General features: G+C 43.2%; 4 protein-coding genes and 1 long non-coding RNA gene across 11 annotated transcripts in view; 2 read left to right on the forward strand and 3 right to left on the reverse strand.

The window, feature by feature from the left end:
- Positions 1-5,494: 5,494 nt before the first annotated feature.
- LOC306940165 lies at positions 5,495-13,989 on the reverse strand. Its single transcript, XR_013791985.1, has 4 exons — positions 13,939-13,989; positions 13,001-13,136; positions 8,846-9,871; positions 5,495-7,869 (listed from the first exon to the last, which is right to left on the reverse strand). It is a non-coding gene; the product is annotated as an uncharacterized lncRNA (long non-coding RNA).
- Positions 13,990-31,799: 17,810 nt separating this feature from the next.
- On the reverse strand, positions 31,800-119,574 carry kdrl (kinase insert domain receptor like). Of its 3 annotated transcripts, none has more exons than XM_079504844.1 (30): positions 119,411-119,574; positions 109,816-109,912; positions 107,615-107,820; positions 104,770-104,897; positions 102,215-102,374; positions 101,988-102,124; positions 99,797-99,965; positions 98,047-98,173; positions 97,730-97,899; positions 95,103-95,259; positions 91,982-92,096; positions 88,891-88,999; positions 86,435-86,719; positions 86,040-86,186; positions 85,247-85,375; positions 83,371-83,477; positions 80,936-81,065; positions 78,711-78,815; positions 75,462-75,575; positions 70,913-71,001; positions 70,109-70,262; positions 68,126-68,223; positions 55,965-56,087; positions 54,510-54,621; positions 52,175-52,274; positions 45,848-45,953; positions 42,583-42,710; positions 41,748-41,826; positions 41,142-41,236; positions 31,800-35,073 (listed from the first exon to the last, which is right to left on the reverse strand). In XM_079504844.1, the coding sequence occupies exons 1-30, from the start codon at positions 119,490-119,492 to the stop codon at positions 34,887-34,889; spliced, it is 3,945 nt and encodes a 1,314-aa protein (XP_079360970.1). In that variant the 5' UTR covers positions 119,493-119,574; the 3' UTR covers positions 31,800-34,886. The 3 variants fall into 3 exon arrangements, with proteins under 3 accessions (XP_079360970.1, XP_079360969.1, XP_079360971.1); XM_079504843.1 differs by having other exon boundaries at positions 109,816-109,915; XM_079504845.1 differs by lacking the exon at positions 119,411-119,574 and adding an exon at positions 110,558-110,665.
- On the forward strand, positions 58,821-67,232 carry LOC306925769 (uncharacterized protein). Its single transcript, XM_079504830.1, has 16 exons — positions 58,821-58,870; positions 58,963-59,082; positions 59,260-59,328; positions 59,480-59,527; positions 59,718-59,837; positions 60,015-60,083; positions 60,235-60,282; positions 60,395-60,466; positions 60,686-65,088; positions 65,266-65,426; positions 65,585-65,745; positions 65,913-65,981; positions 66,133-66,180; positions 66,293-66,364; positions 66,523-66,945; positions 67,104-67,232. Exons 2-10 carry the CDS (start codon positions 58,977-58,979, stop codon positions 65,275-65,277), a joined length of 4,947 nt encoding a protein of 1,648 aa, XP_079360956.1. The 5' UTR covers positions 58,821-58,870; positions 58,963-58,976; the 3' UTR covers positions 65,278-65,426; positions 65,585-65,745; positions 65,913-65,981; positions 66,133-66,180; positions 66,293-66,364; positions 66,523-66,945; positions 67,104-67,232.
- Positions 119,575-125,235: 5,661 nt separating the features above from the next.
- On the forward strand, positions 125,236-141,892 carry tex11 (testis expressed 11). The gene is made up of 29 exons (XM_079498039.1): positions 125,236-125,311; positions 127,164-127,276; positions 127,936-128,020; positions 128,212-128,291; positions 128,790-128,870; positions 129,351-129,464; positions 129,714-129,794; positions 129,900-129,985; positions 130,083-130,140; positions 130,250-130,345; positions 130,453-130,534; positions 130,682-130,760; positions 130,945-131,096; positions 131,569-131,654; positions 131,949-132,086; positions 133,006-133,108; positions 133,239-133,363; positions 134,147-134,232; positions 135,348-135,401; positions 136,073-136,113; positions 136,345-136,431; positions 136,597-136,667; positions 136,969-137,082; positions 137,524-137,599; positions 137,917-138,066; positions 138,405-138,513; positions 138,662-138,782; positions 140,405-140,572; positions 141,592-141,892. Exons 1-29 carry the CDS (start codon positions 125,284-125,286, stop codon positions 141,661-141,663), a joined length of 2,736 nt encoding a protein of 911 aa, XP_079354165.1. The 5' UTR covers positions 125,236-125,283; the 3' UTR covers positions 141,664-141,892.
- Positions 141,893-142,037: 145 nt separating this feature from the next.
- Positions 142,038-144,179, reverse strand: part of dlg3 (discs, large homolog 3) — a 172,751-nt gene continuing 170,609 nt past the window's right edge. For all 5 annotated transcript variants that reach the window (XM_079524357.1, XM_079524361.1, XM_079524358.1 and 2 more), the window contains one exon: positions 142,038-144,179. This exon is cut by the window's right edge and continues 1,341 nt beyond it. The gene's annotated coding sequence lies outside the window, so the exon portion shown is untranslated.

The following is a 144,179-nucleotide window of genomic DNA, read 5'->3' on the forward strand; positions in this document are numbered from 1 at the left end:
TTGAGACCCTGTCTGTCCCACATTGTGACCGACAGGCATCAGTGTTCACATTGAGACCCTGTCTGTCCCACATTGTGACCGACAGGCATCAGGGTTCAAATTGAGACCCTGTCTGTCCCACATTGTGACTGACAGGCATCAGGGTTCAAATTGAGACCCTGTCTGTCCCACATTGTGACTGACAGGCATCAGGGTTCAAATTGAGACCCTGTCTGTCCCACATTGTGACTGACAGGCATCAGGGTTCAAATTGAGACCCTGTCTGTCCCACATTGTGACTGACAGGCATCAGTGTTCATTGAGACCCTGTCTGTCCCACATTGTGACTGACAGGCATCAGGGTTCAAATGTCCTTATAGTTTAGTCCCCTAATAGTTGGCCTTCTGTTGTAAAGCTCTCTCATTGTCACTTTTTCTGAAAGATGTGTTTTTAAGCCTGTTAAAATAACATGAAAATGAGACACCAGAGGAGTTTATAGTACCACAGACGAAAAACAGTCTAAGTCCAAATTTCAGACTGACCCCTCCACGAAAAGGCCTCGTTGTCCTGAACCCTTATCTATCATTTATATATTATGGATCAATAGTGTGGACTTAGACTGTTATTCGTCTGTGGTAGATAGCCAATAGGCCTATATGGTCAAATATGACATCAAGGCATTTGACTCATTCAGGGCGGGAACCCTGTTTGGTGTTTTAAGCATCATGTTATACTTTAGCTATTGAGAAATAGCAGATCTACAAGCTCATAGCGCGGCACCGAGAGCTTGTACATCTGCTTTTTTTTTTAAGTCGTGAAAATGTGTCACAAATCTTTGAATATATATTCTTTCAGAGTGAACGTTTTTAACTCAAATATTTGCTTCTGGAACAACATTTTCAGATGGGGGTCGGCGGCCAATTACATATATTTCTGGGGGTCCTTGACATGAACATGTTTGAGAAAGACTGACATAAACATGAGGTTTTTCAGAAAACGGTCAGGATTTTAGAAGGCATTTGTAGAATCGACCTCAGGTCTAATAAATGGGTTAATAGCAACTCAAGAAGTAAATTGCTAACCCCGTACTTCAGTGTCGCTTGTGTGGGACAAGTGGAAAGGGGGGGGGGGGGGGAAACTGTGGAATGCACAAGCGATACTTCTGTTCCTCAAATGAACAGTGTGGATCTGGTCACCCTAAAACACTTAAACCAAGAACAAATATTATTCTCAAATCTTCTATTATCTGTAGAGCTGTAATTGACCATTTGCAGACCGCGGCCATGTTTCCATCAGAGTTTGGTGAAAATCACGGATAAGCGACAGGCTATAGTCCATGGTCTTGGACCGCATGCTATAGGGTGCCATTTTTCACGATTTCGGAGGATTTGAAAAAAAGGTGAAAATCACAGAAAAACGAAAGGCTATAGTCCATGGTCTCGGAACACATGCTATAGGGTGCCAATTTTTCACGATTTCAGAGGATTTAAAAAAAAAAGGTGAAAATCAAGGAAAAGCGACAGGCTATATATAGTCCATGGTCTTGGACCGCATGCTATAGTGTGCCTTTTTTTCACAATTTCGGAGGATTTGAAAAAAGGTGAAAATCACGGAAAAGCGACAGGCTATAGTCCATGGTCTCGGACCGCATGCTATAGGGTGCCATTTTTCACGATTTCGGAGGATTTGAAAAAAAGGTGAAAATCACGGAAAAACGAAAGGCTATAGTCCATGGTCTTGGACCGCATGCTATAGGGTGACAATTGTTCACGATTTCAGAGGATTTAAAAAAAAAGGTGAAAATCACGGAAAAGCGACAGGCTATAGTCCATGGTCTCGGACCGCATGCTATAGGGTGCCATTTTTTCACGATTTCGGAGGATTTGAAAAAAAGGTGAAAATCACAGAAAAGCGACAGACTATATATAGTCCATGGTCTCGGACCACATGCTATAGTGTGCCTTTTTTCACGATTTCGGAGGTTTGAAAAAAGGTGAAAATCAAGGAAAAGCAACAGGCTATAGTCCATGGTCTCGGACTGCATGCTATAGAGCGTCGCAGTCCCACCCCCTTTCATGACGACGCCAGGCCCAGGAAATGATTCCCAATGTATTTTTCCCATAGACATTTCAAAAGGTATTTATTTAAAGACGGTTACGCCGCGGACAAAGCCAACTCGAGTCGTGACAACTCATGACAACAAACACAATATTTTCTTTCTAATTATTTGTTCGGCCCAAAAAATTGTGTTTGTTGTCATGATTTGTCACGACAAGAGTTGGCTTTGTCCGCGGCGTAAACATCTTTATATAAATACTTTCTGAAATGTCCATGAGGAAAATGAACGGAGAATCATTTCCTGGGCCCTGGTAGGGGGCGGGACTGCAACGCTCTATAGGGTGCAATTTTTCATGATTCTGGAGGATTTGAATAAAAGGTGAAAATCACGGAAAAGCGACAGGCTATAGTCCATGGTCTCGGACCACATGCTATAGCGTGCCAATTTTTTACCATTTCGGAGGATTTGAAAAAAAGGTGAAAATCACGGAAAAGCGACAGGCTATAGTCCATGGTCTCGGACCGTATTACGGACCACTCTTGGTCTAGGGGCAAACTTGGCCCATAATAGTTGGAAGGACGAAACTGATGTCACTTAAGTAAAATTATTTAATAAATAGCTATTTACAGACTTGCTCATGACAGAATAAATAGATATATATGTAATGGCTCAGAATGAATGAAATATATATCTACAAAGGCTCAGAATATTGGGTATCAGAATATTTACAAAGGCTTTGCATATGTAAATATAGTTACTTACAAAAGACCAGAGTTCGGACATCTGACCCTAACAAGCATACAGGGACAAACAACTTACACCTACCAAACAGACGTCCTCTCTCACAGGCACAAACAAAGCAGAACAGAAACACAAACTAATGACAAGTGGCTTAACAGAGCATGGCATCGGCTGCAGGGAGAGCTGCGTTGCTACTCGAAGAGCTGTTGCCACAGACTGTGGTTATAAAGCCCACACTCCAGGAAGACAGCAAAGTCACGTGACCGCCTGGCCAATGGGGAGAGTCGGATGATCAGGCCTACGTCACACCCACAGGACAGTGGCCCACGACGGACATCTTCTGTGGAGGACAATTGCCAAAGAGTAACATGTCCAAGGAAACATAATAATAATAATAAAAAGCAGCCCATACTGATAAATATATATGGATACACTAGCATTAGCTCCATACATATTTATCACTACTAATCAAACATAATACCAAAAACAGCCAACGGCTGTTACAGACCGCATGCTATAGGATGCCATTTTTCACGATTACGGAGGATTTGAAAAAAAGGTGAAAATCACGGAAAAGTGACAGGCTATAGTCCATGGTCTCGGACCACATGCTTATAGAGCGTCGCAGTCCCGCCTCCTACCCGGGACCAGGAAATGAAATCCAATGCATTATTCTCATAGACATTTCGTAAAGTATTTATTTAAAGACGGTTACGCCGCGGACAAAGCCAACTCGAGTCGTGACAACTCATGACAACACAAACAATATTTTGGACCAAACAAATAATTAGAAAGAAGAAAAACAACAAAAAAAGTGTTGTAACCTGCCGTTTTTTTCTTCTTTCTAATTATTTGTTTGGTCCAAAATATTGTTTGTGTTGTCATGAGTTGTGAGGGTGCAGTAGAGGTATGTGTTTGGCCTCTGTCGGTAATTTAACTCGGAGTGTGCAAATGGAACCAAATGGACCCGTTGGTTCTATTTGTACACTCTCAGAGTTACATACCCATAAGGGTCCATTTGGTTCCTAACTATAATTTAGCTGGGGACCCCCTGGAACTCCCTCAAGGACCGCTGGGGGTCCCCGGACCCCACTTTGGGAACCCATGTGCTAGAGCACCCCTGTGGATGGTAGCGCCTGAGGGTGGGGTGTATTAAAGGCCGATATGCATGCAGGTTTTATTGTTACCATGTATGTTATGGACACTGACATTTACGGGCCCACCTTTGGGGTTTGATGTATCTTCTGCCTCTGCCTCCTCACTTCTGGTCGTGACCGCTCAAAGTATATATAGGGCTTAAGTGTTTAACACAATCAGCTCCGGGATTTCTTTCAAAACAGCTGCTTGGTAAGCACACTTTTGTATAACTAAAATGAGAGTAAATTAAATTAGTAAAGTGTGCTTACCAAGCAGCTAACAGAATGCATAAGAATCAATTATCACTCATGTTTGTACGTTAATATTACTTTAACCTCAAAAGGTAGAAAAGTGCTTATCAAGAAAGAAAATGCATAAAGAACGTATTATAGTGGTGCCTATTATCCTGTAGCGTCATTCAAAGTCAATCAAGTTATCTAAGAACAAAGACAATGAATATAAAGCTAAATAGGGCGATTGGTAAGGCAAAGGGCCTTGTTCAAATTTAACTAATGCACAAAGATTTATAGATTGGTCGGGGTGTGAAGAAGCTCCCGCCAGCGTGCTGGTGAGGGAGGACTAGCGATGGAGCTCGTTATTTTTTATTCATAACTAGCACCTTATCGAACTGTCTTATCGAGCCCCTTTTGAGCTTTTTCTATTATTTTGTGGAAAGACATGACGCGACAAATTCTGAACAGAACCAATATCTTTACTGTAATAATTACGATAAACATATTTAACCAAAAACTATCACTTGCACTACTATTTACTACTAGGGGCTTCAAATACAGTACTTTTATTTAAATGTTTAGAATATACACACTTTGTAGTGTCCCTTTGCTGTTTAAGACAGCCTGTTTCGTATTGGCTTTGTTGTTGATGTATTGAATGTGGGTGATATATATTGATGATGTATTGAATGTGGGTTATAATATGTGTAACAAAAACAGACAATAGACACAGGAGTTAAAAGAAAAAGAAAGAAACAAAAAAGATCATTTGTTATTTTTGCATTAGTTCATCAGAACAATTAATCCGCTATACCGAGACACATCCAACATTCCCTTGCATTGGTTCAAAACAATTAAACATCTTTACAGAGAGACACATCCAACATTCCCTTGCATTGGTTCAAAACAATTAAACATCTTTACAGAGACACGTCAAGCATTCCCTTGCATTGGTTTAAAACACAATTAAACAGCTTTATACGTACAAATACTTTAAGTACAAATATAGTTTTATAGTACAATTTTACTGCACAATTATATTCACCCACCTGTCAGAACACATGCATATATGCCTGATACACAATTCAATTCCATTTTATTAAACTGTCAAATCACAAGTTGTCTCAAGACACTTTACATGTAGAGCAAAGGACAGCCGCCCAGAGCAAGCAATATTGCGACAGTGGTAACTGGAAAAAACGTCAAGCAGAACCCGACTCTAGGGTAATAGTTATAGAATTTGATTGAAATATTGATTGAAATATTTATTAAGTTTGCAGAATTACATTACACTTCAAGCACAAACTCAATACGACTGTAGAACAAAGAGGAGATCCGGGCACACTTAATGTTAAAAGGAGGAAACTTTATTGAACCGACATGTTTCAACCTATACGGTCTTCATCAGGGTCCTGAATTTCAATACAAAGACTGAGTGGACGACCCAATTAAGCATTACACTCGTTTACAAGAGGGTCCACCTTGTTCAATTCATGGATTCATTGTTAAAATATAGGACTGTCAGTTTAAGGCAGTAATTAAAGAACCATTTTAGAAAACCTTAGTAGTTGTCAAATATAGTGCGCTGTCAGTTTAAGATAGCACAATGGATAAACCTTTCAGAGAACTTTGAATGGAACCAAATGAATCTGAATCTGCTATTTTTCAATAGCTAAAGTATAACATCATGCTTTAAAACACCAAAAGGGGTTCCCACCCAAAATGGGTTAAAATCCTTTAGTAACCTTTGCCAATCCTAGAAAAACCCTTGAAGCCTGAACACAATCCAGGCAATGGATAAAACACCTTGGTAAAAGACCCTTAAAAACTAATTAGGAAGATGCAGGAATTCAGACCATGCCGAATTATAAAGTTTAGTGGAATTTATACAAATTGATTCTCAGTGAAAAGATGTTACATATTCCAGGCTTGACATAGCGTTATTCCATAGTTACAAAGTCCGTTCCCGAGTCCTGGATAAAGTTTCTATTCCGTGAATAACACAATTATAGCAAACATGGCGGAATGTTGTTGTTCTATCGTGATTGGCTGAGATGAATCCATGTTGCTGTCAGCTGACGATGACCCACGTGGAGGAGATCGTTGGCATCCCCTCGTTGGTTCAGCACAGTGATGGTGGTGGTGGTGGCAGCGTAGTGACGTCGTAGTCACAAGATGGGAAGTCTGATGTCTCATGCATGGAGACGCTGTGGTCATGGTGACCTGTAGATATGAACCCTGACTTCACCTACACTGACTGTGCTGCTTAGCTGGGTGATATGCACATACATACATCTGCACGTACATCTGACAAGCCCCTTTCATTAGGTATCATATGTGACTCTTCACTTTGCATCAGGTGTCATCTACTTGACTCGTCCCGACACCCACAAGCTCTGTGGCACTGAATCGTCCATAATCATAAGGTCTCCTATTGCCAGGTTCATCTTAATCTGAGTCCAATGTTGTGGCACTTGAAGCAGAGATCTCTTCCAAAACAGTCAACAAGATACTGCACTATTTCACCCTTCAGTCTGTATACAAGTCTTTTGTGAACAGTTCAAGTGGCATGACAGGTACCGATGCATTTCCATTGCTGACACATGGCAAAGGCGAGTGCATGTGTTTGGTCCGACTAGTCATTGGTCCGAAACACGACAACCCACCTCAAATCCTAACCTAACCATAACCGCAAGCACGGGAACAGGCGCTAGTCCGAGGTGCGGACGCATGTCGAACCAATGCTCCGTCGGACCATAGTATGCCTCCCGGCAAAGGCCAGGTCTGGGTTGGTACCAGTGGGAGCGAGTGAATTCACATCATATATCTTCTGGAGATCAGCTTCCACCAACATGGAAGGAGGTGGTGTTAGGACGTGTTAGAAGGAGGTGGTGTTAGAAGAAGGTGGTATTAGAAGTTGGTGGAAGCTGATCTGCTGATCTACTTGCACCTGCCATATATACAGGGTACTTCAATTCCCAACACAAGGTTTGGGGTTACAGCCAAACATCATCAAATGAAGAGAGACAGAGCCAATGGGCCTCTAGCACCAACACACTACTGTTTGGCCCAAAAGAGCCCCCAAGCTTCTTTCTCGTGGGTCAGCAATGGAAATATATCAGCACCTCAGTCATGCCACTTGAGCTGTTCACAAAAGAAGTCTCATACATGCTGAAGGGTAAAAAAGTGCAGTATCTTGTTGACTTGTTTTGGAAGAGATGGGCGAGTACCTGTCTCTGCTTCAACAGCCACAAAAATGCACTCAGATTAATAAGAACCTGGCAACGGCAGACGTTATGATTATGGACGATTCAGTGCCAGAGAGCTTGTGGGTGTCGGGAAGAGTCAAGCAGATGGTACTTGATGCAAAGGGAAGAGTCGTATACCTAAGCCGTTACGAGCAATGACATTCACCCACTTACATAATGCCTGCTACAAGCGAGGACAGTCATCAACTTGTTGCCACAATGATGTCAGATCATATGCAGTGGTATAATAATGTTAAGATAAAATGCAGTGTTGTGGTGTACTATGATATGGTAGCAGTCCATTGTCATGCTCTGTGAGGAGGCCGGGTCCGCAGTCACACTCTTCATAGGCCGAGTGAAGGCTCTGTGAAGAAGCCTGGTCCACAGTCACTCTTGATAGGCTCCGTGAAGAAGCCTGGTCCACAGTCACTCTTGATAGGCAGCTGGGGGTCCATAATACAAGTCCATGGAACTGCAGAGTGAGACAAAAATAAACACCGGGGAGTGGCTCCCCGGATGATGAGTTAGTGGCAGGCCTTACTGGACAGTGAGTCTGTACAATCCATCCATGTAAATGGGCCAGAGTTAGCCAAAAGCTAGTTTACATCTGTAGTCCCAGAGCAGGCTCTTAAAAATTATGATAAAACTATCCATACAAAAACACATACAATAAGTGTTAAACAACCAAGTGTTAATAACAATCGCACTGATTGGAAATGAACACACAACCAAGGGGGGAAAATAAAAAAAATACATGTATATAGAGCAAAGGTCCAACAGAAATACTACCCAGAGCAAGCAATTTTACAGGCAAATACATTACAATATAATGATATAATTGTGAATACAATTATATGACCTCATTGATATACCATAACAAAAGGTTGTCATGGTAAAGTTTATTTGACACTTATGTAGTAAAGCAGACACGCTCATTGTTAACCATGTCTTTCTTTTCATTTTTGTATATATTTTCTAAATTTCACGTCTTCTGCAGATCAGCTTCCACCACATGGTGTTAGGAGGTGGTGTTAGAAAGAGGTGGTGTTAGGAGGTGGTGTTAGAAGGAAATGATAGGTGGTGGAAGCTGATCTGCAGAAGACACGAGAAAATGTGAATTCACTCACTACCGCTTTTACCTGCATGTGCTATCTATACAAGGGACTATCATTCCCAACACATGGATAAGGGTTACAGCTAATCAAATGGAGAGACACTGATCCAATAAATAAACTTTTTCATGAAAACATTAAACGTTAGTTTCCGTCTCACAGATGAGGCATAACTTGTCCACAGGTCTTTCCAGTGTGCTTGTCTTGGCCTGCACACTAATGACCAGCCACTTTCCTCAGGTACTGTGTCATCTGTGTGACTAGACATACAGTAGCACTATAGTATCGATGCATAGTTTCATTATAGAAATTTTAACGGTTAGGTTCTTAGCTTACATAATACTTGATGACTATTTCCAGGCAGGCAGGCAGGCACTCTGTTGCTGGCTCCATGAAGAGGCCTGGTCCACGGTCACACTCTTGAGGCAGCTGGGGGTCCATAATAGAAGTCCATGGATCTGCAGAGTGGGAGACATAAAAAACTCCGGGGAGCAGCTCCCCGGACGATGAGTTAGTGGCAGGCCATACTGGACGGTGAGTCTGTACAGTGTTAATAACAACCGCACTGATGGGAAACACAACCAGGAAGGGGGGGGGGGGGGGGGGGGGGGGAAGGGAGGAGGGGCGGGGAATATAAAATGCCCCGCACCCCCAGGCAAAAAAAAACAAACATTAATAACCTCCCTATTCTGCATCATAAAGTTTATTTGACACATATGTATGGTTAACATTGAACGTGTCTGTTTTACTACATGTCTTTCTTTTCATTCTTTTTACATATATTTTCTAAATGTCACATCTTCTGCAGATCAGCTTCCACCACATCATGGAAGGAGGTGGTGTTAGGATGTGGTGTTAGGAGGTGGTGTTAAAAGGAGGTGGTGTTAGAAGGAAATGGTAGAGGTGGTGGTGGAAGCTGATCTGCAGAAGACACACGAAAATGTGAATTCACTCACTACCGTTTTTACCTGCACGTGCTATCTATACAAGGGACTATCATTCCCAACACAAGGATTAGGGTTACAGCTAACATCATCAAATTGAGAGATAAATAAACGTAAGTGTCCGTTTCAAAGATGAGGCATAACTTGTCCACAGGTATTTCCAGTGTGCTTGTCTTGGCCTGCACACAAATGATCAGCCCCTTTCCTCAGGTATCATCTGTGTGACTCTAGACATACAGTAGCCCTATAGTATATATGCATAGTTTCATTACATAGACATTTTAACGGTTAGGTTCTTAGCTTACATATACTTGATGACTATTTCCAGGCAGGCAGTTAGGCACTCTGTTTGCTGGCTCCATTAAGAGGCCTGGTCCACGGTCACACTCTTGAGGCACCTCCATAGAAGTCCATGGAACTGCAGAGTGGGGGACAAAAAGAAACTCCGGGGAGTCGCTCCCCGGATTATGAGTTAGTCATCATCCAGCCTTACTGGACTGTGAATCTGTACAGTGTTAACAACCGCACTGATGGAAAACAAATCTACAAAACCAAGGGGGGTGGAGAAGAAAAGAGAAAAGGGAGGAGGGGATGGGGAAATTAAAAAAAAATGTATCCTTCCAACACGTCCTTCTAACACCACCTCCTTCCATGTTGGTGGAAGCTGATTATAATTATAATAATATCCTACATTTTTAACCCCAAAAACTATTGGAATGTTTGATTATTATGACAAAACAAAATAAAAAATGTGCTTGATAACTGGTTATTTTAGGTTAAATAAATGAATCTCTGCGGAATATTAACTAAGCCGCGGAATCAAGGATTGTTCTCTGCGGAAATAGGAATGTTCTCCGCGGAATAAAGACGTTTTCTCCGCGGATTCCTGTGGGGACTAATAAGGGCCTGTCTCGGCCCCACCCCTCTCCAATTGTTTATATTGTGTTTAGTTTCCAAGATGGCCACAGCACCAGGAGGGGGTGGGGTGAAGGTGATCGGGTGGGGTTGACATATGTCCTTTGTTATGGTAAAGTTTATTTGACACTTATGTAGTAAAGCAGACACGTTCATTGTTAACCATACATGTCTTTCTTTTCATTTTTTACATATATTTTCAAAATTTCATATGACTTCTGCAGATCAGCTTCCACCACATCATGGAAGGAGGTGGTGTTAGCAGGTGGTCAGGTGTTAGGAGGTGGTGTTAGGAGGTGTTAGAAGGAAATGGTAGAGGAGGTGGTGGAAGCTGATCTGCAGAAGACGGAAATGTGATTTCACTCACTACCGCTTTTACCTGCACATGCCATTTATACAAGTCCCACATACCCCCCGGAGCCAATCCACAAGGCAGCAGTATTGTAACCCTGATGGGGGAGGCATATGGTTGCCACACCTTGAGCTACTTTCTGTCAAGAAATTCTGTGCAGGTGATTCTTTTTTTAAGTGTTAGAGTTTGGAAGCACTCGTCGAAGTCACTGAACGGCCCTGCGTACCACCGGTTTCGAATTTGCCCATAATGCAGGAGGCAGCAGCGCGACCCGTTAATAAAAAACGAGTGCTTCCAAACTCCAACAAGAATCACCTACACAGAATTTCGTTTAATACAAACAGATCGCAAACGCAAATTGGATGAATGGGGAGTCAATGGAGGGTATTGAAACTCTAGATTTATGAAAAAAATCTAGAGTTGCAAATTGCAGCTAGCTAAACATGAGGCCTCAAACCTGGTCACCCCTTTTATGCACTACCCTTAAAGAGACAGTGCTACAGAAACAAGCCCAAATAAACGTCCGTCCGTCCGTCCGTCCGTCCGTCCCTCCCTACTGCGGCCTCTAAACCAACCGTACACAGCAAATTAAACAAATCAAAATAAAATACACCAAACCAACTGCAACTACTACACTATAGAAACTAGTCAAAATAATCAACTACACTTTAAAAACAAGTCAAAATAATCAACTACAAACAAGTCCAAATAATCAACTACACTTTAGAAGCCCAAAAAAAAGAACTACACTTACTTAAGTACTAGGCTGTACACCTCATGTCTCCATGGTCCCCAACAAACACTCAAATCAGGCTTCTGGCTAAACATGAGGCCTCAAACCTGGTCACCCCTTTTATGCACTACCCTTAAAGAGACAGTTACCAGCTCAGTGGCCTTGTGGTTAGAGTGTCCGCCCTGAGACTGGGAGGTCGGGGTTCAATCCCTGGCTGTGTCATACCAAAGACTAATAATGGGACCCAGTGCCTCCCTGCTTGACACTCAGCATCAAGGGTTGGATTGGGGGTAAGTCCCTGCGACATACTAGCGTCATGTCCAGGGGGTGTACTTGTACATCAAGCTGCCTCACGCTACAGCCCATAGGCTCCTGCCCTATGGGCCTCGGCAAGGCTACTTACTACTACTTAAAGAGACAGTGCTACAGAACCAAGCCCAAATAATCAACTACACTTCGGAAACAAGTCCAAATAAACAACTACACTTTAGAAGTGCGCAAGTGTACGCGCCCCTACTGTGGCCTCTAAACTAACTGTACACAGCAGATTAATCAAAATAAGATAAATACACCAAACCAAAAATAAAGTACATAGCAGCAAAATCTTAGCCCGTCTCCGGACCCCCCGGGTTGAGCTCCTTTGGACCTACCACGTAGGGTCCGGTCTCACCGGCGTCACGCGACATGGGACGCAATCTGACTTACCCTGACTTAGCCCTGTGCTGCGGTGTGGGTGTCACGCTGACATATTCCAAACGAAGCATATGGACGCTATAGGATACAACGAACCCTCTCACCCCCCCCCGAACGCCACAGAAGCCGTTAAGTATTTTTAATGTTTGTACGACCGTTTTGGCAGCTCTGAAATTCTCTCTTGTTGACATCCCATTGTACCGCCTCTCGGCATCTCGGTTGGCTAGCAGCGCCTCCCTACGCGCCTCGTAGGCGCAGCTAGCCAACCGAGATGTCAACAAGGAGGGACCGAAGAGAGAATTTCAGAGCTGGCAAAACGGTCGTACAAACATTAAAAATACTTAACGGCTTCTGTGCCGTTCGGGGGGGGGTGAGAGGGTTCGTTGTATCCTATAGCGTCCATATGCTTCGTTTGGAATATGTCAGCGTGACACCCACACCGCAGCACAGGGCTAAGTCAGGGTAAGTCAGATTGCGTCCCACGTCGCTTGAATCCGGTGAGAAGGAACCCTACATAAAGTCATCACAATGTCAGAAACTTTAACGTAGGGTTCCGAAAGGAGCTAGCAAAATCTAAACCACATCAATCAATATTAATTAATGGCCCCGTATACACCCATGTCCTCAGCCCAATCATTGCACATTAGGCTTGGCTTTAGATTTTTGTCCCCATCAAGGAAGTAAGGAACTGCACATTTTCTTTTTGTATTTTATAGATTCATTGTTTATAAACACGTCATCTAATGTTTCCAGCCGCACTAGTTGCACAATGCACATGAACTGAATATAAAATATGATGCTAGGGTGTTTGTGCATGGCTAGAGAGAGAGCAGGGGGTGCCGAGTTGTACTCACTGTGATGTTTCTACATCCATCCTGGCCCTGGGTCTTCCATCCTGTCTGCGCAGTGGGTCCTTGGTGTTCTGTTCGAGCAGTGGGTCGTTTCTCTCTGTCCGTTTGTGCAGGAGTAGCAAAGACCATAAACTGTTCCCTACACGTAAAACAAAAAAAAAACTTTGAACTCTTCTGTTGAATAATGCAGACCTTTTTGATTGGCAAGTTAGAATTGATTAGGTAAACGCTGGCAAAGCCTGCCATGTACATGTGTTCTAAAATAAATGATACATGGAAGAGTTCCTTTCGATGAGGGCTAGGTGTACTAGAATAGACAAACTAAACTAAAGGATTGCAATTATGCAGGAGTATTCATCTTCTTGCAAGGAATTTCAATGTTCAAAACATGTTTTTGTAGCAGGGGCAGGGCTAATATATTATACCTACGATTTAATGACTACGCCACCGTCACAGATAGGAGTGAGGGATCCTACAAACACATATATTGTATTTATATTAGACAAACTTAACAAAGGTAAGGTACCCCAAATAGGTTAAGTGCTCAGAATGAACAGAGCCAGAGGCCCACAAGGGGCACATGGGTGATAAGGAGTGAAGGCTTCAGTTCAGGGCCTACTGGGGCCTCTAAACTAATCGCACACAGAAAATAAACAAATCAAAACAAGATAAATATGCCAAACCAAATTCACATAAGTAAATATATTGTAAATATATGTTGTGTATATATAAATAAAACATTAGGGCAATATATCAGTGAGGCAAGATACTAAGATAATAAAGTGTATAATTCGCTCTCCTAGGGAACATTTGATTATTAAGGTCAAATAAGACAACATGGAAACGGACTAAAGTGCAAAAATGAACAATATGGCCAACAGTGGCATGTGCTCAACCAAACAAAAGCCATTAGCAGCATTAGCGCAACAAACAAGGCCTACCATGTGCTTTCTCCTTCACCCTGCATGAGAGGGAAACACCATTTCCTGCAGCAGAGTCAAAATGGCTCTCAACTAGGAGGAACAAGACTTTTGTGCTTCCTGCTGGTCATGTGACTAGGTCAGGTGCAGTAGGTGCACCATTCACCTGGATTCCCACATACATTGACCATATTTGAAAATAGCCGATCTACAAGCTTGCAATGCGACGCATTGTTTGAGCTTGTACAGCTGCTATATTCAAAAAGGTTTTTATGCATTTGAAAACCTGAAATGGGACATTCTGCACAATGAGCATAGGCGGATCTAGAGATAAAGGGCCCCTGGGCCACCGACATACACCCCCCCCCCCCCCCCCCCCCCTGAACCCCCAAATGTTTTTTACACCGAGCACACGCTATTATGACATAGAAGTAGGCTATACAGCAAGCAATTGCAAAAACATTAAAATAAAATAAAATAAACAGCCAAATAAATTTGAAAATTAAGAAGATATTCAGTCTAACACTCCCCCAACTGAGCTATTTCGCCTGGCAAGTGTCAAATCCAGAATGTATTTTTCAATTTATTTTTACTTGTTAGTTATTAAACAAATAATCTCGTACAGTTTTTCCCCCAGTGAGATCAGCATGAGAGTCATACGGTTTTCTGTACCTCATTTCAACTGCCGAAACCCGGGATTGAACCAGGCATGGGACCTTTAGATATTCAGTGGAACAACAGACTGTAAGAGAGGGGGAAGAAGACAAATGGAGGGGGAAGAAGAAAAAGAGAAGAAAGAAGAGAAATCTTGAGAAAAATCAAGGGAATGGATGCAATTCTAATTCAGCTTCATGTAAAATCCTGCTGGAAGCAATCATTTATCCAAATAGTTTAAAGAAGTACTGAAATGTCGTTTCTGAGAAGGGGAAGTATGGACCACAAGGTCGCCAGTTCAAGCCCTGCTTTGACCAAGGCCGCCAGTTCGAGCCCCGCTTCATCAAAAGTAACCTGACCATAAGAGGTGCTCATGCTGTGTTTTAGATCATTTTACACAATGACAAGTTTGATGTAAAGTGTAGAGGCCTGTCCCTCCACACCAAGAACGATAACTGTATGTTTTTCTATGGCAGAGATATACCACAACTAATGGTAATGACAGTAGACATGACAGTGGTGAACGGCAGTCGCTGGCATCTGTTTCAGAGTAATTAGATGAATGCAACCTCAATGCAATCAAATTCTGTATTGTGTAGGGCCTACAATACAGAATTTGATTGCCTTTAATAATGAGCTACAGAATGGCCTACAGTGTAGGCCATTCTGTAGCTCATTATTAAATGTGCCAATTGTTATTGAGTCATAACAAATCATTCAAATATTACTTAATCAAATTAAAGTAGCCTACCACCATTATGATTTACACTACAATACAGTAGCATACACATACCCTATCCCATCCTATTCACACAAGAGGCAAATCAATTCTAATTACTATATAAAATATATGAACCACGGTGGCACAGTTGGTAGTGCTGTCGCCTCAAAGCTAGAAGGTCCTGGGTTCGATTCCCGCTCGGCGCGCTGTGGGTGCTGGAGGCGTGTTTCCTCCTCCGCGTCATCAGTGCCCATACCCGAGGCGGGGTTGGCGAAAGGGCCCTTCTGTGTGGAGTTTGCATGTTCTCCCCGTGTCCTCTAGGGTAGGTACCCTCACAAAAAACATGCAGTAATCCTGGTCTCTAAACTGCCTCCCCCTGGCCAGCTAACTAACTAACTGGATGGAGGGGAAAGAAACTGGATGGAGGGGAAAGGAACTGGTTGGAATAACGTGTTCCTTCCACGCGCTACGTCCAACCAGGGAAACCCCTGTCAGGTGCAAAGGAGCAACTTGGACACTCAGGCATGAAGCATGAGTTCAAGTCTGTTGCTCTCCCCATGTCCCCCATATATGGGGACTATAGGTTGGCGGAGGGTGTGTAGAGCCCAGGATCAGATTAGATAATTGACACAGGGGTGAAAAATGGGTTTGTGGGATAAAAAATGTATTAAACGAAAACATATGAACCATGTTAGGTTATTATTAATACAAGTAAACATTATATGGACAGGGTTTGAGCCATTGCAATTTCCTGACATTTAAACATCCTAGAGTGTCCTAGGAGGAGGTGAAGACATTGTGGAAGTCCATCTATAGAGGTCCTTTGTTGTCTATTCTGACACCTGTTTGGACACAGTCAACAGCTTCAGTGAAATTGTTAATTTATTTACTGGACAGTGTGACAATGACTTGAGTGATAACATTTCCTGACAGCAGCGCAGGGATTTGAACCCTGATTCTAGTAATGTAGAATGTACCAACTACCACTGCTTGTTTTCTGACATCACCATCCGTACTTCATGTCCATACAGAAAATATTAAAATAGGGAGGAGTAACCTGTGTTGCAATTAAATAAAGAACCGTCCAAAGCATCAACTCTAACTGCTTAATTATGTTAATTTAGGACCTTCTAGCAGTTCATTTCGTTTTATTAAACACATTTCTTCCATATGTAGCCCATGTTTTGTAAATTATAAATTAATATCATACCTTTTATATAATCACCAACATTGTTATTTACAGCTAAAATGATGAGTGGAATAGCTGCCGGATAGGCTTCCTTCTGCTGCTTCTGCATGGTAACATTACCAGAAATTATAGGCTACATTAACCTACATGCGATCAGTTATGGTGAGTTTCAAATAAGATCCTCTAGATGGCAGTGTCGAGTCATTTATAGTCCCTTCTCAGCCATCTCACATACATGGGAATATACCATTATTTAAGTTGTACCTGCCGTCTACGGTTGGAAAAAGAAAAGAGAAAAAAAAGAATATCTCGGCCCATGTCTAAATGTGTCATTGAGGATGAGTTTCTTGTATTGTGGTGGAACAGAGAACATTAATATTAAGGCCTGCTGTAGGCCAAGAGAGACAAGAGAGAAGTTTGTCCGGTTTCATAAATTCTGATGGTAGGCAGATGTGCAGCTCAGAAGAGCATACATTATGTCATCTCTGACAAGGTGATGGTGATTGTATCCAGAATGTTTAGGGGGGGTAATCATGGTAGGTCTTCTGGTTCAGAACTGAGAGAGTGTAATCTAAAGCCTCTGGATGTTCAGACAAGTATATTGCATAAGCTCATATTAAGTCTCCTTTCAATTATTATTCATTGTTGCATATGGAGCTGCTTGTGATCAGAATATACATCAGTACGTTATCACAAACTGGAATTTTGGCTCTCTGGTTTTGCAAGAATTCAGCCAGGCCCTAGAGAATCACTGTAATGTCGACCTGGCACCTACCTTTTCAATATCTTGGACAATTCGGGGGTCTGGTTTTGATCCACAAAAGCAATGGAATGAACACACTGTGGCAGAAAGGATCCATTGTCCAAGTAAGATAATCTGACAGCTTTCAAAGATAGTCTCTATTAGGCTATTAAATTCAATCAGTGTTATGTGGCTTATATTAACATAATTTTAAATGACTCCCATGGTAGCAATCCCACTGAATGGACTCCGTGGACATGATAATATTCCTGCCTTACTCTGAATTCTACCTATATGGTGTTAGCGTTGTGACAGTTCACAGGATAATTGGATTAAGACAGTCAAAGGAGTCGGTTCATTGCATAACTCACATGTTGTTGAAGTGCACGTAGTGTTTCACAGCATGAGTGGAGGTAAAACATGACCTTCTTACTATTTTTAGTAAGTGTAACCGACATGGCCAAGAAAGATATGCTGATCCACTGTTTGTTATCCTTTATATAAACCATATGTATCCTGAAGTCTCAGTGGGATGCTGTAAACACACAAGTCAAGCAAGTATTTTGATTATTTTATCCAGGAGATAACAGGAAGAGATGTGTGTAAGATCATAAAGCCATTGTTTCTTTTGAGCGCTATTATTCTAATGACACTTTAGAAGTATTTATTGTTTTAACTGGGAGTCATGATATCATGGCCAGTATCATGGCGGTATCATCATGTCAGTATCATGTCAGTATCATGGATAGTTATGGTCAGTATCATATCAGTATCATGGCCAATATCATGGCGGTATCATCATGTCAGTATCATGTCAGTATCATGGATAGTTATGGTCAGTATCATATCAGTATCATGGCCAGTATCATGGCGGTATCATCATGTCAGTATCATGTCAGTATCATGGATAGTTATGGTCAGTATCATATCAGTATCATGGCCAGTATCATGGCGGTATCATCATGTCAGTATCATGGATAGTTATGGTCAGTATCATATCAGTTTCATGGTCAGTATCATGAATAGTTGTTCTGTATTATGGTCAGTATCATGTGAGTATCATGGATAGTTATGGTCAGTATCATAGTCATGGTCAGAAATCAGAATCATGCCAGTATCATGGTCAGTATCATGTCAGTATCATGTCAGTATCATGGCTATTGGCTAGTCATGGTTAGAATCATGCCAGTATAATTGTCAGTATCATGGTTAGTCATGGTCAGAATCATGTAAGTATAATGGTCAGCATCATGGCTAGTCATGGTTAGAATCATGTCAGTATAATGGTCAGCATCATGGCTAGTCATGGTTAGAATCATGTCAGTATAATTGTCAGTATCATGGTTAGAATCATGTCAGTATAATGGTCAGTATCATGGTCAGTATCATGTCAGTATCATGGCTGTCATGGTTAGAATCATGTCAGTATAATGGTCAGTATCTGTTCAGTATCATGGTCAGTATCATGGTCAGTATCATGGTCAGTATCATGTCAGTATAATGGCTGTCATGGTTAGAATCATGTCAGTATAATGGTCAGTGTCATGGTTAGAATCATGTCAGTATAATGGTCAGTATCATGGTTAGTCATGGTTAGAATCATGTCAGTATAATGGTCAGTGTCATGGTTAGAATCATGTCAGTATAATGGTCAGTATCATGGTTAGTCATGGTTAGAATGATGTCAGTATAATGGTCAGTATCATGGTTAGTCATGGTTAGAATCATGTCAGTATAATGGTCAGTATCATGGTTAGAATCATGTCAGTATAATGGTCAGTTTCATGGTTAGAATCATGTCAGTATAATGGTCAGTATCATGGTTAGAATCATGTCAGTATAATGGTCAGTATCATGGTTAGAATCATGTCAGTATAATGGTCAGTATCAATGTTAGAATCATGTCAGTATAATGGTCAGTATCATGGTTAGAATCATGTCAGTATAATGGTCAGTATCATGGTTAGAATCATGTCAGTATAATGGTCAGTTTCATGGTTAGAATCATGTCAGTATAATGGTCAGTATCATGGTTAGAATCATGTCAGTATAATGGTCAGTTTCATGGTTAGAATCATTTCAGTATAATGGTCAGTTTCATGGTTAGAATCATGTCAGTATAATGGTCAGTTTCATGGTTAGAATCATGTCAGTATAATGGTCAGTATAATGGTCAGTATCATGGTTAGAATCATGTCAGTATAATGGTCAGTATCATGGTTAGAATCATGTCAGTATAATGGTCAGTATCATGGTTAGAATCATGTCAGTATAATGGTCAGTTTCATGGTTAGAATCATGTCAGTATAATGGTCAGTATCATGGTTAGAATCATGTCAGTATAATGGTCAGTTTCATGGTTAGAATCATGTCAGTATAAGGGTCAGTATCATGGTTAGAATCATGTCAGTATAATGGTCAGTTTCATGGTTAGAATCATGTCAGTATAATGGTCAGTTTCATGGTTAGAATCATGTCAGTATAATGGTCAGTTTCATGGTTAGAATCATGTCAGTATAATGGTCAGTTTCATGGTTAGAATCATGTCAGTATAATGGTCAGTTTCATGGTTAGAATCATGTCAGTATAATGGTCAGTTTCATGGTTAGAATCATGTCAGTATACTGGTCAGTTTCATGGTTAGAATCATGTCAGTATAATGGTCAGTTTCATGGTTAGAATCATGTCAGTATAATGGTCAGTTTCATGGTTAGAATCATGTCAGTATAATGGTCAGTTTCATGGTTAGAATCATGTCAGTATAATGGTCAGTTTCATGGTTAGAATCATGTCAGTATAATGGTCAGTTTCATGGTTAGAATCATGGTAATGAAGAAACACGCCCAGCACTGGGGGAAAAAACCCATTCAGACGTAGTAATCCAGACGATAGTTACAATAAGATGGAGCCATTTTTTTTTCTCTCTTTTCTTTTTTTTCAGTTTAGGGAAACCACAACCTTTGGCACAGAGCCTCTGAGCTTGTTGAATCACACTGGTTGAACCTCACTATAAAATGAAAGTACAGAAATATGTCAATAAATACATATCAATACACATGCATTCTGAATGGGAGTATAAATGGGCCATTAAGACAGGCAATCTATATGACAAAAATAGCTGATTTGCGATGAACCCAATTACACCAAGGAAAGCTAACCCCAAGATTGATTTTATAACGGAATAAGACAAATTCAGTCAAGGATGCTGGAGTCTGGTAGAAATCATAGAATGCAGCATGGTGCACAAAATGAGATGTTGAAGAATATCCAGACTATTCTTGAAAAAAATAATAATAATAATAATAAAAAACAAACGTCACATTTATTTTGGTCGAGCACTTCATGCGTTTTGTATTAGGGAACAAAGTTCAGATATAAATGTTAGAGTCTCAGTGGAAACCACAGCAAATTGAAACAATAGCAAGCCTGTATCAGTCATTATTTTGCATTTGACAAGCTGGCATTCCATCAGGGAAAACACTAGTACTAAAAATATATTTCACATTACGAATATTTACTTTATTAATGTGTTTGTCCCATTTGCTTGCTAATGGGCAAAGCAAAGACAAACTTAATTGTTCTGATGGCCACGTAATGGATGCACGTTCATTTTCAATGAACATGCATCTGTTCAGGCGTTTTTGACTGTATATGGAAGACCCTATCTCTGCTGTCGGGCAGAAACCAAAATATTAACTTTTCAGGAAATGAAGACAAACAAACAAACAAACCAGTGGTGGAAAGTAACAAAGTACTTTTACTTACGAAGTACTGTACTTAAGTACAATTTTGAGGTATTTGTACTTTGAGTATTTCCAATTTCCAGTACTTTTACTTCTACTGTTACTAGTTACTTTGGCGTTTTAAATTTTGATTAGAAAACATACATTAACCACTTCAACCCTACACATTTTGGCCATTTGAAAATAGCAGATCTACAAGCTCACAACGCGTTGATGCATTGTGAGCTTGTAGATCTGCTATTTTCAAAAGATTTTGTACAGTTTGAACTTGTGACAACTTCTGCAACATGAGTTGCACTTTTTTGTTGCACTTGCAAAGTACAATTGAGTACTTTTTCCACCGCTGCACAATACTGCCTACGTTGGTATATAATTAACTTCATACATTAAGTTGGTATGGTAATTAACTTCATACATTGTCAGATACTTGAATGTGTCCTTATATTATCACCACTTTACCCAAATACAGCTCAAGTGGAGTTATAGGAGTTTTCAGACCATTAATGTCACCTTGTTAACAAGATGTCTGGGGATTTCCTTGAGTTAAATGATTATGAAAAAAAGGAGCTTTTGTTGTGGCAGATTTAATTTGTCAAGCTTGGGAGAGAAGACAGAATACTCTGGGCTGTAAAGCAATGTATTATGAATATAATGTAAACATGCTGAAAAATGCAAATGTAAAATGGTGTCTTATAAACCCTCATGAGGGTTGGGCACTTTGTGTGCAGGACACAATCAATTAATCAATCAATCTGTCAATCAATCAATGTGGTGATAGTTATTTTTCCCCGTCTAAACTTTGTCATTCTAAATCAATGGTGGACAAACCACATAACTCCACAAGTTGTAGTACGGGTGGGTCTTAACCTGCCACGTATGTGTCTTAACCGGCAACGCATGTCGGAGCCACGGGTGAGTCTTAACCGGCCAAGTACAGTATGTCTGACTATTGGTACTGTATCGGACTAACGGATGCCCCGCGGTCCGGAGTTGGGTGGTTTTTAGACACAGGATCCAATGAAGTTAGGCGGTTTAGTCAGAAAACAAAAAGTTGAAAAATGTAGAAAGCATGGCTTCTGCCCGACAGCGACGATATGAATCCAGCTATTATTTTTGTCCAGCTATATACAGCCCAGAGGGGTGGCTTATTCAAGGCCATTCAAAAGTAGAACAACAGTGAAACCAGCTCACCCATGTTACCCCATTGTTTACCTCCTGGGTGGAGGAGGGTAGAGGGGTGCATAGAATGCACACCATGCCTGTATAGGCTACAACAGAAGGGCATGGGAAAAATGCTGGGGGCCACGTTGCCGTGATTAATCTAATGATGGCGGGTTCTTTTTTTGAGCATGTACATGTTTGTGGGTTGTTGCAATGCTAATCCCCTCATTGGGGCATGCACACACACTCTGGCATGGTCTGATGCTTCTCGTCTTCTGTTGGACTACATTGCAATTTAGGCATTTAGCAGACGCTCTTAATCCAGAGCGATTTACAATTATGCAAGAACAAAAAGCATGGGAATACATCACATATATAAAAAGCATTTATCATGAAACATGCGTAAGCTAAGAACGTAACAGTGGAATATCTATATAATGAAACTATACATATAAACTATACATATATGCTATACTAAGCTATACATATGTACTATGACGTGCTATGACTACATACTGTACAATGCAATTATAGTGCTGTCTACATAACATGCTAAAAGTCTGTATCAAATGCTATCTAAGTCTACAAAGATGCTATCTAAGGGGGTAGGGTAAGTGCTATGGGCCATGATGGAGTCTGAAAAGGTGGGTTTTCAGACTGCGGCGGAAGTTTGGGAGTGATGCTGCAGTTCTGACTGCAACAGGAAGTGCATTCCACAGTTTTGGAGCCAGAAGGGAGAAGAGTTTGGGACGTGTGGAGCGTTTACAACCATGCCACCACCCCTCTTATGGTTGCTCTGTGGCTGCACCATGCTTTTCATGACTCTGGTGGACTTGCAAATATGTTTGCTTCAAATCAAGCCAATGTGTCCCAAAATGGGACACATTGAACCTCCTGTCATAATTTGCCAATTGCCACCACAGAGAGTTTGCACATTTGTGGTGGTGATATGGCTGTCTGTCTGTCTGACCTTGTTTGATCCGCGCTACAGTATACGTGCCCCAGTCTTCTTCATGCTACATCGCCAATGTTTTCAGTGGTCTTGTGTGGCTTAAATTACCATAATATATCTTTCATGAAAAATGTTAATTTCCAGAACTTTGTTTTCAATTTTGTTTCCCGGAACCCTTGATCCGTGAACGCCTTTCAATTGAGAAAATTGGCGAACGACAAGAGGAAATGATTGCTTTCAGCTAATGCACTATACAGTATGTTTTTGCAATTGCCTTTGTGAGTATAAATATGTGATTGTAATAACATTTTAAACGGCACTGATTGAAAAAACAACAGAAACAAAACAATGCGCACTCTCTTGATATAGTTTGTATATTCTCAGAAATGGTCAGCCACAGAACCTAGTAGCCTCCCGCAGTGGTTTCCAAACCATTTAGCTCAAGTACCCAAAAGAGAAATTAAACATTTTGCCCCGGACCCAAACTAGTAAAAACAGCAGATCTATACAAGCTTCATGCCATGCTGTGAGCTTGTAGTATATCTGCTGTTTTCACTAGTTAAAACAACCACTATTTGTATCTATCAAATACGTTTGATAGGCCTACATGTTGGAATTGTTTTTAATTGATGACATTTTTGTTTTTTAATCTTCTGAAATAATATATTTCTCTTTTTAAATGTAGGAAACATAAAAATTGGTCCGCAACCCAGACATGTTTGGGAAACAGTAGCCTAAGGCAGTGGTTCCCAAAAAGGGGTCCGGGGACCCCTAGGGGTCCTTGAGGTATAGTTCCAGGAGGTTCCCAGCTAAATGATAGTTAGGAATTAACCAAATGGGCCCTTATGGGTCTGTAACTCTGAGAGTGTACAAATGAAACCAAACAGACCCTTATGGGTCCGTTTGGTTCCATGTGTACACTCTCAGTTAAATTAACATTGATTTTACAATATAAATTGGGGGTCCGAGAGATAGAAATGTCATTAAATGCATGTCAAACTGGGGGTCCTTGAAATTAAACGGGTTGAGAATCACTTATGAGGGTCCCTGGTATATCTTTTCAAATGGGGGTCCGTGGGCTAATGAGTGTCAATTTGGGGGTCCTTGACGTGAAAAAGTTTGGGAACCACTAGCCTAAGGTATATGCCTGCTGATCTTCTGATGTGTGACTGTTTGCTCTCACGAGTTCTGAAGCCCATTTCTCACTGGTGTCTTTATTTAGGTATGCATGTTGTTGACTCTGGTCTACGATACTTCCTTGCTTGTTAAAGGTGGAGTGAAGTTAGCCTCTTCTGTGTGGACCGTATATCCGGCTCATTGTTCTGCATTTAGAGGTGAGAGGTGCGGATGTAGCCTACCCACCATTCACCTTCTTCTTGGGATGAAGTCTGTCTGGGGAATTGAATTGTGTGGCTATTATATGAGGGACACGATTGTGTACTGTATGGTCAAATGCCCCCAAATCAGTGCGTGATAGGATTTCAAGCTGCGTGTCTTTCCGTCGGATTAAGGATGTGCTCTGTTTCTGTAACGTCCCGCATGTGTTATTGCCTCTGTTTTAATGATTAATGGAGTGTTTTGCAGCAGAGGGCTTATGTTTGCTTTAGGAAGGGCCCGTGTAAGTGGTCATTGTATAGGGAGGGGGGCCATTTTCATAAGCACAATAATGTTCAAGAAAAGAAACACAAACAGACCTCATCATTATGAGTGAGGTGTTAGATGCAAACGAGATGTTTTTGAATTAGAGGAACACCAAAACCCAAATTCCTCCTACTAGGGGGCCAGCAGCAAGTTCTCACTAATTAAGTACAGTAGAGTAGAACACATAACTAAAGTCATGTACAGTACTAGTAGAGTAGTTAAAGCACTTTACAATGTCTTATTCCATTTTTAATAATATTCTTCTTTGGCTCTTTGGATGACAGATTTACAATATGCTCACTGGTGTTCCATTAGTCAAGTTTCTCATTGCATGAGTTGTAATGACTATTCCATACGCGGGGATATGCACACATAATGATGTCTCGTCTTGGCAGTCTAATAGGATGCTGTTCAGTGCATTTACATCTTCTTGGAACTTCATTTAAATCCAAGACTACGGCAATTATTAAAAAAAAGAAAAAGAAAAAAAGAAAAACGTTTCACCTGGGAAAATTACTAATAAAGGGAAAGTGTTCACACACAATAAAGTGAAATATGTTTTACTGCTGTAATAGGGGATTTTCAACCCAGTGTGATTTGTCATCTTTGATGCATAGCTTTGAGTCAGGGCAGTTGTATTGATTTTTGAATAACCTCAACATTGCACTCCTCCTGCTGCCTTTATGTTTCAGTGTTTCAATACCCCAGGCTGTCATTGTGTCTCGCAACCTTATTGGATTAGTCGTTTAAGGAAAAGCTTCAGTGGATCTGAGATGGGATGGTATAGCTGCCAAGGCTCAGGAAAGTTCTTTTTTTCTGCCCCCTCAGGAAAAAGGGCCAGGATGGCTTCTATTCTATCTGTATGGAAAAGTACTAGACGGCCAGTCAATCTAAGCTAAAAAGGGGCGTGACCTGCAAGAAATTGCAATAGTAATCGTTCAAAAAGTTCAAAAGTTTTTTATGATCCTTTATAGGGTCATCCAAATAACAAAATAGAGTATTATATAAATTGTGGATCAAGGTAAAATCAGGGGTTGAAAGTTGGGGCACCATTAAAAACCTATATAAGGCACACAAAAAAATCTAATTGTAATTATGCTTTAAGTAGCATGTGACGTGTCAAACTAGGGGTTATGCATGATTCCGAATCAAATGCAAGCATTTGTTTTGCACGTACGGTAAAACACTCCTTCGCCTAAAACGGCCATAGCCGTCGTCACTGTGATCATCAAATTTGTGCATATTGGGCAAATGGCTATGGCCGAATTTAGGAGTTTAGGAGTGTTTTTGTGCAAAACTAATGCTTGCAATAGATTCAGAATTGAAATGTTTGCCTTATATAGGTTTTTAATGGTACCCCAACTTTCAACCCCTAAATTTACCATGATCCACAATTTATATAATATTCTATTTTTAATATGTTATTTGGAATTTTTGGATGACCCTAAGGATCATAAAAAAACCTTGAATGATTATACTATTGCAACTTCTTTTGGGTCAAATCTTAGATTGACTGGCCTATACTAGGTGTATAGTAGCCCTGAAACATGGCTGTCAAGACTCAGCGTCATGTGAACCATGGCTAGGTGTATAGATGCACAGTTACAGGTCTGTGACCCAAAGAGAGAAAAAAAAAAAGAATGACAGTCTCAAACACCTCCCCCTTTCAACATCCTTCCCTTGTTTGTTTACATTCCACATCGTGCAGTCATCTATATCGGGGCTGACCTTTGTTGTGTTTTTCTGCCCGATATTGGTGGTGTGGCGCCTTACACAACAAGACACATACACCTTTACAGTAAACATAACTCTCCAGGGTGCACTGAGCGGAGACAGTTGGGGGTTGAACCGCCCCGTAGCGTGTGTGCTGTGCCCCGCCAGGCACGCCCTGTGCCAGTAACCAGGGGCGTTGCAGCCCCCATAGGAAGCCTTCTGTGTGGCGTCCTCCGGTCGTGGCCAGGATGATTAAGAGTTCCTTCCTTTCCTGCTCCGAGGGAGCTCAGTCCTGGTAACAGACAGGCTGCCGACCGACACCTTGTCCAGCTCGTGGTTCCCAAACTTCTTAGCTAGTCGAGTCCCAAAAGAGAGTTTTTCTGGTGGACCCAAACTAGTGAAAATAGCCAATCTACAACTCGCAAGCATGTACTGTAGATGTACTGTAGATCTGCTATTTTAGCTACTTCTCAAAAGTAGTTTATTTTCTCTAATGTATGGAATTATTAATTTATTGTTTTCTTTTTGGGGGTGGGGTGCATTTAATTTATATATTGTTTTGAAATAATAGTAATTCAAAACAAAATGTAAGAACATTTTAATATTTACTCCCGACCCATAAAAATGCGTCCGCGACCCAAACTTTGGTCCCGACCAATTATTTCGGAAACAGTGTCCAAGGAGTGTGAAGTCATACTGGTAAAACATGACTTTTCTATCACCATAATAATGAGTGATGTGAATTCAAGTGAGTTTAATTATCTGTTCAAGCTGGAAAGACTGAAACCCTATATTGTTTTCTTCCTTCTGCTGTGGTTTAGAAAATTCCAGTGGAAATGGTAGACATTTTCACCATTAGGAGTTCTAAAAAGTTAAAGAAAAAATAATGACCTTTGATTTATGCTCCAAAAAGTCCTACATTTTCAACCATTTTGAATTTCTTTAATAATTCTGTCTGATAATCGGAGCAGCAGGAGCGTATGTCGGTCGCTGTACAGCACTGCTGTGACCAAAAGAGAGCTGAGCTAGAAGGCAAAAGCTCTCCATGTACCGTACAATTTTAGTTCCAACTCTCAACTATATATATATATGGTCATGAAGAATCAGATCACAGATTCAAATCGGCCAAAATGAGTTTTCTCAGATGGGTGGCTGGCTGGCCTTATATTATAGAAGCGAGTGAGAAGTGAGTAGCACTATATTTATATCGCTTGTTTCCCTCTACATCAAATCTTTGCCAAAAATAGCTGAGTATTGTTCCACTGTCCATTTAAATTCTACAAGGTGAAGTATTTTATTTTTATTAAACTCCTTGCAACATGCAACTACTTGCAACTACTTACAACCATTATCCCCAACCCAGCTTGAGGTGTCTTACACCACCTCAAGCTGAGCCCAGACAAGACACTTCTCTTCTTCCCAGCTCTGCCCCATGCAGGAGCTAACTATTTCCATAGACAACGCCCTGGTGACTTTAGTTCCAACAGCCAAGAACCTTGGTGTTGTCCTGCACAGTCACTCAGCTCTCATTCAAAGCACACATTACAGCGGTCACTCGATCCTGTACAGGTTTACACTCTATAACATTTGAAGGATTTTAGACCCTTCCTCACCCAGGAGTCAGCCCAGCTCCTTATCCAGACATCAGTCATATCAAAACTTGATAACTACTCTCCTTACTGGACTTCCGGCATGCGCACTTAAGCCTCTCCAACTGATCCAGAATGCCGCAGCACGCTTGGTCTTCAACCAGCCAAACTTCTCACGTCTCCCCACTTCTCTGCTCCCTCGTTCATGTCTAGGACCCCCAGATTGATGTATGGCCACAGACCAGCTGAAACGTTGTCCCAGGGACCCCAATGAAGGCAGTTTTGTGTTCATTTTCTTTTCATCAAAGTGTCCACATTGTGAGCTTGTAGATCAGCCATTTTTAGTAGACAATATAAACTGCATTTTGATCTTCAAAAATAGCAAATCTACGACCTCATAGCACATCACATAACACTGAGCTTGTATATCTGCTAATTTGTTGAAGTCCAATAACCCCCACAAACTAAAACACCACTGCATGGACCTCAGCCACATCAAACAAAGACAAGGTGTTCACACACAAAACAACCCAGTTTTTGAGTGGTGCTTGTGCTCACTCCAAGGAACAGCAATGTCCGTCCTAACCTATGTCACTAAAAAAAAAGAAAGTGGCGCTGTTGTGCCAGAAACAGAGCGAGAGAGATAGTGTTGCACTGTTGCCTGCTAATTACAGAGAGAGAGAGAGAGAGGCAGGGGGAGAGGGGAGTTGCACCACTCAGTTCACACAGGTGTGATTTTTATAGTGTCTTGAGCTTGTTAGCCAACCTAGTTAATCTGGTCCTCACAGGCAGGGACGTACACACATAGATATCAAAGGGGGCTTCAGCCCCTGCCCGTTTACCTGTCTGTAAAACAACTGCCCTCTCCAGACCACAAATGCAGCATTTACTATGGTGAAAGAAACACAAATGCCACTCCTTTCCTTTCCATGCCATACTGGAAGGCAGCATTCAAGAGAATTGTTTTTTTTCTGTTGTACACCGTCGTACACCGCATGTCCACTAGCTAAAGAGTGCTGGGTTTCACCCGAAAATATCTCATCTACAAGCTCTCAACGCGTCGCAGCGCAACGTGTTGTGAGCTTGTAGATGAGCTATTTTTGCTATTTTTGTCCAAAAGTGCCCTCTTATGGGATTTCAGCCCCTGCCTCTCTAACACTCACGTCCCTGCTCACAGGTGATGACACTCAGGCTCATCAAGGCTTCAGAAGGAGGAGAGTGGAAAGGCAGAGAGAGAGGACAGAGAATTAGGTGACAACTGGGAGGGAATAATATGTCCAGGTGTCATTAATATGTCCCTACAGCGGACGTCCCTCATGTCTTCCTATTCCTATTGATTGACCCACATGACATCCCTCTGTCTTCCTATTGATTGACAGATATGATGACGTCACAGCCCAGCAGGAAAACGGGCCGGGAATAAAGATGACATCATAGACTAGCAAGAAAACAGGCCCGGGCTGTTTAAGTTGTTTAAGTATTAAGCATTTGCTTGATTATCTAGAAGTGTCTGTCAGTCAGAAATGTTGTGATCGATCAAAAGCAAATTGTGAAATTACAGTGACGAGAGAGAGAGAGAGAGAGAGAGAGAGAGAGAGAGAGAGAGAGAGGTTAAGAGCTCCGGCTGAGCTTCACGGTAACATGTCATTGTTCCGACCTCCCGTTAGTCCGACCCATTACTAACATTATCCCAAACCCTAACCTCAATCTTAACCTGACATGCAGGTCGGACGCTCATTCTTAACTGTATGGGCAGACCCCCACAAGGTAAAAGGACACTTTTTAGTTTTTACAGACAGGCAAAAGGGCAGGGTTATGCCTGCATAACACCTTGATGCCAATCAAATGTCCCCTAGTGTTTTAAATATATTATTTTGCCTGCCTGGGACTCAAACAAGGATTCTCTGTGTTCAGAGACAGCTGAGCACTACACCACTGAACTAGTAACACTTTAACTACAGTAGTATTGGAACTCAAACATGGCAACTTGTGCTTAAGAGTCCAAAACGTTCGACCAAATACACCATCACACTTTCATACTCAATGTCAAGTGGTAGTTTTGATGTTTGTTTTGTATGTTAACCTCAAAATGATCTATATCGGCCTGGGCCATATGGCTCAGTGGTCCAGGCACCATGGCTGGTAATCCAGTCTGGCAGTGTGCCGCGGGTTCGACTCCCGATCCCGATGGCCTTTACTGCATGTATTCCCCCCCATCTCTCTCCCCATTTCCTGTCAGCATACTGTCTGTCCCTACATAAAATATACAAAATAAAGGCGAAAGCCACAAAAAAACATCTAAAAAAAAAGATCTATATCTGCAGGAGGTCTAGGATTCAAACAAGAATGCTCTGTGTTCAGAGACAGCGCTATAGGACTGCTGCTCTATAATGCATTCCCACTGCAGGTGGTTTTCCTCAACGTAGTAGTACTCTACTGACCTGGGACTGAAACATAGACATTTTGTGCTGAGAGACTACACACTGAAACAATGCACAAACTCACCTTCCCACCGAACAGGTGTCTCCGGGTGCTTTAGTGAAGATTCTATGTTAGCCTTCAAAATGTCAATACAGCATTTAGCTACAGTAGCCTACAGGCTATAGGCCTACAAGAGGTCTGGGATCGAACAAGGAACCTCTGTGCTGAGAGACGAATCATTAGAGTATTAAAAGGATCCCTGGCTAATCGTGTATGCCTTAGTAAAACACCTTAAATATTTGATTTATCCTAGAAATAGTATGTTTTTCACTGAATAGGAGCTGCTCCTGTCGCAAGTTGATGATGTCATATGTCCATGTGTGGTCCAGCCTATAGAATTTATGGAATTCATGTGCTAATAAAAAACAACTTAATGCATCCTATGGTTAATATGAGCATCAAAGCAATATTTTTTAAATACTTTTTATTAACACATTTTATTAGCACAATTCATAGGGCTGGACCACATATGGGCACATGACATCATCAACCTGTGACAGGAGTTTTCCCTAATGAGTGAAAGATAAAATATTTAAGGTGTTTTTATTATAATTATAGAGGGCAAGTATACTGTAATGTATTAAGGCATATATTAGTCTAATTAGCCAGGGATCCTTTTAAGAGGTTTCTAGTGGAATGGAGCTAGGTTTGTGGGGTGAGGAGTTTGTTTGAGGTAGGGGCCTAGGCTAGGGAGGAGCATTATGAGGTAGGGGCCTAGGCTAGGGAGGAGCATTATGAGGTAGGGGCCTAGGCTAGGGAGGAGCATTATGAGGTAGGGGCCTAGGCTAGGGAGGAGCATTATGAGGTAGGGGCCTAGGCTAGGGAGGAGCATTGCCGTGGTCACATATGGTCATATCCAAGTCCCTTATCATGTTAGTGTTAGTATCATGGTCAATATCAAGGTCAGTATCATTGTCAGTATTGTGGAGATACATGTATCATGGTCAGTATTATGGTCCGTAGTAGCCTTGTGTAGTGATGCTAATATCACCGCGCTGCCTGGGGCAATATGAATTGCAAAGGCAGATGAAGGCTGGCTACGCGAGGCTAGGTCAGTAGCGTGTCAGTGTCGTGGTCGGTATCATGTCAGTGTACTACTGGCAATGGTACGACATTATTTCACAAATTTAAGTAATTCGATTTGCTGATTTGCTCAGCTGAAGATCCTCAATTTAGGCTTTAAGTCATATTAAGCACCTGCGTATGGTTCTGTGTCAAAAAGTGCATTTTTTATACCAATTATTTGAATAATGCTCTCTGTAGACCTCGAGTAATATATAAATATATAGATCTTTATTCATTTATTTACTTCATATGTTTGGTTAACAGTGTTGGGGAACACTACTTTGTTTAAAAGAAAGTTACAAACAAAATAAAAAGCTGTCTGCAGATTATTGTAGTGTTGTTTGGAAATGTTGCTTAATAAACTGCTCTTTTGCTTAATCTATACTTCGTACAATGGTGTTGCAGATCTACAAGCTCACAATTCATCACGGATGCAACACATTGTGAGCTTGTAGATCTGCTCTTTTCGTTGCATGACTATGGTGTACGATGTATAAATCTGGCTTTTGTATGCAAATAGAGCGTCTGCTTGTTACAGTTGTGCAATAGCCTAAATGTCAATATAACAATCCATTCAAACAAAGCAAACCTAAACAGACTTGTAACACATCAATAATCCACTCAAACAAAACACAGAATTGATGTTAGGCTGAAAGGACAAGATATGACAGAATACTGAGTTACTTATTTGAAAAAAAAGATACTAAAGCTACACCATATTACATGAATTGAAACACTGGTGTTAAATTACTCACAAAAGTAATTTGGCAACACGTTACCCCCAACACTGTTGGTTAATAAAATACATTTAGAATACAAACAGTAATACTTTATATAAAACATCAGTGCATACACATTTCCCTTCCACGTTGGACAAAGAAGTTACAGTAACAAATCAACAAACATTAACAAAACAGTTGTGCCACACAACAAATCGTCATTTGGCAACATTTAGGATACCCGCCGACTAGTGATGCGCTGGTCGGGCCACAACCCAGGTTCAGTCGTGTTTGCGTCGCCGATTTTCAGCCAGGTAAGATGTGTCGGGGTTAAAACGAAAATGCAACCAACCCGCGCATCACTACCACTGACAACTATGAAGCAATAAGTTTCATTTAGTGGTCACAAAGCACTCCTACAGGGTGTGTGTTGGACTTGGATAACACTTTGCTGGACTATCACCAGGTGAAGTAAATTAACTTGTATCTACAGTACATCCAGTATATTCTTTATTGTGAATTAAATGTTCATGTTTTAATTAAAATATAATCAATTATATTACATGCCTTATAACACAGATAATATAACTTACATTAAACTGTGACCAGTATTATATAGTGTCCAGCCTGGTGCTAACTTCATACACATACAGATGATTCCATAGCCTGCCCTGCAAGCTACGGAATATTCCCATAATACACATTCCTGCCAAAGCAGATTCCCTCAGCTATATATACTAAGTAATTATAGTGTATACAGCAGCGTAATCAGCATATCAATCTGGGAGTGAAATACTGGAATAGTACATGTTGTCGGGAGGTGGCAGCTGGTAGTAAATCCTTTGGTCAACATTTCAGTGTGAATCTAAACGGACGGACGGAACTGGATTAATAAATGAACAATGTTGGTAATCTAAATAAATATGCCAGGTTTATTTTACTAGTGATTTGTGGGAGACATACTTCCTACAAACTTGAATGCTTACACTCATTTGTTTCTAAATAGCTTTTGTACACAAGAAAATAAACAACGCCACATGCCCTGGCTCTCTGGATTCACCCCACATTAATTGCCTCTGTTGAGTTTCCTCAGAAGAATGATGGTTAATTTAACCCATTAAGACCTGAGGCCGATTCTACAAATGTCTTCTAAATCATACGAAAAACGTATGTTGGTTACATCAGCAGTGCTCAAACGTTTTCAAGGACCCCCAAAAATGATATGTATTTGGCCGCCGACCCCATGTCAAAATATTTCATTCCTGGAACCCCCAGAAGCAAAGACTTTAGTTTAAAATGTTTACTTTTAACAATACATATATTCAAAGATTTGCACAAATGTTCATGATAAAAAAGGAGATCCTCAAGCTCATGTAGCTTGTATATCTGCTATTTTTGAATAGCCAAAGTATAAAATAATGCTTTTTCCCGGTCTTAAAAGGTTAAAAGTCCTTCACCGTGAACAGGTGCTGTAGTGTTAATGTAAATTAGCCTGTGGGTTCACTTTAGGCTGTATCCCATTCCCTCAAATAACCGTGGATGTTCGAGACAGGCCCGCCTAGATTTGCCACTAGAACGCAGAATAGCCCTCTCCTCAATATCTCTGTGGAGAGATCAACCTGAGTTGGCACAGTAAAATATGTCAAGATAAAAGGGAAAGCAGGTGAAATGAGTTCTCATCCTGTTTTTTTCTTCTTCATTTGTTCTATAAACGCAGCCTCAATTATTAACCTAGAATCTTATTCTGAACCATCTGTCAGTCTGTGCTTTGAGGGAAAAAAACTAGCCAACATTCACGTGGATAACAAACAGTTTATCCGCATTCTAACTATTTGAACCCTACTTCATTCCTTAAAATGACAACACACTGTATAGTATGTGATGCGACATTAGGGTCTCTTTTCAATGCAAACATATGTTAATAGCAAAGTAACACAAAACATTAATAATAAAATAAAATCTTACTTTCCAGTTTTCAACTTCTTAGAATGTTTGTACTGATATAAAAGAAAAAGTATCAATGAAAACAAGAAAAGCCTCAAATATTCTGTGTCCTTTGCTTCTCTGAACGGTCCTCTTGGTAAAAACATATACTTCATGTAACGGTAAAACACTTTCATTTCTTTAAAGCACTGTGGAAAATCTGCTAGTTGGAACCATTGTGCTTCCTTTGTGTTCACAGTAGATTAACAAACAAATACCTGAGCCTTTATTGAGCTGTATATAAAAGGGTATCACAGTGGATGTGGACGGACCAGCAGCATTGAAATGAAATGAGGCTCTTTAGTATGAAAGATCCGAAGGGATGATCCATCTATCCAGACGAGGTCAGATCTTCCTGCACGGCCAACTTGTAGGAAGTTGCGAGTTAGAATCGAGCGGACGGCAAAAGAGTGTCCTTCATAAACAAAGCCACCACATAACTGAGAATCTCCTGCGTGTTTGTATCACTAACCAAAGCAAAAAAGAAAAAAAAAAAATGGTCGGAAGTTGGGGGAGTTATGTGGTTTGCTGTGAAGTCCGTCGTCATAGAGTAGGAAGACGGAAGATTTAAAAACTATATATATACTCCAGGGTCTCTGGGGTGACACAGGGGGGGCTACACAGGTGGGGTGGAGTAGCGCACCACATAGTTGTAGTCGGGCGGTGGGCTGTGGCACTCTAGACTGGGCTCCAGCTCCATGGCCGAGTCGTCCAGGCTGAAGTCCAGTGCAGACCCCGGTGCGTATTTCTCCTTTTCGCCGTCCGTCAGTACAGACTCTTTACTCTTGCTTCCAGCTTTCATCCTGCACGGGGGAGGACACAGGGAGATGCATTCATCCATTTGTGGCGGGAACACCTTTTGGTGTTTTAAGCATTCTGTTCTACTTTAGCTATTGAAAAATAGCAGAGCTTGTAGGTCTGCTATTTTTTGAAAATTTGTGAAAATGTGTCCCAAATGTTTGAATATATGGGGGTCGGCGGTCAATTACATAGATCGGGGGTCCTTGACATGAAAATGTTTGATATAGAATTGATATAGAAACAGAGAGGTTTTTCAGAAAACTGTCAGGATTTAGAAGAAATTTGTAGAATCAATCTCAACTATGCTGATTGTGTCAGTACTGTTTTGTATTGTATCATACTTGCCCTGACGAAGACTCTGTTTGAGTCGAAAAACATGTTGGCTTATTTGAACTTTTCTAAATAAAAGTACATTTATTTTTATCCACCCTCTCCTCATTTTTTGTAACCTTTTTGAGTGCTCGGATCGCCGCCTTTTCTTTAGTATTCCAGTCCCACTGATCCTTGAAGCACCAGCCCTACTTTACATTATTTCTTTGCATCTCCATCGAGCACCTGGTTGATTTTATTTTCGTCACTATATTAGTGTGTTCTCTGGCCCAGGGAACTCCTGCTCATTATTACACTGGATCATCTATAAGCAATAAAACCAGGATCCAATTCAATTTCTTTGCAAAACATTGGGATCAAACAAACAAACTCCTTTCACCATCCATCCATATACGAGCCATTCACTCATCCCGAAACCGTTTTCCATATTGTTGATGGCTTCTGCTCCACTTGATACTCAGAATATGAGTAATTGCCTCCCATTGTTTTTGGGGGTTGCTAGGGGTTTCCAGAACTCCGCTCTCAAGGCCAAAGGGTCAGAACCCAGTAGGGGTAAATGACAGGGAGCTGAAGAGGAATGCCTGTTCCAGGGTGCCTGCATCCAAGTACACAGACCGTATGCTATATATGTGAGCGCCAGGACCCGTGTTTGAATCCCATCTTGTCTTGCATGCGTCTCTCTCTGCCCTTTGGTTTCCTGTCTTTCTGCACTGACCTTATCTAAAATAACGCATCCAAATGCAAAACAAAAACCAGACGATTCATAAGAATGTCAGGATGCTGCGTCCACACTGCCATACATACATACATACATACATACATACATACATACATACATACATACATACATAGGTATGCGGTCTAGTCTAACTTGGACTCAGGGGGGTGGACGCCTCTGCCTTGCATAGTCCCCAGTGAATAGGCAGGTTGCCCTTCACTGGTAACCTTACTTTGGATTTTAAATATATTAAGGTATTGTAGGCTGGGATTTTACAAAAAAGCCCCCCTTTTAAATACATACAGACATACAGACATACATACATACTTATAAGGTATGCCATCTGGTGGCTAATGAACCAAACACACATTCTCAGAAGTTGGAGCAGTTTTAGAGGACCCACTTTTAGGCCAGTGCAACAGAGCATGCTTTTGCCTTTTTTAAAACCTTACCCATTTTAACCATACATACATACATACATACATACATACATACATACATACATACATACATACATACATACATACATACATACATACATACATACATACATACATACATACATACATACATACATACATACATACATACATACATCAAACACCCACATAGTACACTCACACCTCATTCACTTTTATGTTCATCTTTCTGTTCAATTAAATAAATTGTATCCAGGCCTTGCTGTGAACTTTTACTCTTTTAGGTTGTTTTATTAATGTCCATTTTTTACCAAGTATATCCATTTTACCATTGTGTTTTAGAGGATGGGTTCGGACCATGGTTTAGGTATGCGGTCTAGTCTAACTTGGACTCAGGGGGGTGGGACTCAGGGGGGTGGACGCCTCTGCCTTGCATAGTCCCCAGTGAATAGGCAGGTTGCCCTTCACTGGTAACCTTACTTTGGATTTTAAATATATTAAGGTATTGTAGGCTGGGATTTTACAAAAAAGCCCCCCTTTTAAATACATACAGACATACAGACATACATACATACTTATAAGGTATGCCATCTGGTGGCTAATGAACCAAACACGCATTCTCAGAAGTTGAAGCAGTTTTAGAGGACCCACTTTTAGGCCAGTGCAACAGAGCATGCTTTTGCCTTTTTTAAAACCTTACCCATTTTAACCAAATACATACATACATACATACATACATACATACATACATACATACATACATACATACATACATACATACATACATACATACGTACGTACGTACATACATACATACATACATACATACATACATACATACATACATACATACATAACATACATGAAAACCCACCTCTTCAGACTCCACCATGGCCCGTAGCACTTGCCCTAGCCTAGCCCCTTAGATAGCACATTATGTAGACTTAGATAGTATTTTAAACAGACTTATAGCTTGTTATGTAGACAGCTCTAGAATTGCACTTTATGTAGTCATAGCACTTTATAGTACACATGTATAATATATTATATAGTATAGTATGTATAGTTTACATAGATACTCCACTGTTACGTTCTTAGTTTACGCATGATTCATGATAACTACTTTTTATACATGTGATGTATGCCATGCTTTTTGTTTTTGCTTAATGTAAGTCGCTCTGGATTAAGAGCGTCTGCTAAATGCCTAAATTGTAAATTGTAAATTGTAAATTGTACATACATACATACATACATACATACATACATACATACATACATACATACATACATACATACACATACGTGTGGAGTATATAATATAGAAGCTGAATTTATGACAGAAAAAAAGAAAGAAAGAAAGAAAGAAAGAAAGAAAGAAAGAAAGAAAGAGAAAGAAAGAAAGAAAGAAAGAAAGAAAGAAAGAAAGAGAAAGAAAGAAAGAAAGAAAGAAAGAAAGAAAGAAAGAAAGAAAGAGAAAGAAAGAAAGAAAGAAAGAAAGAAAGAAAGAAAGAGAAAGAAAGAGAAAGAAAGAAAGAAAGAAAGAAAGAAAGAAAGAAAGACAGAAAGAAAGAAAGAAAGAAAGAAAGAAAGAAAGAAAGAAAGAAAGAAAGAAAGAGAAAGAAAGAAAGAAAGAAAGAAAGAAAGAAAGAAAGAAAGAAAGAAAGAGAAAGAAAGAAAGAAAGAAAGAAAGAAAGAAAGAGAAAGAAAGAAAGAAAGAAAGAAAGAAAGAAAGAGAAAGAAAGAAAGAAAGAAAGAAAGAAAGAAAGAAAGAAAGAAAGAGAAAGAAAGAAAGAAAGAAAGAAAGAAAGAAAGAAAGAAAGAAAGAAAGAGAAAGAAAGAAAGAAAGAAAGAAAGAAAGAAAAGTTAGCGCTGTGTGCCAGAGAACAAGGGGGTCAACCAGGTGGAATTCAGCAGCACAACAACAGAGTATCATCACAGCCAACTGGGATGAACCTTGTAAACTCTCACAAGGTCAAAAGGTGCCAGTGATCCAAGTGGTTGCCCAGCAAGGTCTCCCTGCCCCTCAAATATATGGCCCATTCTCTGCATGCCTGGGCTCAACTGTCATTAAGACATGTGAATCATGCCTGGGCTCAACTGTCATTAAGACATGTGAATCCCTTGACTCTGGGCTCAACTGTCATTAAGACATGTGAATCCCTTGACTCCTTCAAAGCTGCTCTCAAAGGGCACCTACGGATGGCTGCAAATACGAAACTGGCCCCTGTAAAATCTGAATCCCCACACCCCTTTTTCCCCTCACTGTATGGGCTATATATCTTGTGCCACCCCTTATCCCTAAACTAATTTGCCATTTTTTACTATTTAAAAAAAACCTTTTAAAATAGTTCAAATAGTCGATCTACAAGCTCGATGTAGATCGGCTAGATGAACTATTTTAAAAGATTTTTTAAAATAGTAAAAAATGGCAAACTAGTTTAGGGATAAGGGGTGGTGCAAGATGGAGCCCATATATGTTTATACATAGATATAAGAAAGCTAGATGGCTCACCCGCGCTGCTGGCCAATGGAGAGCGACGTTGCTACGTGGCGGCCATCTTACCGAGGGGCAGCATAACATTGTGTCTATGGGCATATACTTTTTAAATAACCATAACTTGCTTAATTTTCAAACGGTTTGGTTTGTTATAAACGTCAGAGACGTCCGCATACTTATATGCTTTTATATGATATTTTTATAAAAAAAAAAAATTAAGCAGATAAGTGTCCTGAATCATAGCCACGTTGATAACGTTTGTATTAAACCAACCCGTTTGTAAATCCGTCAAGATGGCCACCGGGTGAACTACGTCAGAGACTCCGCCTTGAGCCATCTAGCCTTTATATATGTCTATGTGTTTATCCCCCTTTTTATCTCGCTTCTCCTTCATGATGATTTCCTGTTTTTGGCTATATAGAAGTGTATATTTGTACGTCTCTAAATGTTATGAGGAATTGAAGACGGTGGACCCTCTTGTAAACAAGTGTAATGCTTCATGGTGTCGTCCACTCACAGTTAACAGTCTTTGTATTGAGTTGTGCTTGAAATGTACTGTAACTCTGTTAATAAATACTTCAATCCATCAATCAATCAAACCGTGCCTACTCGAAAATGTTGTATCAAGAAGACAGAAGGAAACAATGTCAAAGGAAAGTTCCATGAAATATGGGACTACTTTTATTTGTATATCAAAGGATGGCTGCATTAACAATTTGTAATTGTAAACCATTACAGATGATATAATCACTATTGTCAACAACAGAATGTTGGAGGGGTGGTGTTGTCCATTTGGGGAAGTTTCTGACTGCTAGTCGTGTTTTGTTTTTTTGCTTGTTTTTTCTTGTCTTTTTCTTTTGTGTAAGTCATGTGTATTTTGCATGCTTAATTGTAGAATCATTAAAAAACTTTTGAAGACAGAAGGAAAACAAGAACACCACGTGGGGCTGTGGGGGGGGGGGGGGGGGGGGGGGTTGAGTGTGACGTTGTGCGCAACGATGTTTTTAATCAAACCAAGATCTCTTGGTCAATTTACTGGGTTCAAAGAACACCATTAATCATGTTCCGTAAGCCAATATCAAACTCCTCGCCGTTGTTTATGTCATGTGTTCCCTTACAGTCCATTTTGTTTTCACATTTTATGTTTGTGTCGGTTGTCGTTGCAGTGGGATTGGCTTTGTTTCCATCAACTTGACACACATTTGGTGTGGATTTAGATATTTGCGATGTTTAATTTCCACGCTAAACCACTTTATTTCTGGCATCATTCGAACGCCCATAAGTCTTTAATAGACGCTTTGAGTATCCGTCTTGGAGCGCTGATGTCAGAAGGTCTCTAGACTGTAATTACTGGGTCCAGGGGTATGACCTTGCCGATTAACCCTGCCACTTGGCTGCAGCAAACTCAGTATCTGCTTTTAAAGTAAGGGATTTCCAGTCAACGTGATTTGTTTTTTTCTCTCTTCGGAGACTAAATCCTAAGATAACACCATATAATGTATCAAATGCCTTTTTTGTCCTTATTTATGAACAGCATTATCTACTGTATTATCTCGTGGCGGACGGCAGAACAAGGCATCGGGACCAGCCGAGAGCTAGGAGGAGTTCAAACGGCATGGCAGACATCTCAATCAGGACAAAACAGCCTTGACATAAACAAAAGAGTTTATGTGTGTGCTCTAAAAAAGCCCTAGCCTCAAGTCACACTTCCACTCCGCTTTTGTCCTCAATCCTTTGGTTTGTCACCTTGGGGTAAATCCCTCCCTCTTCCCCTTTGTGTCACAGTTTCTCTTGCGTGGTTTCTTTGGACAAAAGAGAAAACTGGCCATTGAAGTTTTTTTTGGGGGGGTGAAAGGGACTATGTGTATGTGCTCTCGTGTGTGCGTGCTTGTGCGTGTGCGTGTGCGTGTGTGTGTGCGCGTGTGTGTGTGTGTGTGTGTGTGTGTGTGTGTGACAGTTATAATGTCTACATTCCAGCACGGTGGGAGGGTTTCCAGGGCCGTATGGGACAGCTAGCCGTTGGCAGCCTCTTCTCTTACACTGTGCATGTTTGTATGATGTCACTCAGCGTAGCTAATGGAAGGGATTTCATGTTACTGTACTCACGCCAGAGCCATGATGCTGAGGGGCCGGCCTGCAAATGACTCAAACCGCTTCATATCGTCCGAGGACAGGCCCATTCCACTGTCTGAATGACCCCCCTGTTCAGGTAGAGAGAGGGAGAGAGAGAGAGAGAGAGAGAGAGAGAGAGAGAGAGAGAGAGTGTTAGTCGATGATTATGTTCATGGAACAATTCCAGATTCCAGAACAGTTCCAGATTTGGCTCAAACAAGGGGTTTAAATTTGTTCTACTGCTATGCCACCAAAATGTGGAGTGCCCTATTATACCAACAGTCATTAAAAAAGTGTGACTCCTCCTAACCCTCCTTCAAAACCGCTCTAAAAGAGAACCTACAGGTGGCTGCAATTTGTACCTGCGGCCCCTGTAAAAAGGCTAAGCTTATCAACGTAAATGACCCCCCCGGCCACCCCACCACCTGTTTACTGTACATATCAATCAATCAATCAAGGAATATTTGTGAATTCTGTTTTAAGGTACATTTTCCACTTAAAACTCAGACGCCCTACACATGAATCACATTTATAATGTTCAAGGACAGTTTTAGTTTGCTGCTCTCGGAGTGAATGAATAGTCAGCATTAAATATCTTACCCCGTGATTCTCATTTGTCCCGTTCTCCATGGTAACTTCATCAAATGTTTTTACACTGGCCGGGCGGATCTTTATGTTCCTGATGAGAAAATATTCACAGAGTTTAAGACCCCAAAAATCATCCAAAATGTTCTTTTTGAGAAAATCCCAGGCTTAACTCTTATGGCGGATCGGTTCGCAAGATCAAAAGCGATACAAGCCAGAACCTAATGAAACAGATGAACAACTGCCACATAGCATGCGTGAAATTGTTTGAGGCTTAATTCAATTTTACTTATTGAAATGTCTAAAGTGACTGTTTACTTCAGCTTAAGGGATAGCTATCATTACCACATTTCAACGCCTTCTCAATAAACACCTTTCAAGGACCTGTGAAAATCCGAGAGCTCAACAAATATTATTGTAAGTGGACATAAATCTTCGAAGCAGGGTCAATGGTTTGGGGGGAAATTCCTTGCTGAGGCCACAATGCAACGAGCTCTCTCGGCCATCAGGCTGCTGATGTGTGTATTTCTTATCGCAAACCAATCAGGCTGCTCATTGTCCTGAAGGCAGACCTGAATGTTTACCTTGTAGACTGTAGAGTATGGCCCTGGGCGCCACATGAAGTATATACGTTATATACGGTGTATTTTGGATATTGTTCAGAGTAAACAGCTGATTTGGACATTATCACTGGCACTAACCATGCATAAATGGGTTGAAGAACGATCTTTAAACTAAGGCACTTGTTCCCTCCCCTTGAATATAGCATACCACTTTCACAGCCGTTACATACCGGATTTCGGTTCTGTTCTGTTCAAATACATGTGATTTTGCATGCATTCGCTCTCACCAGGTGCTCCCCGAGTCACTGTGAGAGACGGGCCGTGTGGGGGTCTCCTCTGACTGCACAGCGGCACACGGGTCTCCTCCTGCCTTGGTCAGCAGCGCTGTGTTGATGGGAATGTAATGCTTCCCTTCCTGAGCGCACCAAAGAAACACAATTTAACGTTAATGTTGTTGTAAAAGCAGCCTCATGGCAGCATGATGGCAAATGCATGTGATGAATTTGTGAGGACATTTTCATGGGTGACGCTGTCTGCATGCTATCCAAACATTCAGTACCCACAGGCCGTGGCAAGCGGCCAAGGAAACCACGGTTGTGCCTAATAAATCGTGCGTGGAATGTACAGGCCGGCGAGGTGATGATGCTGCTAGAGACAACCTTACCGATGACCCCCATAAAGGACTGATTCTTAGACCGGCCTTCCTGCGCTGTAACAGAATGGATAATTAACGGAGAGCTCTTTCTGTCCAATCAGGATAGTTTCCCATGAGGATTGCTTTCACAAAGTCATTTGTAATGCATATACGCCGTCGTTTTATGTTGATGCAATGTCTGGCCTCGACTTAATCTCTTATTACCTTGCAGAATCTGCACCGCCATCTAGTCTAATGTAACTCCTCTGTTGGTTTGCCTGTCGGCCGGGCTAGTCTCTGCACTAATGTATTACCTGGACAAAAGCCTACTCTCTTTTGTAGTCGGAAGTGGGAGCATATCTATAGCTATGTGAGAGACTCTCTAGTCTTCAGCATGTGAATGAAAATTCTCCTGCTCTTGTCGGGGATGTGGCCAATGTTCTGTCATCAGCAATAGATGCTGTTAAACTCCATTTCTTTCAATTTCCATCCTTCTTTCGCAATTCACGAATGTGATTCTTTAAAAAAAAACTTTTTTTCTTTTACAGGGAAAACTCCCAGTGTCTCACTCTCATTCATTTATGGTCATCTTTCACTCTGAAACTCTGTATGTTTTGGGGAGGTGACGAGGAGCTTAAAAAAACATGCGAATGGATGATTAGATTATGTTAGGAGGACAAACATAATATTTCATATACATAAAGAAGATTCACTATTAACACACCATAAATAACAGAGACAGTCTCCAAGATTAAAAAAGCCATTTGTATTACTGCACCAGGAGAACCTTACAAAATCTACAAACTTCTCCCAGGCCAAGTGATATTGTGTCACATTAGTAATTCATGTTTTCCCATGACTGGTTCCTCTGACGAGGCTGCCTGGTGCCTTGTCAAAGGTATAGTAGCCAAGTGATTGTATTGTTGAGTGTCGACTTCCCTTTGCAGTTTACTGTAAGCACCCCCCTGGGCTGGACTCCATGCTGCATCTTCTTCAGACCGCGGCACTTAACTCGGGCACCGAGCTTCCTGAGCGCTTGCAACGAGTGTGACTCACTGCTCGGTGACTAATTTCATTGTTAAAAGTGGTTTTGTTAAGGCCACTGGAGACCTCAGTTATGCGTTTGATATGGTCGTGGGGTTATTGTCTGCTACTCGATATCTACATTTGCGGATTCTGAATCTTAATTATTAACCGTTTTCAAACCCTGTAAATGTATTGTGACCTGGGAGGGCGGGTCAATGAATATACACCAAATCTCTTGACCAAAAATAGTCGATCTGCATGTTGCATGGTTTACATCAATTTGATTTTAAAACCTTATAAGTCCACGATAAAGTCAACTTTTCTGCTTCACCCAGCAGCTGCTCCACTGGTTATGATGAGAGCTTGGAGGGAGGCAGTTAGGGGTTGTGTCTTGCTCAGAGACACTTCAACACGTAGACCAAGGCCGGGAGGCGAATGGTCGAGGCACATGGCCGCTCACCCTAGAGTCGGGTTCTGTTTGACCTTTCTTCCAGTTAAGGGGGAGTTTTTCCGATACCACTGTCGCAAAATTGCTTGCTCAGGGTTGGGATCTCTGATCTACCTACAAAGTGTCTTGAGACAACTTGTTGTTGATTTGACACTATGAATGAAAGTAATTTAATTGACCCTCTAATTACCAGATGGCATCTCTACCCACTATGCTACAGGGTGAGCTTGTAGATCTGCTATTCTCTCTGGTGGAGCTGTTGCCCCCCGTGACCACGACTACGGATAAGCAGTTGAAGATGGATGGAAAAGTAGTGTGTAACCAGCATTGGCTACAATGGTATGGCTCACTGTTTCCCAAAAATGTGTCATTATTATTTTTACAAAATTTTCTAAAGATTTCCACAAAAATCCACACATTTTCATAAGTTGAAAACAAATTCAGTCATTTTTCAAAAATAATTTCCTGAATAAAATAAAAAATAATCAAAGAAATTCCCTAAACTATAATACAATTTAAGAAATAGAAATAGCAGAGGTGCAAGCTCGCAATATGGGAAGCCATCGGCAAAAAATGGAAAATAACAGCACCCTCTACTGAGTGTATACTCATAGACGTTGGACTCTCAGCTTGCTTATGATCCTTGATGACTATTTCTATGTATTTGATGTATTACCATGTGTTGTTTTTGCTAACTGTAAATCGCTCTGGATTAAAAGTGTCTGCTAAAATGCCTAAATTGTAAATTGTCTGCTGTTTCTTTCCTTGGAATTTGCATCTGGTGTTGCCGCCCAATAGAATGTGGATAACAGGATGTTGGCCCCGTTCGGTCTGCCCTCAGCCCTCCTCTTCCGGTGGGGCGCCTATATGTTAGTCCACATGTAGGCCAATGTTCACATGTTCTGAATGCCCCTGCCGACAGATTCCATACTAGCACAGCTCGGAATCTGTTCTTGAGAGATTAGCCAGCTCTCAACACGGTGCAAAGCGACACTTTGTGAGCTTGTAGCTCTGCCATTTTCACTGGTTTGGGTACCGGGCAAACATCTAATTTCCCTTTTGGGTCTTGACATTCTGCAAATGAAGCAGTAGTTCAGACTGAAGTCACACATGCATACGTTGCCCAGCTGATTGTTCCATTCCCTAATCACATTCAAACAAGTCAATGCCGTTGTCTCCGACTGATTGGCGTAAGACTAACGCCAGGGCTCCACCGGACGCGTTGCGTCTCCGTCGCGTGCGTCAAAAAACGCACCGGTTCAATTTGAATGCACGTGTCGCGTCTCCGTCAACGCAACGCGGGCAGTGGAACCACCCTTCATTGATTAAAAAGGGAACATTCCCTGACGGTGACGGAGACGCGACACTGACGCGCCCGGTGGAGCCCTGGTGTAAAACCAAGTCTTTCACTAAATGGACTGAAGTGTTGCAAGTGTGAGGGTACCTGTTGCACGCTGGCCTGAAGCAGGTCTCCTAGCCTCTCCACCAGCTCTGTCCAGGTGGGTCTCTCCAGTGGCTCTCCCTGCCAGCAGTCCAGCATGGTCTGATATCTAAAAGAAGAAAAAACAACAACAGAGGACTCGCATTACTCAGGTGGACACACCAGAATCTGTGCAGAGCTACTACATCTCACCCATTTTAGCCAAGGTTTCACGACATTCATTTTAATTTATTTTTCTTTTGCGTTTTTCTTTTAGGTTTTATGACCAGTCCACAATTACCCCCACACAACCTGAACTTTTGAACATTCAGTGGATTTTCTGTGGTCCGGGGTTTTCTCTGTGTGTTCTGAAGCCTTTTGAGCTGCAATGAAAACAGGCAAAATCCCTCAACATCTGTTGGCAAATTCTTATGTCATATATATTTGTGGACTCTTATCTCACAGTCCACACTCAGGCAAATCAGAGCACTTGTTTGAGCCAGAAAACCCCCGACCACAGAAAATCGACTGAATGTTAAAAGTTCAGGTTTTTTGGGTGCAAATGAGCTCAGAAAACTTAAAGAAAATAAGAACAATTACAAAAACCTTTTTGTAATGTCACGATCCCTTTAACTTCCTTGTTTGGAATCACAACAAGAATATTTAAATATAGCTGCTGTAACAAGGCAACAAAACTACAAAAATATGTTTACATTTGCTTTACTTACAGCCTATAAATGCATGTATCTTGCTACTAGCATTGAATTGCTTCTCTGCGTGTATTTATCTATAGCTCATGCTTTACTTAGTACAGTACTGGACCACCACGTAACACATCTTGTAAAGAGCAGAGTGAAAAATCATCCGCAAAGTTAAAGGAGCACTTTGACCAGTGACCACTTGTGTCAGTGGACTTCTTCAATAGACATGCCCTTAACAGATGGAAAATTTGCACGCGCGCGCGCACACACACACACACACACACACACACACACACACACACACACACACACACACACACACACACACACACACACACACACACACACACACACACACGCGCGCGCGCGCGCGCGCGCGCGCACACGCACACGCACACACACACACACACAGATATTCTACCTCCATGTGGTCCGCCGTGATCTACAATATACCTATACATTCCACTGTCCATTTTCCACACATTCGGAGCCTCCAGGGCTGTATCTGATTCCCTTCTGGTGCCGGTGTGAACGTTAGGTGCACACGAGGCCCTCCTCAAGGCCTCTGACAAGCTGTCAGCGTCTCCGCCCATGTGGGAAGACTCAAAGAGCCGCTGCGCGAGTTTCCATTGCAGTGGCCTGTAATGGCCTCATGTCTCACGTCGTGGAGGAATTCAGAAACGGATCACCGCTGCGGCTGCCGGCCCGTTTAAATCAAACCCCTCTCAGCATGTTGGTGATTGGAACCCGTCCCTATCCTGTTTCTTCTGCAACAAGGCCCCCCCCCCCCAACCATCCACCCCCTCCTCCAAATCCAGAACACTACGGAAATAGAGCCAGGTGCCCATTAAGCCCATTATGTTTCCATCATTGGCACCAGAATCAGTCAATTCAGTTTCAGAGAAAATGACAGTAAGGAGCAGGTGGTCCATTACAGTCTGGGTTGACTTCCCCCCCGCCCCGATGGTGTTTGTGTTTCTCTTCAGCCAGACCTTAAAGCCGAGGAGACTTCCAGTGCTGTCATGTTGCGCTGCAGGAAGCTGAGTGAGCGGCTGCAGTGTGATTCCCATGTTAATGAGCAGTGGTGGAAAAGTAATTCAAATGTTTTACTTAAAACCTCTACCCGCCAGGATTAATGAATACATTCGCTGTAATTCATGCCAGGGTTCCCCCCCCCCCCCCGTCCCCCCCCCCCCCCGTCCCCCCCCCGTTTTACCCTTATTTTGTAGAGCCAAAACCCGCGACCGGATGTTACAAATGTTACTTACACAAATGTATAAAAATCTTTTGAAAATGGCAGATCTGCAATTTTCCAATGGACAAAATTCACCCAGTGAAACAGTAGGGCTTAAGTGGGTAATGTATGTTTTCAAATAATTAAAGTGGAGTAAAAGTATAATATTTGCCAGGTGGAAGTGCTCCTCACAGTGACAGGATGTCCAGAGCATGATCATAGCAGACCTCCTCAACGTATCAGCGACTGGGGATGTGTTTAAAACACGCTTCCTGTCTGCCGCATAATGAGAATAAATTGACGGCCCCCAAACCCTCCCCCATACACCCCCATCGCCTCCCTTTCCAGTCTTCAGGGAGTATAACGCCGTGGCTGAGGTGGGGCCATTGTAGGATCCCTTATAGGAGGTGGACAGTAGTTGGGCAAGTGTAGAAGGTCAGGAAGGGAAGTGTGAGTGTGTGTGTACGATGTTTTTCTTCCATTCCTGCCTGTTGAGAAAGCATCCTTCAAATTCCTCTGCCATGCATCAGGCCAGATGGATGGTAAAAGCCACTGGGGGGTCTTCCAGCCCAATCAACAGGTCACATTCCTGATGAGCTGGTGCAGTGGTGGCACAGATTTACAGCTAAAGCGTCGCCTGCTATGCGCCGTCCAGCTCTTTTTCAGCATCCATGTAATAGGGGTCAGGGTGAGGGTCGAGGTTTCACGACAGTATGTATGTATGGAGCCAGGCTTACAAACACCTGGGAGACCAGAGGATTTATGCCTGTTTTGAATGGTCCATTACGTTAGCTCTGCATCCCATTGAACCGCTTAAACCCCATTGTACTCTGTTGACTGGGCTCCGCCGGGGCCCTGTGCATGGCAGGGATGGGACGATAATCGCTTACCGTGATAAAAAAAAAGAAACGACCACAACAATTGAATCGCAGAGATTGTAATTTATTGTGAAATTGTTCTCCGTCATATAAGGAGGAATTAGCTTTTGTTGAGCTGCAAATTCAGTCCCACTTAAACCCTCTGTACTTGATAAAACAGACCTTTAACCTTTTCTCTGCTTTCTACGATTATAATCATAGCTAAATCTAAAGGTACTAAAGGTGCTATCTACGTACATGTTTGTAGACAACGTATACTCCATATATGAAAGCGGCGACCGTCAATTTACCTTTTAGCATTGCTCCGGTTAGTATGGAAAGCCTCCGTCCCCACCAGCTATGGGACTTTTAAATCCAGCTCCATTGAGCCTCCATTATAACAGGACTTTCAAAGCGCTGTATCTCTAAAGCTTCGAGTGCTGTCCCTGGTGAGCCGTCGCGCATCCCGGCGATCGATCGGAAATCATTTGAAAGTTTGTATCGCATCGCTGAGCACATGTAACTGTTTGTAAAGAGAACTAAGGGGTCTGAGCTAGGGCTAACGATCACTGTGCTCACAACAACAGCCCCCACCTCACTGAATAACCCGGAAAGGAAACAAGGATAGTAGAGTTAGAGCGGACGGGTGGCGTTCCTTAGGTGTGCTTATGCTGCCACCTAGTGGCAGTAATAAAGTTAAAGAGCACATTTGGGACGCTCTTTTTCCACACTACACAAATTGATTCGGCAAAAATAGACGATCTACAAGCTCACAGCGTGTTGCGCAGTTATTTTTGCCGACCCTCCCCCCCCCCCCCCCCCCCCCCCCCCCCCCTCCAGAATAGGGATGCTGGGGGTTCAAGTGGTTTAACAAAAGTGTCATTTTAAGTTTTAAGCATATTTTGGGATACCGCGATAATATCGTTAATCGCTATTATTTTTTATGTATAATATGTAATCTTCATACCGTCGCATCCCTATGGTATGTCCCCCCTCTACAAAAGCCCATCTACAAGTCTCATAATAGAGACGCTAGGGTTCATGTGGTTAAAATGTTGTCAGCGGCTCTCATCTTGCTTTGTAATTAGAGGCAGCTTTCAGAGGCCTAAGCATGTTGAACGTATGTTATCTGGCATGTCTATCTTCGCACCCTCAATGTGCTGCTTTGAAGCGGCATGCGAGTAGCAGAGGATCTGCGAGAGAGGTTCTTGGCACCGCGATCGACGGGACAGGATCTGCGGGGTTTCTGCGTTTGTTTACTTTTGAAGACTGCGTTAAGTTCTGGATCGGATTTTCCCGGTCGCGTCCAAACGCTGTCTCCCTCGCTTAAGGTTGACAAATCCATTCCGGCGCAAATATCCTTTAAGAATCTGGAACTCTCGGTGCAACGTTATACAGCCTTAATCGTCTCAAAACATATACGGCACTTGGAGCATGACAACACGCTCCATATTCAAATTAAAACCACCCTGCATATTCCAAGTGTATCCTGTAAGTCTTATTATAGCATATTAGACAGAAGCTTAAGGATAGATTACAGGAAGTGTGATCACGAGGTTTAAATTGGGAGCAGGCTTTTAAAATCTCAGAGAGATGTGTGTATTGGACGGCACAGACACAGCGCCTGCTCTGTGCTGCTGCTCTGTGTCTTGGGTCTCTGGCTTCACCATAGACTGACTGACAGCACTATTACCAAAGGAGGTGACCCTCCACTCCTCCACAGGTATTCTTTTACAGCCGCCACTCACTGCCCAACAGGGAAGAGACCATATCCAGCTTCTGGCTCTCTCCTCACAAGGGGTCTGTCCATTCTGTCCCAAAATGCTGCCTTTAATCTAGGGCTCAGTTTAAAGGCAGAGGCCGTCCGTGTCAATCTGAAAATGAATACGATGTTCAAGCCGCACCACCCCAGAGCCAATCAGAAGCTCATGTTTCCTCTGCAAACATTCAGGGGGGGACAATTACCCGTTGATTTTTATCAGGTGCTGCTGGCCATTCAGAGGTTTAAAAAAACAGATAGGATGCCCTCCTCTCAGTTGCTGACTTTACATTCTTGGTCTGTGTTCCCTTGTTTTAGTCTTTGGATAGACTGGGGTCCACCTATGCTTTCTATGGCATATGCAGCTCCCGGCAGGGTCCGCCAGGAGAATCTAGACGCAGCTGCGTGACATGAGACTAATTAATTAGAGCGACAGAGAGAGAGAGGAGTGTGTGTGTGTGTGTGTGTGTGTGTGTGTGTGTGTGTGTGTGTGTGTGTGCGTCAATTTAACAAAGGTGCAGGCGATCAGAAATCAGCAGAGAGTGATCGACGTTTGCGCTACTGTATGCCGTATTGAAGTGGACTTTTTTTTTTTCCCTGGAAAAACGTCTGTGTTTCCGAGGCTAGTCTCTAGTCAGATAAATCAGGGGCCATGTAGGACACCGGCAGTGGTGGAAAAAGTACTCAATTGTGTTACTTAAGTAAAAGTACCAATACTGCAATTTAGAACTACTTCGTTACAAGTAAAAGTACGGAATTTAAATTGTACTTGAGTAAAAGTACAAAAGTATCGGCATCAAAATGTACTTAAAGTACTAAAAGTAAAAGTACTCATATTGCAGAATGTCCCATTTCACAAGTTCAAAATGTGTAGAAAATCTATTTTGAAAATAAAATTGTAAAAAACGTATAGCGTTGAAGTGGTTAATTTATGTTTTCTAATCAAAATTTAAATCTCCAAAGTAACTAGTAACTAAAGTTTTCAAATAAATGTAGTGGAGTAAAAGTACACATTTTGGCTCTGAGATGTAGTGGAGTAGAAGTAAAAGTGCTGGAAAATGGAGTAAAGTACAAATACCTCAAAAAAGTACTTAGTTACTTTCCACCACTGGACAGCGGGAACAGTAAAACACATGCAGGTCTTCCAGCTGACAGAAGGTCATGAGCGCTATAGCGTGTGACAACGTGTACGTCACCAAGAGGGGGGCGGCGTCTAAAAAGCTAGGGACGGCCCCCTGGTGGGCATTAAATTCTAGCCCGCATCACTCAGAATAGAATGACGGTGGTATGTTTTTATAAATATTGAGCTCGTTCTTGGCGATAACATAGTGAACAAACACCAGGATGGATAGAAAGAACGTCGGGCCCAAATACATTACAAGGACAAGGAAAATGTTGTGAACAAACACGGCTGTGCTTAGATACTTTGTTGAACGTTATGTCTCTGCGCCCGTGCGCCGATCCAAGTCATTCTACGTCTTTTTGTAAACTCGTCAATCTGGGTTCCTTGATGCTGTCTCCATGCTGGAAAGCTGAACATCTAATTCCGTTTTCTGGCTCATTTCCTCGACGCGACCTGCTGTGGCACTTATTTACTGAGCAAGTCTGCACCATTGTGAGGTCAGTTTAGAAAAAGAACGTATACAAGCATACGGATGGTCGCTCAATGTAAACAAACCAGACAAGCCAGCAAGTATGGCGGAAGCTACCACGTGACACATATGTTGACGCCCCCTCCAGGAGATTTTGGTACACCCTATAGAGAGTAATAATAATGTGTAGGTGTTTTTGGATCCTTACATTTCGGAGGAGGAGTATTCTGGAGCCCTCATCCTGGTACCTTCTTTCAGCCTGCAGCAAAAGTCTTCATCGATTTGGAGGCCTGGGTATGGAGAGGCACCTGGGAGAGGAAAGCGATAAAAAAGTGAACTATAGTATCGCATGATTCATTGTGCCTCACAGAGCATGACTGCTCTTAACCCAGTTTGACCTGAGATCAGATTCTAAAAATGTCTTCTACATCCTGACAGTTTTCTGAAAAAGCTATGTTTCTATGTCAGTCGTTCTTCGATTTTTCAAAAATAGCAGACCTACAAGCTCGTAGCGCGCCACTCGGTGGCGCGCTATGAGCTTGTAGATCTGCTATTTTTCAATGGCTAAAGCATAACATAATGCTAACACCAAAAGGGGTTCCCGCCCTGTTTGATACCGCATTATCCATCATCAAAATCTTATGTGTAGTTTAAATTACTATCTAATCCTAACTGCTTTTAGTAAAATATTACCCATGCTATGCAATCCATTCCATTTCTTGATGTATTAATATCTTGTGCTTGGCTGAAATCCCTGACACAATATCTCCCAGGAGTCCCAGCCTCCTCCTCGTGCATTCTACAGATCCTGCCCCCATGTTTCATAATGTCATATTAGAAAGTGCTCTCATCTTTTGTTCTTCATCACAGAGTATTTTATTTTCCTTTTGGTTTGGTTTTATCTTTGATCTCTTATCTGCATATTTTTATATATATTCTGAACATCTTTATAAAATAAATCCACCAATTACAGTATACACATAGGACGGTCACACATTTGGTTCACATGCCATGCCATGCCCCCCCCCCCCCCCCCCCCCAAAAAAAACAAATTGAACTAGTGTAAACTTTTGACCCCAGAACATTATCGGGCTCCAAGACTTGCTCTTTTGCCATTTTTCTTTGTCATTTTGTTTCCTTGTTTGCTGATTTATGTTTCTGTGATCCCGTTTAACACTACCCATATGTGTTCCTGTGATGGTAAATGTCTTGTGCTTAAAAGAAAGTGGAGGAGGAAGAATGACAGAAAGAAAGAAAGAAAGAAAGGAAGGGCGTAGGGGTGATGTCAGCGGTCTTTATGCCTTGAAGAAGTGTGCGGTCAGTGACAACATGGCATGGCAGTGATTCATGCGTTGGCCCCATGCATCAAAAGCAATGCAGTGCACACACACCACTGGACCCGCATGGACTTCTCTCCTTTCTAACATTGACTTTTTACTGCCGTCTTGATATTTCATGCTATAGAACAGAACTGAGATGTGTGGCGTGGTGGTGAGCTCCGTGCCGCGGTTATAGAGAGTCATGGGCCCGCCACACAATGCCGTCTAAAAAAGGTTGCAGCGGTTTCACAGCGGGGGGTAAACGTTTACATTGATGGGCTGGCTCGGCTATACAGCCCGTTTGCGTTGCCAGCTGGAAAGAAACAGACGGCTAATAAATGGGAGGTATTCTTTCCTCTTAATGTCCCTTGCCGTGTTCTAAAATTCACAGTCGAACTGCGCTAATGTTTTCGCGCGAGCGGCGCGAAAATAGCTTTCTCAAGCTGACAATGCAAACCTTCTTTGTCCCAGAGGCACAATTACACAGCAGTGGAAGACAGTTATTACCCAGTACATCTGGTGAGGCTCTGTGGCTGGGGGCACCCAGCTAGCCTCTTCTCACTGAACATCCTCTATTTAAACACTTAAACCCTCTATTCTTAGCGAAACACACTCGAGTTACCACTGTACTTGAGCCGCTTTTTTTCCCCATCTGCACCAAATCTCTATGGCAAAAAAACAAACATAGCCGATCTACAAGCTCACAATGTGCCGCATTGCTACGCATTGTAGAGCAGCTAATTTGACCCCCTGAATAGACAAGCTCAGTGCTCAGTGTCAACTGCTATGCTTTATGACTACATGTAAATTGGAACAATTGGAAAACCGCACATTATTAAAAATCTTCTTAATTTATGACATAAACTGGAGGGAAAATGGCTTTGCGATTAGTACTTTTAAAAATTATGAAGTTGTCATTGGCCGAGTTGAAAAATATTGGCCTGCTGGCAGCTTACACAAGAAATATGACATAATTGACCAAGTAGTTTGGGAGATTAGCCGCAGGCAGATCATCAATTGAATGCAACATCTCCGCCAAGAGATACAAATAATTAGACCATAGAAATCCTAGAATCTCCTCCATACCATGTACACTAATTATGCCCATTCATCTGACTGTTAAGTCAGATTATTATGAGAGGTTGTATAATAGAATGAGATTTGAGACCGGCCACTCAAACCCGAGTTCAAATGTGTGGTCAGTGGACGAATCCTCCTACTTACCCAGAGAGAATATCTCCCACATGAGAACTCCAAAAGACCACACGTCACTCTGGGTTGTGTAGATCTTGTCAAAGATGGCCTCGGGAGCCATCCATTTGAGGGGAAGTCTAGCCTGTGGGCAGATACGATGTCGAGGTAAGATATCATTTACATCTGTGTAGCTCGTCACAAACCCATCATTAATCATTTTGACCTGAGATCAGATTCTAAAAATGTCTTCTACATCCTGACGGTTTTCTGGAAAAGCTATGTTTCTATGTCAGTCGTTCTTCGATTTTTCAAAAATAGCAGACCTACAAGTTCGTAGCGCGCCACTCGGTGGCGCGCTATGAGCTTGTAGATCTGCTATTTTTCAATAGCTAAAGCATAACATAATGCTAACACCAAAAGGGGTTCCCGCCCAATATGGGTTAATCATTTCACATCTGAGGAGCCTTCTGATTGGAGTTGTGTGACATGCTGCTACTTCTTCTGATCTTTCATCAAGAGCTCTTCGTCCGGTGTTCTGACAAACACAAGTGACACTTGTGTTGGACATTTCCAAGAACCTCTGCATTTATCCAGCATTTCTGCATTTGCCAAGTCAGCAATAGCAAGATATCTTGCATGATGAATGACATTGACGTGCATTGCTCAGTGTTAGGTTCTCTTGAGTGACGGTAATGGGAGTTAAAATCAGTTTTCCCAACCAGTCTTAGATGCAGTGGACCCCCCTAGACTGTGCTTCAATGGACCTTATTGAACAGTAGCGGAAAAACAAAAAAAAGGACTCTGGTAACCTGGAATGTACAATCATGTCAAGACTGTGGTGTAGTCGTTTGTCTTGTCATTATTATTATTATTTTATGTTAGAGCCTCCCATCACTGGAACAGAGACCCCCAACTATTTGACCTTTCAAATTCAACCTGAAGAGGTGGCTAAAAACAAATCAAATCTGTAATCATGAGTAATTATCAGCCCTATTTATCACGGGTGTCCTTTCTCAATTCACACTGTGGTTGTTTTGTCCCCTGTGCAATGTTTTATTGTTCTTGTATTGTATTGTACTGTATGTGTTTTTGTATGTATAGTTTTACTACCATGTTTAAGAGCCTGCTCAGGGACTACAGATGTAAATTAGCGTATGGCTAACTCTGGCCCATTTACATGGATGTGAAAACTGATTAATGAGCATTGTCCCTGTCAAAATAAAAAAATAAAAAAATATGTTTTTATTAATTTGTTGTCTCTTGTATCTGGTTGTATTGTGGTACTTGAAAAAAAGGGTGGTTCTATATGCATTGTATATTGCAACTGAACAGGTATGAAATTTCAGAGCCTCAATAAAAATACATTGAGAAAAAAAATGTTTTCCCGTCTGTGCGAGATGTTAAATAACAATCAACCGGAGGCTCCCCCCCCCCCCACGCCCCATTGATAATAATTTCAACGACTCGCCTAATGAACACACTTACGTCTCCCTTGCGCACATAGTCGGGGTCTTTGTAGATGTCTCTGGCGAGTCCAAAGTCACATATCTTCACAACATTATTCTCAGACAGCAGGATGTTCCTCGCAGCCAAATCACGGTGGATGCACTAATGAGGGAAAGGGGGGGGGGGGGGGGGGGGGAGTAGATTTGTGAATAGTCAATGATGTTCAGGTTCATGGTTCCAGAGTAGCAAATATTGTACTTTTTCTCCATGACAATTATTTGAAAACTTTAGTTACTAGTTACTTTGAAGATCTTGATTATTATTATTACAAAACGTACATTAACCACTTAAGCCCTATATACATTTCGGCCATTTGAAAATAGCCGATCTACAAGCTTACAATGCGTTGTGGTGCTACTCTTTGTGGGCTCGTAGATCTGCTATTTTCAAAAGAATTGTATACATCTATTATACATTTGAAAAGGTGTCCCCAAAAGGTGTCCCCAAGACAGGAACAAAAGGCACCAGCTACTACGTCACTGACACACTGCACTGACACACTGCAACACACACTGCAACAACCCACTAAACACACTAACACGTCACAGACTTACCCTCCGCGTCGTTCGTTCCCTATCTCCTCATGTCGCGCCGCACGGCCGCACTCAACAACACCCGCCTAAAAATTGTCATTGCACTGACACTACAGCCGCCTCCCGTCCAGACTCGCACACAATATCAATATCAATAACAAACACAAACACGCCACAAGCACCGACACCCCCGCACTCACACACGGGCCACTGTTGCCAGGTCTATGCAAACAAGCCCAGAAAACAACACGCTCCTCACACACACTACAACACGCTTAAAACTCGAGGACCTGGCAACACTGCATCCTTTTTCCCCATTGCCTACTCTTACTAATTTGTTGCCACGTCTATGAAAACAAGCACACAACAATGCCATTCAACACGCTACTTACACACACTACCACTCGCTTACAATACGCGGAACTGGCAAAGGACCTGGCAACACTACATTCCCTCGAAGCCAACCACGTCACCCCCGACAGCTTTTGTTACGGATTTCACATCCGGTTGGACCACCACAACTTACACGCAACACACACACCCTCACTCACACTGATTCTAACTTGGCTGGAGATCGGCGCGATTACATACACAGTTTCATTCATGAAAAGACGACAATTGCGCGCGGGACGGACGCTCGCATTGCATTGAATTGCGTATCGCTGTCCCCCTCGACCACGACACCCTTCTTCACAGCACTTTCACTACTCACTTGGACACGACCACTACGCCTCTTTCCACCATTACAGGTAACTACAACTTAAGGCTGCGTGCGCGTGTGTGTGTGTATTGTGTGTGCGTGTCTATGATGTACTCTTACATGACCATAACTTGCTCAATTTACAACCGAATTTCAAACGGTTGGGTTTGTTATAAACCTCAGAGACGTCCGCATACTTATATGCTTTTACACGACGTTACAAAAACAAACAAAGAGCGACGTCGTTACGTGGCGCACATCTTACCTCGGCCCACATAACATTGTGTCTATGATGTACTCTTAAATGACCATAACTTGCTCAATTTACAACCGAATTTCAAACTGTTTGGTTTGTTATAAACCTCAGAGACGTCCGCATACTTATATGCTTTTATACGACCTTAAAAAAAAAAAAAAAGAGCGACGTCGTTACGTGGCGGCCATCTTACCTCGCCCCACATAACATTGTGTCTATGATGTACTCTTCAATGACCATAACTTGCTCAATTTACAACCGAATTTCAAACGGTTTGGTTTGTTATAAACCTCAGAGACGTCCGCATACTTATATGCTTTTATACGACGTTAAAAACAAACAAAAAAAGCTGATAAGCTTCCTGAATCAGAGCCACGTTATGATTCTGTTGATGCATCAACAGCATCAACAGCTGATAATGCCATGTCTCATGTACAACAGCTATTGCCACACAATTCTCCATTTATGTTGGCAATGCTGAAAATAACGCCTGCTAACAATACAGGCTGCTAACAATTGGGCTGTTGCCAATTATGCTCTTACAAATAGCATGACAATAACAATATTAATAATAACGCTAGCATCATTACAAGCATAATAACACGCCGCCATGTCTCATGTACAACAGCTATTGCCACCCAATTCTGTCTTCATGTTGTCAATGCTGAAAATGAGGGCTGCTAACAATTCCACTGTTGCCAAAAACGCCATTATTTGCCTCATACCATAACTATACTTTCATAATTTGTCGTCAATGCATACAACACTTCTTTCAACCACTTCAGCTACATACAAAGCCATGCCGAAGAAACGCACATCATCCCTTGGATACCGAACGGCAAAAGCCACCCAAAAACGCTTGCACACAGCTGCCAGACAACACCACGCACCATCCGCACAAGGTACAGCACCATCCGCACAAGGTACATGTGCTCTAACAACCTTCCACAAACACTTGCACTGCACAATACATGTGTGCGTCTGTGCACACTGTGCACACACGTACTCCTTCACTGTGTGTGTACCACCATTTACTAACATCGTACCACACGTAACCAGTTTCCCACACGTGACCAGTTTACACTAACTCATGCATGCTGTCCAATCACACTCCACAGAACAACGCAATGAGGATCCAAACTTCCACCACAACCCTGCTCGCGACACTCTACGTGGCCACACACACACCCGCTCATTGGAAGACACCCAGCCCACAGGTACCCAGTACACTGACACCTTTCTATTTACTGTGTGGCGGCAGGGACCCATCACACAGCACCATGTCATAGCAGCACAACTTGATGATGATTGTCTCACTTCACAGCAGAACGCCTTGCTGACGCGACTACACCACGACTGCTCCACACCCCTACTTTGCACCTGCATGACACCAGAGGTAATGCATTCACATATGTTGCACTCAAATTTACCCCTACTGCATTGTGTCCACTACACTCACATACTGTGCAAAACATCCATCGCCAACAGCTACACGCAAATGCATGCATCAAGCAGCTGAACTACTACATGGACCCTCCCACGCCACTCACACGCCAACAGCCCCAACACAACGCTTGGTTCCAGCAGCTGCAGCACAACATGTACCAGGTAAACTTGCTCAAAACTACACTTTGCACAGCACATTGCACAATGCAATACACTGCTGTTTCTTTCTCCACAGATACTACAGTATCTTCATCACATAACCTACATTAATTGTGTACACTACACTCACACCCTGTGCTCTACTTAACTCATACTATCTCTCTACACATCACTTCACAGCTCAACACCAGGGCAGCACTCCTCCACAAATGGCCAACACACCTTCATTGGACGTGGCTGAGGCCAGAGGTACTGACTTCTGTTATTCAGATAACCTTACTGCTTGGTACCGAGCATCCTGACACACTGTATAGAGACATCTATCTACATATCTCTGCATAACATGTCGATAACATTTTGTACCTCTGTGTCTACACACACTACTGACATCCATACCCAGTTCAGCGCAGGCGGGAGCAAACACGTGACAGAAAGAGACGGACCAGAGGTAAGGCCTCAGATATGTTGCCCTCTGCCTCAATGCATTACGCATATGTGTGTATGTTATACCTACATGTACTGAATATATAGTCAATGACACCAGAGGTAATGCATTCACATATGTTGCACTCAAATTTACCCCTACTGCATTGTGTCCACTACACTCACATACTATGCAAAACATCCATCGCCAACAGCTACACGCAAATGCATGCATCAAGCAGCTGAACTACTACATGGACCCTCCCACGCCACTCACACGCCAACAGCCCCAACACAACGCTTGGTTCCAGCAGCTGCAGCACAACATGTACCAGGTAAACTTGCTCAAAACTACACTTTGCACAGCACATTGCACAATGCAATACACTGCTGTTTCTTTCTCCACAGATACTACAGTATCTTCATCACATAACCTACATTAATTGTGTACACTACACTAACACCCTGTGCTCTACTTAACTCATACTATCTCTCTACACATCACTTCACAGCTCAACACCAGGGCAGCACTCCTCCACAAATGGCCAACACACCTTCATTGGACGTGGCTGAGGCCAGAGGTACTGACTTCTGTTATTCAGATAACCTTACTGCTTGGTACCGAGCATCCTGACACACTGTATAGAGACATCTATCTACATATCTCTGCATAACATGTCGATAACATTTTGTACCTCTGTGTCTACACACACTACTGACATCCATACCCAGTTCAGCGCAGGCGGGAGCAAACACGTGACAGAAAGAGACGGACCAGAGGTAAGGCCTCAGATATGTTGCCCTCTGCCTCAATGCATTACGCATATGTGTGTATGTTATACCTACATGTACTGAATATATAGTCACATACACTCCCATCTTAATTTCTCAGCTCAGCATAACCTGGACAAACAGCAGCACATGATGGCTACAACACAGCCAATGGCCACAGCAGAAACCACAGGTAACCAACGCACTACACTCACATCTACACTTTCACCTCAATAACTCTTAATACAACTATCACATTGTCCCACTACACATACACACAGTTCAATTTAATGCCTCCACAGATTTCCATTGCCTGCCTCAACAAAAACATCACATTCACATACTGACCACAATCTACTTATTGACTCTCATGAAATTAACTTCACACCATACTTTCCATTTACCTTCACAGGCAGTTCCCATCAGCCAGCAAGACGACAATCACAAGTTGCTGCCAAAATTGCAACTTGCACTGCGCAGATTCTCAGCGGCCAACTAACTATCAACCAACTCTCCGACACACCACAGAGTATTGGCCAGCTCAACTGTGTGTGTGACCACTGTCACGCATTCACATTCAAAAACGAGACCTCCAGTATCTGCTGCTTGAATGGAAAGGTTTGCCTACCAGCCTTCCCTAGGCCCCCACAGGCCATCAATGATCTGTGGTTTGACGATACCCCTCAGGCAAAACTGTTTCGGAAACACAGCCGTGTCATCAACAACGCTGTCTGCCTCTCCAGTATTGCGGTCAAAGAGAAAACATTCACACGCTTCACTCCCACTGTCATTTTCCAAGGAAAGGTAATCCAGCGCATCGGGCCACTCCAACCAGAACCTGGTGCTGTTGCTGTGTTTGCCCAACTTTATGTCCTCGACCCAAGTCTGGAAAACACCACCAGATTTGCAAACATGACACTCCCCGCCAGAACATCCACTGCTGACAAGGACACAATGGCGCAGCTGCTGCACACTGTGCAGCAAGTTATTCACCTGCACAATATATTTGTCCAAGATTTCAAGCAAATCCTTGAAACCCCAGAAGAACAACTACAGCGAGGCACTATTGTCATAAGTGCTGCAGCCAGGCCACAGGGAGGACATTCCGGTGTTTACAATGCCCCCTCCAATCTCCAAGAACTTTGCATTGTCACCAACGAACAGGCACATGATCTGGTCATCCACTTACGTGGTGGAGGTCTGAAAATCATATCTGACTGCCATCCCAAAGCCATGCCCCTCCACTTCACCCTCCTCTTCATTGAAGGGACATCTGGCTGGCACTGTGCTCTCAAGCATGTGGGTGATGAAAAAAGGCTCACAGCCCGTGAGTTCTTTGCCTATCACATGAACAGTCGTCACACTGCGAGCGACTACCTTTTCCAGGCAGGCAGACTGTTCCAAGAATGGATCCTCAATGCCTGGATAACATGCGAGAACCAGAGGCTGACTTGGCAGCGCCATAACCAGAAGACATTACGGGCTGACAGCTTCAAACAACTACAACAGGTTGTGGCTGTGCGTAGACGGGAACGGAGTGCTCCATCTCACTCTGTCCACCACAATGAGCAGGAACATGCTGTGGGTAGAGTCATCCTTGCTAGCTCTTTCCATGGCAGTCCACGCTGGTACCACAGCAAGTTCCAGGACGCTATGGCCATAGTCCGCCACATGCGAAAGCCAGACCTTTTCATCACGGTCACCTGCAATCCTCACTGGCCAGAGATCGTAGCTGCCCTCACCCCTGGCCAGACACCCCAAGACCGACCTGACCTGGTGGCCCGGGTATTCAAACTAAAGAAAGATCAGATCATGGATGACCTCATCAAAAGACACATCTTTGGCCTAGCCATTGCCCACCTCTGGGTCATAGAATTTCAAAAACGCGGCTTGCCTCACTCGCACATCCTCCTCATTCTAGCAGAGCAGGACAAACCCAAGACACCAGCCCAAGTGGACCAAATTGTCTGTGCAGAACTTCCCCCTGACCCGCATGAAAATGGGATCTCTGCCCAAGAAAAAGCAAGGCGCCAGCCACTGTGGGACATTGTACTTGCTAACATGATCCACGGTCCCTGTGGACAAGAGCATCCCAACAATCCCTGCATGGAGAAGAAAGCCGGCTCCAACTGCAAAGCCTGCAAGAAGAACTTCCCCAAACCCTTCCAGCCCAGAACAACAGTTGGTGACGAAAGAAGTTATCCTATCTACCGCCGTCGCTCTCCAGATAATGGTGGCCGAACTGCACAAAAAAATGGGAACCACATCAACAACAGTTGGGTAGTGCCCTACAACCCCTACCTCAGCCTCCGATACAACTGCCACATCAACGTAGAAGTATGCATCTCTGCACTTGCGGCCAAATATCTCTACAAATATGTGACCAAGGGGCCGGACCGTGCAATGGTTTGTGTTGAAGTTGAGGGCGCCCAGGCTGCCCGTGATGAGATTAGGGACTATGAAGACATGCGTTCTGTTGGCTCAAGTGAGGCCTGCTGGAAACTCTTCGCATTCCCCATATCCGCCAACAAGCCTCCTGTTCAAGTCCTCCGCTTGCATCTGGAACACGAGCAATACGTCGTTTTCGCCGAGGGTGATGAGGAGAATGTGGTGGAGCAGGGCAGACAGACAGAGTTGACTGCTTTCTTCAAACTGAATGCTCAACAGAAGACAGCCAAAGGTCCAGATTACAACCCTATGACCATGCAGCGCTATGTTGACATGCCTCACAAATACACCTACACAAACAACAAGTGGCAACTCAGAAAAAACAACGCTTTCTCCGTTGGCCGTGTCCACACCATCAGCCCCCTAGCTGGAGATGTGTTCTACCTGAGACTGCTCCTCCACAATGACCACTCCAAAGGGAAAACAAGTTTTGAGGACCTCTACTCAGTCAATGGCAGCCGCCTTGACACCTACCAGGCAGTGTGCAGGGAGCTTGGCCTGTTGGATGATGACCAAGAGTGGTCCACTGTCCTTACTGAGGCTGCTGCCACTCACCTCTGCCCCCAGATTCGTGCCCTATTCGTCATCATCCTCATCTTCTGCCAACCAGCGAACCCTGCAAGCCTGTTTAACGACTTCTGGCCAGACTGGACAGATGACTTCAAGCGGAGAGCACAGCAGAGTGCAACGACCTTCACTGACCAGCAACTCAAAACCATGGTGAGACTGGATCTGCAAGTCCGCCTCCAGTCACATGAACATGACCTCCAAGACTTCCTCCTGGAAAAAATGACAGATGAGGAAAAGGCCACTGTCCATGGGCTGGTCAACATCGAAGAGCCTCTTATCCGTGAGGAGCTGGACTATGATGTGGCCCAGCTGAAAGCCAATGTACAGGCAACAATTCCACAATTCACTGCTGCACAACAACAGATTTACGACACTGTCATGACGGCAGTCCAGCAACAGGCCAACTTACAACTCTTCATATCAGCACGTGGCGGTTGTGGTAAGACCTTCCTACTCAATGCACTACTGGACGCTGTGCGCAGTCTGGAACCTGGTGGCTGTATTGCCCTTGCCATGGCAACTACTGGCATTGCTGCACAACTCCTACACCTAGGCAGAACATTCCATTCGCGGATGAAAGCACCTCTCCACCCAACAGAACACACACCCTTCCACATCACAGCTCAAAGCAGCCTAGCCAAGCTGGTGCGACGGGCACGCCTCCTGCTCATTGATGAGGCAACCATGCTGCACCGCTTCTTGCTAGAGGGACTTGACTACACTCTGAAAGACCTGATGAACAAGCCAGACTGTCCATTTGGTGGGAAAATCATCATCTTGGCCGGCGACTTCCGCCAGTGTCTTCCAGTGGTTCAAGGGGCTAATCCTGCCCAAATTGTCAACAGCTGCCTCAATAACTCAGGCCTCTGGCAACACTTCCAAGTCTCCAGCCTCACAGAGAACATGCGAGTCAGGGCCAGTGAAAACCAAGACCTGAAGGCCTTTGACCAATGGACACTCCGCATTGGTGATGGTACAGCCAACGATGCAAACGACTTCATCTTCATCCCAGATGACAGGTATTTCCACATTCAAAGCAACACAGACAATGACCACACAGCGGAGGAGTGCTCCATGAAGATGTTTTGCCAAACTATATTTCCAGATATGTCCAACAACTTCACTACTACCGGCTGGCTGGATGGCCGATCAGTACTTGCCCCTACCAACAAGGACGTGGACGCCATCAACGACCTAATGGAGACCTGGGTACCAGGTCTGTCAACCAACCTGAGCAGTGCTGACACCCTGGAGAACTACCAAGACAGAATGCGGTTTAACGTGGAATACCTCAACACCCTCTGCCCCAATGGATTTCCCAGGCACCTCATCACCCTCAAGCCAGGAATGCCCTTGATGCTACTGCGCAACATCAGCCCCAAAGACGGACTCTGCAATGGCACCAAACTGTTTTTCCTGAGAACCCTCAACAACAAACTGCTGCTGTGCAAACTTGCAGCCACACAAAAGGAAGTCCTGATCCCTCGAATCAAGTTCATTCCTGATCCTAGACATTCCTACTTTGAGTGGGCCAGACGACAGTTTCCAGTCCGCACCGCTTTTGCCACCACCATCAATAAATCCCAAGGCCAGACACTTACAAGAGTGGGGGTCTGGCTTTCGTCCCCTGTCTTCAGTCACGGACAGCTTTATGTTGCCAGCTCAAGGACAGGTAACCCAGAAGCTCTCACCTATGCCATAAAGCAGAAAGAAGGACAGCCGGAACATCATACTGCCAATGTGGTTTTTCGAGACTTGCTTCGCGCTGTTCTTCCTGGCCCTACAATCCCCATTGAGGTAAGGCTGTTGCATTGCTACATGTCATTTCTACATATGTCATTTCTGAATAATACATAACTGCTGCTAACACTGATTAACACTTTCCAGAAATATCACTACCTTTCACATGATCTGTGGTGGACATGTCACATTGTGTGGTTGATTCATCCCTTATCTGTGTCTCCTTTTCTGCAGGCTCAACCATGACAATCTCTGGAACCAGAAACACAAACACCCCTTCCACATCACCCCACTCCTCCACGCCCTCCTCTGGATCAGCTGCCAAATACAATTGTTCCTTTGCTAAGTTGGCCTTTCCACGACAACTGCGTCTTCCCCAAACCATCCCCATCAACGTAAGGCTGTTGCATTCTTACAAGTCTCATTGTTGATTAGTCTACATAACTGATAATCAAACATAAACATAGCATTGTCATTCCATTCACAACATACCTGGTGGAGATGTCTCAATGTATACTTTCTCCCTACCTTCTCTGTTTCCCCAATTCTGCAGCCTCTGCAATGTATAGTCTGCAAAACATCCATCGCCAACAGCTACACGCACATGCATGCATCAAGCAGCTGAACTACTACATGGACCCTCCCATGCCACTCACACGCCAACAGCCCCAACACAACGCTTGGTTCCAGCAGCTGCAGCACAACATGTACCAGGTACACTTGCTCAAAACTACACTTTGCACAGCACATTGCACAATGCAATACACTGCTGTTTCTTTCTCCACAGATACTGCAGTATCTTCATCACATAACCTACATTAATTGTGTACACTACACTCACACCCTGTGCTCTACATAACTCTCTACACATCACTTCACAGCTCAACACCAGGGCAGCACTCCTCCACAAATGGCTAACACACCTTCATTGGACGTGGCTGAGGCCAGAGGTACTGACTTCTGTTATTCAGATAACCTTACTGCTTGGTACCGAGCATCCTGACACACTGTATAGAGACATCTATCTACATATCTCTGCATAACATGTCGATAACATTTTGTACCTCTGTGTCTACACACACTACTGACATCCATACCCAGGTCAGCGCAGGCGGGAGCAAACACGTGACAGAGTGAGACGGACCAGAGGTAAGGCCTCAGATATGTTGCCCTCTGCCTCAATGCATTACGCATATGTGTGTATGTTATACCTACATGTACTGAATATATAGTCACATACACTCCCATCTTAATTTCTCAGCTCAGCATAACCTGGACAAACAGCAGCACATGATGGCTACAACACAGCCAATGGCCACAGCAGAAACCACAGGTAACCAACGCACTACACTCACATCTACACTTTCACCTCAATAACTCTAATACAACTATCACATTGTCCCACTACACATACACCCTGGAGAACTACCAAGACAGAATGCGGTTCAACGTGGAATACCTCAACACCCTCTGCCCCAATGGATTTCCCAGGCACCTCATCACCCTCAAGCCAGGAATGCCCTTGATGCTACTGCGCAACATCAGCCCCAAAGACGGACTCTGCAATGGCACCAAACTGTTTTTCCTCAGAACCCTCAACAACAAACTGCTGCTGTGCAAACTTGCAGCCACACAAAAGGAAGTAACATTGATTAACACTTTCCAGAAATATCACTACCTTTCACATGATCTGTGGTGGACATGTCACATTGTGTGGTTGATTCATCCCTTATCTGTGTCTCCTTTTCTGCAGGCTCAACCATGACAATCTCTGGAACCAGAAACACAAACACCCCTTCCACATCACCCCACTCCTCCACGCCCTCCTCTGGATCAGCTGCCAAATACAATTGTTCCTTTGCTAAGTTGGCCTTTCCACGACAACTGCGTCTTCCCCAAACCATCCCCATCAACGTAAGGCTGTTGCATTCTTACAAGTCTCATTGTTGATTAGTCTACATAACTGATAATCAAACATAAACATAGCATTGTCATTCCATTCACAACATACCTGGTGGAGATGTCTCAATGTATACTTTCTCCCTACCTTCTCTGTTTCCCCAATTCTGCAGCCTCTGCAATGTATAGGCTGTTGCATTCTCACAAATCCCATTTCTGATTGAACTACATCACTGAAGATGATGATGATGATCCCATTCTGCAGGCTCTACTGGCCAAATCTGGGCAACCTCATGGCACTGCAGCTTCTTTTACTACACATTCACTGTTAACATTAACATTCTTTCCTAAAAAAACACTCAGACTCCATTAAAAATACACTGAGAACTACATTTTGAAATGTTGTGACTTTCAAAGCTAGGATGCTAGGATGAGCGGGCCGAAGGCCCGCGAAATTCTAGTTTTATACATTTGAAAACTTGAGGGAAATGGGACATTCTGTATAATTCTGTATACTTTCTACTTTTTCTACTTTTGGTACTTTAAGTACATTTTGATTACAATAATAATGTACTTTTACTCAAGTAAATCTTGAATTCCGGACATTTACTTGTAACAGAGTATTTCTACATTGCAGTATTGATACTTTTACTTAAGTTCTCCACAACTGCATGTGAGTAACACATGGTGCAGCCATCCGTTATCAGAATAGATCTGATGTCTTCCATATCCAGGTTATCCTATTTTCTCAAATGGCTTATTTAAGAACAATAGCTTCAAACATTAATCACCGGCATCCGGTCGGTCTCCCTAATCTTATGAATGAACCAGAGTGAGGGGGGGGGGTCTGCTAATTCCCCCACACAGTAACTTCTCAACCGTTTTGGACAGTGGGGTGGCTCGCCGGAACCGGGCCAGCACCCGTGGCACGTTCCTGTGGGTCTGGAATTTCCGGGGACCACTCAGTTCACACTGGTGTGTTTTGTTTTTAAAGATTTGTTTTTGGCTTTTCTGTCTTTATTGATATTGTTTCAAGTGGAGACTGACAGGACAGAGGGAGAGAGAGAAGGGGAGAGACATGTAGCAAAGGTCATCATGAACGGGACTCGAACACGCGAGTGACGCGACACCGCTGTCAGGCCAGAGCCTATATGTGGCACTGGCATGCGCCTGGACCACTAGGCCACGTGCTTACCTTGCGTGAAGCCAAGAACTCCATGCCCTTTGCAACTTGAAAACTGTAGCAAATCAAATCCTCCAATGTCAGCACTCTCTTATACAGGTCCTCGTGCTCTGAGGGCAAAAAAGAAGAAGAAATTGTTTTTGAGAAAGTAGAGTTTTTCCACACACGACGATTTATGCATTTAAACCAGAGTACACAAACTAATGTATCTGTAAATGCCTGGACAAAGGGTTCCCTTATAAATGTCTCTGCAAGCCTCCAAGATAAATGCCTGAATACACTAGACCACTGGTTCCCCAACTTCTTAGGTCGAGACCTCCTAAAAGAGAAATTAAAGAAATTTGCCCGGGACCCAAACTAGTGAAAATAGCACATCTACAAGCTTGCGGTTATGAGCTTATAGATCTGCTATTTGCACTACTTCTTAAACATTAAATGATTTGATTATTTATTTTATTTTGTTTATAAAATCCTTTTGATAGTATCTAGTTATTTGATGAAAAGTTTTTTTAATAGTTCATTTTTTTAAACTCGCGACCCATAAAAATTGGTCCGCGACCCAAAGATGGGTCCCGACCCACTGTTTGGGAAACAGAGTGCAGCGGCATCGCCGACATGCACTTTGTCACGTAGGTGTGTGTCCCACCTACACTCTCCTGTCTTGAAAACATCCTTTGCTCACTGGACATAAAAGAAGAAGAAAAGAAAAAAAAGATTCCTCCTAATCTTTCAGATGTTGGGTGTGTGAGACCGACGTGCAGATTACGGGCCGGGTCCCGGCCGGCCGGGGGTCTGATATAAAAGGAACGACTCAAGGCGGGGAGTCCTTCCACTCTGGCAACACCTGAGTAAACAGCCAATCAAACCAGAAATAACACTACGGGGACAACGTGGTCGGCCCGGGCTCAGTGCTCAGGCTTTGGACCAGACAAACACTCAGGTCAGGAGGCAGGAAATAGACAGAGGCCTCCACGACTCCACCAGACTCCGTGGGGTGACAGTGGCTCCTGCTGCCGTGATTGTACTGCTGGCTGCACCAACAGGAGGAGGAAACCTCCCATCGGACTTGGGCCAGAAAACAATGGGGTGGGGTGGGGTGGGGGGGGCTTAATTCCTGTGCAAGGATGGGTGAGACGGAGGTGAGCGGGGGAAGGGGGAGACAAGGGGAGGAGGGCTGCAGGAGAGAGCAGTGGTGGAAAAAGTACTCAATTGTTTTTTACTCATGTGTAAGTATCAATACTGCAATGTAGAAATGCTCCGTTACAAGTAAAAGTACGGAATTCAAAATTGACTTGAGTAAAAGTGCAAAAAGTATTGGTATCAAGCCCGATTTCCACTGCCATGGCCTCACCACTCTACCCCAGTCCTTGAACAAGGCACTGAACCACTACGATGAAATGTGTTCTATGAGCAGGGCCTGGCTGGAAACAAGTTCTTGAGCTTAGCCCAGATACCCTGGGTAAATATAGTAATCATTTCATTTCATTTCATTTCCCACAGCCACACCACCTACTTGTGCCACCGTTTCCACTACAAGGAATTGGGCTGAGTCACAGTGGTACTAAATGAGTGCCTAAAAAGTACCATGTTTGTCCAGGGTGGGTCTGAGCTATATAGGCTAAACGGGGCCAAACACTTCATAAAGTTGGCCACTCTACAATACATTGTTAGGCAAGAAACAATGACCTCCACCCATGTCCTTACATTACAAAGGGGCCGTCGATTCTCTCCAGGAGGGGAGGGAGGAGGTGGGGGGGGGATACTGTGAGGGGGTACCTAACCTTACACAATCCTTCCCAGCCCTCTAGGCGGGATCGTGAGGCCAGTGCCAGAGCAATGCGCGAAATAAGCAAAGAAGAAGAGCCACATCCGCCCACTTTCCGACAATGTGCAGCAGGATTCGTTTTAATTCTTTCTGGTGTGAATATGACCTTAGTCTTTTGAATAGCAAACCATTTAACACTGCCTCAGAGTCACAGTAGCTCTTATCTTTACCTTCGTCCTCTTCCTCAGAGTCACAGTAGCTCTTGTCTTCGATGAAGCCCGAGGAGGCGGAGCTTCCGGTGCTCGCCACGCTCTCCAGGCGGCGCTTCATCAGCTCGCTGAGTTCACAGCCCGACCCCGACGACACCGCCTTGCCGTCCTGGCTCTGTCCGCCGCAACGCACACGCACGCGCACGCACACACACACACACACACACACACACACACACGCACGCACACACGCACACACACACACACACACACACACACAATATATCACGGTCAATGAGATGTGAGCCAGCAGCCATAAGCGGGCTCATCAATGTGTCCGTACGTAGACGAATGTGTCTGTCCGTGGCAAGACTTGGCCTAGTCTGTGGAAAATTTGAGATTGTTTTTGTTTTTCACGTAACATTATAATGTTCTTATTTTGATTAGGAGAACCAATTGCAGAATGTCAGTCTCCAGACTCTCCTCAGAATATGCATGCCACTGATTTACTATGACTCTATGTATGGACTTCACTAGGACAGTGGTTCTCTAACGTTTTATTTGCAAGGACACCCCATAACTCACAGACCACAGACCCGTAATTAATGGTTATTATTTATTTAGGGCTAGTTATGTGTTAGTCTACTCATTTTGTACGTCCGTGGCAAAAATAGAATTTTGTCCACCACAAGATGATGACCCCTGGCCATAAGAGAGAGTTTCACTGCACCCGGCCGGCCTTGTTGTTTCCCCTCACAGCCGTTCAAATGTCCACTCGCTGCTCACTGTTCAGACGTCACATGGTAGGATAAAGGAAAGGCGAACCTTGTAGACGACGAAATCAGCTCTCTTGCTTCTCAAGTAGTTGGACAAGTTGCCGTACTTGCAGTACTCCACAATCATCATCAATGGACCTGTGTGTGTGTCATATAAAAGAAAAACTATAAATAACTTGTCCAACTATGAATGTTAAAGACATGCACATTAAATATCAAAGCTTCCTGTGTAAGTGAGGTCCTAGTCGGAGTCTAACCCAGTGGTTCTCAACGTTTTTGGCCGGGGACCCCCGGAAATGCTTTGGCAATGTATCGGGACCCCCGCCCCCTCCCGACCCCCGATATAAATTGACTGCTACAATAACCTTAATAATAGAGACAATACACACCATTACATTTTTTTACTGAAACCAGATATAATGGTAACCCTTTCTTTTACAGTACAGTAATAACCATGAAATTACATGGTAATTACATGGTTATTACAAGGTAGTAAGGAGTAATTACTGGGTATTTACTAGGTAATTACATGGTAACTACAATTACTAGGTAATTATCACGTATTTTCTTGACTACTACCCAGTAATTACCATGTAATTATGAGTATTTACCAGGTAATTACATGGTAATGCAACCAGTAATTACTATGAAAACTAATCAGTAATTACTAGGTAATTATCAAGTATTTTCTTGACTACTACCCAGTAATTACCATGTAATTATGAGTATTTACCAGGTAAATACAGGAATTTACATGGTAATTACATGGTCATGTAACCAGTAATTACTATGAAAACTAATCAGTAATTACTAGGTAATTATCAAGTATTTTCTTGACTACTACCCAGTGATTATTAGTATTTGCCAGGTAATTACATGGTAATTACATGGTCATGTAACCAGTAATTACTCAGAAAATACAAAGTTTTCCCCAGTAAGTACTAGGTAATCCTTATGTATTTTCCTGCCAACTACCAGGAAATTATAACCTATATACTAGGTAGTTACCAGTTAATTACACTGTAAATACTGGATAATGGCCATGTAGTTACTTAGTATTTACTATACAATTCACTGACGACTACCAGGTATTTACCCATGAATTATTGAGCCATGTGTTATCAATCAATTGGTGCAGTTGACAGTGAGGCTGTTAACGACGGTATTTACATTGTAATTACCAGATATTAACCTGATAACTACCATGTATTACCCAGTCCATTACATGTTAACTACAGGGAAATATACCCAGTAAGTACTAGGTAATTATCATGTATTTTCTTAACTACTACCCGGGAATTACCATGTAATTATGAATATTTATTATTGATTCATGCCTTATCAATCACCTGGTAATTACTCAGCATTTACCCAGTAACTAGAAAATATTTAACCGGTAATTACCTGCTATTTACCCAGTAAGTGTGATTTGTATTTACCTAGTATATACTAAGTAATTAAAGTGGAACTGTGACTGTAAAAGAAAGCGTGGTTTGTTTCCATATTACTACCTGGTACTTTCAGTATTTACACAGTAATTACGGTAGAACTGGACTGTAAAAGAAAGCGTGGTTTGTTGCCATGATATTACTTGGTAATTACTCTGTATTTATCCAGTAACTAGACAACTATTTAACTGGTATTTACCCAGTAATTAAGGTGGAACTGGACTGTAAAAGAAAGTGTGGTTTGTTTCCATGATATTACCCTGTACCTTCCCTGTAATAACCATATTTCAGTTTGTAATCAACGAGTAGCCCATGAACTCAAGAATGACACAATGATGACAGTTTAAGGGTTTTTATATAGAGATGGTTGCACAGCCACAGACAGACATGGATGGATGATTGTATGAATGGTATCTGAAATGACTAACCTTAACACACTTGTCACTGTAAAGTTCAAATACATTAGCTGAGGCTAACTTAGCTTGTTAGAGCCCTGTTAGGCTACCATAGATGGCTGCCAATGTTAACCTAGCAACATGATTTAGCATAGCAAATACAGGCAAAAACGAACTTTTTAGAGAACACATAGATGAATTAATTGTTGCAACATTAATTAATATTGCACTGTATAAACAAACAATGAGCATACTTCCTGAAGAACGCATTCTGTGATCCTGTTTGTCTGAGTCTGTGTAGCTGCATGACTGAGTGGTTGGGAGAGTGAGTGTAGAGAGTGGAACTGACTCCAATCAAGATACAGGTTTGGGGGATTTAGCAGGTGTTGGGAATTCACCTAATCAGGTCCAGGCTGGGGTTGCCATGGCGATCAATTATTTTCTACAGGTTAAACCAGTGGTTTTCAACTTTGGGTAACCAAATGGACCCTTATAGTTCTTTAACTTTTGAGAGCATAAAATTAAACCAAGTGGACCCTTACAGGTCATATTTTTATGAATAGTTAAATAATTGTTAAACATCTGCATTAATTAATTTACAAGAAGTCTACACAAGTTAGAGAATGTAGAAGAATTTAATAATTCAATCTCATCAAATGGTGGCCCGTGCCATGGCTCAAATGCAAAATAAATAATGGACCTTGATTTGAAAAGGGTTGAAAACCACTGGTTTAAACCATGAATTGTAAAAGTAACTGTGTACAAAATTCCCCATAGCATTTAGTGAAGGCTACTTCATGCACTCTATTCATATTGAGGACCCATTTTTCTACTTTAGTTCAGGCTTCTGTTTGGGCAGTGTAGTCAGTGAAAGAGGACCCCAGTCCAGCTGCAACTCTACATGCAGCTACACAGACAGACAAACAGGATCACAGAATGCGTTCTTCAGGAAGTATGCTCATTGTTTGTTTATACAGTGCAATATTAATTAATGTTGCAACAATTAATTCATCTATGTGTTCTCTAAAAAGTTAGTTTTTGCCTGTATTTGCTATGCTAAATCATGTTGCTAGGTTAACATTGGCAGCCATCTATGGTAGCCTAACAGGGCTCTAACAAGCTAAGTTAGCCTCAGCTAATGTATTTGAACTTTACAGTGATAAGTGTGTTAAGGTTAATCATTTCAGATACCATTCATACAATCATCCATCCATGTCTGTCTGTGGCTGTGCAACCATCTCTATATAAAAACCCTTAAACTGTCATCATTGTGTCATTCTTGAGTTCATGGGCTACTCGTTGATTACAAACTGAAATATGGTTATTACAGGGAAGGTACAGGGTAATATCATGGAAACAAACCACACTTTCTTTTACAGTCCAGTTCCACCTTAATTACTGGGTAAATACCAGGTAAATAGTTGTCTAGTTACTGGATAAATACTGAGTAATTACCAAGTAATATCATGGCAACAAACCACGCTTTCTTTTACAGTCCAGTTCTACCGTAATTACTGTGTAAATACTGAAACTACTGGTAGTAGTTAAGAAAATACATGATAATTACCTAGTACTTACTGGGTATATTTCCCTGTAGTTAACATGTAATGGACTGGGTAATACATGGTAGTTATCAGGTTAATATCTGGTAATTACAATGTAAATACCGTCGTTAACAGCCTCACGGTCAACTGCACCAATTGATTGATAACACATGGCTCAATAATTCATGGGTAAATACCTGGTAGTCGTCAGTGAATTGTATAGTAAATACTAGGTAACTACATGGCCATTATCCAGTATTTACAGTGTAATTAACTGATAACTACCTAGTATATAGGTTATAATTTCCTGGTAGTTGGCAGGAAAATACATAAGGATTACCTAGTACATACTGGGGAAAACTTTGTATTTTCTGAGTAAGTACTGGTTACATGACCATGTAATTACCATGTAATTACCTGGCAAATACTAATAATCACTGGGTAGTAGTCAAGAAAATACTTGATAATTACCTAGTAATTACTGATTAGTTTTCATAGTAATTACTGGTTACATGACCATGTAATTATCATGTAAATTCCTGTATTTACCTGGTAAATACTCATAATTACATGGTAATTACTGGGTAGTAGTCAAGAAAATACTTGCTAATTACCTAGTAATTACTTATTAGTTTTCATAGTAATTACTGGTTACATTACCATGTAATTACCTGGTAAATACTCATAATTACATGGTAATTACTGGGTAGTAGTCAAGAAAATACTTGATAATTACCTAGTAATTGTTGTGTTTATTACCCTGTAGTTACCATGTAATTACCTAGTAAATACCCAGTAATTACTCCTTACTACCTTGTAATAACCATGTAATTACCATGTAATTTCATGGTTATTACTGTACTGTAAAAGAAAGGGTTACCGATATAATCATTAGGGAAGGTGTATGCATGCACTATGTGTACTATATGTAAACTCTTCATTTCCATTTTCCAGCCATTCAGTTGCAAAAGAACAACAACAAAAAAACCCATTCTGAACGGGAACCCCTTTTGGTGTTTTTACTAAGCGTTATGTTATACTTTAGCTATTGAAAAATATCAGAACTACAAGCTCATAGCGCGCCACCGAGTGGCGCGCTACGAGCTTGTAGGTCTGATATTTTTGAAAAATCGTGAAAATGCGGCACAAATCTTTGAATATATATTCTTTCAGAGCGAATGTTTTTTTTTTCGACATCAGGCCTAACCCACCTCCAGGCTTGGTACAAGCTCCCAGAAGGTTGACCACATTCAGGTGATGGCCAATGTGGATTAGAATCTTCAACTCCGACATCAAGGCTTTCCGCTCATTCGTGGTAGCTCCCCCTGTTATACCGCAGAGACACACAACAACACACGGTGACATAATGGAAAACACACTCCTTATAGCGCAGCAGCGGTTAGTATGTCATTTGAACTCTCCACGAAATCGGACATATATATGTAGTTTTTGATTCAATCTGATATTCATCTCTATGCCCTTTGGTTTTGTTTAAAGGATCACTCAGAGCTATATGCTCGCGTACGGAACGTTTAGAGAAGAAGGAAAATAAGGAACAGATTTCAACTCGCGCATACTGTAAGTAGAGATTTAGGATAGCTTAGAGACGTTTTTCCATTCAGCAAAATAAGTCAATCCCGCACGAAAACGTGATACAGATTGTGTGCAAAGATAATGGTATGGAGGGAAATGAGTTGACATGAGAAACACAGACTATATCTAAATGTTAACTCACTTTCTCATACACAAAGGAACAAGCTTTATATTACACAGCGTCTTAAAAGTAGAGGACGCTCAGATGGAGTTCATATTTGAATAATGGTGCACATTTCTGAAGAATAGAACGTAAACTTTTCTCTTTTCACTCGTATCCGAGTTGTGAGCACTATGAGCACCAGAGAGGCTTGTTTTTTCTAAAACATAATGCATTAGTGCTGCTGCTTAAGGCAATATATATTTATGTGTCAAACATTTTCACCTTTTAGCATGCATAACCCATAATGAGTTAATGTGCAATGAACCCTCGCATTTGCTATGAGATGATGTCACCTAGTAACTTTTGTGCAAAATGGCTTAAGCATACTGTACTGTACATACAGCTACCATGGGGATTTAACATAATAATAATATTTAGTTTTCCCTTGTCCTGATCGACATACATTTGCTGTTTGCATGTATCAGTAATGTGAATGATAAAGATAAGTGGAGAGTATAGGGATTGTTGGAGCAGTTAAAGTCCAAATGCGATTGCCTGTTTGTGAGTTCATATCAATATTACAAAACATATTGCTTTGGGAACAACAAACTCAGCCCCAGTGTGCATGCAATGTCTCCAATTTTACTTCCTTCACTTTCACTTCCTTCCTGGACTACATGTTGTCTCAGTAAGACAGCCCTCCCCCTATCCACAAGGAGGAACAGTGGACCAAAGCATTATGGGAATTGTAGTCCAGGAAGGAAGACAAGTGAGCCCTGTGTCCATGACATCATGGAGTCCATGGACACTTTGAAATACTGAAATATCTAAAAACACAAATGATGCACATAAAAACCCCAGGAAAGTGTTTCTCGACTCCCAAACATCATTAAAATAAGATCTGGTTGCAAAAGGGGTGAAGCTTTTGGTGTTTTAAGCATTATGTTATACTTTAGCTATTGAAAAATAGCAGATCTACAAGCTCATAGCGTGGTACAGAGTGCCGCGCTACGAGCTTGTAAGTCTGCTATTTTTGAAAAATCGTGAAAATGTAACGTTTTTAACTCAAATCTTTGCTTCTGGGAGGTCCCTGGAACAACATATTTTCAGATGGTGGTCGGCGACCAAATACATATAATTTTTGGGGTCCTTAACATGAAATATTGAGCACCACTGACATAGAAACATAGGTATTCAGAAAACTGTCATGATTTAGAAGACATTTTTTAAATTTCGATGACAGGCCTAAATGGGTTAAGACCGAGAAAGCATCTGTGTCACTTTAGATTTTAACTGCTTCGACCATTATCTAATACTTTGGCTGTTCAGAAATAGCAGCAAGCTTCATAGCACGTCACTTTGTGCTACGCTATGAGCTTGTACATCTGCAATTTTTTTTAAATCGTGAATCTTTGCTTCTGGGGGGGTCCCTGGAACAAACATTTTGAGATGGGGGGTCGGCAGCCAAAATACATATAAAGTTTGAGCCACTACCGATATAGCAACACAAGTTATTTTCAGAAAACCGTTTTAGAAGACATTTTTTAGAATGGGTTTAACAGGAATAAGGACGGGGGGGTGACATCCACAGACAGACGTCCTCCTGTCAGAGTCAAAGCAGGGATATTGTGATTAGGGAGTCATGATCAATATGGACGTACATGTACGCCTGCTGCTTTCCATTATGTCCGGAGAAAGCCGTCTTTTCTCTGTGAGTTATGTCGAGGGCTGATGAATGCCAAGGCAGTGAGTGATAGATGCATTTAACCTGTAGACTTCCTTCCTCATCCATACAGAGTTACTTCCTCATCCCTACACCACCAGAGGGTACTTATGGGTCACTCACTAGTCACTAGTTGTACACCATTTGCTTCTACATTAACCCATTCAGGCCTGACGTCGAAATTTAAAATTAAAAAAAAAAAAGTTTTCTAAATCATGACAATTTTCGGACAGATTTGAGGCACATTTTAACGATGTCATGTGCTTCACTGTCTTTTAGCTTATTGTTTCCATTTTTACCATTTGTTGTGAGTGTTGTGAAAGCTTTCGTAATGTGGCCGTCAATGCTTCTGCAGAAAAATCGAGGCCAGCTGCGGGGGATCACTTGTCCAAACGTATGGACAAAATTGGACATTGATATGTTTGTTATTGCTCAATTTATAACTTTTTTTTCCACTTTTGGAACGAGCCATCAGCTGCAGATCTTGGTAAATATGAGGAATATCATATCTGATTCTGCACGCTCTCATCTTCTCATCGGGGAAGGCAGAGACTTGACCTCTACTTCATCGTGTATATACTCTGTCAGAAGAACCAGCCACCGCGTGCCTCGCTTTGAACCATTTACTCCAAGCACACATTAATTGCAGGCACATGTGCTGCTCTTGCTAGCATATGCGTCTATCATGTGCAGAACTAAATCCTCTGCTGAAAGGACAAGGCGAGTTGTTATTCATCTGCCTAGTGTTGTGTTGTTAACACGGGTCCATGTGTTTGAGAGAGGTGGACGTTGCTCACTCACATCTCTGGGATGATATACAGATATGAATAATGAGAGCAAACCGAGGTTTGATGAAAAAGTACCAGGGGACATTCTTCAAAATCATTATTCTCTAATTTTGAGGGGGCATTTCAAGCCTTTATTGACAGTGATAGCAGAGAGAGAGAGAGATGAAATGTGGACAGAGATTAGGGGCAAGACATTCAGCTTAATAGTTGCTCTCCAATCGAATGCAAATTTGAAATATTATCGGTACCGTACCTTTCAGCATTTTAACAGCGACCGTCTTGCACGTAGAGAGCTTGTCGATCCCGAAGGCGGAGGCCTCCACTACCTTTCCGAAGGCTCCGTGGCCCAGAGTTTTGCCTGGACAAAGTAAAGAGGAGCATGTTAGTTTCGATGGGATCTCCATGGGAGTCCTGTGCCCCCGGGGGCGGTACTGTAAATCACACTGCATTCCCTGTCAGCCCGGGTTATAGCTCTGTAATTAAAACAACCTGCTGGTGTTCTTCTGACCAATGAGCCGCTCCTCTGGGGAATTTATGATCCCATTACCGAAGGATGACAGCGGCAGGTCACTGCAAAGTACGAGCAAAGAACGACTTTGGATAGGGCGACTGACACCACTCTGTCACATACGACTGAACGGTGGTGTATCTCAGTGGCTCTCAACCTGTTGGGTACTTTTGGGGGATCCCCAGATGATTAGCTCAATGTGAAACATTGTTTTCTCACCTCAACAGAAAACAAAACAACTGAACAACATACAGCAAGTGTATACAGGGTATCTGCACATTTCTAAAGTGACAATTTAAGGACCTTTTTAAACTTTAAAATAAAATAAACAAGACTATTACTATACGTCAAAAGCACCTAACCAACTATACTATAATGAAATGGCAAACATTGGCCAAATTGTAACCTGAGCAAGAGGCAAAGGTATAGAAAATATCCGTTCTACGGTACATGCTCACCACGGCTCGCAATGCGAGGCGTTCTGAGCCTGTAAATCGGCATTATAAAATGAAACGTTTAAGAACTCAACACTGGGCCTGGGCCATGGCTCAGTGGTCCAGGCACCTTGGCTGGTAATCCAGTCTGGCAGTGTGCCGCTGGTTCGACTCCCGATCCCGACGGCCTTTGCTGCAAGTCTCCCCCCCCCCCCCCCCCCCCCCCATATCTCTCCCCATTTCCTGTCAGCGTACTGTCTGTCCCTCCATAAAAAAATTTAAATAAAGGCGAAAGCCACAAAAAAAACATAAATAAATAAATAAAAAGAACTCAACACTGTACCAGTGGACTGCTAATGTGCCATACAAAGTGTCATAATAAATCAGTGTCATACATTATCAGAAGAAAATCTGGGGACTGACGTTCAGTAATCGGGTCTGATGATAAAAAATAAGAACATTATAATGTGTGTGTAAAAACAAAATCTAAACTTTTCCACGGAAATGACGCCTGTGTGCAGTGCTCACCTAGTCTCAGGTACGGACACATGGATGGATGACCCCTATAGCTGTTCATTTAAAGAAGCCCAGACCAAGAGCATGCTTAGACTGGCGAAGAGTATCTCCTCTGACCCGTTACATGTTTTAAATGATGAATATCAACTGTTGCCCTCCATGAGGCGGTTTAGAGTCCCGAAATATAAGAAAAACAGGCTAAAGAACTCTTTTGTACACCAGTCTGTTCTGCTTTTAAACCAAAATCGGTAAACCAAGAGGATATGTTCTACTGTTCTTGTTCCTGTCTGCTTCTGTGATGTGTGTCCTGTAATGTATCTTTTGTAATGTATTGTGTATGTCTTGTCTGTATCTTGAACGGTGACGTCATGGACGCAAAACAAATTTCAGTGAAAGCTGAAAGTTGTATCGTATCGTACCGTATCGTATCGTATCGTATCGTATCGTATCGTATCGTATCGTATCGTGTGCAGTGCTCACCTAGTCTCAGGTACTATGGATGGATGACCCCTAGCTGTGTGCAGTGCTCACCTAGTCTCAGGTACTATGGATGGATGACCCCTAACTGTGTGCAGTGCTCACCTAGTCTCAGGTACTATGGATGGACGACCCCTAGCTGTGTGCAGTGCTCACCTAGTCTCAGGTACTATGGATGGACGACCCCTAGCTGTGTGCAGTGCTCACCTAGTCTCAGGTACGGACACGTGGATGGATGACCGGTAACTGTGTGCAGTGCTCACCTAGTCTCAGGTACGGACACGTGGATGGATGACCGGTAACTGTGTGCAGTGCTCACCTAGTCTCAGGTACGGACACGTGGATGGACGACCCCTAACTGTGTGCAGTGCTCACCTAGTCTCAGGTACGGACACGTGGATGGATGACCGGTAACTGTGTGCAGTGCTCACCTAGTCTCAGGCACGGACACGTGGATGGATGACCGGTAACTGTGTGCAGTGCTCACCTAGTCTCAGGCACGGACACGTGGATGGACGACCCCTAGCTGTGTGCAGTGCTCACCTAGTCTAAGGCGATCGCGGGGGAACTCCCACTTGCTGGCATCGTACTGCAGAAGCTCACACTGCTCATCTAGTGGACACTCGTCCGGATCGATGATGATGGAAGGACCCATCTTATAGTGTGATGGCTGCTGCAGTGGTGGAAGGAGTGAATAAGAAGGGGGGGGGGGAACAGAATAACAAAATGTTATGTCGCTGTCGTGCAGAAATATTGTCTTGTTTTTTACCAGCTGCTTCGTAGAAGCGGCAGGTCAGTGTTTACCTGGGAAACTTGCGACCGGTAGACGGACACCACTATGCGACCGGTAGACGGACGCCGCTAGTCTTTCTGCTGAGTGTTGCCAAGTCTGCATATTTCCAGCCTAACGTGGAATCATTCACAGTTGCTTGCCTGGTTTGGTTTTTGGAGGCTGCTTAGCTTATTTCTGTCACGACAGTTGCCACCACTGGCAACAACCCATAACATCCCATCGTCTGCAAGGCATGGCTCGTCGAGCAGTTCTGATTGGCTGCCTCGTCTCCAGCCATCAGCAGAGCGCAGCTAAATAGTGGCATAACGTCAGCCGCAGACCCACAGATAATAATAATGCAGCTGGTAATTAATTGATTTAATCAATTTGGGCTTGTTTTATTTATTAATGCCATATTTCTTCGCATTATATAGTGTCAAGCTAAAGTGGAAAAGAATTGCCGATCTTCAAGCTCACAATGCGTCGCAGTTCTATGTGTTGTGATATTATACGAGCAACTATTTTTGCTATTTTTGAGCAATCTATCCATAAATGTAGGATTTATTTTTGAAACATTTTACCGGCAATGAAATGCCCTAAATAGGGACGCCAGGTTGAATGTGGTTACGTCTGCAGGTTTTATACATATTCTTTTTAACTAATGAAACAAGAGCTTGTGTAATAATACGGTAACTACATTGGATCCATTGGAACACAGGTTCTTATTTCCTGAAAACTAACTGTTTTGGACTAGGTTTCTATTCCACCCAACCTTGATGACATATGCATACTGTGTCACAGAACAAGGACATAAATAGAACTTCTGCATTTTCTGTTTCATTTTCAGCTCATGGGCAATGTTACAAAATCCAAAATGATGCACTCGCAATGACTTTATTTGAGTTGATTGGGATCCCCAAAATGTCCTTCCCACTGTCTGATGTCCATGTGGCATACCGTATGTTCTCATTCAGAGCTGTACAGAATGTATAAAGGCCAGCTCAGCACCTTTCCCTTATCTGCAGAGGTGGGTAGAGCAGCCAAAAGTACTCACCACTCATAGTTAACATTTTGCTACTTAGTTTAAATTAATAACGACTCAAGTAGGAGGAAAGGAGACATCCAAATTATTACGTGATTTAGAACAAAACGCATCTTTTGAAAAGACTGCTCAAGTACGGAGTTACTTATGATCAAACTAGTGCTTATCCGAAAAAAAATAAACTGGCTCTGTAACCAAATCTTATGAAATTGTTACTTTTACTCCTTTACATTTGGCCCAAATGAATGTAAAGAAAATCACAAATATACTCGGTGTAAATGTGAAAAGCATGTTCCAAAAGTTACTAGTCATTATGATCCACTTGTGACGACTCATCAGGAAATGTGGAAATCATGAATGTGGGCTAAATTTATCCTCCCATAAAAGCTGCATTTTGCAAGAGCAATGAGTCAGTGTTTCACATTCTAATCTACGCCATCTGTGCAAGCAGCTCAAGGTCCTTAAACTGGCTCCGCCAAAAATCTCGGAAACGTCATATTAGAAAGGGCTCATAATGGAATGTGACGCCTGATTTATATTTAGCACATAAAATAGCCGATGCACAGATAGATTGAGTGGCGCGGCACGCAACTATAAGTACTTTATTATTATTGTTATTATTATTATTTGTACCGACTTTTTCTCCCCAATTTAGACGTTATGCCAATTGATTCACCCCCACAAACATTGCTGTGTTGTCACTGCTGCTGTACCTTCTGACTCACCGGTCAGTGAGGAGCCCCCACCAGGAGGACATAGTGGAGAGAGCCAATTGTGTTCTTATTATTCGCTCGACAATGCAGCCGGATGCTGGTGGTGGATTCGAACCCCAGACTCGGCGGTGGTGGGCAAATACTCTGCGACCACTGTGAGCCAGAGCCCACCCCAAGGAGGGAAAATCTGACCCCCCCCCCCCCCCAACCCCTCTTTTATGAGGATTTCCTGTATTAGGTTATATAGAAGTGTATATTTGTACGTCTCTAAATGTCCTGATGTATTGAAAATGGTGGACCCTGTTGTAAACAAGTGTAATGCTTTACGGTGTCGTCCACAGTTAACAGAGTTGTGCTTGAAATGTACTGTAATTCTGCAAACTGTTCATAAACACTTCAATCAGTCAATCAAAACCCCTTAAGATTGGACACAGCATCATGGGGCTCTTACCTTCCTCAGCTTGCGGATGAAGAGGATGAGCATGAGCCAAAGAAACATGGCCGCCGCTCCGGTGCACACCAGAATGATCACCTCAATATTAGCCTTCCCGTCATCACCTGGAAACACGTACACACATCTTAAATCAGATTCCTGGTTAATCAATCTCATAATAAGCCCTATTTTGCTGTTCAGGCAGCTAACGCAATCACATCACTGATCCGTCCGATATTACCATATGTGGGCATATACTGTATATGGGCATTGGGCATATATATGGAGATCCGGTTGTCCAGAACCGCCAATCTAACCGATATGCCCATATGGAGACTGTCCGACAGATCGACTTCAAAGTTCAAACTCACCGTGCGTACTGCCGAGGTCCCAAGAGAGCCATGTGTACAGTTACAGTAGAGTGGGAAGTTGTTATCGATAAATCACATATCGTACTCTGATCAATCAATATGACGTCTTAGTACCGATACCGTCATAGTGGTACAGCCACAATGTGCAAATCAGTGATGTTATAGGCAACGTTTTCTGTTGCGATTGTTGTGATTGTAAATGTTTTTTCAAAGTTTTAGAAGGTTTTCGCTCATAATGACATGTCCATAATGGGGATGCAAGGTTGAAAGTATCTAATGTTATTTCCCCCCCGTGTAGAGCTTAGGTTACATTATTGTTAAATATTGGGAACACAACAGAATTAATATACTCTCATTACAGTAGATATACAGTTGAGTTGACTGTGAACCGACAGGGCTGAGACTCCTCTCTTTCTTGTCTTTCTACTTTGTTTGTTTGTTTTCTTTCCCCCAAAATTTTCTCAGAAGGGTTGTTTACACACTGTGAGTGGAACGGAACCACGACTCGACGGTTTATCCTTACTTTGCTTGGGACACGCATACCACAACTTTTTTCCGATAACTATCAAACGCTGTTTTCCTAAGCGTCCATGTCGACACACTCCAGGGGGGCTCCCTGTCCCTTCAAGTATGCATGGTAGTTATATCTATCTGGCTCTCATACCATGCATGTTCATGGGATTGCTCTCCGAAAAAGGCCAAAGCGGAATACAGACGCAGAGGCCTCAATATCTTTGGGATGAGGGAATGGAATGGATAATGTTGACTTTGAGGTTGAACATTAAGGGAATTCAACTCCAGCTGAGGAACGATCACAGCCTGGTGCCAGGAGTTGGTTAGAAAACGGTCACATGGCCTCAGGCTTTCAATGCCACCATCACCTCTTCACCTTCACATACTGTACACGCACGCACGCACGCACGCACGCACGCACGCACGCACGCACGCACGCACGCACGCACGCACGCACGCACGCACGCACGCACGCACGCACGCACGCACGCACGCACGCACGCACGCACGCACGCACGCACGCACGCCAATGGCTGTTAAGAGCAGAGGAACTCGCTCCCTGACTGACCACAGTCATTAGTGGACCTCTTAACACTCTCCCAGAGGTCACGTCCCCAGGGCAGGGACCCTCAGCCAGAGCCCCTCATCATAAAACCCTATAGGGAAGAATTCACTTGGCATTCCAGGCAGCCTCAGCATCCCTCCCATGGGGAGGCTTTTCAGTCTGAAGTCTAGCCAGGCCTATTTGTAGTGGCGAGTGGAGAGAAAACACGGTCCGGTCGGTCATGCATTTAAGTGTTCCGGCGTGTTCTGCTTGTTGACCGACCCGGCACTCATCGGTACACTTGGTCCCTGACGTGTGCAATGGACTGTAGATTGATTGATTGGTGATACACATCCGGTACTTTTACTGTATCCTAACACTTGGAAAGTGATGGTGATGATTGGGTAACTACAGTACACGGTTCCAACCTATTTTCGGTGAAGATGAAGTGTCTTGAGAGACTCACCGACCACGGTGACGAGTGCGCTGGTGGTCACGGAGCCGTCGACATTGCTGGCCATGCACTCGTACAGACCCTCGTCGTCTTTCTTCACCCGGTCAATGGTCAGACTGCCGTTCTCTCCCAGTGCGATACCTGCGACCACGCACAAACACTCAATTATGCAGGTCTACTACATTCTGAAGTGTAGTATGTATAATCAGTGGTGGAAAGTAACTAAGTACTTTTACTTAAGTACTGTACTTAAGTGCAATTTTGAGGTATTTGTACTTTACTTGAGTATTTCCAATTTCCAGTACTTTTACGTCCACTCCACTACATCTCAGAGCCAAAATGTGTACTTTTACTCCACTACAATTATTTGAAAACTTTAGTTACTAGTTACTTTGGAGATTTAAATTTTGATTAGAAAACATACAGTAACCACTTCAACCCTATACATTTCGGCCATTTGAAAATAGCTGATCTACAAGCTCACAATGAGCTTGTAGATCTGCTATTTTGAACTTGTGAAATGGCACATTCTTCACAATGAGTACTTTTACTTTTAGTACTTTAAGTACATTTTGATGCTGATACTTTTGTACTTTTACTCAAGTACATTTTCAATTCCGTACTTTTACTTGTAGTTCTAAACTGCAGTATTGGCACTTTTACTTAAGTAAAACAATTTTACTTTTTCCACCACCGAGTACAATGTCTCTCATCATCGCATTGCTGGGATTACAACGTGGCCTATGGCTAAACGTTGTAGTTTAGTAGTAGTAGTAGTAGTTAACAATCAATTGCAGCTGTGTACCTGGGCCTTCCGTCACCTCCACGTCATTCTTGTACCAGGTGATTAAAGGAGGAGGCATTCCCTGCGCCAGGCAGAACAGGGTCAAGGTGCTGCTGCTGTTCACATCCTGATTGGTCAGATTCTGCTTGAGCCAGGGACGTCTTCTCTCTGAACCGAGCACAAACAAATCAGGCTTCAACAAGTCGATCATGTAAATCTACCAACACGCTTTGTCATGCTTCACTTTAATAGTCAAGTGGCAGAAATAGACGATCTAAAGCTCATGCAATGCATTGCATGAGCAGGCTTGTAGACTAGGCTATTTGTGGCACAAGACAGCGATGTACAATAAAGTATAAAATCAGGCTTTAGTATTATACACAGGAGGGCCCGCGACATCTAGAAAACATACGTACCGTTCACGACGAGCGCAGAGGTCTTTTGAGCAAACTTGTTGGGATGGCTGTCCGCCCGGCACCAGTACGCGTTGGCGTTGTCCTTGGAGACGTTGCGCAGGGTGAGCGAGCGCGAGATGTTGTAGAGGCCCAGCAGGAGGTCGGAGACGTCGGAGGTGACCGTGCGGTTCCAGGCGTCCAGCCACTGCAGGTCCGTGTACAGGTAGCGGGACGCGCGGCACGTGAGCGTGATGTCGTCCCCCTCGATGGCTTCCTGCGGTTCGATGGTCATGTGCTCAGTGAGATCTAGAGTGAGGAGGGGGGGAAAAAAACGCTAATTCAGTGGTTCTCAAACTTCTTTGTCTCACGTCACCCCTGTAAATATCGTTCTAATCCACGGCACCTACTTTGAGCGCATTAAAAACCAAGTTGATTTGGGGTGCATACTTAGTTTAGACTAGTCATTGGTTAGACATGTAGGGTTAAGGTTAGGTTTAGGTGTGCTGCCCCGTGGGAGGTTAGGTTTAGGGTGAGGGTTTGAGATAGGTTGTAGTTGTAGGACTAATGACTGGTCTAACCAATGACTAGTCTAAACCAAAAACTGTCTAAACTAAGTACTGCACCCGTAGATGTCAGGGAAACAGTAGATTGCCCTCCACATTGGGTCGTTTACTAAAGCATTGAAGGTGCTTTTACACGGTAGTCTGTGCCCATCTGTGTCCAGCTGCGACCTCGCTGCTGTTGTGGGGAGATGAAACACGCTTCCTGCTGACCGAGGCCGGCCGTTATACTTATTTTAGAACTGCGTGTTCCAAACGCGGAGCCGCTTCATCGCCAGTCGCGTGATCCCGGAACGTCGGATTTTTGCAGTTATTTCCTGTTTCATCACTGCTAATTGGAAGCACGTTGCCATGGGATGGGACGGCGGTGCTGATGGCGCTCTCCCGCATCCCTCCTCCTCCTCCAATAGGAGTCAGGCCGGGGCCGAGCCCCGGGGGAGCCAGACTGTGCTTGTTTATTCAGAACGCTGGAAAGCATTCTGTGTTCCGTAAGGGAAGACAGCTGTTATTACAATTCCGTTCCTTTTTTTCGACCCGCTATAGCATTCCATCCTCCTCAGTCATCCCCGCGCCACCTCTGGAATGGTGGAGCGGCGCGTTTGCCTCTTGAGAATTCTGCCTTCTCTGCAATGTTGTTTCGATGCCCTGCACCCCCCCGTCGTGTCCCCTAATTACAGGGTCACCCCCCGATGCCCTTCTTCTAAGAAAATATATTATTCAACAACTTCTCGGGGGATGTTATCGACTTCTTTGCACAGTTCCCCACCAGTTATTACACAATGACCTCGACGGGTATCGGTTTTGGGATCACTTCGGAAAGGATCAGAAGTACACAAGTAAACATGATTTGCTTCGTATAGCGAGCTCATAGAAAAAAGGAGAACCCTGAAACTGCTGGTATAGCTTGAGTTAAGGTTGCGTTTATTCAGAGCTGTTTTGAACCCTTTTTGGGCGGGAACCCCTTTTGGTGTTAGCATTATGTTATGCTTTAGCTATTGAAAAATAGCAGATCTACAAGCTCATAGCGCGCCACCGAGTGGCACGCTATGAGCTTGTAGGTCTGCTATTTTTTTTAAATCGAAGAACGACTGACATAGAAACATAGCTTTTTCAGAAAACTGTCAGGATGTAGAAGACATTTTTAGAATCTGATCTCAGGTCAAAATTGGTTAAACACGTGCATTGCACTTCAGCCATATGGCCTGGGACATGTTCACCTCTCCGCTGTCCTGAGGCAGCTCTGCTGCATGTTGGAAGATGGCTTCAATTAATGCCCCCCTCCGGTCTGTTTATTGCACAATACAATCTGCACATTCTTGCTCCGCCTCATGTAATTCATCATCGTACACAAATGTATAGATTATGTGAAAGGATCTGAAGCTGTTAAAAGATTGAATGTATCTACAGTACATCTTGGCTGTTTTTCCGTAAATGCTGTATTCTGGGAAAACCACTTATCATGAAAGAAAATCAGTAGGAAACACTGTGCTCTAAGCTAGTGGTTCAATAAAATCTCCAACGTATTGCATCGTGACGCAGTGCGAGCTAATACATCTATTATTATTATTAATATTATTTCAAATGTTTGTATGTGGTTAAAATATATTTCATGGCACACCAGTACGTGCCTCGAGCCGATTTAAAAGTGTCCAGCGTCATCTTTTAGTGTGCACAACCAACCAACCAGCCAAGTGTTTGCATTCTTAAGACCCACTGAATCACCATGAAAACAAAGAGGAGGTACTGCTCTTATAAGACTAAGACAGGTCACACTTTTTGAAAGCTGGATAGGTGGAATGCTTGCTGTATTTGTCATGGTAATGTATGTCCTAGTATTAAAAGGTTTCTCGTCTCCGTGCGAACATAAGCATGAACTACTAGTGTATTGTAAGCCCTTTGTTACTTTGACCCACTTACCGTGCACATAGAAGCGTTTCCTCAGCGTGCTGTTACCCAGCTCATTCTGGGCCATGCAGGAGTAGAACCCCGACACACTAGCCGCTGCTATCACCAGGGTGCTCATAGTCTAATTGGGATGAAAACAGTCATTAGTATTTGCGACGGTAACAAAAATGCAGGGGTGCAGAGGTTTCAGCGTAGGTTATACGCACCAAAGCACAATAACAGTAATAGGACTTAAGCACTGAGTTTTATGGTCTAATGGGATAAAATAATAACATGGCGTTTTCTATGGACATCTTTGTGGCGGTGATTTGGGGGTTTAACAGGTAGGTGAGAGGTCTGGGTCTAAGCCCTAGCCCTTGTTTTATTCTCTCCGGTGCTTCACATTAATGAAAGGATACATCTGGCGTTTAAAAAAACCTGCTGTGTCTCCATCAGAGCAGCTCTACAGATGCAGAGCTCAGGGTTCCCGGTCATTTCCTGGAGAGCACTTACAATGCCACACTCGATTCTGTCATCGGATGAGTGGAACACCTTGTAATGGCTTAAGTAGACATAATAATAAGTCAAATCTGGGAGTGTGCCAGATTTCATGGGGTTCTGTTTTGTGTGTGTGTTCTTTTTTTTGTATGTCTGTCTGCAGGGCCGGGGCGGTTGGAATATGCGGAGGAACACGCTATTGATTGGCTAGTGGTGCAACGACAGAGATCGTCCTCCCCTACAAGGCTTCCCAGTTCCCGTCCGCAAACAACATACATGGCTAATATTATTGTGCACAAAACACTGCACAGGAATCAAATAAACTGCTGCACAAAACGCTATAAAGGGCTGGAAAACAGTCCGAAAATGTTGCAGTTTTCTGAAATTATAGGTGTTAAAAGTCAACACCGGTTGTCCTCTTTGCGTTTGTTATGACATTTTGTCAAAGCGCTGATGGAGGCGGTCACGCGGTTTCACGTTACAGCTATTACTCGCTATGATGTAAGCTGAGCCTGAAACAGCAGTCATTTCGACAAGTGCGCTGCAGTCCCAAAGTAGTGACCTATGACCTCTTGTGCCCATGTCCCTCTCTATGTGCTTCACTGCGATTGTGACCTGCCCCCTCCCCCCCTCCCCCGGCCCCCGTACCACCGGGCCTTCTTGGGGAGCCTCCCCTTGGAGGCATGGCCTTGACCAACGTCTTGTTCACGGGCCGCAGCAATTTATGTGAGGTGACAGAGAGGAATTCACTCCCAACAAATCCCTCTCTTTTAAACCCGGTGCTTGTTATCACTGACCCTTGGTCCTCGCCCTCATAAAGCACCAACGTTTTGGCCACAAAATGCTTGTAAATAAGGAGTACCTCACTATTTGTGTCAATCACAGATCGGATGGCGATATACCCTGTGTGAATGTGGCCAAACTTCCAATTACTTGGTGTGCACACACAACACAACTGATGGTGATTCTGAATTCCACCAACCATACCAAACTGGAGGGGGAAGCCTTTATAAATCACTGGTGCAGTGAAACAGAAGACAATTTAATACTGTAACCTTTCTGAGACTGATGGACATGTTTGGTTAATGACTAAGCAGATTTATTCTCCTACCTGGAGGTTTCATACTCCTGATGTTAATGCTTACACACTATTGGATTTATGCCCCAATTTGACCCAGCAAGCTGGAATAGTTTTCTTTCATCTAATCCCATAGATAGGCTTTTGGGAAAGCAGTCAAGGTCTGCTCTTAATTAAGTTTGGGGCGAGTGGTTTTTAGTAACAAGCTCCCTCAGGACATTTGCTGTAACGTCTACAGTCCCCCCATTGTTTGGCATGTTTTGGGTTCATGATGCCAAGACATGGGTTGATGTTTATTGGGCAAATGAAGCGAACGACCATTAAATTAAACTTAAAAAATGATTTAGGAGGAAAACAACAGATATACGGTAAGTGTGAGGCTATCAGTATATCACAGGTGTCATTCTCTGACGGAATACCTCCTTCAGAGAGTTGCGTTTATTCTAAAAAAAAACAACTCACCTCTACTCAGACCGAGTTGCAACGAGGCCAACAACAGAGACATCAAAACGCCGATAACAAGAGCACAACTCCAATTGTTTTTTTCCCCCCGACGTGTATAAGACCTCATTGTCCCAGGTCAATGGTGCCTGTGGGGATTCTCTATAAAAGCGGGCCCGCCGTTCTCAGCTGCAGGACCACGCATGGCTTGAGCCATGCAGCTATTGTGCCGTTTTATGAGGCATGCTCCGCTCTCGGGGCTCTATAGCAGACAAAAAGATTCACTGACTGGCAGAATAAAAGCTGTTTCTCTGGCGAGGCCACAGCATGCTGAAGCTGCAGCTGGGGTCCTTTACAGGCCTGTTCCATGTCAGAGCCACAGTGGATTGGGGGGTATATTTCACTCCAGTAGAGGGAAATGAACTGTGTCTTTCAGTTACGGGGCAGGCCGCTTTTAGGAGTGTACAAAAAAAAATCACTTTTCCTGGCAGAGGTCTTGCTCTCTCTTGAGGGGCCTCTTTTCATCAAAAATGTGTTTGTTCAATACTCTATATTGTTGAGTTGCATATTATCAATGTTGGCCAGTTGTTATTACTCTCATATTAAACAATTATGGGCAGATTTATTTCCTGAAGAAATGCCAGTACAGTAGATGTTTGTCCAGATGAGCACATGAAAGCAGATCATCTTGCTGTTTTGATAGTAACTTAGTATACTTGGTGTAAATCACTCTTTTTTTCCCCCTTTTTGGCACAATCAAAGGGAATTAATATTGATTTCCTCAAAAGAGGATTTTTATGTGTTTTGGTCTCTGGTAAAACAAAGTTAAACCAAAGGGGACAAAATGAATCACTAGAAGAGGAATATATATAGCAACGCATGCCAATAGGAAATTGAGTGAATGTATTGGTTTCAGATGCTGTACTATGTGACTTCTAGGGTCTGGTCACAGAGGATTTCTAATTCTAACTGATCTATGTGCTGTCTCTTTGCAAGATCTTCTCTTGAGCCTGTTCTTCCGTAAATCACTCTTGACGATACGCAGGCTATGTTCATTTTTTTAATCCACAAGGATACAAAATACTTAAAAACCAAGACCACATATACCTTGTTCTTTCCTTTGAGAAGTACAACCTTGTTGATTAGGGTCTTGATCCGGTTTTGGGAATAATTTCCACTGTTGTTCATCTGAACTGGGATCGGCTCAGTGAAAAGCATGCACCTGCAGGCAAAGAAAACATGCCTAAATTAAGTTTTCAGTAAAAGAAAAACAGTACTGACAAAACGGTTTTTGAGGCTGTTGCATTTGAAATCCTTTGGAATCAGTAGACCTCTGTAACAATAGAACGATAACGTGACTGCTTTATGATAATAGCCCTGCAGAGTAAAACAAAAGTCTTAATTAGGGCGGCTGTGGCTCAGGAGGTGATCCCTGGGTCGGCGGTTCGAATCCCGGCTCCTCTTGTCCACATGTCGAAGTGTCCTTGGGCAAGACACTGAACCCTACATTGCCTCCAATGAGCCACCAATGGCTTGCCACCATTGGTGTGTGAATGTGGGAAGTGAGGACGCTGGCGTCGACTGTTCGCCGATACACTCCCAATGTATGAATGAATGAACCATTGTAAAGCGCTTTGAGCACTTGGAAGTGCGCTATAAAAATGCAATTCATTATTAATTGAACTCGAGTGTAAAAATGGACGAGCCCGTTCAATTAATACTCAGGGTTTTGGTGTTATAGGTTCTATTAGTCCATACCCACATTTCCACCTGCTGTCCATCCGAGATATGGGACTGTGACCATGATCTACAGATTGCATAGCCCTTGGCGAAAATGCTAATAAACAGCTTAAATTCAGGGAAAAGTGAAGAATCGGTTTCCTCACTCCCTGCATGTGCCAGCTAGTGTTCAATGTCCACGTGCAATTTAATATCAACTGTTCATAGGAGAAAAATAGATTAGGAGTGGACAGACTGAGGGAATTTTGTTCATAAGAAATACAACATTGTCTCTGTCGGGTGTTAACCCACTAATATCCAAAACTGTTACAAATTCAAAAATAGCAACATAAAAGACCTACAAACTCGCGATCTGCACGCATGGTGCAGATATACTGTAGATAACTTTTTGTGACGCTGTAGTAAGATCAAGTGGAACATTAATTCACGAAGAAACGCAAACAAATTCTGCCCGACCGTGCACATTACGATGAGCAGTAGTGTTAGTGGCTGGGCCTGGACCTGGTTGGCTACACTGCTGAAGAGAAAACCCATGGATGGACTACTCTACACCCCCCCCGTCCCGTCCCGTCCCGTCCCGTCCCCCGTCCTCCCGGCTGCCTGCGGTGGGGAACAATCAGCCTGATGAGAGGAGAGGCAGTCAAGGAAACGCCAGCGTGACAGGAAGGGCCGTGCTGTGCGTCACCTCGTACAGGAAACACCCCCACGTTCTGGACGGAGGAGATAAGGCTGATCGCCGGGGCCTCGGTGGGTCAACAAGGAACTACTGATAACTTCTCAACCCGCTGATGGAGACGAGCCTTATAGCTGCAACCTCTGCTATATACCCTCCCACCAAATCTGCACTCGTTCCTTAAAGCGCAACATGCTGAGATTGAACCGAGGTGTGATTCTGAAGGGGTGATAATATAAGGTAAAGCCTTGGATTCGCAGTGATGTGGGACATCTCTCCGGGCGTCCCTAATCTTGACGAGTCATTATAGGTGCAAAACCTTCCAAACATTTAAATTCAACTATTCAAAAAAAATCACACCCGTGTGAACTGAGTGGTGCAACTACACATTTATTGTTATAGTTACTGACGTGATATCTGTGATGTCAGTGACGTCACATACTAACCATAGCAACCATGCTCGTTTTTTTGGTTGCTAACCATAGCAACCATGCTCGTTTTTTTGGTTGCTAACCATAGCAACCATGCTCATTTTTTTTGGTACGAACAAACACGGGTACACGGATACACGGGTACAAAGCCAGTTGTTGGAGTGGTTTGCACCACTCAAAAAATTATCAAAAAAAGATCTGCAAGCTTACATTTGCCAGCTTGGAGATAGATTGGCTATTTTTGAAAAAGGGCTTAAGGGCCACTGTTTCTTGTATCAAGCCCAATTATCTTAGTTTACCCCTGCAGGGAGAGTCACGTTGACAATTGACATGGCTGACCCTGACCCCCCCCCCCGCCCCCCCCCCCCTCCCCACCCGCAATTTTTTCCATTGGCAACTAAAAGTGTTTTTTTTTCTTTCTCCCTTCACATACAGTACTGCTATTATGGATTATTAACAAGAAGCACTTGTCAAGTTACACCATGTGAAGTGTAGCATAATTTAGTCCCTCGATTGTGCTGCGGTCTGCAGGTTTGTTTGTGCTATAGCGGTGTTGGGCGCTGATAACCCAGCGGTAATGGCCCATTGTTTTTTTCCCCTGATCTTACAACTTGCAGGTCTCCTGCTGTCATTGACGGGCCCGGATCTCAGCGTACATTACCGTTCATGGGTTCAGCTAACAGGCCAGCATTCATGAACACTCAATCACTCTCTCTCTCTCTCTCTCGCACGCGCACGCACGCGCACACACAGAGTACTGTTCGGCCTGTGTAGTCTGAGAATATACCCGTATCTGCCGTCGATGACCATAAACAAAGAGTGCGTGCGTGCCGTGCATGTACAGTTTTAGTGACTTTAGCATCCAACACATTCACATGCTTTACAGTTGAAAAGGGCACAGATGAAACTTGTCTTTTTGTCTGGGCAGTGGGATAGTAATGAAATATACCGTTCACATGAAGTGATCCTGTTATGATTCACAAAACCTCGGAGATTCGAAGTCACTGCACAACTGGCCCTACATATTACATTATTATATTATTTCTGTAAACTTGTTAATAAGTAGGTCGGGAGAGGCTTATTGACGGTATCAGCCGGACCCCGTTACAATGCGCTATAGACCCCTGAGGAGATGCATTGCTGAGGTGGAGCGCCACACACCTACATGTACATGTACCATCATCTCCCGGTACTTACACCGCAACGACTTGCCGCACCCAAGCCGCTCTACTCATAGGCTGAGCTGTCGATGCCACGCGATTGAGCCCATGACCTTGTGGTCCAAAGGCGAGTGCTCTACCGACTGAGCTAGTGTTAAGGAGTCGTCATGGAAGTCGTGATGATAATGAATGTGATGAAGGACGGCGATGAAGTGGTGACTCACTTGGTTTGCGTGGGGTCTGTATGGCAGGGCTGCCACAGCCAGCTGACGTTGGGCAGGGGCACTCCGTACACGGTGCAGGTCAGATGCTGCTGCTGGCCCAACGTATAGGGCTGAACGTCCAGAGAGGCCAATTCCCCCTCTGAAATAGTTGGCTTCACTGTAGGCGGCATACATCACACACACACACACACACGCACGCACGCACGCACGCACGCACGCACGCACGCACGCACGCACGCACGCACGCACGCACGCACGCACGCACGCACGCGGACACAACAACAGAAGGAGATAAGCCAATCTTGCGTGATCCATCAATGTCTAAGGCACCTCTCTTTGTAAAAGCCCCTACTTTAATGTCTTTATAATGAAGTATGACAACCATGATGGATAAGCCATGAAAAGAGGTGCCAATGACCACCGGTTGTCCCTTTCAGACTGCTGTGCTGTGAAGTCTCGGAGAAGAAACAGCGAGCAGGTTTGCCAGGGGCGGGCCGGGGTATATAGGTCAGACGGTTTTGCCGTATAAGGTCAGGCGGTTGACCCTTCCGCTCGGGCCCACATGTGAGCCCAATAGCACGGGTCAGTGGATCAACGCTGTGTGGGAGAACACGGCAGCCAGTTAATCAACAACAGGCATCCAGAGATGTATGTATGTCTGTCTGTATGTATGTGTGTGCCACCTCAGGAGGAGATGTCTGACAAACGTTTAATCATTCTGCCGTAAGCTCATGCACTGATATGGGGTCTCTTTTGCAGCTGTCCTCAGTCACCCCCCCAAGCCATCATCCCCCCCACCCCCCCTCTACCCACACAAGGACCACAGAACATATTCATGTTCCCGGAGTACTGGGCCGACATCAAACAATTGATGAACGATGTTTAAAATAGTTCAGTAATTGTTACCAGGAGTCTCCTCATTTCGTTTGTTTGTTTCTTCTCGGAGCTCTGTTTTTTTTTGTCAATGCAATAAAAATATGTTTTGCTGAGTGGGACAGTCAAGGGCCATAAATAAAGCTTATACAGGCCAGAAGGGGGCTGATCTTTACACTTCTGGCACGGCATTGGGATTCCTAGATAATGTGCAAAGAATGCAGTGAAAATACTTTCTGCTCCCCCATAGGCAGCTTGGAGTAACTGACACATGTGTTACATGCTGCTTCCCCTGCCTTCTAACAGCCAGCTCTCGCTCTAGGTTATTTTAGTCTCCGTCCACGACGCCAAAACACCATTAAAGCCCGCAAAATGCACTGCCTCCTCCGCCTCTGGCAACCCGCGGGGTATTCGAAGCCATCATAACAATGCAGCACGCTCCCCGCTCGCCTCAAGCTGTACACATAAATGCGCAGAACATTGTTGTTTACATGAAGCCGCGCCGTGTATATACACATGGTGAGGATGCAAATAAATGCCCGAGTCTAAGGGGGGCCTCGAGCGGCTGTGAGTCTGCGTGCGGAGCGCGGAGCCCAGGCCGTTTACACACTGCGCCAAAGCCCCCTTCAAAAGAGCCCCGATAATCAACACCAGCTGCCCCTGCTACGTCAATCCAGCCCTGGAATCAACAAGCCCCCACATTCCTCTCATACTGGAGCTGCTACCTGCCGGCCAGCACGCTGGACTGAAAGGAAGTTAAGGAACTGAGGGAAGCGGAGCGCAAACCCCAAACCCAAAAGTGTGATGTAAGACAATATATATGGGCAACTGGAGGCCCGGGGGCCGCGTGCGGCCGCCTCCACCTTCACTTAATGTGGCCCTCAGGTTAATTTTGGAATACTGATACATTATTGATTTCAGCTGTTACAATTGCAAACATGACCCGCTTGAATTACTTCAGTCTGAATTAGTAGCTTAATGAGTAGTATTCAAAATAATGCTATTGTCTTTTTTATGTCCAATATATTTGTATTTATAAAGGTAACATAACAATAATAAAAAGGCATTTGAAAAGCATTTGAAATGGAATAAAAATGACTTTTCAGGATTCCAATTAAAAATAGCAAAAAATTATTCGGGATTTCAATTCAAATATTCAAAACGCGTCACATTGCGACGCGTTTTGAGCTTGTAGATCAGCTATTTTTGCTACAACAGTATGCAATGTGGCCCCTCTGGAGTGAGTGTGGAAATATAGTGGCCCTCTCCATCGTCAAAGTTGCCCACCCCTGATCTAAGACATTATGCTTTCTGTCAGGCAGACACCTTGTAATCTCCATATTTCAACTTTGTCTTTGTCTGTTTTTTGGTTGTTGTTTTTTGGTAAATCAATGCCTTACTTCACCATACGACATTGTCGCTCAAAAAGCTCTTACAACTTTAGCTTGAAATGTTGAGAGTATTGACGAGAACTTGTGAAATAATAACTACATCGGATACATAGGTTCGGTTTTCCATTTCCTGAAAAGTAATGGTTTTGGACATACAAGGTTTCCACCTGACAGCGACAAAGAGCAAAATGGCCACTGTGGGAATAAGGACCATTGCCTCATTTCCTCAGGATCGGCAGTCACTGCCGGGGCGGTGCACACACACGCACACACACACACGCACACGCACACACACACACACACACACACACACACACACACACACACACACACACACACACACGCACACGCACATAGGCTTACCGTTAACTACCAGGGTGTAGCTCAGGTTCCTGTAGAGACCCTTCTCTTTGTTGCCCAGCTTTATGGTGTAGACCCCAGAGTGCTTCTCCTGCACGTGCGTGATGTTGAGACTGGAGCCCGCCACCGCGTAGCAGGTGGAATTAGCATTGATGCGGACACCGTCCTTGTACCTGACAATACACAAATACAAATACACACCACGTGACTAAATGGAAAGAAAACAACGACAACAAAACGTTACTATTCCAACAGAGAAAGCTACGTGGGAGGATAAGACCAAACAACAACTACATTTCACTTAGCATAACTTCACGTACCATGTGAATATGTCTGGCGGAGGGAGAGCGTTGATCTTGGGTTCGAGCACCAGCTTCCTTTTGCCCTCATTGGCGATGACCACGTGAGTTTGCTCGTGCTTATAGGAAACATTGAGGAACGGGTGCTCTGAAAATGTTTGAGTACAAAGTTTACAAAAACATCCTCTGCTCTGACTGTATTATCAGAGTAGAAAAGGAACAGGCTTAATGTTTGTATTTATTGCGACTTCAGGTCGCAGTTACTATAGAAACGTGCAGGAAGCACATAACGCAGGAAGCAGTAATGCTTGCATCCGTCACGCTCTTCATGTAATGCTGCTGCTTCACACACACACACACACACACAACACACGGGGGCACACGCCACACACAACACACGGGGGCACACGCCACACACAACACACGGGGGCACACGCCACACACAACACACGGGGCACACGCCACACACAACACACGGGGGCACACGCCACACACACAACACACGGGGGCACACGCCACACACACAACACGGGGCACACGCCACACACAACACACTGGGGCACACGCCACACACAACACACGGGGGCACACGCCACACACAACACACGGGGCACACGCCACACACAACACACAGGGGCACACGCCACACACACAACACACGGGGGCACACGCCACACACAACACACGGGGCACACGCCACACACAACACACGGGGGCACACGCCACACACAACACACGGGGGCACACGCCACACACACAACACACGGGGGCACACGCCACACACAACACACGGGGGCACACACCACACACAACACACGGGGCACACGCCACACACAACACACGGGGCACACGCCACACACAACACACTGGGGCACACGCCACACACACAACACACGGGGGCACACGCCACACACAACACACTGGGGCACACGCCACACACACAACACACGGGGGCACACGCCACACACAACACATGGGGGCACACGCCACACACAACACATGGGGGCACACGCCACACACAACACACAGGGGCACACACAACACACAGGGGCACACGCCACACACAACACACGGGGCACACACAACACACAACACACAGGGGCACACACAACACACAACACACAGGGGCACACACAACACACAGGGGCACACGCCACACACAACACACGGGGGCACACGCCACACACAACACACAGGCGACACGAGTTTTGCCACTACACACTGCTACCGCCCACTCCACAAAGTGTCAGCTCCAGAAAGTGTCAGCTACAACAGTGGAGCGCTATAAGCGTCTAAACCAGGAAATGTCGCATCACGACTTTTGCCTTCATTCTAAATTTCTGTATATAAAATATAGCTAACTTGTCGAATCTCTTTAGTTGGTTTGTGCCTAATAGTGGGTTAGGGTTAACACTACAAATACACTGTGCAGCTTTGCATCTTTGTATCTTTTGCATCTGCCCGTGTGAAAGCAGCATAACGTTGTGGCAGGATACGTGCAGGTGCTCCTTTGAGTACTAGCCCCCTGCTTATATGAGACCATTTCAAATAAAACTTCTATGACAGTGCTGACATAATGAAGTGACATTATTCCGGGAGAGTGGCTCAGCCCGGCGGTCGCGCTCGCCTATAAGGTGTCTTACTGGTTTCTCTTATGTATTTTTGACACGTTTTTTGGGTACTACAACAACGCTGACACATATCACGTTTGAACTTGACATTTCCTGTATGTGTAAAATGAATTGTAAATGTGACCTATAGATCCACTGACCAAAAACAATGACTTTGGCCGTGGCGTCCTTGAGAACGTCGATCTCAGCCTTGCAGCGGTACGTGCCCCTGTCCTCTGTGGTGATGTTGTGGAGGACTAGTGCCTTGCTCATCACCAGGACCTTGGCTGGATGATCCCTTGACTTGATCAACGAGTGATTGCGGCTCACCTGCAGTGCAGACACAGATTTTGGTAACAGCACCGTTTTTAATCTGCGTGGAAAATGTGTCTGTAGTATGCTCCCGGGAAGTGTCACTTGGTTGTTTATTTATGAAGCGCCTTGTCAACCAAGTCCAGATGCTCTTTTGACAGCAACACCCTGCTCCACACTCAAGAGGTAAGGAGGGAGGTTCAGAATATATTGTTGATTAATATTGAGCTTTTTTTTCTAAAGTTCTTATCCCATGATTTTGCAACCCATTTGTTTCACCCAGTGTCTATTATCTAATGTAATCCTGGGCGCTACACTTCCTCTGCCAACCTGGGGGGGCAGCGGACTGACCTCATGCTTCTTCAATGCATGAAGAGTCCAAGCTGCTTCTTTTCACCTGACAGGGGAGAGTTTCCCGGGCCGGACGTAGCACGTGGAAGGAACACGTTATTCCGACCAGTTCCTTTCCCCTCCAGCAGGCGGCCCGGCTGGCCAGGGGGGGGGGGGGTAGTTTAGAGACCAGGATTACTGCATGTTTTTTGTGAGGGTACCTATCCTAGGGGACACAGGATAAATGTTGAGCTTGACCCGAAACTGTTTCTATTAGGTCTTTACCCACCTGGCCATAAGATACAGAGTAGCGAACAAAGATTTTTAGATTCATGCTTACAAGCCAAAAGGGCTATAGCTTTATCATGGAAAAAGACAGGCAAACCCAGTATTGCTCAGTGGTTTAGGGAGCTATCTATGTATAAGTGATTTATTTTCCAGAGGAAGGCTCCTCTGGAAAATAAATCACTTATACTCTAAAGAATAAACAAAAGGTGTTTGAAAAGAATATGGGCACGGTTTATCCAGTATGTTACGGTCAATGATTTAATCTTATCTAATGGTTGAGACTGAAAATGTCTAATTGTATTCTCTGCAGTTGTTTGGTCTTGTGGCCATAAGGACTCTGTTGTTGTTGTTGTTGTTACCAGCCTAAATGCCCTTATTATACTGTATTTATGTATGTACTGAACGTGCAATAAAAAAACACCCTGCTCCACACTCACATAGAAATAAATATATTATATATATTGACTATCAGCAGTTATCCAAGAGTCTTAAGGCCCTGACACACCAAGCCTACGACAGAGGGACGCTGGGTGGCCAGGCTGTTAGGCTATCAGACAGCCAATTACCGCCTGTGCCTGATTTAATCGGTCATTAATGTGCATCGTCATCAGTGGTAGTCAGACATCTGTGTGGGTCGGTCACCTGATTCAAATGTTGAATCAGCTGAAAATGTGGCGGAACGTATTGGGAAGGGAGAGCAGAGAGAGAGAAAGAGAGAGAGAGCGAGAGAGAGAGAGAGAGAGAAAGAGAGAGAGAGAGAGAGAGAGAAAGAGAAAAATCATTATGATCGCGTGTTGCATTTAATCAACTTCTCATGCCAGAGACCATTTTCTTTTAGCAGGTGAGTTTATTCCTGATGGAGCAGTTCCATCACTGACTGTGAAATAATGATGCAGATGAACAAAACTCACTTGTAAAACGCTGCACATGGTGGGCCCTATTGTAAACACGTGTAATGCTTTATGGTGTCGTCCACTCACAGTTAACAGTTGTTGTATTGAGTTGTACTTGAAATGTACTGTAATTCTGCAAACTGTTAATAAATCAATCAAAAACAGTGCTGGAGCGTATTCAACAACTCAAAGAGCTGCATTCATTCATCACAAAGTCAGTCGCCTATTTGCAAAGGATATAATGTCATGTTACGTAGAAGCAGTGTGGCACGGCAATGATTCCGGAGGCCCGAGTTGGTGTTGCTAGACCACACTCTCACATCATTACAATGTAACAGAATAATGTTATTCGTTCATGTATTTGCCCACATGGAAAGAGACTTACTGTATTTCCTCTCGCGCAGAACAGTGCCTGTCAGCTTTAGACTCTGAGTGTGCAGGAGCAACTTTTAACACTTTTGAACCCATTAAAACCGGGTAAGCATCGGTGTCATTTCAGATTTTAGCGTCATCTTTTCAAAGAACTTACAATCCTCTTTGGAAACTCCCAGGTGAAGTTGATATTTCCATTATATGTGGTCTCTCCCGAGCAGTTGAGGACAAGCGTATCCCCTACCAACACCCTGACACGGCTTGGGGTAATCTTCACGTTCATAAGAACTTTAGCTGTACAATGGAGGAGAAAAGTGTTATTAGGTTATTAGAATAATGGAACAATTGGTTGTCTGAAATCAGTCATGTGGTCTACAGACTCACTTAGCCTCTGGGGGATGTATCTGGACTCGATGTTGTGGCCGTTGACCCTGGTGACACAGGTGAGGAGGCTGTACATGGTGTACCTGCCGTAGGGGATGGTGACGCCCTGGGTGGGGTCCCACCGCATCTGCTGCAGAACCTCCTCCGATAAGGGAGGCAGCTGTAGCCAGAGAGACATGTGGACAAGCAGAGGACCAGAGGTGTCTGTCAGGACCAGTTTACAATTACAATTTATGCATTTAACAGACGCTCTTAATCCAGAACGATTTACAGTAAGCATTAACCCATTTAGGACAGGTTTTTTTACCCTTCAAGATTGTTGTGTTCTTGTTGCTACGTACAGTATATAGCAACATAACATAACAACAACATCAGAAGGGAGAAGAGTCTGGGACGTGTACGTTGATCGTTGTCCCGGGTGTTTTAGGGAAGGTTCTGAAGGGAGAAGAGTCTGGGACGTGTACGTTGATCGTTGTCCCGGGTGTTTTAGGGAAGGTTCTGAAGGGAGAAGAGTCTGGGACGTGTACGTTGATCGTTGTCCCGGGTGTTTTAGGGAAGGTTCTGAAGGGAGAAGAGTCTGGGACGTGTACGTTGATCGTTGTCCCGGGTGTTTTAGGGAAGGTTCTGAAGGGAGAAGAGTCTGGGACGTGTACGTTGATCGTTGTCCCGGGTGTTTTAGGGAAGGTTCTGAAGGGAGAAGAGTCTGGGACGTGTACGTTGATCGTTGTCCCGGGTGTTTTAGGGAAGGTTCTGAAGGGAGAAGAGTCTGGGACGTGTACGTTGATCATTGTCCCGGGTGTTTTAGGGAAGGTTCTGAAGGGAGAAGAGTCTGGGACGTGTACGTTGATCGTTGTCCCGGGTGTTTTAGGGAAGGTTCTGAAGGGAGAAGAGTCTGGGACGTGTACGTTGATCGGTGTTTTAGGGAAGGTTCTGACAGCTTCCCTGTGTCAGCTGGGAGGGGTTGTAGGAACAGTGACAGATGGACTGTGCTCTACATCAGGGATTCTCAACCTGTGGGTTGGGACCCCCATTCCTTCATTGCAGCATTGATACTTTTACTCAAGTAAAAAATGTCAGTACTTTTTTCCACCTCTGTGTACGTACTGTACAGTACTGTACAGTACTGTACAGTACGTGCCTGACCAAGTTCTCCTAATCACCGTTTGTTCTCAGGCCAAAGAAACATTAAGCCGAGGACGTGGAGGGAAGTGGAGCGAAGGAAGGAAGGAAGGAGACGATGCAGGAAGGAGGAATGCCGTAGATCTGCCCGTGTCACACAGCCACTGTCTTTGTCAACTGAGTAAGACGTGCTTGTCTTGCGGCCAAGACGCTGTGACACACGGTCATATATCAACCTCCGTGTATACACAAGACAACACAGATGTCTACTTGTGCGGAGGGCAACGTTAGCCAGCTTCACATGAGGACCGGGGTTCTTGCAACAGACCCCAAGCTATATTGAAAGTAGTACAAGCTGGTGTTGTGATCTGCATCTCGTACGATATGAACCCCTGTTATCCTCCGCTCCAGTTTCATATGGAGCATCATGACCCTCAGGGGCATCATCGACCTATTGTTTCCTCTGATTGGACACGAGCGTACCGCGTACCAACTGCATTTCCTGCAACGAGATGTTTGTAAAAAGAAGGGGAGCTAAATTTGGAACGGCCCGGTCTATTTCGAGAAAAGCACTCTTGGAACACCTTTCTGTTCTTAGAGGAAGCAGACAGGATGACTCCGTTCGCTGGTGCCCGAAGCTCCTCTCGTTGGCTACTGTCACACCCCTCCAACCGCGTCCGTTTCCGCACGCCAGAGTATCTGACTGCACGAAGGGTGTGAGAAAAGAACGGGAAACCTTAAGTACCGGCAGCCTGTGTTTACCCTTGGAGATCTTTTTTTATTATTATTTTTTTTTACAAATCTGACAAAGAAGGATGCCTTGAAAACACGGTGACGTCAAAGGCTGAGCACTGTCACACAAACAAGAGAGCCTTTTCTTTCACATGAAAATAAGCCGTCTCATTCAAAAGATACCTATACAGTAGAACAGCGTTGAATACTAGTCGCACAAACAAATGTTGTTGGTTAAATTAAAACACCATGTATTACACAACCTCACAGCAAAAATCAGATAATGATGAGAAGATCCTTGCAGTACAGCGGGTTATCGAAATGTTGATCTTGCAAAAACATTGTGCGGACTGTACTTTCTTTTGTATGCTGATCTTCTATTTGTGCTGCACCTGATTACCAGAGTGGATGTATACTTTAACCCATTTTGGGGCGGGAACCCCTTTTGGCGTTAGCATTATGTTATGCTTTAGCTATTGAAAAATAGCAGATCCACAAGCTCATAGCGCGCCACCGAGTGGCGCGCTACGAGCTTGTAGGTCTGCTATTTTTGAAAAACCGAAGAACCACTGACATAGAAACATAGCTTTTTCAGAAAACTGTCAGGATGTAGAAGACATTTTTAGAATCTGATCTCAGGTCAAAGTGGGTTAATAAACACATCATGCAGCCACGTGCTAATGCTAATGCATGTTTGTTCTTACCCCGTGCAGCGTTACAACCGTGTCAGGAGAGGAGGTCCTGCAGGGGACGACCAGGTGGGTCTCATCCCTGTAGATGCCCAAGGCGTGGGGGGTGGAGAAATGGCGTACCGCAAACGGATGCACGGGATCTGCAGAATGGATGTGAAAATTACAACGTTAGAAAGAGTAAGTGAATTGGGGGGAGCTGCATTTCAAAGCAAGATCTACCCCGATGTATTTCTTTCTATAGGATGGCTTGTCCTTTGCAAAGCACGTTGAAATAATTTGCTCAATGCTAGGAAGCAGAGCACATTGTGGTCGTCTTTAATGCCATACAGTAAGCTCTGCTTTTTTGTTTGTTTGTTTTTCTTGCAACTGAATCAAGGCGATGAAACCATGCCATCCCACAGAGATCAAATGGAGTCTGTCTAACAGCATTGGGCAGAGATAGATAGATGCAGTCAGTGCTGTTGTAGTCTGCTATGCAATCAGCCATCAACATCTGCTGTGGGAACGTCACGGCCTGACAAAACTTGAGTGATTTGTGTGAGGTCAAGCAGTATCCGTGTGATAAAGGGGCTATTATTTGAAAAACAAACATTGAAAATGATCTAATAAACACTTGAAGGGCTTTGAAAGGAGTGTGTTAAGAGTTAGACTAAACATGGGGGGCTGGGGGTCTGGGCAGGCGTTTAGATATAGCATGGGGCGGTGGTTAGGGTGACCAGATCCAAACTGTTCATTTGAGGGACAGAAGTATCGCTTGTGTGGGACAAGTGGGATGGGGGGACCCCGTCCCGCCATCCCACTTGTCCCACACAAGCGATACTGGAGTACCGGGTTAGCAACTTACTACTTGAGTTTCTATTTGAGTGCTATATTAAATGCCTTGATGTCATATTCGACCATAGGCCTATTGGCTATCATTAATAAACTCCTCTGGTGTCTCACATTTGTTTTAAAATCATGCTTTATTTTATTTTTTATGCTATTTTAACAGGCTTAAAAACACATCTTGCAGGAAGAGACAATGAGAGAGCTTTACAACAGAAGGCCAACTATTAGGGGACTAAACTATTAGGGCATTTGAACACTGATGCAATTGCCTGCCAGTCACAATGTGGGACAGGGTCTCAATATGTGGGACGCCTGAAAAGTCTTGGAAATGAAGGACTGTCCCACGCAAAGAGAGACATCTGGTCACCCTAGCGGTGGTAGAGAGTCGAGCCCACACCGTAAACGCAGAAGAGGACTTCATCAAAGCTTCAGTTTGCCCAGCAATGTCCACACCTGTTTCAATAAGCAATATACAAAAATACATATTTATTTTTGTACCGTACACACAGAGATCAAAAGAACTATCTAGAGCTAAAGGGTTGTTATCTTGTCATCATCTGATCTTAAACTACAACGTATCAGTGATGCAAAAGCTTCAGGAGACACGATTAAAAAGAAACGGTAGCCAGGACAGGAAATAAATGAGCAGGGCTTCCCATGGAATCACGCTCTCCTTCTCCCACTCCAGACGTGAACGCCTTCTTCATCGCTCAATCTCTCCCTCTCTCAGACAATGAGCTGGGCTCCTTCAGCCTTCAGTGCTCTGCGCGCCAGCAAATACCGTTCCCTGCCTCTCGCTAATAGCTGTAGTCACACATTTGGGAGCACAGAATTGCGTACTCCGTCATATATGATTAATGTAATGTCTTGAAGACTAAATGAGGTATAGGATATCTCTCATAACGTCTGCCTCCTCACAGTTCCTCTCTCTCACTCTCTTTTCTTCCCTGCAGGGCTGGATGTGCTCCAGCTCTTATATCATTCAGGAAAACATCAGACAGCTCTGTGACTGTGTCTGAGCCTTGGCCATTACGTGTTCGCCGCGTTGGCTCACTCCGCACACTAGACCCCACTGTAATGTACTGTACTGAAGGTACCGGCCCATTGAAAATCACCCCTGCATGAACCTTTTAGTGAGAGGCTCCAGTGAACTCATGGCACTTTTTCTGCACGACAAAAAACTGGATGGAAAACAAACACGCCTTTTATAGAAAAGGGGTTTCCTTATCGATGTTATAGTTTATGGAGCCAGTTGTTATATTCTCATTGGAACGGAACTCTTGTTCGTGTTTCCACACGCTTGCTTGCTAATGACTCGGGAGTTACGTACATTAGTGTTAATTTTGAGAGCACATTTAGTTTTAGTCATATTTTAGTCATCTGAAAAGTTGTAGTTTTAGTCTAGTAACTAAATATCATGTCTACACAAAGCATTTTGCCAGGCTTTGATGGCGTCGAAATAGCTGATTTTACACTTGGTTGCGACGCGTTGGTTGCTGTGAGCGCAACCAAACTCTAATTCTACTGGATCCCTTCTCCACTAGTACCTCCATAACATTTCAGTCTAGTTTTATTACTTGGCGAAATCCACAACATATTTAGACTTAGTTTTAGTCATCATAGCTTAGTTTTTATTTAGTTTGTCAGCAAAAAAGTTGTTGAAATGAACACATGCCGTACATTTTTTAGACTTAGATAGCATTTCATACAGACTTACAGCATGTTACGTAGACAGCACTAGAATTGCATTTTATGTAGTCATATCACTTTATAGTATATATGTATAGTATAGTATAGTATGTATAGTTTATATGTATAGTTTCATTATATAGATATTCCACTGTTACGTTCTTAGCTTACGCATGTTTCATGTTTCTACTTTGGAGGTGGAGGTTTCAGAGTAAAAGCGGCCATGTCTTTCCGGCGCCCCAGAACTCCTATTTTGAAGGAATCCCAGTGCTGATTGTGTTTAAAAGCGTCTGCTAAATGCCTAAATTGTACATTTTGAGCCACGCGTTCCTCTGCTCACCTTTGACATAGACATAGACGGAGCTGCCGTGGTCCGGATGGTCCTGGGAGTATCTGCAGCTGTACCGGCCTGTGTCGTTGGCCAGCAGGTGTCTGACCGTCAGCTTGCTGCAGTGGGAGTGGACCCTGGGCTCACACTCCCTCACGGACACCTCGTCTGCCGTGACGGAGCGCCAGGGCAGGGTCCAGTGCAGTCCAGCAGAGCCCCTGACAGACATGACAGACAGACACGAAGCACACATGAATAATACAGACTTGCCGCTGGAGCAACTCGGGACGATTTGAGCACTTGTTATTTACGTTACACTGACAACGTTTTCAATGTATGGTTCCATCTTCGTCAGACATGAAGATGAACTCTGAGAGATGGGACTGCAGAGTCGGTATTCCGTTTATTGTATTAAGAAACCATTAAAACCGGGAAAGGAAAGCATCTGTGTCGTTTTAGATGTTTAGCTAGATACTGTGTATATATAGCGCAAATGAGCATCGCGCCTGTCACAGACATGCGCAGAGCAAGTTCAGTCAGGAAACTCAGTGCAGTTGCTGCCGGCCGTTCATTGGGCCGCCTCAGCATCACGTTCTCATTCACTTCATCCAATAACACACTCATCACCCATCTTCAGACCGGCTATTTAAACAGGAAGTTTGCACTGCTTAATCTGCTTGCTTGTTTGCATCTGATGAAATTCCACAGACATGAGTCTTCAAAACCACAGCTGAATTTCAGTTTCGTTATTTGACCTTGTCAAGATTGCATGTCCTGCAGTATTCTACGGGAAAAACAAAAGTAACAAATGATCGGTCCAATGGTTGGACTTGTAGCTGGCTCTCTGCCCCTCAAGTTCTTCTCAACCGGTGTTTATTTTGAAGCCTATTTTGTTTGGGAGCCCATTACAATAATCCGGAGTCTTCTGATAACTTAAACTTTCACATGGGAACATGCCTCCTTATGGGATGATGTGCTCGGCTAACACATATTTCCACAGTGTTCATTTTAAAGCTGTCATTAAAGAGATCCCAGAGGAGCTTCAAACATGACTTGCATACCACTGCCTTTGGCCTGCCGCACTTTGGGTCAAGCAACCTTTAAGCAGCTCTCATCCAGGGACAGATTGGAACCCATGACAGTATATGGGCCGGGGCATTTTCAGCACAAGATTGCCTTGTAGGGAAGCGTTGCATTACATTAGATAGATCTGTGTGCAGCTTAGCTTAGCATTCCTGGCATGGCTACACAATGATGCAAGATTCCATAAATGCTTTAGCAAACTGCGTACGACATGCCCCACTGGGGTCTCCACCAGTCCCCTTGGGGGGGTATGTTGCATCAGGTTGATAAATGAGGACCACCACCCACCATGATAAGTTAACCCATTAACACCGACCGGGAAGGCCTGTGTCATTGTCTCCACCAGGCCAAAGGCATGGGGAGAGAGTATGTTTTGCCCTCCGTCCGTGTGTCCATGTATCTGTGTGTCCGTCAGTCTGTCTGTTACCAGCTAATCTCCGGCACAGTTAACCCGGTCGATGCCAAACTTTGCACACACACTCCCTGGATGCCAATGACGAACCTCTGCCCCAAATTTTCCAGAACGGCCTGTTATAGCGCCACCATCAGGCATATTTTCACATTTTTACCGCACCGATCTGCGTGAAACGTTGAATGCACAATCCCTAGAGGCCAAGGAAAAACCTTTGCCCTGCATTTTTCACATCTACTTTTTATATAGGCTGAGGAATAAATCCCACCCTTTTCACATTGGCCTGTTATAGTGCCAACAACAGGTGGATTTTTGCAAAACACATTTTTGGAACAAAATGCCTCAAGTCATCCAATTGCCATCAAAGGCGTAAGAAGCCACCCTATTCAAATTGGCCTATTATAGCGCCACCAGGAGGCCACTATATCTTTGACTATTCAAAGATAATGACAATTTGTACACATCTTTATATTTTAAAGCGAACATTTTTAAACTCAAATCATTGCTTTTGGGAACAGCGAAAATGGCAGATTTAAAATCCCACTGTGTGGGATCTCTTCTTCCAGCCTATTGACAATGTATGAGGAATTCAATGAATGTAACCTGTAATATGAAAAATGCAGCCTTTTTTCTTTTCTTTTTTTTTTTTTTTTCCTTTTGTATCTCAATAAAATTAAGTGAAAAAAAAAAAACCCCACTGTGAGCTTGGAGGAGTTACCTGCACATGATGCTGAGCGAGCCCCCGCTGTGGTGCATCTGTGGATTTTCAGAGGGCAGCATTATAGGTGCTGGCAAGTTCTGTCTGCTCAGGAGGCCTGCTGAAACAAACACACACACACACACACACACACACACACACACACACACACACACACACACACACACACACACACACACACACACACACACACACACACACACACACACACACACACACACACACACACACACACACACGTGCGTAGGAGAGAGAGAGAGAGAGAGGGAGATATGGTGGAGTTGAACATAGTGAACAGTTGTAACCTTCAACTGAGAGGGTGAACTGGGGTGGACGCAGATTGAATACATCATGGGACCACAATGGAAACAAGTCCTCTGGACTTTTTGGTGTCATCCTTTTAGCCCAAACTGTACCCGTGCTGTTTGCATTCATGCCTAAATAAAAAGTATCCAGTCAATCCAAAACCAACTTCCACACACAAACCTGCCAGTCAAACTGACTGTGAGGAGGGTGCTTAGTGCTTACTTCCCAGCAAGTTATATAGTGGTGGAAAGTAACTAAGTACTTTTACTTAAGTACTGTACTTAAGTACAATTCTTAGGTATTTGTATTTCCAATTTCCAGCACTTTTACTTCTACTCCACTACATCTCAAGAGCCAAAATGTGTACTTTTACATTTATTTGAAAACTTTAGTTACTAGTTACTTTAGAGATTTTAATTTTGATTGGAAAACATACTGTAAAGTTGCCCGAGGGCCAAGGCTCCAAAAACAGTCAGCGATGCTTTTTGTGGATTTTATTTCTCCCAAACTCCAACTCCAGTGCAGATATGAACAGTGAAAAAATATCAAACAGCAAAAATAATACTGGCCAAAAATCCAAAATAAAGAACTCAAAAATACTTAATGCAAAACATAGGACAAAGGGGGAAAGAACAAAACCGCACTAGGCTATGCCCATGAGATGGGCCCTAGCAGCTCTCTCACTAGGCTGTCAGCATGTTTCCTGCCCGAGCATAACTGACTTAGGCCTCACTCAGACCTTTACTGCAGTGCTGTATGCCTGTTGGATGAATGTTGTGTAGTGTCATGGGTGCCCCAATGCATTTCCAATGGGAGTCACATGGTTTGACACAACATTTGTGTTGTATGAGGGGGAGGGGCGCAGTCGAAACACAGCCGAAAGCCATACAACAGCTTGTAGTCCAAAATGTGGACTACAAACCATGCGACTTCCATTGGAAATGCATTGGGGCGGCCATGACACTACACAACATTCATCCAACAAGCATACAGCAATGCAGTAAAGGTCTGAGTGAGGCCTTACTCTGCCTGCCTGCAGTCTCCCTTTTATAGGAGAGGATCCTACCACACACAGAGAACCACTTAACTCAAATCAGCTGATCTACCAGCTCACACGTATCATATGAACATGAATAAGTAACCAATTAAATAGATGTTCTATTTTAGACTAAACATCATTTAAGTTTGCATCCAGTTCAAAAGATAATAGACATACTTTGCTCATAAACATTGTGAAACACCCCTACTCCTCAACAGTACTTGGCACCTTCCCCACCCTTAAGCTGAATGGCTGAGCCCTGCTCTCAGTGCTCTGGTTCAGCAGTTCAGATTCAAACAGAAGTGTGCCAGCACTGCAGACAAACAATGAGCAAACACCGGTTACAATAAACTGAATGTTTTACCCTGCAAGTCTGCAAGTATCATTTCATTTGTGCATCATCGTGAAACATTGATATCATTGTGAATCATGAATAAGTTGTGAATGCATTCATCAACAGCATTGACACTTATATGTTAGGACCTTACAAGGCTGCATTGTTCTTGCAGAGAGTTACGGCTAACTAAATGGTTCTGTACCTGCGTCTGACCGGGAGGTCAACATACTCTCATGGGGAGAGAGTATGTTTTGCCCTCCGTCCGTGTGTCCATGTATCTGTGTGTCCGTCCGTCTGTCTGTTACCAGCTAATCTCCGGCACAGTTAACCCGGTCGATGCCAAACTTTGCACACACACTCCCTGGATGCCAATGACGAACCTCTGCCCCAAATATTCCAGAACGGCCTGTTATAGCGCCACCATCAGGCATATTTTCACATTTTTACTGCACCGATCTGCGTGAAACGTTGAATGCACAATCCCTAGAGGCCAAGGAAAAACCTTTGCCCTGCATTTTTCACATCTACTTTTTATATAGGCTGAGGAATAAATCCCACCCTTTTCACACTGGCCTGTTATAGCGCCAACAACAGGTGGATTTTTGCAAAACACATTTTTGGAACAAAATGCCTCAAATCATCCAATTGCCATCAAAGGCGTAAGAAGCCACCCTATTCAAATTGGCCTATTATAGCGCCACCAGGAGGCCACTATATCTTTGACTATTCAAAGATAATGACAATTTGTACACATCTTTTTATATTTTAAAGCGAACATTTTTAAACTCAAATCATTGCTTTTGGGAACAGCGAAAATGGCAGATTTAAAATCCCACTGCGTGGGATCTCTTCTTCCAGCCTATTGACAATGTATGAGGAATTCAATGAATGTATCAATATGATATAACCTTGATATAAATATGATATAACCTTATTACCTTTATTTTACTTTATTGTGTGTCTGTTTTGGTCCTGTATTTCAGTCTTTTTTATTTACTTATTTTTCTCAAGGTGTTCTTAATGTATTGTGTGCTTATGTCTAGTGGTGTATATATGTATGTTGCTATGTCTTGTTGTGTGTAAAAAAAACAATAAAAACAATTTAATAATAATAATAATATGTTAGGACCGGTCTGCCCCACTACCCACAGTCACTTCAGTTGCTTCCACACCGGCCGGTGGTCTAAATTAATAGTTGGATGCCTCTGTGTGGTGTGTGCGTACGTGCAATGTCCTTAATCAGAGTGTGTTTGTTTGTATAGGGCACGGGCTGCCCCGTGACACATACAGTACATTAACCACTTCAGCGCTATACGTTTTGGCTATTTTCAATAGATTTTCTACACATTTTGAACTTGTGAAATGGGACATTCTGCAATATGAGTACTTTTACTTGTAGTACTTTAAGTACATTTTGATGCCGATACTTTTGTACTTTTACTCAAGTACAATTTCAATTCCGTACTTTTACTTGTAACGAAGTAGTTCTAAATTGCAGTATTGGTACTTTTACTTAAGTAAAACAATTGAGTACCTTTTCCACCGCTGGTTATATAACAACCCTACCCCCACCACCACACATGCACCTGTCAAGCATTAGATGTGATTGCATTTACCAGTGACCTTGTTCAAGCTCTGCATGGATCTCACATCTGTAAAGGCAAAAGAGAGTCTGAATGGGCGGGTTCTTGTAACTGTGAATAGGTCATTTGCACTGTGCTCCGCAAAGGAAACACTGTCATTCTCTATCTATGCTGTGCCTGGATGAGTGACTGATTTCCTTCTTTTCACTGGTGTTCCCCAAGGCTGCGTGCAGGGAGCCCTGTCATTGTGTTGTCCTGGTCTAGTTGCCAGGCTAACACATGTATTAATACCGCTATGTGTTTATTGATATGAGTGTGGCAGCATGGCACTGTTAGTATAATCAAAATGAGAAAGTCAATAGAATTACACGACAGCTTAGTCCCGGCATGTTTGTCATGCACTCACCTGCACTTGTGCATGCACACATGCATGGAGTTTTTCCACACATGCGCACACACACACACACACACACACAGTGTCACACACACACACACACACACACAGTGTCTCACACACACACACACACACACACACACACACACACACACACACACACACACACACACACACACACACACACACACACACACACACACACACACACACACAGACTCCAGTATGTGTTTCATAATTATTATGAACAGCTGCGCTGCACAAGAATGAGCTGACCATGCCAAATGTTGGCACTCAATATCAACTTCCTCACACAATGTTATAGCATCATTGTTTAATTGTCCAAGGTAATTTGGAGGGGAAAGGACTTGGCTTGTGTTCTTTCATATGATTCTGCTCCCATCAGAATTCCAGCATACAGTACTGATATTAGATTAATGCAAGCCCAACATCCTCATCCAAGAACACGATTATAAAATCTGCACATTTATGGCCAAATGTATTGTTGTTGGGTTTGTCCTCATTTGTCGCGACTAAATTGCCAGATGATTGTTGTCATCGGATACCCAGTTGTCTCTCGTTATGTCTGGAAACTGCCAGCAACTTGCTTCAATTAAACTGCTGGAAATAAAAGCTTATGGTCACAAAATCAGATTGACGATGGATTTGATCCTGGAGAGTTTGTGAAACAGTGTGTCACTGACTGTACCGTCTGCGTGACTGTGCATGTAACATCTGTGTTACTTCCGTCACTACTGTGTACTGAAGAACAAGCAAGCAAGCGTGCATGCACACACGCGCACATACACACACACACACATGCAGCACACTTTATACACACACACACACACACACACACACACACACACACACACACACACACACACACACACACACACACACACACACACACACACACACACACACACACACACACACACACACACACACACACACACACACACTTTACCATCAACTACAACTTGACCTTGGACCTTGCTAGTGGCCAGCCCATCTCTTCAAATCAGGCCAGTAGGTCTCCACATTAAACACACTATACAGATGAAACTCCCCTCAAGACCCCTCTCCTCCCATTCAGACCCTGTCTCCCTACACCCATAACCCCCGCGATCAAATCCTCCACCTGCCCAACGCTGACCTCAGCAGTCAGACCCCCCCCCCCCCCCCCCCCCAAACACACACACACCGCCACCAAAAACAGCTGTGTGCTGAAATTCTCCAGCAGAACAGGCTTAAAAATGGCAGAGACGGTGCTTATTGTGATGGTTCAGGGGGGTCCAGGGCTGGTTCTCATTAGAAGCCATTAAGAAGAAGAGGACAGGCATGGAACAAACAGAGAAGGGGGTGGGGGCGGGGGATGAGAGAGAGAGAGGAAAAAGAGAGAAAAACTCCAAACTGAGTTTCCATACCTCCGACAATTGGCCGGTTGTTGGGCCAGTCATCATGAGCATACAAATTGTAGATGATAATTGAAACACGGCCTTAGGATTCCTCTAGGATTCCATTTATAGGCCCTTGTCCTCATGTGGCATATGAGAATGGGAACCAGCAGCACAGGGCACTGGGTTTTGCAAAGTTACATATGTTTGGCAAACATAATGCAGTAGATTCACATCAAGCCCGGAAATGAAGACTTTAACTTTCGCTTCACGCAATGTTGTACTCCAAGATCTGCTCTGCGCTATTCTGAAATGTTTGTGGTACAGAGAATTCAATACAAATATTTAGTCTGAACGACAGGACAAGGACTCCAAACAACATCCAACGAATAACCCCGAAGAGTTTTTCCAACCAAACTGTCCAAGTTAGGAAATAAATATCTAAATGCTAAAGTTGATCATCAGTTTTTCATTTACGCCTTCTGTAACTAAAAAAAGCTTGCATGGCTAGTCAATAACAATTGTTGTTTTATGCGAGTGTGGTTTCCAAAAGCAACTGGAAGTGCAGATCCGTGTAAGCTATGGAAATATGATATTTAGTTGTTTCATAGCTTTCCACTTAGACAATTCTAATATAGCACTGGAATTATAAGTCAAACTCTCGTTGCGACTGCCCAACCCCTTTTTTGTTGTTGCATGGAGCAAACCAAACACCATTGTTTTCAAAAACAGAATCTCAATGACCCAATGTAAGGTTATGAGCGTGTGTCGGCAGCCTTGTGATTTCTCCTGGGCATGTGTGTAATAAAAGACACCGTTACTGTAAGATATGACTGTACTATCACTAAGTTTTACCGGAAACCCCCAGTCACAACCCTTCAAGTGCTGGGCATAATGTACGGAATTCCCTACTCCTTTTGCAGTGCGTACACACATCATCTCCATGAACTTTCCGGCACGCCATCAAACAGGGAGACAGTCTCTGGAGTGAGGGGAGAGGATCTTTTTTTGGTGTTTCAAGGTAAAAAGCACAAAACAGCATCATGACTCACTTGTTTAACCTTGCCACTCCATTTCTTTGTACTTCTAAATGTGAACTACAAAAGCAATAGAAAGGACAGACAGGGAGTCTACGACTTTATAAAAGAGCGGGGTCAGAGGCTGATGAATCATCTGTAGGCTGGAGTGTGTCCATGGATACAGCAGTGCAACAGTAGCTAGTGGGCAGCCAGCAAGTGGACAACTGCAAGAGTAGTTTCCTGTCTTTGTGCCTGGGAGTTAGTGCACATTCAGCTTAGCCTAATAATAATAATAGCCTAATAATGTGAATTACACTAACGCAATGGAATATAAAATGAAATGATACTCTTCTATATCATTAAGAGATTTTTTTTGTTTACAAATAATATGTTTAAAAGAGGTCTACTTTATTTGCTGTTACCTAAGTACCTAAGTAAAAAAGTAGTCTTTGAATGACAAAAAAGTGGCCGCACACACACACTAGCCAAAGTGCCAAAAATCTATTATAGTACGCCAAGAAAAAATAAACCGTTTTGAGATCAAATCAAATCAAATCAGAGCTCTGTTGTCATACAACTATTGGGATTTAAGGTGTGACAAAACAGCTACCATATACTGCCATGACTCTTTGTGTTTATTGCTTCTCATTTCATGGAATGTTGCCTATGTTATGTCAGGGTAGACAAACAGTTAAGACAAATTCATAAGGAGTTCTATAAACCTTGCTGAATGATTTACAATATTGGGTTGATAGATACTTTTGACAAGAGTCGGGAGCACCTGCCAAAATAAGAAGTGGTTAGAATACAGCTCTGGGCTGGTCTGTATGATCTCCAAGTCCCGGACTATTCACCCGTCATCGGGTCCTTTGGAAACCCCTCCACTTTGCCAATTGCAAGGTTAAGACAACAGCTAACGAGTGCCTTTTTTATTAGCCACGTATAAGTCTTCTGAGATTTGGAAACAAAATGCCCCAGACTCCCCTTTAAAAAAGCAAAATAAAGGAACATCTGGCCATGATGGGTGGGCAAATCCAGGTTATACAGAGTTGAGCATCGCAAACAAGAGATATCTCCAGCACAAGATTCCTAACCTTGTTCCATAACAAGTAAGATTAGGACTAGCCAACAGACAGAAGCTCCTTGAAATTGAAATTTCATGCAGGGTTAAAACAAAATATATTGCTGGGCTCAGAGTGGATATCAATAGTTATGGACAGGATGCTCATATCATCCCATGTTAAGAACTGCAATAAGGACCAATGTTTTACATTATATATAATAACTCCCAGCGTAACCGATAGACTAATCCCTCATGTACATCAGAGGTCTGTGTGTGTGTGTGCGTGCGTGCGTGCGTGCGTGCATGCGTGCTTGCTTGCGCGTGGCGTGTGCACTAGGACGACCTCTCATTGCTCCCATTTTCCACTCCATCTCAAATGTGAAAGCAGTGGAGAAAAAAAAACCTCAAAGACAAATTAGCTGGAGCATCGACTCCTAACCCTGAGAGATGAGTCCAGATGAAATATTGGGGTCATGAAATTGCTGGATAGTTTGGGGTGTACCGTACATTTCAGGTTTACAACTGCTATGAAAAGGAACCTAAAATGAGAACGTATTGCTTATGTGTTTTTTGTATTGCTTATGTGTATTCAACCTACCCAAAGCCACTGACATTTACTCCACTTACTAACATTTTAATACTTGGAATGACTAAAACAATAGCCTATAAGTCTAGAGTTTCATCTCTCCAGGGTCTTATTGAACAACGGATAGCCTCATTTACAAATCACGAGAGAGATATGGGGAGAGTTTTAAGAATTTTAGATTGCCAATTTCTTGGAAATAATTAATATGCACAATTGAAAAATAAACGAGAAAAAGACACACTGTATTCAGCGCCCAACAGAATATGCTTTCAGCATTCAGAATCAAAGCTCTCCTTACACCACCTCTCTGGCGTGGCATCATTGGGGAGATGGCATTTGACATTGAATGACACACAACAAGCAACAAGGAGTTTCGCTAAGAAATCTTTGCTCAGGTATAGCGTGTCACATTTCCGTGACCTCTACCGGCCTCAGAACAATTCCAGGGCGCCTCTTGCTCCAACGTCCGCTTCCTCCTTGTGTCTTTCCCACGCTCTGCATGTGGATAGTGAAGGAAATCAACTCAAAAACACAGCAGAGTAGACAAAGCTACAAGGGGGCTGAAGGTGTTTGTTGTGTGGAGGCAGTGGCGGGGCGGAGGGGGTGGGTGGGGATGTCAGTGTTTCCTCTGTTTGGATGTGCACTTTGTTTGGACATAATGGCGAGGAAGGCATCTGCCTATCTCTGCGGTGCATCAAGGCAAGGCTAAATGTGGGGGGAACAAACAGTCACCTTTTATAGAGACGTCAACATCACGGAGCTGTCAAGCAATAACAGTTGCTGTACTACCGTCAAGTTTACCCACGACCCACCTTTCACACAGGAGAATGGTTCACGCACAACTGGAATAAACCTGAGCCACAACAGCAAATGCACTATGCAGGCAGCCTATATTTTAGAATAATAATAAGTGAACTACTTATTCACACTTAAATATGCATCTTCACAATGTGCAATATAAAGCCCACCTATACGCTTAGCCTGCAGTTTTAATAACCAGTGGTAAATGGTAAATGGTAAATGGTGCATTTATATAGCGCCTTTATCCAAGGCGCTTTACATAGATTGTGCATTACATTCACCCATTCACACACACATTCATACACCGATTGCAGCGGAAGCCATGCAAGCTACCAACCAGCACATCGGGAGCAATTTGGGGGTCAGTGTCTTGCCCAAGGACACTTCGACATGTAGACAGGAGGAGCCGGGATTCGAACCGCCGACCCATGGATCATTGGACAACCTGCTCTACCTCTTGAGCCACAGTCGCCCCGCAGTGGCATTGCAGTGGAGCTCAAAGCACTCCAGAGGATATCACATCTCCCCTCTTTACAATCCACATTAACGTCCAATTAGCTTACTACTATAGGGTGAGGCTACCTCTGGCGGCCAATGCAATAACTGCACTGTCTGCACACCCAAATGCAAGTCTACCTGTTGGCATGCTAATTCTGCTGAAATATGCACTGGATAGGAATGACATTGTAGGATAAATCTCGAATTTAGGGTATAGCAAATTGCTTTTATAGGCTATATAGGCTTTACCAGTAACGATATATTTGTAATGATGAGAATGAGGTTATAGCTACTAGGCTGCCTAACAGCCGGTAAGGACTCGATTTACCATACAGTCTGCTCAGTGCTCTACGATTAAAAATAAAAGTTTTAACAATAAATGTGAACATTTGCCGGAGAACATACAAATGATAGGCTATCCAGAGACCTGAAAAGATCTGCCGATAAACGGCAAACTATAGAATCGTTCGTATATGCGCCGGCGGTAGGCTACAGTCTGAATGCGAAATAGTCAAATTAATTACTAGGTAACTTGTAGGTAATACGGATAAACACGAATAAAACGTTACCATGTATGGGTCCCGTGAAGAAGCAAAGGACAACAGCCGCCAACTTCAGGCAGTCAGATGGGGCCATTCTGTCACCCCACATATTCGGCAAAAAAAAAAAAGAATCCAATGAGTTTTTGTAATTGATAGTTCCAGGTGGATGGAAGAAAGAAAAAGAAGACAAAAAAATCTAAACTGCGTCTCTAAGATGTTTGAAAATAAAATGAATGTTTAATCCGCACAAACAATAAATGCTCAGGTGTAAACGCAAAAGCCTGCAGCGTTTATCTCGTATGCCATCCCATGGCGCGTTGCATTGGGTTCGCAGGGGAGCTCTCTCCTCTCCTCTCCTCTCCTCTCCTGCGCTGCAGACTATAGTGAGTCCAAGTTGAACGTGCACGCAGATGAGTGGATCCACAACAGGGCAGGTGCGGGATTTCTCCTCCTCGGGTAGACTATATACTTCAATAATAATAGTTAGTTCACTTCACTCACTGAATTAAATCCCACCGCCACGCGAAAGGTTGAGTCTGGCAGTATGTAAAGCTATTTTATTTTCTAAACGGTATGTAATATAAAAAATATCAGCCAGCCACTCCCCTCATATTATAGTGAGAGACTGTTGCCTTGTTTCGTAGGCTACGCAGCTGGGACAAATTCTCCTCCCTTTCGCCTCTGTATCACTTATTGCAGCCCATGCATGCGGACGGCGAGGGTCGTTTTATGGAGACAGGAAGGAAGGACGCAACGTCACTTTTTAGGACAAACTCCAGCTTGTTGGCTACTGTGCTGTGAGGAGCAGATAACAGGTTACAGGTCTATGTGTGCATTTAGGCTACTATAGTCTCTCGAGACAGACTGTTGACTGCATGTCAAGGAAAGTAGGTCGCTGTTTTTCCTTTAATTTTTGACATGGGTTCTCAGATTGGGGCTACTATGACAGTGGTATTATAAGTTGCATGGGTAAAGCCACAATATTTGAATCAATATATATCACATAATTTGCTCTCACCTGTGGTCAGTAAAACTTAGTAGGCCTACTAGTAGGCTATTATTGCCACATGCAGATACATTATAGAAAACTAAAGCTTTGATATTGATTTCCCCACTGAGCTTTGTGTTTAACATTGCTCTTGATAAAAATCAACCAATTACTAGGCTAAAGGTGTCACAGCAGTTAATCTTAGGAATGTTGTTGAAGCTACAAGGAGACAATGTCCAGTTGTCCACACGCATTGTGATTAGATAACATAGGCAGGACAGTATGTTTCTGTACAAGTGTTTAGAATAAATATTTGCTGGGTTTATTTCCATCTTCAGAAACAGGATATACGCAGCTTTTTATATCAGAGTAAATAATCTTCCTTGGGGCCCCAATTGTCTTCCAGCGGTGCCCCCATGGTGCGTGGATGTGCTGCAGACAGTAAATTGTTCTATAATTTACAACATTACAACACACGACTGATGACTTTGACCATCCTGCCCCTACTTTTCCATTGGTGTCAGGAGGCACCATTTTGGGGTTGTGTGCCGCAGTTTGTCGGTGCATGGTTCTCACACGCTTTCATGTCAAATTGACACTTATTAGAACCCCAGCCCCCATTTGAAAACATATGCCAGGGACCCTCATATAAGAGTAGAAGGCAAATGGACCCGCTGGGGTCCATTTGTGCACTCTGAGTTACAGACCCATATGGTTCCTATAACTATCATTTAGCTGGGGATCCCCTAGAACTCTCTGAAGGACCCCTGGAGGTCCCCAGACCCCACTTTGAGAACCACTTCCCTTGTGTCTACTTTACAACGGATAGGTGAATCCAGGCAGCCTGCACTTCTTCCCTGAAATGAGGAAAAACAGCTAAATATTGGACATGACAGCATGAGAATGCTTGTATTGGAGAGGTCTTGCTGTTTTTCTGTGATTTTCAGATAATTTTCACAGTTCACGGGACATGAGATTCAGCGAAATGTGTAAGAGTTTTACAATTATAGGCAATTTATTTTGGGAGGCCTGTCTACATTTCTCTGTCACAGCAAAGAGCAACACATGAGGGAGAAATGCAAAACAAGATCATTTAATTGTATGTCTGTCAAGATGGAAAATGGTTCCGACATGTTATTCTTAAATTCTCTGGGTAGAATAGATTCAAAATGGTAATTTGAAACTATTTGTTAAACAATAATAATACAATGCACCCAAATAACAGTTTATTTGAGTAAAAAGAGGTGAAACATACCCCCCAGGGTTTCATTTAAAGACTGGTTATTTTAGTGAGTATAAATAAATGGCGTCTATTGTGGAATAGATTGTGTAGCATGTAACCATCAATGTGCAATGCAATTCAACAGTATACTCTTTATACTGTGGATTTGGTGAAGGAACTCCAACTGGTTTTGTGGCAAGAGTTGAATTGGTGCCATTTTTTGGTTAGTACTATACAATAAGACTAAAGACTGGGGAAAACTGTCCTTATGACGATGACACAGGGCTATCAAGTCTAAATATTGACAACCTCAGTCTCGTCTTGAGGTTGAAGTATAGCCTGCACACAACGGGGGGAAAAAGTTTGAATTTCACCTATTATGACTGCACTTTTGGTGTATATGATGATAAGCCTTCATAGAAAGACACATTCCCAATGGGCCAAGAGGGCAGCAGATAAGTCTCCTGTCGGGACAATTGCTGGAAGCGGCAAACTGAGAGGGGCGGATTTTTAAGACACGTTATTTTAGAATCTGGAGTTCAAAACACAATATGGGGGAAAGACCACTTCTACAACGCACGCACGCGCGCACGCACACACACACACACACACACACACACACACACACACACACACACACACACACACACACACACACACACACACACACACACACACACACACACACACACACACACACACTTGCAACAAATACTTTGTTCAGGAGAGAAAGGGGGAGTGCTGCTCCTTACCCTGCCTGCCCTCACCCTGGTGAACAAAATAATGATTCTAGTGAATGTTGAGTATGAGCGATACTTCACTTTCAAAGCCTTTGTCATACCGAGGCTCTGGAAGAACGACAATCATTACAGTTGTTGGTCCATGAAGCAGGATTTGTGAGCCACACCATTAGCATTTCCATTTCCACCATACAGAAACATTCTTTTGACAGCTACAGCATTTCTTTCTGCCTTTCTTTCTTTAGTTAAAAAATGTCAGGCTTTTCTTGTTTTCATTGATAGTTTACAATGTAGAGAGTGAGGAAACAGCAGCGAAGGTCCACCAGGCCCGGCAGTTGAACCCGGGACTCGCTGTCAGGATTCAGGAATCGCCTATGATACCGTACGCGATACCCAAAATTCTGAATCATCCATAAGTAACTGATTAAACCCCATGTTGACTGGGGTCTCCCTATGGGTCTTTACTTAATTGGCCCACTCGTGTTTTTCCCGGTACACCAAATCTTATCGCCCACAAGCTCACAACGCATCACAACTGTGAACATGTCTTGTAGATCTACTATTGGTATTTTCACAGCACATGACATGCCCAGAACTGTGTTGCCAGATTTGGCAAAAGAAACAAGCAGCCAGGTTTATGAAAACAAGCCCAAAACCTAGGAAAAATGCTACCACAGCTATTGTGGAAAGCTAAGTGACAATGTGGAATATTATTTATTTAACCTTTTAACAACATAAATGTTGTATGGGGTCCTATTTTCTGCCAATTTGGGTGTCCATGTATTAAATAGTGCTTATGTATTTTTCTAAGAGAGTGCAGAGAGTGTTAGAGGGGCAGTGGCTAAAATGGCGTAAGAGGGCACTGCGCTGCGACGCATTGAGAGCTTGTAGATCAGCTGTTTTCGGGGCGCTACCCAGCACTCTTTAGCTATAGAAATGCGGTATATAAGACATGGATTTCTAAACAAATTTGTTCAACGCAAAATGCTGCGTTCAAGTTCAGGAGACTTCGGGAAAAAAGCAATTCTCCTGAAGGCTGCCTTCCGGCATGGCATGGAAAGGAGAGGAGGGCCTTTTGCATTTCTTTCACCATGGTAAATGCTGCATTCATGGTCTGTAAAGGGCAGTTGTTTTACAGACGGGTAAAAGGGCAGGGTCTGAAGCCCCCTTTGATGTCTATGTGTGCAAGTCCCTGGCACAAAATACATTCCCTGATTGACCAGTTGACCACATTCAAAAAAGGCCCGCTAGCGACAGGGCTATGGGGACTGGAATTTTGGTTCGGTCCATCCAACACTTTGTTCCAAAAACAAGATTTCTCAAAAACTCCTGGCTGGATTGCCACTGAACTTTCTGTGCACCTTCATGCTCGCTAGAGAGGATGAACCTCCAGTGCCACGCCAACATTTCCCCCTTGCACACAAGATCCTATAAAAAATGGAATGGGGTGGGAACTTACTGTGTGCACCTTCATGCAAAGAATGAAACCACTGATTTGCTAGAAGGGCTTTTTGGACTTCTTAAATATATTAAAAAAAAGACATTTGTAACAACAGCTCTGTCTAACCAAAAGCATGCACCCGGCTATGACAATAAGGCAATGGTTGTATACAAAAGTCGATTTTAAATGCTGTGTGGAGGTCTAGATTATCCTGTGTAACTCAACATGAACTTAAGTTAAATACAGATGTAAAGCCTTTACCTCTAGTCTAGGCTAAACAGCAGGGCAACTGGGTTTGACTTTAGTCGGACGCGTGCATGATTAATTCAATGTCCAGTCGTTGAATTTGAATCTGCAGCAGCACTCAAAACTTAAATATAACTGTGTAAACTTACAAACAAACTGAACCACCGACCACGCACGGTCGAAAACTGTGTCGTCTTCCCCTGTCGCACCTGAGTGCCATAAAGGGTTTCCATGACAACCACGCACCACTCCGACTGACTGATTGACATACGTCATCATTTAGGAAGGACACATCATTCCATCATTAATTTTTTTAATAAATAAAACAAAATAAACAAAAAGCATGTTTGGCTCCATCAACCAAGTTTAGGCCTCAGCCTCACCCTGAATAACTGCGTTTCTCCACCCACATGAATGGTTCAAGGAAGTGGTTCTCAAAGTGGGGGTTTGAGGGTTGCTCGAGGGCTTTCCAAATGGACCCCTACATGACTGTAACTATATGAGTGTTATGGGGGTCCTAAAAGTTTGAGAGCCACCAAGTCCAAAATAATTGATTATCGCAGGCGCGCACACACGCACACACACACACACACACACACACACACACACACACACACACACACACACACACACACACACACACACACGGGTATCAATGTGTTGATACTAGTCAACTGTGAGTGAAATGAAATGAAATGAAATGAAATCTATATTTACCCAGGGTATCTGGGCTAAGCTCAAGAACTTGTTTCCAGCCAGGCCCTGCTCATAGAACACATTTCATCGTAGTGGTTGATGCCTTGTTCAAGGGCATTTCAGCGGTGGTAATTTTAACGTGTCGGACGGCTGGTTCGAACTGGGAACCTTCCGGTATCTAGACCGCGCCGCTATCTGTTCGGCCACCGCTGCCACGCTGCCACGCTGCCACCGTGGACGCCCAATAAAGCACTACGCTTGTTTAACAAGATTCTCCACCATATGTTCAATTCATCATAAAACTTGACATTTAAATAGCTGATAGTGTGTGAGAACTACTGATTTAGAATAATCTTTGTATACTAGTCTATGCTTATAATAAGCAGACTTGGCAACATTGGTGTCCGGTCCTGTCCAGTCCGCTGTAACATATCGCGAGGCTTCTCCCTTCATTCTGCGCGCCAATCTATGGCCAACATCAATGAATCATCGGCACGAGCGTCTCTGAAAGCTGTGCGTCTTAATTAACAGCTGCGTGCCTTCCTTCACTTTAAAACAAGAGGAAACATGGAGAACTTCGTCTCAAATGTGAAATGTATGTAGTTCTCGGTGAAAATGTTGTGAAAAATTGTTTCTCAATCAGTGACAGATTCAACCTGTAATGTAAAAGGTGTTAGCATTTATTTGCATAATATTAACATTGTATAATTCGTAGCCAACTTTTCCGACCAGCTGGTATGCTATAGCCTAGCTTAAAACGTGACAGCTAGCTAGCCAATGTGCTTTGAGTGGCTGCACGAGACTGGATTATACTACTAGACTTAATATTTAATAATGAATGTCTATACTATTACTATGTATGTATTGTCTATTTGTCTTACCATATAATAGTTTAAAAGTAGCCTACCCATAGTTTCAACTTGGGTGTATGACTGTAGGTCATAAAATAACATTATCTTTGTCCATGGCTGGTGATGTCTCTCTCTCTATATAGATGAGCACAAAAAGCCTATTCACCAGTAATTTGTTATCGTTTTAGAAGGCCTATGTGATTTTTCTTCTAACAAGGCCTGTTATTAAAGTTAACCCATGGTCCAGGCCAGGGTTTGGGCTTTAAATGCATAGCAGGGCCATGTCTTTTGATGGACATTTTTGTCAAAATTCTATTTTTGCCATGATGTACATACAAACAGAATGAGTAGAGAAACAATGGTGAGCTATAGCCCTAAATCAATGGTTCGCAAACTTTTTCACGTCAAGGACCCCTAAATTGACACTAATTAGCCCGCGGACCCCCATTGGAAGAGATATGCCAGGGACCCCCATAAGAGAAGATTTTAACGGCTCTAGCAGAGATTCTCAACCAGTTTAATTTCAAGGACCCCCAGTTTGACATGCATTAGTCCACGGACCCCCATTTAATGGCATTTCTATCTCTGGGACCCCCAATTCATATTGTAAAATCAATGTTAATTTAACTCTGAGAGTGTACAAATGGAACCAAACGGACCCGTTTGGTTCCATTTGTACACTCTCAGAGTTACAGACCCATAAGGGTCCATTTGGTTCAGAGTTACAGACCCATAAGGGTCCATTTGGTTCCAAATCTATCATTTAGCTGGGGACCCCCTGGAACTCCCTCAAGGACCCCTGGGGGTCCCCGGACCCCACTTTGGGAACCACTGCCCTAAATTACCAGGTAATTTACAGGTCTGAGGTCTGTAACTCTTGAGTGTCTACAAATGGACCCAGACGCTTTCAGATGGGGGTCCGTTTGAGAACCACGTACTGTCCTTCTTGTGGACTCATAATGTGCCATAAATATATAGTGTCAGTGTCATAGCAAATCAGTGTCATACATAGAAAACCTGGACACTGACCTTCAGTAACTGGGTCGTATAAAAAAGAAGACATTGATGCATAGATAAGACGTAGCAAAAGATTTACATTATATAATTGCTATTTATAGTCTACCGTCCTGCTCTGACTGTTATTGCGATTTCTGTCCACAGAGTGGATTACACACGGATTTGGACAATGTTCATGTAGACTCTGGAGTCTGGACAAAAAGCTTTCTTTGAGAACGTCTCCTTGAGGGACTGTAAGCGCTGGCCTCCCCCCACCCCCCTCCCCCCACACCCAGACACATTTCATGGTCGTTAACATCATGAAGTCAGTCAATGTGAACAGATATAGCTACTAGGTATGAATTGTTCAAGGTTCAAGGGACTTTATTGTCACATACGCTGGTTCCCAAGCTTTTTAGTTCAAGGCCCAAAAGAGAAATTAGACGTTATTTTTTAAGGAAGTACAGCAACTATCAATAATGTTGACAACTTGCGGAAAGAGAACCAGAAGAGGGCGACACAAACAATCTGTCTTTACCACTGACATAATGGTCAATTAGTTGCAGTAAATAGTAACTTTCTTTTTTTAATCATACCCAGGCCTCACAAAAACCCTGCTCCAGGATCAGCAGATGTGCCACGATGAGGTGATAGGGAAGCTGTTCTCAGAAATCTCTGGCATTGACGACTTTCCAAAGCCATTGGATCCACAGGTACCAGTCTACTCTCACCCAGTGGTTCCCAAAGTGGGGTCCGGCCGTCCGGGGACCCCCAGGGGTCCTTGAGGGAGTTCCAGGGGGTCCCCAGTTAAATGATAGTTTGGAACCAAATGGACCCTTATGGGTCTGTAACTCAGAGTGTACACATGGAACCAAATTTGATTCCATTTGTACACTCTCAGAGTTAAATTAACTGATTTTACAATATAAATTGGCGGTCCCAGAGATAGAAATGCCATTAAATGGGGGACCGTAGCTTAATTCAGGTCAAACTGGGGTCCCTTGAAATGAAAATGGTTGAAAATCACTGCTAGAGCCATACAATTCTTCTCTAATGGTCCCTGCTCCTGGCATAGATTTTTCAAATGGGGGTCCGTGGGCTAATAAATGTCAATTAGGGGGTCCTTGGCATGAACAAGTTTGGGAACCGCTGCTCTAACCCAAATGACAAATGTGTCATTTATTTATATATAAATAAAGTTTTATTATGTTTCCCAGAAACCCTTGGCATTATAGAACAGTGGTTTACAACAGTGGTTCTCAAAAATAGCAGAAATACAAGCTCACAACGCATCTCTTCGTGCCGCACTGCAAGCTTGTACATCTGCTATTTTTGAACAAGTATTGTATATATATAATACTGTATATTGCAGCTTGAGGAGTGTGCCATCCAGCTTTGGAACTGGGCTGTTACGAAGCGTGTGGGCGCATTCATAAGTGAAAACCAGAAAGCCCAAGGTAAGTTTATTTTACCGTTGTTCTCACATGCAGGAATATGCATAACACTCAAGCTGTATTACTAACAAATGTTGATACTATGTATGTACACAGCAGTAGCAGTACATGCATACTGTAGTATAGGTGGTCAGGGTTGTTGTGTTGTATCACATTTAGAGTCATGTCTCTGTCATTGTTCCATCTCTTGTCAGTGCGTCATGTGGCATGTAGTCTGCTGCACTGCTGTGAGCCGGAGAATCCAACAGAGGGCGGTATCCGCAAGCAGATCTTGGTATGTGTGTCCACTGTCCACCTGATACATTTGACCCCAGTGGTGGAAAGTGGTGACAGGTTTGAGTTATTCTTTACTTTAGTATTTCAAATGTTCAATACTTTTACTTCTACTCCATTACATCTCAGGGTAAAACATTTTACTTTTTACTCCACTGCAATTATTTTGAAACCCTTCCTTAGTTTCTAGTTATTTTGTAGATTTTGATGATAAATACAAAATATACATTAACCACTTTTATACATTTTGAAAACTTGTGAAATGGGAGATTCTGCGAATCTTTAACTTTAAGTACAAGTATATTTTGATGCCAGTACCGTTGTAATTCTATTCCAAGTACATTTTGAATACCACAAACACAGGGTATTTCTACAATCTGGTAGGCTATTGATACTTTTACTCAAGTAACTATGGGTACTTCTTCCATCACTGGATAAAACCCATGTCTGAATAATTAATAATGGCCTTGCAATGTGTGACTTTGTCCAATCTGCACAGATGGCCAGCAAGACAGGAAGAACCTGGCTAGACTGTAAGAAGCCCCTGATAGCAGACAACTTCCTGAGTCTGGCTGTCAAGGTAAATATGAATGCTATTTTCAGCAAAGGGAAAAAAGGATACAGGATAGGTGCATGGGCACTAGGGTTATCTGGGCATGTCGATGTAAAATTGGCTATTTTGTCCAAAATGTAAAAGTAATCATTAGCAGACTTAATTTTATCTTTCATCTTCTTGTTTATGCCCCCAAAATAACTGGATATGCAGGTTTTGTAGCAATTTGTAGGACTTTTAGAAATATTAGACCTCAATTGTCGAATGTTTAAGCATGTGCTAATCATGTATAATTTTACTTTGCTTAAAACATTTTCCAAAATTATTATTATTATTTATTTTTGTCACATTCCTTGATGGCCCACCTATCAGGTTACAGAGAAAAAAAATAGTGGACCAATTACAGAGCCCAACCCCGGTCAAAAGTGGTTTAAGTGCTTAAAGAGCTTGTTGAAAAAAGGTTAATATTATGAAGTATATAAAGCACACATAAAACGATCCCCCCAGAACCTGGAAACGCTATACAGCCGGCTGATATCCAGAGGCAACGGAGGAGCCGACATGTCCAAAGGCGACGTGGAGAAGGATCTGCTCAGAGTCCTCTCCTACCAGGCAGAATCGGTGAGCTCCGGAGGATGTGTGGCGCATTGCACATGAAACACCTACAAACAACGTGAACATTTTGTTCTTGAGATATTTGGCAGCTCCGCAGTGATATTTTCACAGATGTGCAGGCAGCGTGACGACGCGTGAGAGCTATAAATTGAGTTGTGAATTAAATAATGACAAAAGGATGAAGTCGTCTAATATAGAAGTGTGCTGATTGATGTTGTTGTGCAAGTAGCTGAAGGTTTACTCCTCTCTTTGCAGGCCATAAGTCAGGGGAAGCAGCAGGAGGCGGTGGCCTGTATGCAGCGCTGTAAAGACATGTTGCAGCGGCTTCCCAAAGAGGTCAAAACATTAACTGATAACTACTACTATAAGTTTATTTATTTTTTCAATACTTGATTAACTGTTTTCCGCTTCTTTTCTTCTTTTTCCATTTGTATTTTATAGACTGGCTACCTCTCTCTCATGTGCTACAACTTCGGCGTAGACCTGTACAACATGCAAAAGTTTGAGGACAGCTCATTTTGGTTGAGGTATATAGGTTGCAATGTTTGACTTTCATGGAAAATGAATGGACAGTATAATGGTGATGCATGTTAAGTTCTTAGACAAAGTGCTTTCTTTTATCAGCCAGAGCTATGACATTGGGAAAATGTACAAGAGATACTCTGCTGGTGCTGAAGTTCAAGTAAGAGAAGGACACACATTTTAGTATTGTAAATGGCGAAACTACATCTAGCGTGAAGCTGAATACATGCATAATGTCTCCTAACCATAACTGCTTTCACGTATGTGAGGCCAAGGTCTTGAGACTCCTAGCAACGGTCTATTTCGAGTGGGACTGCCAGCGGTTTCAGGAGAAAGCTCTCAATGCCGTGAGCCTGGCTAATAAGGTGGGACACAAGCAGTCATTTTCCTGGGTGATCATTGTGTGTGTGTACAGATAGCAATTAAATCAAACTACAATATATGTCCTTGGTTACACACTGCAATTTGACAGGAGTGTATGAATCCTTCTGGGCTGTACCTGAGGGTCAGAATCCTGCTGAGGTGTGGAGCCACAGATGATCACATCAGAGCAGGTTAGCAATTATACGTACCAAGCTATTCAGACACGCACGCACGCACGCACGCACGCACGCACGCACGCACGCACGCGCACGCACGCACGCACGCACGCACACGAATGAATGTGGCAAAGCAGATAATTAAAGACGATTTACTTTCAGGAGTTTCTGAGATGCTGGATGCTGACGTCCCTTTAGAAGTGTGTCTGAGCACCGTCAAACTGCTCCTGTCTGAAGACAGGTAGAAACACCTAGCCGCCTTAAATTCTACTTTAATTTCACTACTTGTAGGCACGCACGCACGTCGCACGCACAGTGTCGCACATGCACACGCACACACGCACACACACCTCTCATATGCCTCCCTCATTGTAAAGATTCCGTCAAGAATAATAATAACAATAAGAATGTTGATATTTCCACAGAGAGACGCTGGCATTCGACTATCTGAGACGTGTGTCTCAGCACTTTGACTCGGCCCCTGGGCTGGCCACAGCCCTGGTTCTGCACATTGAGCTGCTGCTGCAGAGAGGCAAAGAGCTGCTGGGCAAGCAGAAGATAGAGGACGTCATCACCGGTACCTCGTTTCACATTTCAGTCACGATAAAAAAATAAAAAAGCAGATCTACAAGCTCATAGCTCATGAAGTGACTCATGAGCTTGTATACAATATATGCTATTTTTGATTAGCCAACCAATGTGCTATAAATATACACTGGTATATATGGCTTAAATCTAACATGACAAAAAAAAGGACATTACAACACTAATCGTTATGTCAATACAAGCAAGACTCATTACATTAGTATTATTCATATGATGGCATTAATCCTACATTGTAATTGGCATTCATTAGTCTTTTAACACTTGTCGACACTCTATACTTCCTTTGGGGCTTGAAATGCGAGGCTTCGGTAACCAAGAAAACGGGAACGAGTTTGTGTTTCAGGCAGCATTGAGCAGGGTCATTGATGCCACAGTTGAGGGCCGTGTTATGCATCCGTACACGACTATGCGCTGCTCTGGTTACCAACTGTTTCCATGCTCAGGCCACTACACTGGCAAACAGCTGACTCCTGAGGCCCTGACGAGGCTGCACCTCCTGCTGTGGGACAAAGCCTCCCATCACTTTGAGGTAGACAGAACGCTCAGTCCCTTTCACTTGACTATTATTTTAACACCACTGGTTCTATTCTAGTGTGTATGTTACATAACGTCTCTCTCTCTCTCTCTCTCTCTCTCTCTCTCTCTCTCTCTCTCTCTCTCTCTCTCTCTCTCTCTCTCTCTCTCTCTCTCTCTCTCTCTCTCTCTCTCTCTCTCTCTCTCTCTCTCTCTCTCTCTCTCTCTCTCTCTCTCTCTCTCTCTCTCTCTCTCTCTCTCTCTCTCTCTCTCTCTCTCTCTCTCTCTCTCTCTCTCTCTGCCTTCCCAGGCTAAGAACTACTCAGAGGCCCTGCAGTGGTACAACTACTCAATGAGTTTCTACAAGGCGGGTCAGATGGATCCAAATCTGGCCAAGCTGCAGAGGAATAGAGCCTCCTGCCTCCTGCACCTGCAGCAAGTGGAAAAGGTGAGGCAAATGTAGCCGCGCTGAAGTCTCACTTATAATAATAATAACTTTATTTATATAGCACTTTTTAAAACATGCGTTACAAAGTGCCTGAACAACAGTTAATGACATCACATAGCAGCGTAATAATACAAGATAAAAACTTATGGTTAACCAAACATCTGGAGTTCTCAACGGGAGTGAAAATTAAGGCCCGGCCCTAACTGGGACGGCCCAAGGCTCGGCCCGGCCTGACTAATTAGCATAATATTAGGCCCGAATCCCCCCCCCCCCTCCCCAAAAACAATACATATTTTTTTTTTTTGGAGGCCCGGCCCTACTAATTAGCATAAATTTTCGGCCCAGCCCGAAAACGTCTGGTCGGGTTCGGCAGAATTTGAGAACTCTACTTTCAGGTAGAAGAAAAGAAGAAAAGTATGGGAAATGACATGAAATCTTAGAAAGAGTAATAATAAAGCACGTCGATGAGCAAGTTCATCAGACAGCTCGAGTAAACACCTCCTCACTGAGTCAGGAGATGTGTTTGATGTGCAATGACAGTATTAGAGCAGTTTATTTAGATGCTACTGTAAGCTCACACTCATGCTATTTGCTGCCACCTTTGCCCCATCTGTGCTTTGTTCTTGCCCCCAAACATCACCCAGCATCATCCACACGTTGGTTATGTTTCACTTTAGCTCCTCGTGTGGATCGGTAGTTGATCATTCCCTCCCTGCTCTCATGTTCGCTGGGAGTGACGAGCATCAGCATCGGCAAAATTAAATCCGCCTTCATAGGAATTAAATATTTTGCCTTTATTAATTAATTTGTTGAACTATGAAAACAGCACGGTCCTGATTCCAGTTTGTAGGACTATACATTTTGTGGTATGTGTACCGACACGTTGCATGTAACAGCATGTGTACTTGTCTGTTGTCAGGCCAAAGAAGCGATCAAGGAGGCAGAGAGATGTGATCCCAACAGCATTTTCACCCAGTTCAGTATTTACAAGATTGCAGTGCAAGAGAACAATTCAGAGAAAGGTACAGAATCACAGCTATGCTTGTCAATTATTAATAAATGTACCGCATTATGCAAATGTGCTTAGTCCCACAATAGCTAGAATCTCAGCACTTTAGTTTGATGAGATTGGGTTTTTGTTTGCACCACCAGCTGCAGAGGCAGTGACAGCCATGGGGCTTCTGTTCAAGAATCCTGTATCCAGCGAGGACAAACTGCTGGTGTCTGAGAACGCAGCCTCCAATCTGCTCAGCCTGGCTACACAGATTGCTTTAGAGGTAGAATTTCTTTTTTTTGTTGTTGCCTAGAATAGAATTCTCTTGACATTATGACGGAAAGATTATTATGTAGCCGTACCCCTCGCCGTCCTCTTACACAATAAGGATGTGACATTTCGGGATATGACTGCAATTGTAAAAACGGAAAGGTACAATTTGTGGAAAATCTGGAAAATGTCACGTCATGATTCATAGCTGTGACCGTGCTGTGCTTACCTGTGGTGCAGTGTTGTTTTTGGCAGCACATTTTGATTTTAGTTTTAGTCATTGTCTCTTGAATAGTTTTTATTTAGTTTTAGTCACATTTTAGTCACCGGGAATGTTTTAGTGTTAATCTAGTTTCAGTCAACTAAATATCATACGATTTTTGTCGACTAAATCTACAGTTGATTTAGTCAACTAAAATGTATTTTGGCGGGCCTTGATGCCGTCGTAATGACAGCATGATTTTACACTTGCTGAAAATCGTCTAAGATCGTCTATTTTCAGCATGCAACCAAGTGCTAACTAACTTCCCTTCCTAACATTTTAATCTAGTTTTTATTTGTTGACTTGTTGAAATTGACAATATATTTAGTCCTAGTTTTAGTCATCGTAGCTTAGTTTTCATTTAGTTTCAATTTAGTTTTTGTCAGTGGAAAAAGGTAGTCGACGAACATTTTTCGTCTTAGTTTTAGTCGACGAAATCAACACTGCTGTGGTGGTGGTGGTGGTGAATGGAGGATGATGATGATGATGATGATGATGATGATGATGATGCATGGTTTCCCTCCCCTCTGCTAGAATGAACAGGAGGAAACGGCCATGAAGGCCCTGGAGGTTTTGAGTCAAAACTCCAGGGATGACACTCAGGTCCTGACGGCCCTCAGGTCTGTAACAACAGGAACATCTGCCAGTGTCGTCCCATGCAGCCTATAGTGTTGATTTTGACAGAACATTTTGATTTAGTTTTAGTCTTCCACTTGGTTTTAGTCACATTTTAGTCATCTGAAATGTTTTAGTGTTAGTCTAGTTTTGCTCGACTAAATAGCATAAGATTTCAGTGGACTACAGCTGATTTAGTCGACTAAAATGTATTTTGGTGGGCCTTGATGGCGTGCGTCGTAAAAGCTGATTTTACACTTGGTTGCGTGCTGAAAATAGCAGATCTACAAGCATAAAATAACTTGTCTTTTCGTTCTACTGGATCTCTTCTCCACTAGTGCCTCCCTAACATTTTTGTCTAGTTTTTTTTGTTGACGAAATTGTCAGTATATTTAGTAATAGTTTTAGTCATCATAGCTTAGTTTTCATTTTTATTTAGTTTTTGTCAGTGAAAAAGCAACGAACATTTTTCGTCATAGTTTTAGTCAACGAAAACAGACTGGGGTCCACACTGTAACCTAATGTATACAGGACGTTGCGCAACAAAAATATGAGTTCTACAAGCTACACACATTGCACTGTGATGGGTTCTTAGCTTGTAGATCCGTTCTTTTTGTCACGTGACTCCTTCGCTCGAATCTGTATAGGGGCATTGATAGCAAACATGTGTAAGCGAAGCACCTCATTATTGCACCATAATGATTAATATAGGCCTGGAAATGGGGTAAAAGTTTTGAAAATTCACTGTAAAAATGTGTGGGAACCAGTGTTGATTTCGACAGATGTTCTACTTCTCCACTCGTCCCACTTATTTGTTGACGAAAGTGTCAATATATTTAGTCTTAGTTTTAAGTCATCATAGCTTAGGCTTTAATTTCGTTTTCCGCAGTGAAAAAAGGTAGTCAACAAACATTTTTCGTCATAGATTTAAAATCAACACTCAGTGGGAACCCTGACAGACTATCTATCAATAGACAGGTTTGGAGGTTTCCTCTCTGGTCCACTGACCTACATATTCCATGGTTTCCCCAGTGAAAGTGGGTCTCTCTTCTCTGTACTGTACAGTTAGTAGGTGAAAGAGAAGGAGGTCACACTCTTCATTCATCCTTTTTATTCGCAGGTGTTTGGTGCGACTCGTGCTCTCCACCATTGAAAAAGGAAGTGTCGAGAAGAGGTGAGCTAGGGCCAAAGACTAACTCGTTTATATGATGTTTTTACATAGTATAGTGCAGTGGTTCCCAAACCTTTTCATGTCAAGGACCCCCAGTTTAATGGCAGACGCCCATTTAATGGCATTTCTATCTCGGTCATTAGCCAAAAATATCAGATCTGCAAGCTCACAATGCTGCGCGGTGAGCTTGTAGATCAATTGTCTTGCATTGTAGAGGGAAGAAAGAGCACACCAAGTACCGAGCCAAAGGTCAAGTTTACGTATTGAGGATTTAACCCATTTTGACCTGAGATCAGATTGTAAAAATGTCTTCTACATCCAGACAGTTTTCTGAAAAATCTATGTTTCTATGTCAGTCGTTCTTTGATTTTTCAAAAATAGCAGACCTACAAGCTCATGAGCTTGTAGATCTGCTATTTTTCAATAGCTAAAGCACAACATAATGCTAACACCAAGAGGGGTTCCCGCCAAAAATGGGTTAAGTCGTTAATTTGAAAGTTTGAAAACACACATTTAACATGAATCCAATATGTAGTGGGGGGTCCCTGCTCCATCTCTCTCTCAGCTAAGGGGTCCTTGACCTGAAAAATGTTGAAGACCCCTACATAGACGACTTTTCACTTTAAAAAAGAAATACACTGACAAAAATCACATTTCTCCTTCATATACTGTAGTAATGCTTATCTGGACGATCTGCAGTCATACCTGAAAATGGGTGAGTGTTGTTTTGTGTTCGGTTTTTTTAAACAGTGGCACACAGTACTGAAGTAATTACGAGCACTGTATTTGAGTATCTGTACTTTACTAGAGTATAATACGTGTAGTCGAGTAATATTCTACCAAGACTCAATTACTGGAGTTGAGAATAGCATACTATTGCATGTCAACTTTGAGTGTTTCTCCTGGGTGTTTTCACTGCAGTGCATGTTGTTTACTGTCAATGCAGCTCTGCAGAAAATGGCTCAGTGCAGCCCGAGCCCTTGCGTGACTATTGAGCAGCGCGCGGAGGAGGCCAACTGGTTCAGGAAAATTGGTACATCGAGGTTGACTCATTCCTTTGTATCTGTCACTGATGTCACTCTGGCATTGGATGCTGCCTGAGCTACTCATTTCTTTCCAAAGTCATTCAATGCCGTCATTTGTTCATGAGTTAATTAATTCACCATTTCACCAGTTCATTTGTTTGTGTGTGTGTCAGCTTGGAACTCTGCTCTACAATGCGAGAGCAGTCCTGACAAAATGAGAGACTTCTTTGTGCTGTCTTACCAGGCAAGACCCTTTATTATCTTTGTCAGGCAAATTGATCTCCATTGCTGTAGAGATCAATAAAACCTCAACAGGGGTTTAAACAGCGCCTTAGATAAAGATAAAGAGACGTGTAGGATTTGTGCATTTTTTTTAACACTAACTCACTGCATGCATGTGTAATGTACATACACAGTACTGTACATGCACACATTCTCTGTGTAACATCTCATGCATGCACATCAGGTGTATGTATTCATGTGTTTATGCATGTCTGTATCTTACCTTTATTTATGGTCCATTTATGGTCTTTATGAACTCCCAGCTGTCTCAGCTGTGTCCTCCCGACCGTGCATTGCTCATGGGCCAGAAGACCTGTCTGCTCATGGCTGCCGCGGCCTCTCTGGAGCTCTCCAGAAAGTCTCCCCACTCTGCTCAGGTGTGTCACTCAGTCTCTCTCCCACACAATGGGACTCCTTGGTGTCGCCCAGGTTGCGCCTAAACCGTACCATTTTACTTCACAAAAACTGTGCCTAAAGTATCCTAACCTTAACCCTAACCTCACAAATACTATGGTCTAACCTTAAGCCTAACATCAGAAATTATACCTAAAACACCGGGAATGGAGGCTCTCCCACCACACGATAGCAGGAGGAGGGTGTCCTCCTCCCACCCTAACCACAGGTGCAGGTGAAGGGGCTGTGTGTGGGATCACAGGTGTGACAAACCAAGTTAATGCTGCTGCTGCTGCTGCTGTAGTTGTTTGTTTTTGAATCTGTTGCTTCTATGGAGCTAATGGCCACTAGATGGCAATGATGAACACAGTATGGTGGTTGTGCCTCTCTCTCTCTCTCTCTCTCTCTCTCTCCCCATCCTACAGAGCGAGCAGCTACTAACACAGGCCCTGGAACACATTCAACTCTGTTGGGAGGTCTGGAAGACTCTGAAAGCTTCAGGTATCATCATCACACCTCCCTCTCTAGCAAATACACTTCAGTATATGAGTTGTGATAAATGTGCAGAAGATATTATATACAGAAGAGTATCATTACATTTGCATTGCGATTTTGTTACAAATAGTGGTGTTATTATTATTATTATATGGTTCTTATTAATTTATATATATTTTTTAGGATAGTAATAATAATGTAGTTGTTTATGCTTGTCATGGGAGTTTATCTTATTTCTAATCGTTGGAGCACCTGATGCAAAACAGATTGTCAATGCGAATGAACAATAAAGTATTAACATCATAGATGACACCTACTTACAGGGAACTTCTCCAAGGACCCAACAGACACCTTGCTGTTCTTATACGAGTTCGAGGCTCGTGCCAAACTGAACGATCCCAAGGTCGAGACAGTGTTGGAATCTGTCCTGGAGCTTGAAACGGTTGAGAGCAAGGTGTTAGAAACTATTGCAGGTAAAGGAACACATTATTTGCTTAGCCTATCACACTAAGTCACTATATACATATGGTCTCTGTCTGGTGGAAACCTCATACCGGTATGTCCATGGATTCAAATGACAAAACAGGCAACAGTAGCAGATCTACAAGCTCAACACTCATCGGTTTGCGCTCGTGTTTCGAGCTTGTGGATCTGCTACTTTGTGTTTCAAAAAGAGAGATAAACCTTCCAGGGGAGGGACTGCCACACTCCAGGGAACAAAGACGGACAACTTACTGCATCATCAACTTATTTATTAGTACGACGCGTTTCGCCGTGTGCTTATATGTGTGTTATTTATTTGCTTGTGTAGCCCTGGCCATGGAACCTCCTGCCCACTTCCCCCAGCTGTGTAAGAAAGCCTTGAGGATCGCTGTGTCTCTGCACAAGAAACAACCCCAGGCTGACCAGGCCCACCTCAGGTACATCAGTACTTTGAACCAGTGCTTCTCAAACCTTTTCATGATATGACATTTTTGATATTTGTAATTTTTCCGGCCACGTATGTTGGTCCAGAGAAGTGGTAGTGGTCTGTGTTTCAGTGGGTGGTGTGTGTTGTTTCCATTGCAGCCAGTGCATCCACAGCCTGATCCAGCTGTCCCTGCCCAGCGGCGTGTCCGAGGTGGAGGCCCGCGGGCTGGACGAGGTGTGGGGCTACTACGAGGAGGCTCTGTCCATCATCTCCACTGCAGTGAGTCCAACACCAACCGTTCACTGCCTGCATGTTCGCCCCTCGTCCCCCACTCACCTGTGACAGAATGCCACGGTCACTATTTGCCTGCCTGCTGTTCTTCACACATAGCTTTTAAAAAAAAATATATGTTTTCAATTATTTTTAATATTTAAAGATTTGGGAATTATAATTGTATGTATTTATCTTCTAACCAAAATACCTATCTACGAGCTCACAACATGTCGTGGTGTGATGTGTTTTGAGCTAGTAGGTCGGCTACCTATTTTCCCAATCATCCCGAACCCTTTTTGGTGTTTCATTATGTTATACTTTAGCTATTGAAAAATAGCAGATCTACAAGCTCGTAGCGCGGCACCGAGCTTGTAGGTCTGCTATTTTTGAAAAATCGTGAAAATGTGTTGCAAATCTTTGAATATATATTCTTTCAGAGCGAACGTTTTTAACTCAAATCTTTGCTTCTGGGGGGTTCCTGGAACAACATATTTTCAGATGGGGGGGGTCAGCGGCCAATTACATATATATTTTTGGGGGTCCTTGACATGAAAATGTTTGAGAACGACTGACATAGAAACATGTTTTTTTTTTCGGAAAACTGTCAGGATTTAGAAGTCATTTGTAGAATGGTCCTCAGGTCTAAATGGGTTAAAGGAGCCCTCAGACTATCAAGGCTTTAACCCATTCAGGCCTGACGTCGAAAAAAAATAAAAAATAAAAAGTTTTCTAAATCATGACAATTTTCGGAAAGATTTGAGGCACATTTTAACGATTTTTCAAAAATAGCAGACCTACAAGTTCATAGCGCGCCACTCGGTGGCGCGCTATGAGCTTGTAGATCTGCTATTTTTCAATAGCTAAATTATAACATAATGTTTAAAACACCAAAAGGGGTTAAACAATAACGTGACATGGATGCGTTCCAGGTCTCAAGGCATTAAGGTCCTTGCAGACTGGACACGTCTTTCGGAAAACTGCCGGAAAAACGCTGCTAAAATTCCAAAACACGCAGCAGTGTGCAGAGACCTTTACAGTACGTTATGGCCAATTCATATTTCCATTATTCATATCAAGCTGTTGGTTTGCTTATGCATTACATCAAAGCGAAATGATCAAAGACTAACGTGCTGTAAAGTAAGTAGATTGTTTGTGGCTGATGCTTTAAAGACCCACCCACCCCAAGCTGGAATAAAGGCCCATTTACAGTGGCTCAGTGGCAAAGGAGAGCTAGGCTACATTATTATTTTGCAAGTCTCACAAAAAAACTATTAACACAAGGTCTGACCCAAAAGTTGTAAGTCCTGTATAGGCCTACAGGACTTACAGGTGAATTTAATTTTGCCCAGTGCTCAGTCAATCAGACCTTGGAATTAATTCAATTGAGGTTAATTCAGTTAGGAGAGCCATGTGAAAATGATTGGTTTCTGCAGCATGACACACACGCACGTGCGCACACGCACACGCGCGCACACACACACACACACACACACACACACACACACACACACACACACACACACACACACACACACACACACACACACACACACACACACACGACTGGGGAGTTCTTCTCCCCAGTGCTTCTCTTGACTCCCTGATCTCTGGTTGTTGGATCCCCGTAGCCCCAGGGCTTCCCGGAGCTGGAGATCCTGTGGTTGCTGACTCGAGCCTGGAACACTGGCATCCTGCTGTACAGCTTGGCCCAGTACCCCGAGGCCGAGAAGTGGTGTGGCCTGGGCATGAGCTTCCTCCGCCACCTTGGCTCCCTGCAGGAGAGCTACCAGACACAGGTACGGTATAGACGACCATGGATAGCAGGTGGAGTGGGCGGGAAGGGGTGAGCGAAGTGGGCCGGGAGAGGTGCGGTGGCAGTGAAGCGTGGCAGTGTGAGTGACTCATCCCTCTAGAATCTAGATAGATAGGTAAATATGCGAGAGGGCCTCAGCACACACAGATCAGATGTCCTATTTTGAAATACAAAACGGCTTAGCTGTAGACGTGAGGTTTTTGCCTGTGTTAGTGTGGAATAGATCCTGAGGGCCGTTCAGTCAGCATAGCAACAGTACTGCAGTAGGCATGAAACACAGTGGAGATACACAAAATAAATAGTACATAATATGATTACAAAAAGAAAAGAAAAGACTTACCCCCAAAAATATTTTTTTCTATCAATTACTACACCCCATGGAGACTTGAATTCATGGTTTGGATGGTGGAATTTCTTTGTTTTTTTCTAAGCCAATAATTTGATGACCAGCAGTGGTTCCTATGGAGACACAAAGGGGGCAGCGGTGGCTCAGGGGTAGAGTGGCTGGATGGTAACCGCAAGGTTGCCAGCTCAAACCCGGGCTCCCCCAGAGTTAGTGTCAAAGTGTCCTTGAGCAAGACACTGAACCCCTAATTGCTCCTGATGTGCTGGTTGGTGCCCTGCATGTGTGTGTATGTGTGTGTGTGAATGGGTGAATTGATGCACAGTCTATGTAAAGCGCCTTGGATAAAGGTACTATATAAATGCACCATTTACAAAGAGTCCTTTGTGTCTCCTACCGGAAGCACAGCCAGTGATCAAATTATTGGCATAGGAATGTGACAAACAAAAACAAAACTCAGTGAATTCAAGGCTTCATGGGGTTGTTGTAATTGATAGAAAATAAGTAATTATTTGGGTGAACTACCCCTTTAAAGTCTGGCCTTACTGGCCATCTGCAGTTGGACTGGTATGGTTTGAATAATGTATGAACCATGGGTAGTATCATGTACCATATGACCTGTAGTATGACCTGTCTGGGTTGATGTCGTCCCTCTACAGATGTCCGGTCTCTACAGTGACGTGTTGGACAGGTTAGACAAAGCCAAGAAGAACCTCATCAAGGAGGAATAACCAGACTGGGTGACGTGTGTTGTCAGTTATGAGAACACACACTATACTACTACAAATGTAGCTCCAGAAACACAGCATTTTTGTGTGTCCATTTCTGCTTTCTTCTGCCCCAACTGTTTGGATGTGAGTTCTAATTTTGACATCAATGATGTTTTGAAGGTGACCTTGAATTCATTGTTCTATTCTTTTTTTGTTAAGACATCACGAATGTTAGGGAAATGAATACCTGTGCCACATAAACCATATTGCTATGCATTGATAGATGAGATCAGTTTCTTCGCCTGACTAAAGATCAAAACTTTCCAAACCTATACTTCTTGCACTAATTAATTTGAAGGGTGCGGGAATAAATAAAGAACACATTGGAAATCATAACCGAGTCACATATTTTATTATTTTCAAACAAATAAACTCTTGTCAAGTCCCAAAATAAAACCCAAACAAAAGCTTGCAGGACTGCATGTGTTCCTTCATGACTAGGGACATGGAAGACCATCAGGCCATAGTGTGTCCCGATAGGCTGTACCACCTGCAGTGACAGGAAGGAAGCTACTGTACAATCAAAGGGTTCATGTTTGCAAGCACTTTACTGCACACTGTATGTGCTGTATCATAAACTCTTCACTCGCAAAAAGGACAAACAAGAACCCGACCCACGCTGCCCCTCTCCCCCCCTCCCCCCAAAACAAAAAAGAAAGTGTCATTTCTCTCATCGAAACAAAGGCCCTCATCAATTATACACACATCAGAGGCATTCAGGCTCCACCTTGTTTTAGATTACACCACAAACCTCAATGGAAAGAGCAAAAATGAAAATCAAGTTCTTTGGGCTTTGACATGGCTGACTGAGGTATGAATACCACACACATTGTTAACAGTCAGCTGTATTTCAACTAAACACCAGAAGAGCAATTCTAAACTTCTAGATGAGATATTGATCAATACTCCTTTCTGGTTCCTGTGATATTGTGGTGTAGGTTTCTGCCTGCATCTCATTGTTTTGCTTTTTTTACAATATATATATATATATATTTTGTTTTTACAAAAATCTATACACTCAGACACGTTCCACAAGAAATCACATGTAGACAGGCCCTACTTGAGGAAATCGACTTCCCAAACTGACTAGTTAAGTGTTCCAATAGGCATCTGAAAAGATTTTGTCTATAGAGAAATACCAACAATACGGCACATTTTGTATGTAAATGATATCTCAGAATAGCTCAAAGTTTTACTTACCTGACATTTGTGGTCTATAAAACAGGTTTTGTCCCAGTTTGTTTCACACATGCATGAAGCACAGGTGAGGGGGAATCTGTTGGGGGCATATATTTACATTGTACAGTTACCACCACACCCTTTTGAAACAGTCTGCAAGCAGTTTATAAATGGCTCTGTTCCCTTCGGTTATTCCCTGAACTCTTGGTTTTGACACAGGTAATGACAGCTGGTTTAGCAGTGGTGCCTGGCAGGTGTTCACACCTGTTCAGAAAATGCCTGCAGGTTACAGCTGGAGAGCAGGGCGACCCAGGGGGCACTTCCTGTTGAGTCTGGCTATCCCAAGGAGAAAAAGAAAATGCCCTTTTCACCCCTCTTCAAAAGCCAGAGGAAAATAAAATGTTCACAGGGGTCAGGGGGCCACAGTATTCCTTCTTCATCTTCAATAAGTCAGACATGTCCCCTCGCAACATGAACACAGTGCCAAGTTCCCGCACAGGAGGATGAGGCAGGCAGGACAATTGAATCCTGTTGGTACCGAACAGCCAACTCATGCAAGGGCTACCACACTTAGTAGTCTTGAGAAAGATTCACATCTTATACAAAAAAGGAGACATTTAATACATCCTCTGATTAAACTGAAAATGCCTTTTGAACTAAAGCCCCAATTAATGCTTCGTCGCATGACGAAAGAGACAGCACCGTCGGTCGTCCCTCATTCACATTTCTCAAGTTGCCCTTTCAGTCACAGGGGGGGGGAATCCTATCTGTATGTTAGATTCCCGAGCTGGCCTAGCTCACCCCCACACATACATCAGGGCTCAACACAGTGGCTCAGTACCTGCCCAGAACAAATTAGTGAAGAATGCATCGACTGTATAGGTTTAATCAAACCCATCTTTAGTGTTCTTTTTGAGTAAAAGGGGCGGGGGGGGGGGGGGGCAATTGAAAACAAGTTATATTGACTCTTTAATTGTTTAGGACATCCAATACAATTAATGTCTTGTTCTACCCGTTTTAAGGCCACCGCCACGGTGGCATACAGGACAGTACCATGTGACCATTCAATCAGAAGAGAATCATCTCGGAAGGCAGAGAGTGTAATAGGGTGGTCTGCTGCTCAACATGAGTGAGGAGGCTATAGCTATCCAAATTGGAATCCAATAGGCCAACTCTTCGATTAGTTAAGGTTTAAAATACAGGTGAGAAAAGGTGCCCCACAGAGACGGGACTGAGACTCTGCATTTTATCTATTGCACGCAAGTCAGGCCCTCCGGGAAGTGAACACAAAAAGGGGG

This window comes from Electrona antarctica (genome assembly GCF_951216825.1).
Source record: "Electrona antarctica genome assembly, chromosome: 1".
NCBI lineage: Eukaryota > Metazoa > Chordata > Actinopteri > Myctophiformes > Myctophidae > Electrona > Electrona antarctica.

Bases quoted from the DNA above. Each gene is read 5' to 3' on its own strand.
- tex11 (XM_079498039.1), top strand. From the start codon at position 125,284: ATGGAGAACTTCGTCTCAAATGTGAAAT. The intron at 127,277-127,935 runs GTACCAGTCTAC...TGTATATTGCAG, and splicing joins CAAAGCCATTGGATCCACAG to CTTGAGGAGTGTGCCATCCA. The intron at 130,346-130,452 runs GTGGGACACAAG...GCAATTTGACAG, and splicing joins CCGTGAGCCTGGCTAATAAG to GAGTGTATGAATCCTTCTGG.
- LOC306925769 (XM_079504830.1), top strand. From the start codon at position 58,977: ATGCATCAAGCAGCTGAACTACTACATGGACCCTCCCACGCCACTCAC. The intron at 59,528-59,717 runs GTAAGGCCTCAG...CATCGCCAACAG, and splicing joins CAGAAAGAGACGGACCAGAG to CTACACGCAAATGCATGCAT. The intron at 60,084-60,234 runs GTACTGACTTCT...ATCCATACCCAG, and splicing joins GGACGTGGCTGAGGCCAGAG to TTCAGCGCAGGCGGGAGCAA.
- kdrl (XM_079504843.1), bottom strand. From the start codon at position 119,492: ATGTGGGGTGACAGAATGGCCCCATCTGACTGCCTGAAGTTGGCGGCT. The intron at 97,900-98,046 runs GTACGTGAAGTT...GTGTATTGTCAG, and splicing joins CCGCCAGACATATTCACATG to GTACAAGGACGGTGTCCGCA. The intron at 68,224-70,108 runs GTAAAGATAAGA...TTTTGCCCTCAG, and splicing joins CTCTGAGGAAGAGGACGAAG to AGCACGAGGACCTGTATAAG.